This window comes from Perna viridis, chromosome 10, assembly GCF_037379345.1.
Source record: "Perna viridis isolate PV_CMFRI_1.1 ecotype Kerala chromosome 10, ASM3737934v1, whole genome shotgun sequence".
Taxonomy (NCBI): domain Eukaryota; kingdom Metazoa; phylum Mollusca; class Bivalvia; order Mytilida; family Mytilidae; genus Perna; species Perna viridis.
Genome location: NC_142454.1, coordinates 12,012,244 through 12,140,321, shown reverse-complemented (window position 1 = coordinate 12,140,321; position 128,078 = coordinate 12,012,244). Strand labels below are relative to the sequence as shown.

Here is a 128,078-nt window from a genome sequence, read left to right as displayed (position 1 = left end):
TGACAAACCAGCTGAACCTTGGAGATCCTGAAAGAATGCTTACGACAGATTGATATCGTTTTTTCAGTTCACCTTTTTTTCAATCAACAATGTTCCGTAGAATATTAAGAGTGAATACAGCAGGAAAGCAAAGTCCTGTAGGTTACAGGAACTGATCATTTTTCTGTTGACCCTGAGTTCACCTAAACGATTTACGCATAAGGTGAAGTATCTCAATATGAAAGAACTAAAAATGTGACTTGAATTAAAAGTGGTCATGTGTGGGAAAATATTTCTTAAACATGCATACACATAGATAAACTATCAACTACAAATGTATCAGACATTGATGAAGAAATCTGTTGAATATTCATGCTAGGTAAAGAACGATAAACACTCAATCGTGTTTACGAACTACCATACAGATATTTAGTTTGTCGAGGCATTTTATTTATTTATTTATTTTGTCTTTTTTTATACAATGTCAGTTATTTCTATACCAACATCTATCAGGGAAGTATTTGTGAAAGATTATGAACTTTTAGAGTTTTGTATTAATTTAAATACTTGTATTGTTTGTTTTTGTTTTTCATTTTGATTGTTTTAGCTAAGAACCTAAAAATAAACAAGAAGAAAAACAAACAAACACACAAACAAACACACAAACACACAACAAAAACAACAAAAAGACAAAAAGAGCAGTAAAACAAAACAACAAAACAAAAAGTAATCAAAAAGAGGTTTCCTATTGATTAAGATGACAATCCTTGTCAATTATGAAAACATCAAAGGAAATTTTCCTTCAATATTTTTCGTTTCCGCACTAGATATGTCGTGTAACTTTGACAAAATAAGTGAAGCTGTCTTGAACATACAACTGAAATATGTTTCAGGTTCCATCATATTTTCTTGTTTTAAAGGATAAATATTAATATTTTATAGAAACATAATTAATTACCATACACATGTCTTCTTCTACTGCACGGACTGTGTACTTTAAAATTTTATTACCATTTGTCTCAATGTCGATATAAAAATGATGCATCATGTTGAAAAACGTTTCTATACTCAATACTTGTACAATTAAGTTACTACATTTTGATATACCAAAAAGTGTATAGGTTAAAAAGTGCTTAGTAGTTCAACATATTTTCAAATCAATTATGAAGCCACAGTGAGTGAAAAAATCTTTAAAAGCTATAAAGGCATCTGACAATGTAAACAATACCTTATGTCAAATATCTATCAGTTTGTACTTATGAAATAACATTTGATAAATAAAACAAAACAAAACAAAATACCAGCGTTGTGTGTGTTACAACAAACGAAGGTCTGCAAATATTTTTTTATTAAGTTCGTAATAAGGTCACAAACAGTTTATTTTTAGTTTTAGGGTGTTAAGGCGGGTATCTACATTGACGACGAAAGAAACAAATATACGGTTTCATATTCCTATTTCTCACATTAAAAGTTTTACTTGCTTTTAAAATACAATCAACTTAAGTAACATAAAAAATGTAAGACGATGAGTTGTTAAAGTTGAAAACTTTAAGAACCATTGTTAAAGCAGAGCAACAGATATTTAATTAGTAGGCCAAGGGTACCCTCTACACAGTATTGATTTATAAGGTGTAACATAAATATTTAGACTATTTTTGATGTATAAGAGTAATTAGATCTTTATTTCGAAAGGTACAAAAGAGGGACATGATCAGCTCTTTTTCTACATAAAAACCTCTATTTTCCAATAAAAAGACTTGATTCAATTTTCATATAAAAGTTTTATTTATGGACCATTCATTACCAAACTATAAACCAAGTTTTTGGGAAGTTCACAAAAGAATGTCAACACTGGCATAAACGGAAGAAAATTATATTCTGGTTAGAATCATATGCTGAACACAGCTAGAACATACAAGAAAAAAAAGATTGAAATCTCTTAAGGAAGTATAAAACAATATCTTTTCCTAACTCTAAATGGTTATGGGTATAAAACTTGCAAGGTTAGTTCTACCTGTACTAGCTCATTGCAGAGAATATTTCAAAGTTCAATTTATATTTTGTGTCTGAAGAAATCTTGGAATGCAATAGAAGGCGTCATGTCAACTTTCTTTTCAAACGTATAGTCACTTGGATTTTTAATTTAAAACCAACTGAGCTAAAAGCAAATTCCTGAAGCGTTCACTGTCTGCATATCTGTTTTCATCTGAGTTTTCATTTCAAATTGGTGACGATATAGATCTCCCAGTGCACATTATCATTGTTGATGTGAAGTACGATGATATGTACCTTACACATGTTCTCTTTGTGTTAAATTGAAAATAAATATCAATGTATGAATAGCCAAAATATGATAACCAGAATGAACGCCATGATTTAACTTGTTCTGTGTATTATTTAAATCTCCAAGCGTTCTTTTGCACACGAGTGATATTTTCATAGTTTATTGCGATATTTAATTAATCATCCTAATTATCGGCAAAAAAAAATAAAAATAAAATACCGAAGCGTCAGCAGTGTAATGATTAAAATAACATTGCCTAAACATGAACACATGAAACAGAGATGATCTTCATACACAATGTAGCGAACGGGAAAAAAAGACTACATATAAAAATTGAAGATAAAAGAAAACAAGACGTCACATTACAGACTAAAGCACTAGCAGTATGAATTCCTCAAAGAAAGATCTTCCGGTTGTGTCAGCATTTTCTACTTCGTCAGTGGAACCAGCCATATTGCAAATAAAAATATAATCCGAAAATAACCTAGCAACACTAATGCCTAATTATCATATACATTTTCTCAAACATTTGTTCCTATTTTGAAATGAATCATAAATCTTGTGATGGGCGGATTGATATTCAACATTTACGTTCAATTAATATAACGTCAGGAGAAGAAGGGTGAAATTTCAGAATTTATTTCACTTTTAAATTATCAAAATTAATTACAAAGGGAATATTCAAAAATTCACTTCTATCTATAAAATAATGTAATATTTATCATTTTTGTTAAAAACGATTCCAAATCGTTTATACGAAGGAGATTATAAATTGCTGGAATTTTGTATCGACAAGATAGTTGTCCAGTATTGTAGGCGCATTTTTGTAGAACGGTTGGCATTGCACCGGGCGCATATCCTGCTCTTTTACTCACCAACCTTCGTTCATATTAGGGTTACTGTATAGCTGATCTGATCAAAAAGAAGAAACATTGTTTAGCCAGATCCTTTGATCTTAGAATTCCACTATACTCGGCGTCACATAAATAAGATAGTGTTAAAATTTGAATAAAAATATTTTCCACGACTTTATTGACACCTACCTTCGTTTAATCGTCTTAAGTGACTTGCTCATTCGTTTGGCCGAACGTCTTCTCTCTAAACATTGAATCGTTAAATTCTCGGTCCCAATATTTACATTGTCAAAAGTCGGCCATGTTTACGATGATCGGGTTGCTAGGAGATGTTGTTTACGTTTAAATGGTTTGTTCAAAAACCGAAGAACCCAGAATGCATTTCGGCGCTAATTCGGATATCTCGGATTTATTCTATGCGAACATCGTATAACACCGAGAAGTTGATAAAGCAGACGATTGCCACCAGAGTTCTAGAGAAATGTACAAACTTCGTTTGTAAACAAATCGTCCCGTAGAAACCAACATGGAGGATATTAGTATAGGATTTTCCCGTAAAGATTTGTTACGCACGATTTCAGCCAATAAACGACTCGATGGAACTATTTTCAGATTAAATAAAAGAGAGACAACTCTAGCGTTAAGTCCCGACAGTTTAAAAAACAGAGCTTCAAATCGAAAATGTGCTGCATGTGACGTCGAGTATAGAATTTTTGTTCAGTAAAAACAAATAGCAACAAAACAGACGATTAAACGACTGTGGTTTTTGAAATTGTTATTGGTAACATATCTTGACAACCAGTGAATTAGTGTTTCAACAGGTTGCAGTTATCCCGATAGATACCGTTGAGTTTATCTTTCCCTTCATCCCAATCTTGCAGGCTCCAACAAAAGACTATAAGCAAGTTGGCACAATTGTCGTATTAAGATGCTGAATAAACATTGAAAACTCCCCAATTCATCTATGTTGACAATTTGTATTTGGTACACAAAACAGGGATTGAAATTAATGGCATCACAGACACATTTCAGTCTGTTTCTTGCATAGATCTTATCATTCATTGAAATTTACAAAGAGGTAAGCTTTCAACTAATCTTTATAAACAAATGAGATGAATATAGATTAACGATTGTAAATTATCCTTTCCTTTGTCTTGTAACGTTTCATGTCCAGCGACTAATATGTCACGTGTCTATTCACTGGTAAATTTAATAAAACGGAGCAATCTTCACTTCAACAGTTTTCATTTAGTTACATGACCTAATACACCAATTCCACTTGTCAAAGATAGTCCTACTTCTCAATCATTATTGTAATATTTGATATTTCGAATGGATTTATGTCAAATGCCTTTAAATTCACAAAGCAAAAAATTAGATCGAATAAAGTGTACTTTAGTTACAAGTATCTCAATATTGTTCGAAATTTGACATTTGAGCTTTTTCGTACATGTAACAACTTATTAAAAATTATATATAAATGAAGGAGTAATCAAGGGAACCAAGGTTATAGCAGTAATCAAAAGAATGTAATCCAGGGACAAAGACCAGACATGGAAAACAGATATACACAATAAAGAACATAAAGTAACTAAAATCATACATACAAAATAACAAAAGTAAATGAGCAACTCGGACTCCACTAAAAACTGGGAGCATGGACCAGGTGCACCGGTAGGGTAAGCGTCCTCTGCTTTTCTAGAAACACCCGCCAAGTTGCTCATAAAAAGTCAAGTCCGGGGTAGACAAACGAGGAAAGGAAAACTATGACCCGTTGAATAAATCAGTTTTCATGGTGCTGATGGATACACCATAACGATCCACGAGTTCATGATGACGACCATAAAACTTCTGTAGTGATGACTTCAATCTTGTAGCAACATAACCCTGTTCCAGAAAGCCTATTTATTAGAGTTCTAGCGCGATACAAAAAGTCTGCGTAGTTTCGGCAAGCTCTGGCATCTAGCCAAACAATATTCTTTCTTTCTGATCAGATCAGCTATCAAGTCAAGATTATCAAAAGATTCATTTGGCATGGAAAAACACAAACATTAGGTGGAAGATACGGCCACAGTGAAAAGTAATTGCGTGAACAGGATGTGGCCAGATGACAAAAGTTAGACCTCCTATTTAATAATGGGGCAAGCCTAGCCCTGCTTTACTGGTACCAGTAAAAGCTACAATCCTCCGGGTCCAATGATAACACACGGCAAGTGAGACCATGAAACACGAACTCCGATACGATAGCAAATATTTACCCGAACTCTCCGGTGTTTTCAAAGAAGTTCTAAGATTCCAAATTGGTAACAATTCTGGAACCGGTCTTTCTGGTAACAAAGAAGACCACCATTTTACATACCAGTCTCTGTGGTAACACAGAGGATCAACCCAAAATTATAAGCGTCCGTACAATTTGGGGATCCCGACATGTTCCATTTATCATCTTGCCATATCCCATCCGCACAAAACTATGACAATTATATTATGATTGGAAAAAAATAATTGCAAACAAATGTACATTGATATGCTGGTAAACATTGAAAATATCATTCATTTCTTAAATACAAAAAATACCAGTTTTATATATTGTAAATTTCGATATGCTGTACACGTATTTCAAGGAGAAAATTCTCATCAGCAGCATGAAAATCAAATATGTAGGAAGATCAATATCAAAATATTAGTTGTATACAAGAAGTACTCATAACCAAATTTATTGAATGGGAAGCCAAACCCACCACCGAGAGGTTCTACCATATGCAATGCAAGGAATGAAGCCTCGGTATTTTACGTATTTTTAAATTTGAAATACTGTAAGATTTTATAAATAAGGTAGATAAAATGTGATATTATTCGGGGTCAGACAAGTCTGACTACTGGGTTGGTGAATACCCTCGGGAACCTCAGGTCCACCAGCAGTGATATTGACCAAATGGGTCTGGTTCAGAATGTAATATCCAACAATTATCCTAATTAAACACATCACTAACTTCAACCGTCCAAATTCAACCTTTCGCATCATAGAAGTAAAGTCCATGTATTGCGCTAGAACTCTAACAAATAGGCTTCTGGAACAGGGTTATGTTGCTACAAGATTGAAGTCATCACTACAAAAGTTTTATGGTCGTCATCATGAACTCGTGGATCGTAATGGTGTATCCATCTGCACCATGAAAACTGAAACTGATTTATTCAACGGGTCATGGTTTTCCTTTCCTCGTTTGTCTACCCCGGACTTGAATTTGTTATTAGCAATTCAGTTGTTTTTAGAAAAGCAGAGGACGCTTACCCTACCGGTGTACCTGGGCCATGCTCCCAGTTTTTAGTGGAGTCTGAGTTGTTCATTTGCTTTTGTTACTTTGTATGTTTGATTTTAGTTACTTTATGTTCTTTGTTGTGTATGTCTGTTTTCCATGTCTGCTCTTTGTCCCTGGACTTTAATTTGCTTTTATGAGCGATTTTATACATCGATTAATCCTGGAAAACAATGTTTAATTTTATGATAAAAAAACATCATCCAAACGTTATACAAGTTAACATCTGTTAACGATCTCACGAGGAAATGACAAAGGTTAATCCAATGAATAGTTTGTATACAATTTAACCATGCAGATATGGATGAATGCTGTGGGCCTACGTTTATCAGTTAGTGATTATTCATAATTATCTTTCAAATAAAAAGTATCCTTCAAATGCAATGAATTTGATAAATATTACATTACTTTATAGATAGAAGTGAACTATTGAATGTTCCTTTTGTAATTAAGTTTGATAATTTAAAAGTGAAATAAATTCTGGAATTTCACCTTTCTCCTGACCTTAAAGTTACAAAGCTTTTCTCCTTTGACGTTAACTTAATTGAACGTATATGCTGATTTTGAATATCAATTCGCCCATCACAAAATTTAGAATTCATTTGAAAACAGTAACAAATGTTGGGAAAATATATATGATAATTAGGCATTAGTGTTGCTACATGTAGGTTATTATCAGATTATACTTATTTGCAATATGGCGGGTTTCGCTGCTCTTTCGGAACACCTGATTACACTCCCGGTTGATTGTGGAGTTCATACTTGTTATGCTTTAGTTTATAATGTGACATCTTCTTTTCTTCAGTTTTATGTGTTTTTATTTGGTTCGCTACGTTGTGTATGTAAAACGTCTCTGTTTCATGTGTTCACGTTTAGGCTATGCTGTTTTAATCATTACACTGATGACGCTTCGGTATTTTTTTTGTCGATATTAAGCTTAATTAATTAGATTCCACAAATAACTAAAATAAAATCACGTGAGTGGTGAAAGTTTGGAGAAATAAATAATACACATACAAATTAAATTATGGCGTTCATCGACACTGGTTATCATATTTTATTTTTTATTCATGAACATTTATTTTCAAATTAACACGAGGAGAACATGCATAAGGTATACGCCATCGTACACATCACATCAACAATTATAATATCTACTGAGAGATCTATATCGTCATCAATTTGAAAAATGAAAACTCCAAACCAGATATTCAGACAATGAACGCTTCATAATTTGTTTTAGCTCAGTTGGTTTCAAATTTAAATTCCAACTAGCATTGTGATTTTTTAAGCGAATATCTTGGTAACAACTACTCTTTTATGTTTGTTCGTATACTTGTTTTGTCCAATAACCAGCACTGTTATACGAAAACCTCCTTAGTAGGTCGACCAAATATGCAGACATCGGGAAACTAAATTTAATTCATAAGTTTAAATATTACCAATATCTTGAAATAAAATCAATGTCAAACAAAAGTTTCATTTGCTTTTATTACTTTGTATGTATGATTTTAGTAACTTTATGTTCTATGTCTGTTTTCCATGTTTGGTCTTTGCCCCTGGATTGCATTCTTTTGATTACCGTTATAACCTTGGTTCCCTTCATTACTTTTTCATGAATCGTATATCGAAAGATTTTAGGATGACAAAAGTATCAATCGAGACACCTTCTAATTCGAACACATTAAGAGAATAAATGACCGATTTATTTATTGAAAAGTACTCATAAACGTTAATAGATAATTAAAATGAACGAAACTATTTCACTTCGAAGCTAAAATACATACATGTTTATGAAATATTAAAATATGTAAAAAGAAGACCCGTATTTCATCCATAATCCGTTGAATTCGTTTTGATGCGAAATATCTTTCTTGTCTCTTCTTTCTATCATAATTTTCACTTGAAAAATTACCGATTAAATATATAATTTCTAAAGAGCTTTTTTTTGTCGATGAGTTGACTCACTGTGGCTTCATTGTAATACGTAATTACATTGAAGATATGTTTAACTACTAGGCGCTTTTTTAACCTATGCACTTTTTGGGATATTAAAATGTAGTAACTTCATTGTACAAATATTGAGTATTGAAACTTTTTTCAACATTATGTATCAAATTTTCATATAGACATTGAGACAAATGTTACTAAAATTTTAAAGTACATAGTTCGAAGAAATGTGTATGGTGATTAATCATGTTTCTATACAATATTTATCATATAAAACAAGAAAATATAATGGAACCTGAAACATATTTCAGTTGAATGATCAAAATAGCTTTCCTTTTTTGTTCGAAGTTGCACGATAAATCTATATGCCTTTTTGGCAAGGATTGTAATCTTCTTCTCTTTGCACTTCATTATTTTCATTATCATTTGTTTATTAATTTCATACTCAGGTAACAACTTAAAACTGCTGAACGAATAATTAATTGGTATAACGCTACAGGAAATTCCTGTACGATTATCTACATCTAAAAGTCAGTCCCAATGCAGTTAGTATTTAAAGATAGGGAAAATTTTCTTGATTATTTTTTTGTTTTTTTGTCTTGTTATTGTTTTTGGTTTTGTTTTTTTTTGTTTTTCGTTGTTATTTATTGTATGTTTGTTTGGTTTTTGTTTTGTTTTGTTTTTTGTTTTTGTTGTTTATTTTGTTGTTTGTTTTACTCAAGTAATTTTACTTTCGCGTAAACAACCAACTAGAAAAATAATTGAGTAGTAAATGATAGTTATAGAATGATGTTATGTAGTAAGATTGGGTCATTATTTGTAAAACAACTGAAAAAAATGAAGTTTTTAGATAAACACAAAACCCTAAACGTCTATAAACTTACAAAGACTTCTCTAATAAAAGTTGATAGAGTAATAACTGACATTGTATGGAAATAAAAAAAAAAAACAAAACAAAAAAACACACATTGAAATAAAGGGAAAAAAGTATTGAGTGATTGTATTTTACCTAGCATGAATATTCAACAGATTTCGTCATCAATGTTTGATTGTTGATAGTCTATCTATATGTACATATCTATACATGTTAATGAAATCTTATCCCATACATGACCAGTTTTAATACAAATAGCCTTTTTATTGCTTGCATATTGTGATACTTCACCTGATGTGTAAGTCGTTCAGGTGAATTGAGGTGCAAGAGAAAAATGAGCAGTTCCTGTATCCTACAATACTTTAAAAATTCTAGGATAATCAAGGGAACATTGATAAAAGGTGAAAAAAATGATCTCAATCCGTCGTAAACATTATGAATATTTCCTTATTAAAGGGACAATTTGAAAATCTGTAGAGCTAGTACAATAATTTGTAAAACATAATATTTAATTCATTCATGTCTATTCTAAATATTAAATATATTAATTTAATATAATTATATAAAATTATAATCTGCTTTCGTGGTAACGAGCTATCTGACTGTTCTAAAAACAAAAATAAGGAAATACATTCCGTTAAAGACATTCCATTCTGTGTGCCGGTGCAGCACACATGAAGCTATGGTCGACTCGGTCGTACCAGGTAAAATTCATGCACTTTTTGAGAAACCTATTTTTTTCCGTCCTGATTTATATCATATACGGACTCATTCACACGTGACCTCTTGTAAATTATATATATATATATATATATATATAAACGTCTCAGAATGTGACGACTCTATTCACTACACTGCTTCATCGGATGCAATTGATACAGGGAAGATATGTAAACGTATAGTAAGGTCTGAAAAATTCCCAACGATGTTAAAACTGTCAAATTTGCCATGCAAATTTTTGGTTGTTCCCTCCGCGGGACTCGAACTCGTACCGCTGTGACATCTATGGCAACACTGCCTGCACAAAGTCCAGCGCCCGAGACCATTCGGCCAGCTAGGCTATATAAAAATATAGCTTTCGCTGGCCAGGTCATTCCTCCAACTAAACCAGAAGAAATATATATATAAGAAAATAGTATGTTTATTCTATAATCTTGAACCATTTCATGTAAAAAAACTAGTGGATTCAGGACTTCCTATATGTTTTACAATGTGTTTAATCTATAAATATTTTATTTTAATTTGTTCAGTTTGAATGTATGAATACTTGATGTTGTTGGAACTTTCCCAGAAAAACTAAAAAAGAGAGGGGTTTGTTACATTTTGAAATGAATGAAATAAGATTTTTTTTTAAGTGTTCATAACAATTAACTTTACCTTAGGGTACGACCATTGATTCGGAGGGGCGGAACATTTAGCGGGGTCATATATGGCAGGTGTAACCTGTAAGACGACGAAGTTCAGTAAATTGATATCTTTTTTAGAAATGATAATGCCTTTACAGTGTAAAATCGAATATGATTTATTTTGTTTTATTTTATTTTATTTTTTTTGTCAAAATTTAACAAAACTTTAAGACGCGAGCTTTAAACATTTAATGTTGTTAAAGATACGAAACTTAAATGATCTTTGTTTTATGTTACAATTGGTATTACAAGTTAACTGCCTGTCAGACTGAAATCAGGCTATCGGTGCTTCTATAGTAAAATTTAAATTCATATCGACTACCATGATGAGGACTTTGTCCTCTGATATTTATTTTTGAAATTGTGCGGATCAGAAAAATTCCAATTTTTTTTACATAATCTCTTTTCATTACTGATAGTGCGACTTTGTATGTTGTTAAATTATATTTCTTGAAACGACGTTCAATGATAACGTTTGGCAGATTAAATAAAAAAACAGGAAGAAGACAAATCAGTACTTTAAAAAGCTTACTATGTAAGAGACGATGCTTTTATGATATATGACGTCATCAAAACATATGTTAATATATACGTCATACAGCACTATGCTAAATTGTTTTTTTTTGTACTTTTAAAGAAAGAAATTCGATGGCTTGTTCCTCGCGATAATTATACAATATCCAATGAAAGCATGTTCCATGAAAACAACACTTTCCTCTTGCCTTTTACTGAACGCCTCGTTTGAACAACAAAAAAAAAACAAACAAAAAAACAAACAAACAACAAAAAAAAAAAAACAAAACAAAACAAAAACAAAGAAACAAAAAACAAAAACAAACAAACACAAAACAAAAACACACAAAAAGACAAAACAAAGTAACACATTTATGCAAGTATTCCTATATATGATAATAGTATAAATGTTTTAAGTGCCATGCATATGTCATAGCTAAATTGCACAAGATAAAGTCCAAAACAATATTAATGCACTGTTCACTAACGAGTTCACGTGGGCACGAGAACAAATTTAAAATCCGTTGAATAGTTTGTAGAGAGTAAAATTAACGCAAATATGAATGATTGTACCAGTACTTCTTTGTTCAGTAAGTAGCAATTTATAATTATCTTTCAAAGGCAATGGCTTTATAAAAACATCACATTATTTTGCAGAAAGAATTTAATTGTTGAATGTTATGTGTAATAATTTTCGATTATTCGAATATAAAATGAATTTTGTAGTTTTACTCTTGGACATTTTCCAGAAAGAAGTCACAACGTTTATCTATTGTGACCCTTCCTTCAGTGTTGCTTATGCACATTGTATATCACAAAAACATTGCCGTCGTCGATTTGTGACGTCGCTTTTGGTGCACAATTTGCGATTTATTCCCATTAAAACAATATGGCCGCGGTGTTGAAAGACCCTTCTGTTAAAACCTTTGTCAAAGATAAGAAACGAAAGTGTTAAAAACCAAATATTACAAGAGTACAACAACGAAAAAAGCAATAAAGAAGAAGGTTATTTGTTGACCGATGCAGAAAAAAAAAATAACCCAAATTTGGACTATTGCACCAAAAGGGGAGGTTTGCCCAATTATAAAGGGATCCATTTTTTTGGAACGACAAAACCAGAGGAAGGACATCTGAAATTCATTAAGAAAGGATAGGTGGTCTTGGTTTTTCTTATAATTCCAAAAGCTGAGTCATGATTTGTCGACTCTTCTGTTCTGTTGCTTTTTCCAAGTAAAATGAGAGACGGGAGCTCAATCCTGTCGACATAAAATATATGTCAGAGTTGTCATTAAAATAAGAGGAAATCTTACATATTACTAAGTTACAATATAAGCAAAGAAAACCCAAGGGGACCAAGGAATCAAGTAGACAATTTAGCCCAAATCAAGAACGTTGTTAGTCTTTTACGTCTAAAGAAGAAAATATGCCTTAACATTAAATATAAATATAAATCATAACAAAAGCAAGCGAGGTTGCTTATCAATGCAATGCTTATTAAAAAAGAATATATCATCAGTTAGCGCATCACAAACTTTTAGCGTATTTATTTGGACAAAGAATGAATCATTAATTATTTCTTATTTTTAGTTCATTTGCTTTCAAATGTTATTTTTTTTTACAAAATGGTTTCAACATGCTTTATCCATGACTGCCACTTTTATAAACCTTGATTTTCAATTGAAATTGGAAAAGTTTGATGAATACAATATACATAAGTTTTCATATTACCAATACCTGCAAAGATATTGATATTAAAATTAGTTTTATAATAATAATATTCGTATCAGAAAATATAAAATTAACACGATACTATCAATGAAACATCTTTTTATTTAAACACATTTATAAGCAAAATATTTTAAATGAAAAATACAAGCGATAATAAATCAAGAAACAGAAATAACTTTTATTGCACATGTATATTAAAACTAGCATAAAAAATTATGTGTTTTAAAAGATTATACTCACAACTGTCAAAGAGAGTCTACAGTCCTACCACAACACTTACTCCCGTAGTGGTATTAATTCAATGTGGATCTTAAAAAATCAAAAGATCTTTTGGAGACAATCAGTTCAAGACTATTATCTGAATATAATAGCATTAAAACCTATGATTATTCAACACTGTATACTTCTATTCCCCATACTCAGTTAAAATCCCGACTTAAAAACATTATACATCGTTGTTTTTCCAAAAAAGGTACACCTAGATACAAGTATATAATTCTTGGCAGAGATTCTTCATACTTTGTAAGAAATAATGCCAAATCATCTTCCAAATATACAGAGGAAGATGTATACAAAAGCTGGAATTTTTAATCGACAACATATTTTTCCAGTGTGGTGGACGTGTTTTTCAACAAACGGTCGGCATTCCAATGGGAACAAATTGTGCTTATTTACTTGGTGACCTTTTCATTCACTCTTATGAGGCTGACTTTATAGCTGATCTGATCCGAAAGAAAGAATATCGTTTAGCTAGATCCTTTAATCTCAGTTTCCGCTATATAGATGACATATTATCTTTAAACAATCCTAATTTCGGGGATTTGATACTTCGCATCTACCCCAAAGAACTTGAGATAAAAGATACTACAGACACTGTAAAGTCAGCCTTATATCTTGACCTACACTTAGAAATCGATGGTAAAGGAAAACTATTGACCAAACGTTGTGACAAACGTGATGACTTTTCATTCAAAATTGTCAACTTTCCTTTCATCTGTGGCAATATTCCTTCAGCACTTGCATATGGAGTGTTCATATCACAACTCAAACGTTATCCCAGAGCTTGCCGAAACTACGCAGAGCTCTAACAAATAGGCTTCTGGAACAGGGCTACAAGATTAATGTCATCACTACAGGAGTTTTATGGTCGTCATCATAAACTCGTGGATCGTAATGGTGTATCCATCTGAACCATGAAAACTGATTTATTCAACGAGTCATAGTTTCCCTTTCCTCGTTTGTCTACCCCGGACTTGACTTTTTATGAGCAACTCGGCGGGTGTTTCTAGAAAAGCAGAGGACGCTTACCCTGCCGGTGCACCTGGTCCATGCTCCCAGTTTTTAGTGCAGTCTGAGTTGCTTTTGTTACTTTGTATGTATGATGTTAGTTACTATATGTTCTTTGTTGTGTATGTCTGTTTTACATGTCTGGTCTTTGTCCCTGGATTAAATTCGTTTGATTACCGCTATAACCTTGGTTCCCTTGATTACTCTTACTTTATAGAATTATACACCCTTTGAAATGGCCCCACCTTGGTTCTACGACGGATTTTAAAAAAGCTATTTCAAGTTCAAAGATGTAATTGAAAGTTTTCTTCGAATACATTTAATTGCAATTTGAAGGCAAAATAAAACTAGACAGGTGAGAATTAGGAATAAAGAACACACATCTATAAATATTTTCTGTATTCGTTAATAGAAAACAAATAGGAACATATATATATTGAAACGCAACACATGCAACATTATGTAACCTTTATGAAAATAATAAATATTTACAGAGATCACCAAATGGTCTTAGATTAGTGTAAACAAACCTTTTAGGAAACTCTGATAAGTCCCGACAGCAAAAGTAAAAATCTTCAATTTCAATTTCAAGAAATTGAAAAATAAGAAAAAGAAGTATGGTTAAGTATACTAAAAAGTTAACGACATGAAGACACATTAATCACTATCATCTCCTGACTCTGGACAGGCGCATGTCCCCAGCGTCCTAACACTTTAATTTTAACTGTTTATGACATTGTAAAGGACAATGACGTTAATTGGAAAAATCAAGTTACCAAAAAACCACGTTCAAAGAAACAAAAGTAAAAGATCGAACCGGACTCCAATGAAAACTGGGAGCATAAACCAGATGCATAGCAAGGGTAAGCATCCTTTGTATTTTTACTAACACCCGTCGAAATTCTCATAAAATGTCACGTCCGTGGTAGACGAAAAAAAAATGGAAAAAAAAAACTATGACAAATCGTTTTCCATGAAGCAGGAGGATTCATTATAATAATATGATAGATAATGATATCTAATGATATGATAATCTTTATAGAGTTTGTCGTTAGTATTGAATGACTCACTATGTCGTCGTTGTTGTAAAATGTGTGACACAGCTGGGCACTTTTAAACTTATATATAAATTATTTTGCTTATATTTTCCGTCTTATTTAAAAAAAAAATAGTACAGGTATTGAATATAAAAACATTTTTCAACATAATGTATCAATAACTATCATCGACATCAAGACAATGGTTATTTGAAAACGCAAAGTACATTATTTTCAGTTTTTTGCAAGCCATGAATTGTATTTAGTAAAACATCCGTTAACATCATACATTAAAAATATGCTCCCTACATTTTAAGAAGTTTAGCTTGAATATGTCAAGTGAATGAATGGAAATAATTCGGCTAGTTGAATTTATATTTTGCTAGCAAGATCAATATTCCACTAGCCAGAATGACAAGTTGGGGAAAAAATAGGTTCCCACACTGCGATGTTATATTAAGATTATCCTTGTGATGTCACTTTCCTGCTGGGGATTTATAGACTAATAACTGTAATAAATGTGTATAATCTTTCGTTAAATTTTAATTTAAATATTCTATTTTCGTCTTCAGAGACATTTAACAAACAAACAGCAGAAAGGTAAAATAATACGATTCAGCATGTAATTTACTACGTTTATACAAAATAAAAGCCATCTATTTTCTTTCGATTTTAACTTTTTCTACTTTTCGTTTTCCTTGCACTCAATGAGTTAAATACATAAATGAAGAACACAATTTATCTAAGCAATGTTATTATTTCCGTTTTAAATAGATGTCATATATTGAAGTAAGGTGAATTCACTTAAAATTATTTTAATGTTTAACGTAAACCCACAATTGGTGCACAAATAATTACTTGCAATACATACATAAGGCTCACATGTAATGTTCAACTACTAAACGTTTGAATTGCTGTTGGTACAAAGAAGGATAAATGCGTGGACAAAATATTGTGAAGGCCAAAAAAAAAAAGCACAACCGACGACAAACAAACAACACATCAAGAAAAAAGATAATTTTAATATAAAAAGTCAAATACAAGGCTGAAATCAGTTTCTATGGAAGGATAAACTATTGTAGGGATTCTGCAAGATACTCACCATTTTCATGCTACTATTGAAGTGTCAAGTCCGATAGAGATAATGGCTATGTATGCCAAAGAGTTATCAAGCGAACCAAAGTTCTAGCGGTAATCAAAAGAATGTAATCCAGGGATAAAGACCAGACATTGAAAAAAGATACACACAACAAAGAACACAAAGTAACTAAAAATCATTAATACAAAGTAACGAAAGGACTCCACCAAAACTTGGGAGCATGAATCAAGTGCTCTGGTAGGTTAGGCTTTTTCTAGAACCACCCACCGAGTTGCTCATAAAAAGTCAAGTAGCGAGTAGCCGAAAGAGGAAAGGAAAACTATGACACCTTGAACAAATCAGTTTTTTATGGCGCAGATGGATACACCGTAACGATCCAATGATCATACATATACTTGTCGTTTGCCCATGAACACTTCACATCTGTCAATTACGGGAACACTTTAGCCTTTTAGAACATAATTGTTCATTAACTACTCCGTAAGCCCAAAAGTCTTCTTTAGAAAATCTGAATACTAGTCGCGTCGCAATTTATAGCAAAACATGTAAAATTCTCGAGATACATAGACTGCATATAGTGGAGCAGCTGAAGCGTTACTACATTAGAAAGTACACTTTTGCAATTTTGAGAATTACAGTCGCCCCATTTGTATAGATCTTAGGAATGCTATTAGAGTGTCTGTAATATATACCTTCTTTTAGTAGCAAAGATGATGAGAGGTGAATTTAGGTAAATTTAGTAATAAATAACTAAATTTTTAATTTTAAAAATTTGATTAGCGGAATCTGATATTAAGACGCTGTCAACATTTTATTGATTTATTGGAGTAAGTGTGGCATAAATCTTACTAGTTGGAATTTTAACACAGATCGAAAAGGGGAACAATTGTTTGTCATAGGACTATCCACTGTCTGTTGAGATTTTTACCTTTCAAAACATATTCAACGAAAAACTATTCAATGAATATCATAACTGGATAAGCAAGCTACGCATTTGTAAAAAAAACTTGCGTATTTAATATTAATTGTATAAAAGATTAATCAAGGGAACCACGATTTTAGCGGAAATCATCATAATGCAATCCAGGGACAAAGACAACAAAGATCATAAAGTATCTAAAATAATACATACGAAATAACAAAAGTAAAAACTCAAGACCACAGTAGACGAAAAAGGAATTGAAAACTCTGACACGTTGAACTAATTAGTTTTCAGGGAGCCGATGGATACACCGTAACGCGTAACGATCCACGATTTCATGATAATAACCATAAAACTTCTGAAGTTATGACTTCAATCTTGAAGCAACATAATCCTGCTCAAGAAGCTAATAGTAGGAAGTCCAGCGCGATACAAGAAGACTGCGTAAGCTCTGCGGCAAGCTCTGACATCACGTATAATTTGTGATATGAAAACTTCATATGCAGGTGCTGAAGGAATTTTTGCCACAGATGAAAGGAAAGTTAACATTTTTTTCTGAATGAAAAGTCATCACGTTAGTAGTAAAATTTGGTCAATAGTTTTCCTTTACCATCGATCTCTATGTGTAGGTCAAGATTTGCGGCCGACTTGACAGTGTCTGTAGTATTCTTTATCTCAAGTCTTTTGGGGTAGATGCAATATATCAAATCCCCGAAACTAGACTTGTTTAGATATAATTTTAATTTAGTACTTACTCAGATATGAAGAGTTGCAACATTTATCCAATTTTGCATGAAAAACTGAATACATACGATTCAACTAATCACCTTTTGTCATCGTGTTCATATAATGTATTTAACATAAGTTCACTTTTGTTGTGCATTGATATTTTTCTATTTTACCTGAAGTTCACTTTTGTCTATAAATTAGCATCATTTTTGATATTCGTGATCTCAATGTAACCCTTGTCAATCATTTGATATATAAATAAAGATTAAATATCATTAGCATAAAATGTTATTATTGTATAAAATTATATGTAATTTCTTTTTATCATGACATTTAATTTATAAATAGCATACGGTGTAAAAGATTTTTTTTGTAAGCTTGAAAGTACATAGCTTATCAAGTTTTAAAAAGACTCCTTATTACAACTGAGCGTGGAACAGTAAAAATGCAAAAATTCCGGCACCTTAAAACATTTGATTGTGGTTGATAAAAAAATTATCAACTCTTATTGTCAAGGATATTTTAGGTCTCTAAATGAGAGTACAACAATTAAAAATGGCTTTTGAGTCATAGTTTTAATAAGAAATTAGTGATAAACTTGAAATGGTTAGTATTGTCGTCTATGGAAAAAAAAGACTATCGATTTCCGTATACTTTAACGTGTTTCTCAATATTTCACACAACCAATTCACCTTCTTGACACTCATAGCATGTTTATACATAGTATAACTAAGTTGAAACATTAAACTCAAGTAATACAGACATTAAGAAATAAATCACGGAAATTCCATTTTTTCTTTTTTTACCACGGGCTAACCATTTATGTCGCTTTGTTTTACCCCAAGCAAAAGCGAGCGGTTAAATAACGCCATAAATAGCAAGCCCGTGGCAAAACAATGATATAATGGAGTTTTCGTAATTTAATTCGATTCTAATATGACTACTTTCTTCATTTTGTTCTGATAGACGTAGCCTATTTTTATTTTGTGCCGTAGAAATACAATCAATGATATATCAAGTTATTTTGTGTGGAGTTTTACTGACACCTCCTATAAAAAAGCCTTAAATTTGCCATCAGATTACTTTTTTGTCAAAACTCCTTCTATTTGTCCGTTTTGGCATACTTAACAAAAAAAAAGACAGATTAGAATTTATATTAGCCATTGCTAATGCATTCATTTACAGATTCATTAGTCATTACAGGTCCATTTTTTTGTCGATCAATTATCTATCCCCCTGCATTGAAAATAGTTTCTTTTGGTCCAGGACCATATCATTTAAATTTTTTGATCATTTTAGACTTTGCAGAAATGCCTTAACAAAATTATGTTCAAATGTCGTAAATTTTAGTCAAACAGTTGCAAACAAATAACAAAATACACAAATTATGTTACCCTACTGAGCCTTTGTTATTGCCTTTTGACCTGAAATTTTCAAACATAGCACCACAGAAATGTTCTATGACAGGCTTAAATAGAAGCGCCTTTCTTGAAATGATACCAAAATACGGCCGTGTGGCATTTCGGTCCATTAAACCAAACTTTTCCTCCAATAAAATTCTTAAAGACATTAAAACACAAATTTATCAATAATTGTGTTATTTAAATGAAACCCACTGAACCGTTTGTACTATATATAATTATTAATACATTTTTTTGTCGAAGTAAATGGAAGTGATTTTTATAGGTTCAATACTTAAGATGTTTTTATTCTTCAAAAATGTACAGACAATACCAATGTAAACTTCTTTTTTTTCTCATCATTTCGAGTTCCTACCAAATTTGGATGGAATAAATACATTGCGTTTATAAAAAAACAAGTACTTTCTTAAAAATAAAAAGATAGCTGATGCGGTAAAATGTTGTTCTTTCTACTTATAATTTTTTGCATGTCATTCAGGAAATAACACATAGCACACAATTTCGATACAGTTTTTTTCGAACGCCACCATGTTATCAGTATTTGGCCAATCGGGAAACAGAATTCTGATCAGGTTACTGGGGTTTCCATGGATGAGCATCCTCAGATCACAGGGTAAAAGGCAAAAAATGTACCGACTGTGTCGGATAAAAAGCATTTCTCTTCCATTGATTTTTATCGAGGACATGCACCACTGCAAAAAAAAAACAAACAAAACAAACAAACAAACAAACAACAAACAAAAAAAACCCAAACAAATAAACAAAAAAAACAAAAAAATCTATTTCAATTTAAATGAATTTTTTTTTAATGTTACTTGGATTTTGATGACTTTCCAGAAATAGACTGAAAACAAGTGTCTTGAATTGAGTTTAAACTTAAGGAAACCCCTAACTTGAATTAAGGTTGTATTACTATTCTTTATAAAAACAGGAGATGTGGTATGATTGCAAAGAACAATGTCATCCACCAAAAGCCAAGCAACGAATAATTAAATTTCTATAGGTAACCACACGGTCTATAATGATTAGCCGAACCCGTACTACAATGCAAACTGTTAAAGGCCACACAATAAATGAAGAAAAACTTCATAAAGATAAAACAATACTAAATCTATACACATCTCAACCCTCCTCCTAACCTGGGAGACAATGGTGGGTGTCACATTTGGAAAGTGAATTAAAGAATTAGTGACAACACTTTGTAATAGGTCATTTGTTTCCCGGTAATTGTGTTTATGATCTCAATCAATAATTTACGAAAATGCTATTAATATTAGAAATTTGAAAATCAAGAAAAAGTCTACATAGATATTTTCTCTTCCACGACAGAAATCATTTCTAGTCAATTTATTTCAAAAACTTTTTTCATGCGGTAGATGGTCATATGGTTGTGTTTAGTCTCTTCGAGAATCATAGGAATCATAGAGATCACGCCTGAAATTAATATTCTTAAATGCTTCTATTCGAAGAAGAGCTAGAATTTACCAATATTCTATAAATGAAAACCTTTTTTTCTAACAAACAATATAACCATCACGATTAGTTATTGAAAGAAAAAACTTATTTTGTACCATATTTAATATTGTAACGTACGAGTAGATCACAAATATAGCACACGTCAAAACTGAAACAAGCTTTCCTTTTTATAGCATGTCATACTTTGCTGGAATTATCTCCTGGCAAAACGTAAAGGTTATTTCATTATTCAAATATCTTTGTCCTCCACAAAAAAATCATGGTAAGTACGTCTCATTGTGAAAAATGGACTGATTTATAAAAATGAAACAAGATGCATTTAGAAATAGTATCACTTGGAAGGGAAATTCCGTGAACCGGCATTTAATCGGTAATAAATATAACATAATCTAAGAATAACGACTAGATAGGGAAATCGAAATTTTGGTTCCCTTGATTACTATTACAAAGGGAGAATGAAGAGCAGATGTTTTCACGTCATAGCAAGTGAACTGGAGTTCCGCCATGCTGATTTATTGCTACTATATAAAGTAAGTGTCATACTTAATTCACCACAATCTAGTTAGACTTCTTCTGCAAAGATGGCTTTGGGTCAAATTTCTCCCAAATATCAGTAAACAACTACGAATTTTCCGTGCAATGGTTTATTCCCACATATTGTTTTGTACAATATTTCCAAGGTATGTACGAATATCGCCTTACAAAAAAAAGAATAAAATAAAATAAAATAAAATAAAATCGGAAACAAGTCTTTACTGTCGGGTTGTCTGCTGTGGACATAACGAAATAACATGATATCAATTTAACACTACTGGACCAAATAATGACTGATATGACCATTCACTTATACAGACACAAAATGTCTCAATCAACACTTTTTTCTATGAAAAAATACATTGTGTCTACATGTACCACAACGGTGAAAAGTGTTGCATTAGTAATTGTTTGTCAATCTAAACATCATAAATTATTTTGATAGACATTATTTGGTTATGCCAACAGTTTGTTTTTGTTGAGTTGGTTAAAAAATGTCTATGTCAACGCTTTTTTGGTTGATTTAGAGATACATTGCCTACGTCAACACTTTTTGTGTTGAGGTAGACAAAGTGTGTTAACCTCAACACAAGAAAACGGTGTATTTAGACATTTTGTGTTCTCCTCAACACTATATTTGCTTTGATGTCTACTGCAACGCATGTTTGTGTTGAGTTCGACAAATTATGTTTTAAATGGACATTTTAAGTGTTGTTATGCTCAAAATGAATAAAAACAAAATGATCGTTTAAGTAGACAATATTTGTTTGCTTCAGTTATATTTTGACTGTGCATGGACATTACAGTCATTATTTTATCTAGCAGTGTAAGTAATTAGATGCGAGGTTCACTTTTTTATAGTTTTCAAAATATCGCAGCCATATAGTAGTCGAAAACCAAGTCGTTTTGTTGTTGCATTACTGTCGCTTGAACTTCATTTATTCTGTCTGTTTTAGTGATAATCCAGTCCATTAGATTTGGAAAAGTGACAAGAAGCATTCCTGTCTGACGCCTGTTGTGATGTCAAAAGGCTTGCGAGCTGATCACGACCTTTTTTCAGCATTTGACTCTGCATGCCTGTAAACATTCGTTATGCATGTTAAGATCATGACGGTCTGTTTATAATTTTATAATGCCCCATAAGTTTCCAAACTATGTTTTATCTAGGCTATCAAAAGCATTTTTGGAAGTCTATAATTGATTGATTGATTATGGTTTACTGCAGTATGGTAAAAGGACGAGAACGATTGTCCAAATAGACAGAAACTGCTTTGTACTAGTCTGATCTTCATTGTGCCAGAAGCAACAGAACGCAGGTAGGCGTGTCAACCCACTCGGATACATTATTCTGACTCCAAGCCAACCAGTCATCCCTCTATCCCTGTACCGCGTGCTTTGTTGAGAATCAATGACTAAAATTTTAAAGTCTTCGTATGACTCAGCTGGGGATCGAACTGAAAGACAATAAACACTGTATAATGATGAATTAAGTTCAAGGGATTGTTCAATGATTATATGTTGGGTGTGTGTGTGTGTGTGGGGGGGGCTATTCAGTCTGCACATGATCGATTTTAACGGAATCCAGTCTGCTTGCCTTTTTCATGCGTTCCAAAATAATCCTATTTAACACCTTTACATGTGCCGATAAAATATTCCCCTGCATAAATGCTGAGATCATATGTTTTCGGTAGTTTTAATAGGTGCCCTTCCTTCTTATCTTGTAGTTCATCTTCATCTACCCAAATTTGGCAAATTTAGCGAATCGAGTAGTTTAACATTGATGTTGATTAAGATGGCCGCTGAACTGTTAGCACCTTCAGATTAATATCAGTTCAGCTCTCAGTGTTTTGTAAAATTAAGCTGGATGTAGTGATTGAAATTGTATGAATTTTATATAAGAAGATAGACACTGAAATGGAGATTCTTTAGATGTACCTTTTGTGGATTTTTGTTTTGAAATTCAAAATTTGCAACTTTTTTCCTTATGTTCAACATTGAACAAAGAAAGTGTATTGGGTTTTGTTAACAATAGAGTTGTTGGAAGTCATTGGCGTGCAAACATGCCTGGCGGAAATATAAGTAACCCACAACATGCAGATATGTAGAGTGATTCAAACACAAGTCTGGATATATCAGGGATGATTAACTTTCAGAAAGATTTAGATGAAATTAAATTCTCCCTGAGGCATGTTACACACCAAAAGTGATTAAAACGAAGTGACAAAAGATCTGGTTAAAACTGCTGATCTTGAAAATATGGTTATAGGGATAGTGCAAAAACTAGTTAGTAAGTTTGAGTCCACTCTTGAAAAGAAAATGACAAAATTACAAAAATTCAGACTGAAATGCAGGAGAAGGTTGATGCTTTATCAATTGAAAATGAACATCTTACAAGGAAGTTAAAACAATTCGAGGCAAATGAAAATCATATGCAAAAAAAAACTGAAAGAAACATCTAAAATTGCAAAGGTAGCAAATGCAAGCAGCAACTACAATGAGCAATACTCGAGGAAAACAATATGAAAGTGTACAATTTCCCTTTGCGTAAGAAACAAGATCTTCGTCAAGATTTTATTGAGATGGTAAAATCTGATTTGAAAGTAAAACTTGAAGATAGAGATATTGTAGCAATCCACCGCCTTCCTGTTGATACAGTACGTAGATCAATAATTGTTAAGTTCTTTAACGCGGACGTGAAGAGAAAACTTTTGAGAGAAAGAAAACAGTTGCAGAACAAAGTGAATTTGTTGATGATATGACTACACGTAATATGGCATTGATCAATAGAATTGAAAACACAGGACTTTTTGATCAAGTGTGTTACTTCAACCGTAGTATCTATGGTAGAACACAGGACAACGTACAAATGAAGTTTGGCATGTACAATGATATCGATCAAAGACTGAAAGGAGGGAAGTAATTCTGATTTATTTCATTTTGTAAATTAATTTAATCATGATATTTCAGTACACGTTAACTTTAGGAACTAAAGTTCTAGAAATTATAATCTCTAATTGATTAGTTTTTGCAAAAAGAGGGAAGCATTCATACATTTAACTGTTTCACAACTTAGAAAATGTGATAACCATCTTAACTGAGAAATGTTTATTTTATTTATTCTTAATACAAAGAGGTACACACGGAGAAAAAAACTCAAGCAAGACTAGACTTTTTTCTTTTGACGGATAGCTTTTTGACAGCTCTCAAAAATTGTAGTGTAGAATCGAGCTACATATCTAACCATTCAATGATTAATTTAGAATTAGAATTCTGTCCATTTGTCCGTGGCAAAGGACTATGGAAGTTTAATAATTATTTGTTATATGATTAAGATTACCTTAATTTGCTGAAAGAAAAAAAAAATATTGAGGTTAAAAGACAATATTGTACTCTGGATTACAATTTAGAAAATATTGAAAATGTGTGTAATGAATATTTACAGTTGACTATTAATAGCAATTATTTTTTGAGACTTTGATAATGGAGATAAGGGGAAAACCATCTCATATGCTAGCTAAAAAAAAAGGAAAAGGGGAAAAGACATGGAATTACAGCAAGATATAGAAATACCTGAGACAAATTTAGATGAGTTCCAGTTAAAAGATTTGAAAGATAAGAAATTAGAATCGGAAAATATCAAACAAGAGAAAATGAAAGGGAAAGTAATTAGATCAATGATTCAGTGGATAGAAGAAGGTGAAAAACTCACAAAATTATTTTGTGACTTGGAATCAAGACACTTTACTAGTAAAATTATACCTAAGATTGAAAAAGAGGATGGTACTATTGTCACAAATCAGTTTGATATACTAAGGAGACTAAACTTTTCTATGAAAAAATGTATACAAGTAAAGATAATCCTATGAACAGATGTACTGTAAATACATCAAAATATGATTTACAAGATTTAGTTTGTACAAAATTAACTGAAGAAGAAAAATTATGTTTAGAAAGGGAGATTAATATAACTGAAGCTGGCTTAACATTACAAAAAATGAAAAATAATAAATCACCAGGTTCTGACGGCTCTTCTACAGAGTTTTTCAACTATTTTTTTGGAAGAATTTAAGACTTTTTATTGTGGATTCTTTAAATTATAGCTTACATACTGGAGAATTATCAGTCATCCAAAAACAAGGAATAATCACTGGCCTTTCGAAAGATAATAAACCAAGACATTTTCTGAAAAATTGGCTCCCTATTTCTTTATTAAATACAGTATATGAAATAGGGTCTGGAGTTATTGCAAATAGAATTAAAGAGGTTTTAGATATACTGATCAATTTGCATCAGACAGGCTTTATTAGTGGGAGATATATTGGAGATAACATTAGATTGATATATGATATATTGAAATATACAGAAGATAAAAATATTCTTGGCTTATTGCTATTGATTGACTTTGAGAAGGCACCTGATTCAATATTTTGGGACTTTCTTTTGCAGTTTTTATTGATTTTGGAGATTATATTATTAGTTGGGTTAAGGTTTCTTTTATAAAAAAATATTAAACCCACAGTTATACAAGAAGGTAATCTATCTGATTTCTTTAACATTTGCCGTGGTTGTACACAAGGAGATCCGCTATCCCCGTATCTTTTTTTATGCGCAGACATTTTAGCTATTAAGATAAGGGGAAATAGTAGGATTCAAGGTAAAGAAGTAACACAAGTAGAGCATACGTTATCACAATTTGCTGATGACACTTCCCTTATTTTAGATGGAAGAGAAGACTCTCTTAGCATGCTAAACTATCTGGGCTAAAAAAATATTTTTTAGAAAAGCAGAGGACGCTTACCCTACCGGTGCAACTGGTCCATGCTCCCAGTTTTTAGTGGAGTCCGAGTTGCTCATTTACTTTTGTTACTTTGTATGTATGATTTTAGTTACTTTATGTTCTTTGTTGTGTATGTCTGTTTTCCATGTCTGGTCTTTGTCCCTGGATTACATTCGTTTGATTACCGCTATAACCTTGGTTCCCTTGATTACTCTTTCTAAAACACAAGTGGTACGCATTGGAATCAAGAAGTATAGTGAAGAAATATTATGTCACGACAGAAACTAAAGACACTTGACAGTTATAGGGAACATATCTGTAGTCAAAACATTTATGCTTCCTGTTCTGAATTATTTGTTTTTGACATTGCCTAATCCTACATGAGATATTGTTAGGAAAATAAATGAGATATTTTTTTATGTTTTATATGGAATTTTCCAGTTCATAGAATTAAGAAGGGAGTTTTATATATGGATTTTATGTATAGTGGCTTAAAGATGATAGATGTCAGTTCTTTATTTTTATTTTATTTATTTTCTACACCAATATGGATGAATAAGAATATTCTTGTTAAAGATAAATCTATATGTTATAGAGAATGGTTTACAATAGGAATTATTTTTGTTAAGGATATAGTGAATGAGGATGGAAGTTTTCGCTCCACTCAAGAATTACATAATAAATTTAATATTTCCCTAAACATTATGAAGTATAACAGTGTTATATCAGCACTATCTAGATTAGCAAGATCATTTTCATCTCGGGAAAGTAAACTTCAACGCCCCTTTGTTCCATCATTTATACAAACTATTATAAAAACGACAAAGGGTGCAGAAGATATTTATCAGGTATTTATATAAAATATTTTTCCAAATGTACAGAAAGATGGGAGGGACCTGTTGAAATTTAGTGATAATGAATGGAGAAAGATATTTAAGCATCCATTTTTAGTTACGAAAAATATACAATTTCAATGATTACAGTTCAGAATTAGCCATAGAATTATACAAATACATTTTTATGCATGATTAAAATTTTAGACAGCCCAGCTTGTATATTTTGTAGTGATGACACAGAAATAATAGAACATTCATTGTGGAATTGTGAAGTTGTACAAAGTTTTATTGAAGGTATAGACTACTGGTTCTTATCGAATGGTATAAGCGTATCGTTTAATAAGAAGACTTTTGGTGATGTAAAAAAGATTTATAAAGGAGAAGCCACAAACTTAATTTTTCTAAGCCTGAAACAGTATATTTATAATATGAGATATTTAAAAAAAAAAAAAAACTTAGTATTTGTACTATGAGAAGGTATTGAAAGTTTTATATTTTCTAGAAAAATGGATTGCCGTCAAAAACAAACACATTACAAAATTCAATGAAGAGTGGAACAAATTTGATTTTATATATGATTTGATTGTCAAATGATAGAAACATTGTTTTTTTTAATATATAGTATATAACAGGAAATATATATATATTTAATCAAACACAAACCATTATGCATATTATGTTGCTAACATGACACACCATCAGACAAATTTATACTGGATTTTATTAAGTTTCTTTTAGGGAGGGGGTTAGTACATCAATATCCTTTTCGTACTATACAAATCAAAAACCTGTTTTTGTATATCTGCACTTTTGTCTTAAGAGTTTATTTTGCTATTGACAAAACATCTATTTGTCTAATATTGTTTTTTTTGAAATATTAGCATGCTATATGTTGAATCAAAGACATATATTAAGATTTATATAGATTATTTTGTAAATGAGATGTACTAACAAAACTAACAACTATATTTATTAGGATATTTTTAGTATGATACTAATAATAACGAGGCCGCGATAAATTACCGGTACTTGATGTTTTAGACGAACAGATTGAAAATTAAAAAAAAAAAAAAACATTGGTGTTGATGTTTCAAGATTTGCTTTAAGTATTTCAGACGTTACATTATCTGGACCAGGGAACCTTTTTAAGATGTTAAGACCTTTGCTGATTTCGGCTTATCTGATTGGTAACAGTTGATTGGAAATTGTTGGATGTATATCTGCGTCATGTTTTGCTTGTTAATGATTTAAAATTCTTTGAAATGTTGAACCCATCTCTTCATTTGCTCTATTTTGTTTTAGGGTGTTTCCATCTTTATTCTTTATTGGTTTACTAGAAATTATGAACCAGCCATCTGAGGTTGTTATTCAGGGCTTTGATATTAATCTGCGTGACTGCTTCCTCTGCCCCAGAATTCATTTTAGATATCAACTTCCTCTTGACTCTTCTAGCGCTATTTATCACCGCACTATGTCTAAGGGTACGTTTTTTTGTCCTTTCTGACTTGTTGCTCTTGTCTTGCTATTACTAAGACTAAACAACAATAATCAAAATATGGCGCAGATATAAATCCAGCTATAGACCAGTTTCCAATTATCTGTAACCAATCAGAAAGGCAGAAATCAGCAAAACTCTTAACATCTTAAAAACAGTAAGTTCCTTTTTTCAGAAACATCAACACAAATGTTAAACGACTTAATTTGCAAAATATGGTGAGATGAAGATGTACTACAAGATAAGAAGGAAGAACACCTATTAAAACCACCAAAATCATGTGATCCTTAACATTTATGTCATTGCTTCTCCACATAAATAATTTGCAATAGAACGCTCAAAGGAAAAAATGTTGGATGGCCAGGAAACACATGGAAAGAAAATCTGCAAGCTGAAATGGAAGCACGGGTACACAAATGACAAGATTTGGTCAGAATGACACAGAATGGAAGAGTGTTGTTAATCGCCTTTGCACTCCATCGGTACCAAATGCTTAAGTTAAAGTAACCACTATAGCTTTGCTTGAAAACTAATATATGGAAATTACATATTATCATGTCATTTCGTTATGTCCACAGTGCAAACGAGTTTTCTTTGTTTTTTAGATTTTTTTAAAGACGATATTCGTACATACCTTGGACATATTGTATGAAACGTTTTGCTGTAATAAACCATTTAAACCATTGTATGGTAAATATGTAATTATTTACTGATATTTGGGAATAATTGGAAACAAAGTCCGTCTTTGGGGAAGATGTCTAGCTAGATAGTGGTGTATTAAGTATGACAATTACTTTATATAATTGCAATAAATGAACATAGTGGAACTCATGTTTACTTGCCAAGACGTGAAAAGAGCTTCTCTTGATTATTTGGTTGGAAGCGTAACCTCGGGAACAAAGCTTCTAGCGGAAGTCAAAAGAACGTAATCCAGAGACATGGACCAGACATGGAAAACAGACAGATACAACAAGGAACATAAAATAACCAAAATAATACAAGCAAAATAACAGAGGTAAATGAGTAACTCGGACTTATTAAATCATGCTAGGCAATCAGCCTACTTACAAAAATCTATCCAGTGCCTATTCACCCATTAAAGGGGTAATACCAGAGCTTTAGGGGGTTACTGTTTGACCTTCACAAGGCTTTTTACTTTTTCATTACAAATTCCGCACATCTTTTGTTGATTCAGACTTACAGATAAAGATAAATGAGAAAAAAAAGGAAAAAAGCCATTATGGGAATTGAATTATCAATCCCATCTGACAAAATGCATATCGTCATTGCTTTTATTTATTAAAATTTGTCTATTTCCCTATCTGGTCGGTAGCTTTAGATTATGGTCCTTTATTACAGTTTGAATGCTGATTCACGTGATTTCCCCTTCAAATGATACTTATCATAAATGCATTTGGTTTCATTTTCATAAATCAGTCCATTTTCCACAATGAGACGTACTTATCATGACTTTTTGTGCAGGACAAAGATATTTGAATAATGAAATAACCTTTACGTTTTGCCAGAAGGTAATTCCAGCATCAGACATGCTGAAAAAGGAAAGCTTGTTTTAGTTTTGACGTGTGCTACACTTGTACGATACAATATTAAATATGGTACAAAAAATTTTTTTCTTTCAATAACTAGTCGTGATGGTTATATTGTTTGTTTTTCAAATAAAGAATGTTGGTTAATTCTAGCTATTCTTCAAATAGAAACAGTTACAAATATGATTCTAATTTCAGGAGTGATCTCAATGATTGCTATGATTTCTGATAGAACATTACACAATCATATGACTTATGAATCTACCACATGAAAACTATATTTTGAAATGAATCGACCAAAAATGATTTCTGTCGTTAAAGAGAAAATATTTATGCAGAACTTATCTTGATTTTCCTATTTCTAATAGTTCATTGCGTTTTCTCAAATTATCGATTGAGATCGTAAATACAAGAAAACAAACGGTCTATTTCAAAGATTCGTCGTAAATTCTTCAGTTCACTTTCCAAATGTGACAACCCACCATTGTCCCAGGTTAAGAAAAGAATTGAGATGTGTTTAGATTAGGTAAATTTTTCATCTTTACGAATAGTTTCACTTCGTTTATTGTGAGACCCTTTGCAGCTTGCATTATGGTACGGGTTCGGCCCATTATTGTAAACCGTGTGGTTACCTATGAAAATTTCATTATTCGTTGCTTGGCTTTTGGTTGATGACATTCTCATTTGCTATCATACCACATCTCCTTTTTTTTAATAAATTTTTATAACAAATAATAATACAGCCTTAATTTAAGTTGGTATTCTTAAGTTAAAACTCAGTTCAATATATTGCAGTGCTTTTATAAATTCAATATATTTATCCATCCAAGTTGGCAGTGAGAAAAGATATGTGTACATTTTTGAAGTATGACAACAACTAAAAAAATGAATCTATAACCTATAAAAATCACTTCCGTTTACATATATTCATAATTATGTATAGTACAAACGGTTCACTGGGTTTTATGTAATTAATGAAATTAATGTGTGTTAATGTTTCTAAAAATTTTAGTGGAGGACAGTATCCCCCAAAAGACGTTAAATGGACCAAAATACCACACGGCTGTATTTGCTATCATCTAAAGTTATTTAAAAGGCGCTTATATTAGAAAATTCAAGGTCAGAGGTCATTATCAAAGGCTCAATAGGGTAACACAATTTGTGTATTTTGTTATTCTTTTGCAACTGCTTCGCTAAACTTTACTACATTTGAACATAATTTTGCGAAGGCATTTCTGCAAAGTCTAAAATGGTCAAATGTTTTAAATGATATTATCCAAGATTGTCAATAAAGGGGGGGGGTGTAGATAAATAATCGACAAAAACAATGGAACTGTAACGAGTAATGGTAATATTGAAAAACACATTTATGGTATATGAAAATCGGCCGTATTTATTTTCGATAGAAGACACTACAAACTTGTTCAAGTTTATCAGTAATTTCTTATTACAACTAGGACTCAAAAGCCATCTTGTTGTAGTATTGTCATTTACAGACCGAAAATTCACCATGGCAATAGGGGTTGAATATCTTCTGTCAACCACAATCAAATGTTTTACGCTACCGGAAGTATTGCATTTTCATTGTTACACACTCAATATGCAGTCTATTTAAAACTTCATAAGCTATGCCCTTACAAAGTTTAAAACAGCTTTTACACCGTAAGCTATTTATGATTTCAAATGTCAAGATCAAAAAGAAATTACGCTTAATTTTATACAAAAATCACATTTTATGACAATGATAAACCTATAGTTATATATATTTAATGATCGATAAAGGTTACATTGAGATTACTAATAGCAAACATGATATAGAAACAGAAAACTATAAATGCAAAATAAAAGTGAACATCTGTTAACTACGTTATTTGAACACGAGGATAAAAGGTGATTAGTTGAATCGTTTGTATTCAGTTTTTGTCATGCATGCAATAATGGATAAATGCGGCAGCTCTTCGTATTTGAGTAAGTACTAAATTAAAATTATATCTGATATATCGCATGGTCTCTTTCTTTCAAATGAATTTGCTCCTTCAATGAATATAGACATCCGAGCTTTTCACACATGCGTTGCGTCCAGATCCATTCATAATACTCATTGAATAGTTTTATATTGTATATCTTTTTTAAAAGTAAATACCTCAATAGACAGTGGGCAGTGCTATGACAACCGAATGCACCCCTTCTTGATCTGTGTTAAAACTCTTATTAGTAAGATTTATTCCAAACTTACTCCAATAAACGAATAAAAGGTTGACAACGTGTTAATATCAGATTCCGCTAATCAAATAATTATTCGTTGCTGAATCGACTTAAATCTAACTTTTTGCTACTTAAAATGGCAAATATTGCAGACACTCTAATGGCATTCCTAAAATCTATAAAAATTGGGCGATTGTGATTTCAAAATTGTCGAGTGTCCTTTCTAATGTAGTAACGTTTCAGCTGCTCCACCATATGCAGTGTATGTATCTCGAGAAATTTACATGTTTTGCTTTAATTTGCGACTATTACTTAGATTTTCTAAAAGTTAATGGAACAAGTATTTTCTAAAAGACTAAGGTGGTCACGTAATTGACAGAGGACAAACGACAAGTACATGTTTGTCATACATAGCCTTTATCTCTGTCGGACTTCATTAGTAACATGCATATGGTGAGTGCCTTACAGAATCCCTAATACTGCTTATCTATCCACTGATTTCAGCCTTGTTTTTGTGTTTTTCTTGCTGAAGTTATCTTTTTCTTGATGTACTGTTTGTTTGTCGTCGGTTGTTCTTTTGTTGACCTTCAATAGATTTCGTCCACACTTTTCTCCTTTTTGGTACCAGCACTAATTTGAACTATTTGTAGTTGAACGCTTTAAGTGAACCTTATTTATGTATTGCAAGTTATCATTGGTGCATGAACTGTGTGTTTAAGTTAAACATTAAAATAATTTCAAGTGACTACCATATATGACACCTACTTTAAAACGGAAACAATAACATTGCTTAGATAAATTTTATTCTAAAATTTGTATTTATCCACTCAGTGAAAGAAAAAGGAAAATTAGAAAAAGTTAAAATCAAGAGAAAAAAGATAGATGGGGTTTATTTCGTATAAACGTCGTAGTAAATTAAATGCTGGATTGTATTATTTAGCCTTACTTATGTTTGTTAATCAAATGTCTCTGCAGACGAAAATCGAAGATTTCAATCAAATTTTACAAACTTTTGTAAATATTTATTACAGTACTTAGTTTATAAATCACCAGCAAGACAGTGACGCCACAAGGATACTCTAATGTTAACATCGATACAATTGTTAAATGAAATATACGTAAATATTTTAATCTTATCGGACATGGCTATTCACTAATTGACCGTTCCATCGATACAAAACACGGCACATATCATATGTTTTGACAGTTCATGGTTTGCAATAAACTGAAAATAATGTCCCTTAAAGTCTTTGATTCCATTTGTTTAATGTAAAGTTCGTATATTTGCTGCGCAGTTAAACATCAGAAGCAATGATTTCTGAATATTTGACTAAATGAATTCACTTAATGACGTCTTGAATAATTCTAGGAAAACCAACAGATTAAATGAGACAATGTAAACAACCTGCAAAATGGTAATTGAAGATAATTACTTCATTATTATCGTCTCATTACCCAACAATTTTAAAATATATTAAAGTGTTTTTCACAGCAATCTAGAACTGGAATGGTTTTAGTTGTTTCTTTTTCGTCAAGAACCTTGTTTTTAATTGCTTCAAAAACCACAAAATATCCAGTGACAATCGAAATAATCTTTTCCCTTATTTGCAATGAAAGTATATTGAGGATAAGCTGTAATTAAGACATTCTATTATGCATTGAAGTACTTTTTGCTTTCAAACTGGTTAATTTAATGGAATATTTGATATAAATGATGCTTGACCTCCTAAAGTATTTTCTTGTACCTTCTACTGTGTAGTACTTATGGACCTAAAATATGTTACAGTTTCAGGAGCATTCTTATTTCATATTAGCATACGTTTTCACTCTTTCGGAATAAATTTACTGGTTAATCAATACATGACGCACTGAGTGGTACATCCGTTGAACATTTTTCAACATATTGTATGTTAATGCAAGGTTTGAAAAAAATATAGTCGATAACACTGGTTTTTTTCTCCACTTTAAACTCAGTTATTACATTAAAACCAATTGTAGAAAACTACTTCTTCCCACGTTTACATTTTATTTCTGCGTAGATGTACTGCTAACGACAGAATACAAGGCGTTGTTCGATTTATCAGTACGTATACGACACTAATTACCATTAGTCCAAAAAGAACTAACAAAAAAAGTTCAGTCATTTTTTAACGTTGACTTGTGAATGAATATCCACAAATCTAAGTTGGGTTTCCGCTAGTCTTTTCTCCTTTCGCCAGTTTGTTTATCACGAACTGGCATTTAACTGTACACTTCGCTTGTTTCGTAATGACTGCGTCGGAAAAAAAACTGCTACAAAAATGCATCGGCTATCTGCCTCCCGTTTTCCAACTGCTAAGGCAAAAACAAAGGGAAAGTAAGAACGGTAGTTTCCTTTCATCAAGACAATTTGTAGACTTTGTGAATACTATTTTTAAGTTAACGGACCACACTTATAACGTAATACTTTAATACTTTCATATGAAAGGGCACAATACATTCGTCTGCAAGTAAACACCTAACGAAAATAACAATTCAAAATATGCATATAATGAAGAATAAGTCTGAGAAGGTCAAACAAGATGGGAAAAGCTCGAAACATGAACGTCAAAAACTCAACGATCTGACAATATAGTTTCATTCAAATAGATTCTGTCTATTTGAAAGGAACATTTTGATCGCTGCATTACTGCGTAATTGGTACTTTTTCAATATAACGTTAGAAATTGAGGGTTTTGAGAGCGCTTCACGACCTTGGAATGTTCATTTGCAGTGACCGTTTAATTCATTTTAACAAGATAAAATAAACAATGGCGTCTTTCCTTTTGATTCTGATGGTACAAATGATCAAATTACAGTGTCTAAATGATGGGTTCTTGCATGTCATGTTTCACACACACACACACACACACACACATACACACACTGTTTGAGTGTGATCGCTACATAAAGACTGATACTTACATGTGTCCATACATCTATGATGTAACATGGTTAACAAAAAATGGACATTTTGCAAAAGTAATGCATGAGAAATTGAAAACACTCTCCTGTTTTCACATACCCAGCTACTGTACAAATCCTTTTTGTGTTTTTTTGTAAATAGAATAACTTATCAAGTACGTGCATTTTATTTTGTATACTATGATAGATAATTGTAAGGTCCACATATGTATGTTATTTTTTTCAAAATAAGAAAGAAATGGAAACAAACCTTTTAGCTTTTTCATTGGAAAACAATATTATGATAAAAATGCTGATCGGAAACTAAAAAAAAAGTCGAATTGACGATCTGGCTCTTGAGTCAGGCCATGTCATAGAAACTCCGTACCATCAACAGTTCACATATCGACCACTTGCTATGGATCAAATCTGCTGTAGGTAATGTTTACACACGAAACGTCTTTAAACAGATCAATACAGTATTGTTGTAAATACCCCAAAATAACCAAAGCGAATTAAGCTCAATTGAGTTACACAAATGACTGTATTGGAAGTCAAAACCAACTAATTCGGATACGTCAAAACAATAGTTTAAGTAACAGAAACAATAAAATGCTGTTGATTCATAAAAAGAAATCATTCGCCCTTCGGGCTCGTGGTTTTTTTTACTCAACAACGGCATTTCATTGTATCTCTATTACATATTAGATAGAATAATCATATGTTAATCGTAAATACCCAAATTATGATTATCCTCCTAAAAACCCTTTTAGATTGAACTCCTGAATGGAGAAATTTCCATGTACTCCTTGAATGCTGGCTGCCCTGTGTTTCATGTAGAAATTGAACTAATGTTCCAGATACGGCGCAGAGTTTTACACAAAAGCTACTGGTAGAAGGTTATGTTGCGCGTGAAGAAAAGCCCTCATTTAAAAGAGTTATGGATATTACTGAAAAACTGGGATCATAGACCATGTGTATCGGTTGTATAAGCGTCCTCTGCTTTTCTAGAAATACCCGTCGAGTTGCTCATGAAAAGTCAAGTACAGGGTAGACGAACGAGAAAATAAAAACTATGACACATTGAACAAATCAGTTCTAGTGGTGCAAATAGATACACCGTAACGATCCAGGAGTTCATGATGACGACCATAAAACTTCTGTAGTAATAACTTCTATCTTGTAGCAACACAAACCTGTTCCAGAAGCCTAATTGTAAGGAATCTAGCGCGATACATAAAATTGTGTGTAGTTACGGCAAGCTCTGCCATAACATATGAATTTTATATAAAACTCCATATGCATGGTCCTGATGGTAATACAACTTATTCGCAAATAAAAAAAAGATATCTAATATATACTCATACCCTAACATATACATAGTTGACAAAGATCGTCCGAAATTTCATGAAACACTTGATGGTTTCAATACCCACTTTATAAGTGGCAATATACAGAAATCTCCTGTCTATGGAGCATTTTGCAGCTGTGCATGTGACTTGTACACTGACTTTCTAAGAAAAACAGGGGTACTGATTAATAAGGTCGGGTATATTCAGACTTCGCAAATTTGATTGTCGATATAGAATTTCGTTCTCACAGATGAAACTAAATATCAATAATTATATTGATTGACCACCCAACGAATGTTTCACTCAGTTGAACTGTGATGGATGCAATTTGGGAGCAGGATTCGATTACTCTGTTGGGGCTCCTGGTTTTTTTTAATAACTTATTTTCCAAAAATTGTTCTTGTGCAACTAAAAAATCTGGTCTTATTGAACTTTTTTCTAATTTGTCTCATCTTTTTTTTCACTTCAGATGCTAGTTAATCTAATACATAATTATATTGTCGACTTGTTCTTGTTAATGTAGATTTGTCACTTATAGTGGTGAACTACAGAATTGATGTCAAGACAGGTGATAGCTGGGGAGCAGGAACAAACGCTAATGTAGAAATTATTTTGCGAGGCAATGGTAAACAAACAGAGAAATTTAAGCTGAACAAAAATTGGAGAGATGATTTCAAAAGAGGAAAAACTGATGATTTTTGTGTCACAAGCGAAACCAACATCGCAGAAGTGACAAATATCGAACTGTGGAGGGATTCTACAGGTTTATTTAGCAGTTGGTATGTTGATTACATTGAAGTTACTAATTTGATGACAGATATAACATCAATGTTTCCTGTTCTGAAGTGGATCACAGCTGACAAACGATATCCTTTTAGCCATGTTGACACATGTCTCCCTCAAGATGATCCCTTTAAAGAACTGAGGGCTTTAGAGCTACAAAGCAAACAGAAAATATACCAATTAGCTGTTAAAGTACCAGGAACAGTCGCCCAGGTCAGTTTAAAATTAATGATGTAGGAAACAAATGAATGGATACGTTATGCACATTTGTGTATGGCAGATAGATGATTATGTCGGAAAGGATTGTAGTTAATTCAAGGGTACATGATACGACTTTCTGGACATTACAAGACACTTAACTTAAACAAAAGTATTTGAAACATTGGTTCTGTAAAATTTAAGAAATAACATATTTTTCGAAAAACACCTTGCAGAACAAATTTTTCATCTACATGTATCTAAAAATACTTTACAAGGAAAACAAATTACAACGAATATGTTCTATTTTATTTCATTAATTCCTGTCGCAAACGTTTTCATTTTTGGTACTTTTTCAGGTGAAAGAACTCCCGGAAGACGAGAAATTCTCTTTTCAATATCAGGTACGAAATACATGTTTTATATTTCCTTTAAAGTAATCGCGATGGTAGCTGTAGTTTAAACGTCACAAAAGGGGGGTGAACACGTCCAAAGTCACTTATAAAACTACAGAATCAGCTTTCTGAAAATTAAATGGACAATAAAAATGATATGTACACAAACATTTTAAATAATACATAAAATAATTGAGTGTATGGGACTTCCAACAAATATTTCTTTCTTTTTGTTTTCTTTTTGTTTTTTTATTTTTAAAGCAGAATAATGCAGTAGAAAACTTATGAGAGATATAATGATATAATCAAGAAAGAAACACGCACTTCCTGTTCTAGATAGGTATTATATTGGTTCGAAATCAAGATAATCCAACAAAGCTCATTTAGTTACTAAGCCAACACAAACTGAACGTAAGATCATTTTGAAACAAAAGAAACGTATAATAAACAGTAACTCCTACAGGTAAATGCAGTATGATGTAAAAGATAATTACCTTATATCTTATCATTCAATGTAGTATCGCCCAACTCCATTCACATTCTTACTTGTACTGTATAAACGATGTTCAGGAAAATGTCATAAATTTGTAAACGTTTTTCAATGTTTTTGATTTTAGTTCAATATTAACTACAAGCTAAAGAAATATGCAGAAGAAAGTAAGCGTCTTGTCCTAGAGAATGGCATTCAGTGGAGAAGTATTGATGACGTTAAAAGCTGCTATACTGATGTATTCGGTGTGCCAAAGGTAGCAATAAGAATGATACAAAACATATCGAATAACTGAATTTAATAGTAAGAAACAAAGAAAAGAACAAATAAACTAAAAGAATATACACGTATTAATAAATAAACCCAACCTCCACTACAAAGTAGATATACCGGAAGAATAAGAGCCTTCTTTTCTTAGAAACATCAAGCGAGTTGCTTCTATGATGAAACAATAGGGTTTAACCGAAAGTGGAAAATTGTAACATCTCACTTGGATGGTAGCTCACCCCATTCTCATAGTGGGAATGGCCACGCTATAATGCTCATTCATAGGTAATGAAGGACTGTAGCAACATATATTATAATAAATGAGAAAATATCGCATTTGTTAGATTTTCCATTTTTGTCAATCTCTTACAATATGTCAAGATGTGTGTGATGGTCTTTTTCTTGTTTCTTTGGTAAAGAAAAAAACCAATGAAAATTTTATTTTTCAATGACATAATGTATTTGGCGGTAGAGAGATCAAAGAGTCGTTCATTTTTTAACCAGAAATGCAATTTTATGTAATTAACTCACATATGAGTGAACGAAGAGAGCTGCAGGGAACTACAGTGTGTTTACATTGGTATACCGATTTTCTGTTAAAAAAACATGAATAATCTACTGCACAAATTTGTTGTCGTTTATACATTTTTATTGTATTCAAAAGATGACTTTGTTAAAATCAAAAGAATCTCTTTTAACTACTGTTAACCCTGAAATTTTCGCGGCAGTTTTATTTTCGCTTATTCTGCGCCGATCCGTAAAGCAAATAAATAAACTGTTGCGAATATATGCTTTGATTTATAGCAAAAGCTACGAAAAAAACAAGCCAGCGCGAAAATTTCCTGGTTTACAATACCAGGTTTGTGAAGCACTTTCAGTTTAAAGATCAAATGTTAAATACAAATAAAGACTGAAGTACGTTGAATGTTTTGTGCAAAAGTATTTAAATGAGCAACATAATTTAATTAGAAATGGAGTCATAGATCGAATGTTCACAATGTCAAATGATATATTTCGCAATTTTCTTTACATCAACAAGAAGCAATATCGAGGTATGTGTATTCGAGTCCTCCATTTATTTTTTTTATTAGCAGCAATGTAATATGTTTCAAACTTAACATCAGAAATTGTAGAGTAAAGTGTTGAAAATCAATGATTGGACGGCATTCAATTATGTCGATCATATGACTAGATAGTTTTCTGTATTCAAAATATTCAAATTGAGATTCTACAAGATATTGTAAGCACCTTTGTCAGATATAGATGTATAGACACTTTGATTTAGAACACTGATTAGTTTTATTTTACTTTTTTTAGTTTAAACATATTTATTAATCAATTTGCATATTCAAACATTGTTTTTAGGGAGCTTCATTTTTTAATGATGATTCCTACTTTGGCAGACAACGACTTAGTGGATTAAATACCATGGTTATAAAACTCTGTACAGAAATTCCAGATAAGTAAGTTAATAAACAAAAATAGTTCATTAGAATCATTAACATGCTTATATGTAATTTAAGTCGATTTGGCTAATTTATTATTTTTAGTCTGTTTTAAAGGCGCAATAACTGGTATAACTAATGTAGTTTATGAAATTTTCTTGCATGGAGTGACACAAAATGCATTTACAAGTACAGCTCCAAAAATCAACTTTAGAACAGATTTACCGAACTCTTTATCGTTAAGTAGGGGAAAATGTCAAATAATACATGAATTGGCAAATATAAGAATAAACAGGAAAGCGAAAATAACATTGCTTTTGACATAGTACAGACATTTTAAAATGAAATGATAATGGCTTCCCAAATCTTCCGTTTCTAAAGTGGCAATAAAAGTTCTTGTGTATGTTTGTGTTATCCACTTAAAAGTCAAAGTTGGTAAAAGAGTACTTATTCAATCCAGTGTTAGACTTCATATCCCATAAATTGCTGTCAAACCTCAAAGTTAGTCGTGCACGTGAAAGGGTCTCTAAAAGACTAGTTTGCTGTAAGGATTAGATGTTTACATTTATATATTTTTTAGCTTGGTGTAAAATAAAGTACCTGATGAAAAGTAATAAACATTGATAAGTGATTTATGTTTCGTGTTTTCTTTAAGGTTTGGTGTTACAGAGGACATGATAAGTGGACAACTTGAGGGGAAAACACTTCAAAAGGCTATTGACGGGAAAAGAATGTTCATAGTTGATTTGGAGATTTTAGATGGCGCACCTACGAAATCACCAGAGTTGTTGGTTTGTGTTTTATAGCAATAATTGGATAACCAAAACTAGATCACAGCGAGTGCTGAAGATCGCTAAAATGTACCAAGAACGGACGTTTACAATCAGTAAAATTTTCTAGTAATCCACAAACCATCACTGATACACGTAGAAACATTCTTATCAAAAATAAAGTAATTTCACAGTGAAATTGGATATAGAACAGTTACATATATAACAATTAACATTATAAATATAGATTGCAGTTTCATCATAACTAGATACATGTAAATATAATATGGCAAGAAAATCTAGATTACATGATATGTCTAATTAATTTCAGGTTCCTGCTCCTATTGCTTTGTTTTATTTCAACAACAAGAAACGTTTGATTCCTGTTGCTATACAGCTTTACCAACAAAAAGGACCACTTAATCCAGTACATATATTTAATTGACAAGACGAATATTTAGTCGAGATAATAATAATAATAATAATAATAATAATAATAATAATAATAAATTGCACTCCACATCTTTAAATATTGACAACTATTATATTTAACATATTTACATCTACCTAATATGATCACCGTTTAATTCGAAATAAAAAATTCCGATTATATTCAATGCTCTTTCCTTCACTAAAGACGTGATACGCAAATATTTATACTCTGATATTTATCTCGACACAACATTTTATGAAGCTAAAACAGTTCTGAATTAAAATAAACATCAATTTCCACATAGTTTACCGCTTTTTAAAAAAGACAATATAGTATTCTAATTAGTTTGGCAATTTGACAGTACACACTAGACGCCAGGCGGTAACCAATCACATCTGCTTGCCGATCTCAATTTTGGTATTTTGAGACGTACTTCATGTGAAATCAACTCTAGCAAAAATGATGCGAATATACGCGGTCCCTTTAATTCAGAATTCAATATATAGATTACATGTAATTACTACACATTCCTCTATTTTGGTGGCTATCTTTATCTTATCTATCTCAAAGTTGTAGTCTGGTTCTAAATGAAACCTTACATAAATATTTACAAAAGAGGAAAAATGCATTTAACGCATAGTAAGTCATTTTTACATTTGTTTCGTCATCCAATTAGTTCAGACTAACACATATAAGTACACTTTCAAGGTTTTCCTACCGACTGACCCAAAGTACACTTGGATGATGGCTAAAATGTGGTTTAATCTTGCTGATTCTACATATCACCAAGCACTAGCTCATTTAAGTAAGTCTGTATATTAATCATGTCAGTCGTCATATTAGTTAATATTTTGTTGATTCTGTAGGATTCAAACATTACATTCATGAATATATAAATGTCTAATAAGCAGCTAATTGGTTTTATTAACTACTGTGTCAATAGATATCATTTTTGTATTTCAGTTGGTTGTGTTGTTTATTGTCAATAATATCCATTTTATGTTTAAGTTTCTTTTAGTCAGGTTTTTATGTTATTTTCTAAATACCGTTATAGCATTTACTCACCTGATGATGGAAGGAATCGCTGTTGTCAGTAAGAGACAGCTCTCCCCGTCACACCCGATACTGAGACTACTTAATCCTCATTTCCTCTATCTTATGCCAATTAACTAGTGAGTAATTAATTATAACGATAAAGATTATTACCTGCATGCAATTATTATTTTTCTTTTCATTTGTTAGCGACTTCTTGCACTTGTAATTTCAGTACTTTATATTCGCATATAGTTTGTATAATTATATAATTATACTCCACATAATGCTGCATATCTGTGCCGTGTTTACCGCCACATAGTTCTAGCTTTATACAAGATAAAAATGTACCTCCTACATATCATACACATATGTTTTTCGTATATTTCTCGATTGTATGAGAACGGAATGTTACATGAAATGATCTGTTAGAATTACCGATTTTCCGGTTTAGGCACAGGGGCTCGTTACTAGACTATATACAATGTAGGTCGTATACATCAGCCGATATCTATGAATATTGATTGCCAGTTGTTCAATCTGGTTCCCTGGTCAAAATCGTAAGCGACACAAAGATCGCTAAAATGTTTCTCATTAAAAAAAATATCATACATATCTTGTTTTTTGTGCTTGTGTGAGAACGGGAAGTTTACCTTAAACGATGAAATGGTCGGTTAGAGAGCATTGAATTTATGTAATATTACATGTATCAGTTTCCGATTCAAACACAGGGGCACTTTACAATTGACTATATACAGGTCATATACATTATCAGGAACCCCATATCTATATATAACCATTGCCACTTGTTTAATTTGTTTCTGTGTAACCATTGAAAACAGTCAGGTCATCAAGTTTACAAAAGAGTACGCCATCATATCAAGGGAACCAAGATTCTAACGGAAGTCATCCGAGTTTACAGCATATCGCATTCGTGCCATCTAGGATGTTGAAAGTAAGCCAAAATCAGTGGCGGAGAATATCTGACGATTAGCGATTTTAAAGACTACAGTCTTATATTAAAGTGAAAAGACATAGGACAATAAACCCATATTTGGTCTCAGAATTTGATATGGTGAAATGATCTACTTGTTTTTAACTATTCTATTAAATATCTCGAAATTGAGCAATGCTTGAAACTTTCTTTTTTTCCACTCGACGGGTGTTTCTAGAAAAGCAGAGGACACTTACTCTACCGGTGCACCTGGTCAATGCTCCCAGTTTTTAGTGTAGTCCGAGTTGCCCATTTGCATTTGTTACTTTGTATGTATGATTTTAGTTACTTTTTTGTGTGTGTCTGTTTTCCGTGTCTGGTCTTTGTCCCTGGATTACATTCTTTTGATTACCGCTATAACCTTGGTTCCCTTGATTACTCTTTCCAATTTCGGGTGTCTCTGCCAACTTGAATGGTAATGCAATATTGATACGATTCCCAATCAGTTAAGACAGCCTTAATAAGCGTTGACGGAGACTTGCAAACATGCAAAAAAGCATTCTAAATTTGGTGTTGGTACATTTAAGATCTCAAGTAAATTAAAAGGGCTAACCTTTAAAACAAAGCTACTTCTTTTTTTTAAAAAGGGAGCAAAAATTTCCCTTATCGTATTTTGGGTTTTGAAGTCATAATTTGAACATCTTAATGTTAAAAGAGTAATCAAGGGAACCAAGGTTATAGCGGTAATCAAAAGAATGTAATCCAGGGACAAAGACCAGACATGAAAAACAGACATACACAGCAAAGAACATAAAGTAACTAAAATCATACATAAACAGTAACAAAAGTAAATGAGCAACTCGGACTCCACTAAAAACTGGGAGCATGGACCAGGTGCACCGGTAGGGTAAGCGTCCTCTGCTTTTCTAGAAACACTCGCAGAGTTGCTCATAAAAAGTCAAGTGCGGGGTAGACAAACGAGGAAAGGAACAATATGACCCGTTGAATAAATCAGTTTTCATGGTGCTGATGGATACACCATACAATCCACGAGTTCATGATGACGACCATAAAACTTCTGTAGTGATGACTTCAATCTTGTAGCTACATAACCCTGTTCCCGAAGCCTATCCGTCAGAGCTCCAGCGTGACACAAAAAGTCCGTTCAGTCTCGGCAAGCTCTGGCATAACGTACGAACACTCCACACGCAGGAGCCGAAGGGATGTTGCCACAGATGAAAGGAAAGTTGACAATTCTGAATGAAAAGTCATCACGTTTGTCGTAAAGTTTGGTCAATAGTTTTCCTTTACCATCGATTTCTAAGTGTAGGTCAAGATATGAGGCTGACTTCACAGTGTCTGTAGTATCCTTGATCTCAAGTTCTTTTGGGTAGATGCGATGTATCAAATCCCCGAAAGTAGGATTGTTTAAAGATAACACGTCATCTATATAACGGAAACTGAGATTGAAGGATCTAGCTAAACAATATTCTTTCTTCCTGATCAGATCAGCTATAAAGTCAGCCTCATAAGAGTGAAGGAATAGGTCAGCTAGTAAAGGGGCACAATGTGTTCCCATTGGAATGCCGACCGTTTGTTGAAAAACACGTCCACCACATTGGACAAATATGTTGTCGATTAAAAATTCCAGTAAAGGATCGTTTTAGTCTCACAAATTAAAGAGAAAAAATACAAACAGGTTTCCATCATTTCTGCTTCAATTTTAAAAGTAAATCTTAAAAGGTGTTTACTTAAAATTAAGTTTCACTCACAATGAACATTTATCGGCAACTTTATCGATTTTCAATTGTTCCGACTGCCTGATAATTTCTTATCTCAGGCCTCTGCCAAGATACTAAAACCTATCGGCAATATCCACTGACAACTTTCCGTCAAATCGACAGCGACGTCGCCGATAAACAGAAAAATATCGGACTCGCCATGATATTTTCTATCTCGACTTCAAAACCGCCGTTATTCTGTATATAACTACTTTACTACGAATAACCTATAAGTAATATAATCACGATTGTTTCATGATTGACAGCTTGGGTCTAGTGACGTTGTTAAACCCAGGTGGAATATTTGATCAGACATCCAATGGCGGAAGAGATGCTTTAGTATTTTTGATGAAAGAGAGGTAGAGTAAATAATTTCGACGTAAAAATTGTATTTCCCTATTATAAGTAAAAAAAAACATTAAATAACGTATAACGTATGATGAGAAAAACAAACCTGCGTCATATATTATAAAATCCAATAAATCGATATAAATTTAAGTTTGGATTCTGAAAATCATCAACGGTCATCAAACAGAATATCAACTGTGATACTGCTAAACAACAAATACTTAGTCATAAAGAAGGGTAATAACAAAATTATCGAGCTGATATAATAAAGGGAATAGTCAAAAGGAAAGTCCGTATACAATGGTATAACAATGGCAGTATCAGGGTAAAGAACAAACAGCCGCATCTGACACAGCACAAATCTGCAGAAATCTCAGGCATTCGGCTTCCGGGAGAGACCAGAAATTTCGAAGTTATGTCCTCATGCAAATGGACGCGTTTTTGTTTGCTCCTTCCAAAATTGGATTATACTGTGTTCTATAGTTGACTTCATTTATTTCGTTAGAGGATCCGTCGATTACAGGATAAAAATATGTTGAACGTTCAAAATAGAACGACAAAACACCCAGAAAAAAAGTTACACAACACAACAGTAAAGAACACTACTCACGTCGGTCATATTAACTATGTATTAAGAAGAAAGTTTGTCCGTTAATCCGGAGTTGGACTTTAGACTTTGTATACATTTAATTGTAACGGTACCGTTAATTACTAGTAATGTATCTCACTCCAGAAACGGTGACATATACAGACTTAGTGCCGTGCTCACTCCCATCGGCGCAAATAGTGGGTGATTCAGTTTGTTTGTTTGTTGGGGTTTAACGTCCGAGCAGCAATATTTCAGCTATATTCAGACGATGAACATGAAATGAATGATAAAATGAACATGGAATGATGATGAAATGAAAAAGGGATGGGACACAAGGACAATGGGGCGACAAATTTTGATTGCCACTGGAAATAGGGAGAGGTGGGTAGGGTCGGGCAATTTAGCCTCCTGTGGCGGAGCCCTATGGTTCCTACTCCGGAGAATACCACAGTATGGTTCTTTAACGTGCGAGGAATGTGGCATCTTTCCCAACACAGTGCACTACTATGGTTTGCGGTCAGGTTTTCCGTATTATAGCCTGACAACCCCAGCATGTAACACGCCAGGGGTACCCCATTCCACCACCTGGGGCACACATCCCAGTTGCTCTGTGGGCAAAGCGCCCTAGCCCCCGGCTAGGGTTCTGAGCACTATTTAGTCGCCTTTTACGACCAGCTTAGCGCTGCTGCAGGCCTATTCTTTTAACACCCGGACCTGCACGGGGCTGGGTGATTCAGAAAATGGGTGATACAGAAAATGCGTTTATTGACTACATTGCATCGAGTAATTAATCCGTGTTAGTTAAAGAATTCTTAAATGACAGTGATTGTGAGCTCTCACGAATCATATCTGTGATTGATAAAAAGTGTTGCAGCCTTCCAAGAGATTCTTTCGTGTCAAAACTGTGTATCCTGTGCGATAACAATACTGACTTATTAGAACAGATACGTCTACACTACTTTGCTTTGTCTAAGAACCGAAATGACTTTCCTTACAAGTTATCTGGGCTTAAACAACGCATCAACCAAAAATCAAGGCATGGGGAGACACTAGTTCAGAAGTTAGCACGTAACTGTTTCGCATTAAGCTTAGCCACCCTAGGAGAATGCTGCGATGACCTAAAAGACTCTATTAGCATTAGGACATTGTCGAAATGCAGTGCAAACCAAGAAGCAAGTTCATTCAATACAAGTCAGTCGGACAATACAATTTTAAATCTACAAGAAGCAATTGTGAAAATCGAAAGTAATATTTTAGAAATGAAAATCAACCATGAAAAATCATTAGATTCGATGAATTCGAAAATATAGACACTTGAATCAGAAAACAAACTGTATCATGATAAATTCTGCAAACAACAAAATCGTCTTGTTAACTCCAAAACCAAGTAAACCATTTTAGAGCAAAATGTGAAATATTAACTGAGATAACAGCCGTATTAGTGACAAACGCGTCCAAGTTGAATCATGCACTGAACACGCTTAAGGACATAGAGGATGATAAAACTGCAACGAGCTCAACAAATACAGAGGTACAAACACCAACAACTGATCTGTTGCAAAACAAAACAAGAAATGAGAAAATAGAATCAAAACTCGAAGCCATCACGAAACTTTGTATAGAGACGAAATTCCGTATAGACTCTGAATCTGTCAGGATATCGAACATAGCTGACTCTAAGGCTTCTGGACTATGCTTCTTAAAAAGCAAAGTTGGTATTCTCAGTGATCAAATGAAAGACAATGTAATATCTATTCAATCATTTGAGAGGTCAACATCATCACTCAACAAATCTGTAACAGAAATACGCAAAAGAGTGAACACTATTGAAAAAAACTTTAAAAGTACCTATGTTTTGCAAAATACTTATGCTAAAGTACTTTGCGAACAAACAAAAACATCATCATCGTCAGAGCAAACCACACAAAAAGGAATTATACCAGTCAATAAAATAGATAATCGTGCGTGTCCTGAGACTCCAAATAGTAGCCCAAAACGGAGGTGTTCCACATGATGCTAACATATCCATTGAACGACCAGTCTAGCGAAAAGAACAATAAAATAAGTATCCACTGCCCAAGTTCTGTTTGTCACCCTTTGAATAACGAATTCTGTGGGTTGGTTCAAAAGAAAACTCGTGCTGCAAGATTTTACATAGGTGGCATAGACAAATGTAATTCTTCTGAAAATGCGATGCGTCGGTTCCTTGAAAGCCGTAACATTAAGGTCACTTATCTCAGGTACTTCGATAAGAAATTTAAAAGGACAGCCTTAGTTCAACTGAATGTAACGTATGAAGATGCCGAGAAAATTAAGGATTCTCCATTTTGGCCATCAGTTGTGTTTGCTAAAGAATGGCTACCATGGCAACAGTTTGTGGCTGAGATGTACGGAACCATCAAGTATATTAAACGCACAACTTAGTATGATATGTTGGAACTGTCGTGGGATATTTTCTAGTATTCCTTATCTATCTGAATCTCCATGATATCAACATATGTGCCTTATCAGAACACTGGTTGCGAACTCATCAATAACACGCATTGAACTATATTGACAACAAGTATGTAGCTTATGGCAAAGGAACTGATGATGTTAATCCCGAATCATTCTCTACAAGAGCATCTTATAGATAAGGAGTAGCTCTCTTGATTTCAAAAGAAATATACCAGTACACAACAGAAATAGACTGTGAAAGTTCAAGGATCGGTCGGAATCGAAATTTACTTACCAAACTGCTCTCCGATTATTGTGCTTTCAGTGTATCTACCTGAGATCAGTAATTCGTTTCAATTCTTCCAAGAAGTGGTAGAGTGTCTCTTTGAACTTTGTTCGACGTACAGTATTGTTGGCTACTTTTCGATCTTAGGGGATTTCAATGCTAAAATCAAAGGCCCACGATATGACTTTACCCCCGACCGTAGAAGTGATCTTCTTCAAACTCTCATGCTAGAACAAAATTTATTGTCAATAAATATGGAAACTTCGTGCAAGGGACCAGTATGTACCTTTCAATCTTACGAAGACGGTCCTGCTGCACGGATCGACCACGTTATAACCAACCCTATATTTCAAAAAATTATGTTTGTGATGATGTAGCATTCGGTGTCTCTGATCATCACCCTGTCATTAGTTCGCTTGAAATAGGATGTTCATACGTCAAACCATCAAAAACCACCAATAACAATAAAGTCGAATGAAACCGATCTATAGATAAAAACCTCATTGAAGATTATACTTTTGCAGTTTCTCAGAATTTGTGGAATTCAGAATTTCCTGATCGAAATGCTAACTATATCTCGATTGATTCGTACTATGAAAATATAGTGTCAGCTATGACAAAAGCCGAACACGAAGTTTTACCGCACGTTAAATACAAAAAAATATTGTAAACCTTACTGGTCCGAGGAATTGACTTGTTTACAGAATGAAATGCGAACTTCACATTCCTACTGGAAGTCTACCTGTCACTGCCATTTGCGTGACTGTGCTGTCTTTACGAAGTATAAACACGCAAAAGCCAATTTCAGAAAATCATTACGCAGAGCTTACGATAAGTTTGAAGCTGACATCTCTGCAAAACTTGAATCAGACATTGACGTTGATCAGAATAATGTATGGTCTATAATTAATAACCGGAAAAAGAAATATACGATGTGTACATCACTCAAGAAGAACGGCCTTATTTATTCACAACCGGAGGCCATCAACGAGATTTGGTATGAACATTTCTGTGATGTGTTCTTGTCAACAATCTCTTAAGATAAAAACCGTGAAAAAATCATATCTGACCAGGTGAATAAAATTCGTGATGCTGCAAAAGCCGTCAATTCCGAAGCCTTAATATTCACCTTTATAGATGGCTTAAACAAAGCATGTGTGCACGATGGAATAACCTATGAACACATCCGGTATGGGGGTAATCTTTTAGTGAAACATCTATGCCACCTATTCAATATTATTATGGAAAACGCTTTGATACCGAACGATCGGCAAAAGAGTACGTTCATACTTCTCTATAAAGGTGATAACAAACCAAAAACTGATACGAACGCATACAGAGGCATTTTTCTTGTTCCAAGTATAACCGAAGTTTTTGAAAAGCTTATAGAAATAAAGCTCACTGAAATACGGACAGATTTCCCAAACCCTCAGCAAGTCGCCTATCAAAAACCTTTATGCAGTATGAATGTCTCATTCAATCTACTAGAAGTCGTTTATTACCATGTCGAACGTAATGGCACTGTATATGTTGTATTGCTAGACAGTGCTAAGGCATTTGATACAGTACCACATGATGCTCGACGTATGAAATTTATGAGTATGGAGTAGGTAGCAAACCTCAGGTTACTTCTTGACAATATGTATCGCGGTCTCCGTGGATCTGTTTTCTCACAAGGATCAGTGTCAAAAATGTTTGAACTAAAACTCGGAATTCGCCAGGGAAGCGCTTTATCAGCTAAATTATATATCATATTCATAAACGATCTTATTAATGAACTTGAGAAAACCAATGTTGGCGCTAACTTCTATGATATCAAAACAAGTTCAACCGTTCAGACTGATGACATAGCCTTGATTACTTCAACTTACGGAGCTACCCAACAGCTTGTGAGAATTACAGTATTGCTTGGGGATTTTCCTTCTCACCATCAAAGAGCAAACTGTTACAATTTGGAAAGCATTGCACTATTACACCAACGTTTTTATATGACACCGAAATTGGACATGTCAAATCTGCAAGACACGTAGGAATCATCCTTGAAAAGTTTCGACAGAACCATGAAAGTATGTCGGTCGTTACGTGCTCTGATTGCCTCTTCAATCCGACTAGGCGTTCTCCCTGCAATACTTAACCCATTAGTGTGTTCAAAGATGATAAAACAACTAGTGTACTCCGAAGCTCTATATGGTTGCGAACTATGGGATAGACTATCACCAACCGAATGTTTGGTGCTTGAAAGAGCGCAGCACCATATATGTAAAGTCATCCAAGGACTCCCTAGATTAACAAGGAGTAACATGTGTGTATCTCTTTTGGGCTGGTTTCCAATCTCCAGCTTTATTATAGAGAATAAACTTTTGTTCTGTGGTCGCATTTGTAACCTTGGAAATGATTCATTTTCCTTTAGAATTCTTCTCCGGAGAATCATAGACACCAGATATGGCACCACTAAAAATATTGGATTTTGTTACTGATATTTTAGACTTAGTAAATAGATACAACCTAAACAAATATGTTGACACTTTCATAGACAAAGGTAAATTTGTGAAATTAGCCGTGTCCGAAATTGAGTCATCTGAATGGAATTTTCAAATGAACATTTAACCCGATTTCAACATGTTTAAAACAATCCATTCCTCATGTAAACCACACGCAGCCTGGAAAGTTGCACAGCTTCACCCTAGCCTTCGTTTACAAGTGCATTATGTGATTTCATTATGCTGCCACGTACGAACTGGACCATTTACTTCACAAAAACTGTGACAGATGTGGGAAATTATTTTCTGATCCATGCATCCACGTCCTTAGTTCATGCGACTATACCGACGATGTTCGCGATGTTTTCTGGTCAAGAACTATAGACATCAATCCGATTTCCTTTAGTGTCTACCTAGGAAACATGTCAGATCAGGACTTTGTATCTTAACATGTGAAACCGAGTACTCGCTTATCAAAGAGAAATTGAACAATTCAGCCTGAATTGCGTAAAGCTAGTGTGCAATTCTTGCAGACGACTGTTAGGACCTTTCAATTGATTTATATGTCCATATTTCATATTCTCTCCCCCGTGCTTAATTAAATTTCTCCTAAAATGTTAAGAAAACAAAATGAATTGAACTGACTCTTAAGATGAATCTTGGAATAATACGTATTGCCATGTAAATATCATATTGTATTCACTTTCTTTTAATTTTGTATAAACTGTTTATTATCTATTAAAACTCTCTAATAGGAGACAAATAAAAGTATATACATAATGCGCATCGTGGTTGTCCTAGGAATCAATCACGTACATATAAATATAAGTCAATTTTGGAAGAAAAAGGTATTAAGATAATGTAGGGACATTAAATTAGGATAAATACGACAGTATAGTTTTTGTTGAGGAATTATTTCCCAAAAATGTAACTATTTTATGAACAAAATAAATAAAATTTTATTTGAATTTTAGCTAGCTCATTATGGTGTCCTTCATCTCTTTAATGTGACCTACTTTTTACAAAGCACTGAGAGTTTTTGAAGTTATAAATTGACAGCTTTATCACCCAAAATTGTGTTTCAGGTGCTTGTATATATATATCCATTCGTTTCGAGCTAAGAGTAAAAGGTATGCCGAATCAAACGTGTTCATATATTAGATATAAGTTAATTTAAAACTATACGAGTAGTTATAGCTCGTTTTAGATTGACGCAGTACAAAACATTGACACATAAAATTATACATGTATGAATTATATTAAACTGAGAGTTCGCTCAAAATGAATTCACGCACAAGACAAGATATATCTGTTATGGTAGATGTAAACAGATGTACATGTGTATGTTGTCGAAGCTTCTACGTTCATTCCCATTTTTAGTATTATGATGATGTACCAAGCCTAACTATATATATAAAATGTTTAACATTTATTTAGTTTGAAATTCTGGCGACTGGATCTACATGGCACATTACCTGAAAATCTGAAAAGTAGAGGGGTTTGTACCAATTCTAACTGGTCTATTTGACAAAAACATATGTAATAAATGTTAATATTATGATTTCATGTAACGCTAAATATATTTGGGGCTTTGTTGAATTTGGCCATCATACATGTACATAGAGACTATCATACACTGATTTTTACTTTTATATTTTAAATAATAAAAATATTTTACTTATATTTTATATTTTGACTAGAATACTTAGTACAAGTAGAATTAATTAGACTTCTAGTATTAACTATGAGTATTTTTATTACATAATTTAGAGGAAATATAGTAGAACTGATTTGTTGTATTCGTATTAGTTCAATAGAGTTTTGACAGGTCCATGACAAAAACGTACTCAAGGGAGCGTACTACGTGAGAGATGACGCTTTGATGATATATGATGTCATTAAAACATACGTATGTAAATACGTCAGACACTACTATGGTTGGTATTGGTTATGATTGAAAATGTAGACATTTCATTTTCATATTTGGTTCAGTAATTTCCTATTTTTCACACACAAAACAAATACTAATAATAATAATAAATAACGAAAAATGCTAAAAATTGACGTGACTACATTGTGAAGCGAAATATAGCACAGTATTTAAAAACGCTAATATAATTCATGGACAAATGTATTGTACCATTATTCAAATTTCCGATTTATTTCTTGCATCGTGTTTCCTTCGCCATTTACTTGGAATGTACTTGCAGTGCTATTCGAGCGACTGTAGTTTCCATCAAATATAAAAATTCAGTTTTAAAATATATTCTCCATGTAATTTTACTGTCTTATATTTTCCTTTTTAGCAAAAACCAATTCTATCAAAGCTGATTACGAAATACAGGCGTGGGGAGCAGAAATAGTTAAATCACGAGAGGAAGGAGGAGTTGGAATACTGGTTCGTAATTTTTTTAAAATTTTTTCATTAATCCGCCCAGGTTTGCAGGGTTTCTTCCAGCCCTGATTTTTTGTTACATCTTCAATTTTGTCATCTAAGTATTCTTCAGGTGTAGTCATGTACTCATTAATCGACATGGAAATAATTACAACAAAATGAGTGTTACTACTGAAGTGTGAATCTCATTTCAAAATACTGTTGTTGAAAACGTAATTTCATAACTAGAATTTTTTCTGTACTTGATATATTTTGAAGGGGATTCCGAACGATGGGCGGTTTGAAACACCAGAACAACTGATTATTACACTGACAGCTGTGATATACACATGTAGCGTTGGCCATGCCGCCGTCAATTTTCAACAGTACGATGAATATGGAGCACCATTTAACTATCCATACACATTATATGGAATTCCTCCAAAGAATAAAGTAAGGATTACGAAACAGCTCATATATTGCAAAATACTACAGATTATATTTAAAGCGTTCTCATTAAAACACATTGCGTTCGGTGCTAGTTTATTAAACAATCATGCTGTAAACGTACTAATTTTCGCAGCGTACTAATTTTCGCTATTTTCGCGGTGGACAGAAAACCGCAAAAAACAGTACACGAGAAATTGATTGTTGACAATATAAAACGTTAATCACTTTTTTGAAACCGCGAAAATTGATACTCGCGAATATGTTCACTCGACAGAAACCGCGAAAATTAATACGTTTTACGTCTACAGTATACGATAGGAGGTAGTACTACAACTGGGGAATCTTAAGTGACTTTTGAACCTTTGTCATATAGTTTTGCAAGAATATTCTTTAATTTAGTCCTATGATGTTAACATTACTTGTGTTTGTATTCTTACTTTGTAAATTTTATTACAGGAACCACTTACAGTAGACAATATCACCCAATCTATAGCATACCGACCAGTTTTGCTAAAATTGATGTCTATTACCTCCATTCTAAGCGAGAAGGCAACACAGAGTTTAGGTGATTTTGAGGAGCAGTACATTGTAGATCCACCTGCGGTGACGATACTGAAAGAGTAGGTTGTTTGCATGCCTTAAACTTTTTATACAAATGTATTGGACGATCTTCAGAATCCACGTATTTATTCATTGAATATACTTAAAAAACGTATACATTTGGCACGTTCGTTAGCTGACGATGCTGACTAGGCCACGGCTTAATGGCAGTGACATATCTATGAGCATTTGTAGGTTTTTGAAAGTCTAAAATCTAATATTTTGTCTTTTCCTTTTTCAGATTTAGGAAAAAACTGCGGGTAATCGAGCGGATAATAGATCGGAGAAACGCTAAAAGAAAATTTCCATATGATTACCTCCATCCAAAAGCTATTCCTAATTCAATCAGTATCTAATTAGATGCATTCATTGAATTAGCATGTTAATAAATGAATACATTTGAACGTTTCTGTTACGTATCATGCAATGTAAAAACGCATAATACACAAATTCAGATTTATTTCTGATATAAATGGCAGCTAAACCACTGTCTTAAATAACATTCTTTATGGACTGCTGTAGTTGCAGTTCTCTTTCCGTCCGTTTATTTATTGTTTTATTTGCTTGTTTTGGCGTGCTATTTTTTGTGTTTGGTTTGTTTTTAATAATTGCTAGGATATTAAAGGAGTATTTGATTATTTAAAGTAAAATTCGTCACTGAAAACGTACAGAAACTTCATTAAGAAAATGTGTATCTGATCGTAAATGCGAATGGTACCGTTTAGTTTTCATCGCAACTCATGTTTTGGCCTAAAGCTTTCTAAAGTTCCCTGATCTTTGCGTCGTTCGAAATGTCTGACTTTCGTAAACTTACTGAATATTCTTTTTATGGACGTTAAATGTGTTGTCCATGACAACACTATACAACACTATTTTCTTTCAAATTACTGAACAAAATGTGTATATAAAATATTTTAAAAGTTACAAAAGAGACAGTTTGTCGTTTAGATTTATTTCTTGTTGAGTATTCATTTGAACAAAATTCTGCTTGTATATTTTTTGTCGGTGGAAAGCATTAAGTAGTGTGCTTCTGTCGTCAGAAAAATTCAGGTTTCAATACGTAAACGTGTCTTCGATAAGCTTGATCAGAAAAAAACATTTATCAATAGGAGTTTCAAATGTCTTTCTATAATATAAACCTGTCGTCTGAAGAACGAACATTCAGCTGGGAGTACTGTCGTCAGCGAAGTATTAGCAGTATACACTTGCCAATAAAACAAATTATTGATGTTAGTGAAAGAAGTAAAGTGTAGCAGATGAGTATGAATTGAACTTCAATAAAACAGCGAATAGGTAGAATGAATATGATGTCAGTACAACAAAGTTTCAGCAGTATGAACTTGTCGTCAGTAGAATAAAGTTTCGGCAGTATGAACTTGTCGTCAGTAGACCAAATTTCAGCAGTATAAACTTGTCTTCAGAAAACAAAGTTTCAACAGTATGTACTTGTCGTCAGTAAACAAAGTTTCAGCAGTATGAACTTATCGTCAGTAGATAATTTTTCAGCAGTATTTACTTGACGTCAGTAAAACAAAGTTTCAGCAGAATGCATTTGTCGTCGGTAGAAGAACATTTTCAACAGTTGGTACTTGTCTTCAGTAAACAAAGTTTCAGCAGTATGAACTTGTCCTCACTAGAACACAGTTTCAGTAGTATACACTTGTCGTCAGTAGAATAAAGTTTCTTCAGTATGAACTTGTCGTCAGTAGAATAAAGTTTCTTCAGTATGAACTTGTCGTCAGTAAAAGTAAGTTAATTCAGTATGAACTTGTCGTCCGTAAAAGTAAGTTAATTCAGTATGAACTTGTCGACAGTAGAACAAAGTTTCAGTAGAATGCACTTGTCGCCGGTAGAACAAAGTTTCAGTAGTATGCACTTGTCGTCGGTAGAACAAAGTTTCTTCAGTATAAACTTGTCGTCTGTAGAATTAAGTTTCTTCAGTATGAACCTGTCGACAGTAGAATTGTGTTTCAGCAATGTGAACTTGTCGTCAGTAGAACAGAGTTTCAGAAGTATGAACTTGTCGTCAGTAGTACAAAGTCTCAGCAGTATGCACTTGTCGTCGGTACCTAATATGGTCTATAACAGTCATTGCTTTATATGCTTCCCAGTTTGTTTTATCTTGAAGTTTCTGTTGTAATGCTTCTTCAGACGGAAGTGGTTGAAGCTACAAAATTAAACAAAACTAATTAGGGTGGTACTTACATTGTAGTCTTAAGTAGCTATTAATCCCGTTATAAAATGACGATTACTACATTTAACTTTCAAGCATTTTAATTGAGCAGCAAAAATCATGGTTTTTAATACATATACAACATCTGACTCAGCCTGAACCGACGAAATAGCTCGACAGAGCCTCGCATATCCACCTGGTTGTACGCCTCGTCCATCAACAGTTTTCATTAAGGTACACATCAAATTTCCTTTGCTTCATTATAATCTTTTTATTCACATGCGTAAATTATTTGAATAAATATAATTAACATCTTTCATAATGAAAACATAAAAGAGACAATTCAAGTCAAATATCATATCAAACTGTGTGAATCCTGATTAAGTTCGTGCTGAAAGTAATTATTGTAGTTAGAAATTTGTTCAAATTTTCGTTTATATACTGGTTAAATTTGTTCATTTTTTATTGTTCATTCTAAAATGTTTTATATTATTATATATCAATGAATTAATACTAACCGTTTTCCTGAGCCTCTTTGCCTCCTCGTCGTTAAGATGTTGTTGGAAGTATTTCTTGTTGATAAGTATACATTCAGCACCATCGGAAACTAGACTAGTACTCGTTGTTTGTCCTATCATACCGAATGCTACCTGCTCTAAACCCTTCAATAGTAACCATATTCATTACATGTAATGCGTAATCAATTTTTGAACACAATACATGTATTAGGTTCCAGTTATTGTTAAACGTAGGTTTACTGTCACTTGCAAATAGTGCAGTAAATTATTTCCAATCAATGATCCTGACAGGTTTCAGTTTGATCTTTTCTACTATTTTTCGCTTTCCTTTTAAGATAGTTTTTTTTAATCAGAATGATACAAAACAGTGCCTTGGTTCATAAAAAATGTTCAATATCTTACTCGATGTTCTGAACTGAAATGATAGGTGTGGATAAAAAAGATCCAAGAAAAGTCCTTATTTGTTTTGTTTTTTTTAATAAGAAACCATTAACCTGGATGCTTTCATTTACATATACATTTGTGTATACTTTACTTTTGATAATATTAAAACACATACATTGTACAATGTATGTCATTTTCCATAAAAAATTAATACAAAAGCAATAGTTGTTTAAAATGTGTTAGAAAAAAGACATTATGTTAAAGTAAGTAAATCTTCCAAAACGTTTTATTATTGAAGATGTTAGAAAAACGTTTTCTTCCGGAAATGGCCCTTTGCGAGTTGAGACGGCCCGTGTAAGACGAGGTCACAACCACTCGTCTGAACTCGTTCTCTTGGCCAACGTCTTAAAAGTGGCAGCATAATAAAATATTAAAAAACAAGGGAAGAAGAAAAAATGAGTCACTATATTTTATGTTGCATTAAATGGGGCGGCACTCTCTAGGAAAAACGAACAAAATACATGTTTTCATGGTACTTACATGTATACTCGTTACAGATCAAAGATCGGGCTATCTTTAATTTCACTCGTTGAAGAAATATTTAGTCTTTTCACTTGTTCCGCTGCGCTCCACTCGTAAAAAAGACTTTGACCTTTAATTTTTAATTCGTCACTCATATAGTGACATATTATTGTCAAACTTCATCGCTGGTATTTCATTGTTTTATGATATAAGAGTAAATTAATAAATATTAGAACAAGTATAATTGTACATACAAAAACATCTTTTGGCCCAAGATTCTGTATTTGAACAAACAACTTTTCTTTTTCGGTATCTTCTTTTTCTCGTCTTTGTATTTTATCGAACATTCTAGAATATCTCTGAAAAAAGGAATACCTGTAATATGTGAACAATCGTCAATCCTCGAGAGAATCCGCTAATCTCCGTCTATCAAACTTACGGATTCAGCCAAGGTTGTGATGAATGCTGATAGTCATTTATGAAATCTTAATAGGTGTATATTTTGTTACTTTTCTTACGTTCATGAATAAATCCACATTGACCCTTGACTTCAGGTAATGTTGGTTAAATACATTACCAACAGAACGGACCGTGCTGTTTTATATGTTCCATTTTTCTCTAATGTTAAATTAAATACATTTTGGACTTGTGTAATTTCCTATTTGCATTCCTGGTATTTTGTGTCTACGGATTTTCCATAGTTTGTATAAAATTGACCTTTGGTATTGCTAAATATACATTTACATGCACTAGATCCTTCGTCATAGCAAATAATTAAGTACCAGTCTGAGTAAGAATCAGGCAATGAGTGGCACATCATTTTTCTCAATTTGGTCTTTTTTGCCTCAAACATATTCAAATACATCTAGAAAACAACTGGGAAGCTATTTATATCTATCCTGATGCATTGGTGACGTATATACGTTTTGAATGTTTATATGAGGAAAAAGTTCGGGAAAAGTTTCCGATCATTTTTCCACAGTGCATTTCAACTAAATTTGACCTATCAATATATGAAAAAGGCATGCAAACTTTACTAACATTTTGACAGTAATTTCTTGGGGTTATGAGGTATAAATACTTAGACAATTCAATAAATTCTCTGCGTATTGTTTCTTCATGTGGCACACCTACACATTTTGCCCGCGTCTTTGATGGAGAAGTACTTAACACCTTATGTTCTTATCTACATACCTTTCCGTATCTATCATAGTTATTGTGAAGTTTGTCGTATAATGTTTCTATATCTTTTTTGTGTTCATCGAGGTCTATATGTGCTGAAAATATAAACATAGTTTTAAAACATGATAAAGTGCGATGCAGCGAATCGTTGTCAAAATATCATATTCATTCTTTTCCTTCATGGAAATTGGTAGTTGCACAAGTCTGTAACAGCATCCCACGATTAAACATACCGTAACGGCTCTGTTGAGTGATTAAAAAATGTGAAAAGGCGTATATCAAAACTACCAGATCAAAAAATAAACAAGTCATAAGACCTGAAGTTGATGAATGAAGGGTAATAACAAAATCACAGAACTGATAAAATCTAGCAGTAGTCAAAAGGAAAAGTCTGAAAGGAAAGTCCGTATAACAAATGGCAATATCAGGGCAAAAACAGGAAAGTTCGAAAACCACTTCAATGGTCCTGATTTGGTATAGGTGTTTCAAAATGAAAGTTAAGTTAAACCAGGTTTTATAGCGCAATAAACCTCCCACTTCCATTACGGCTCATTATTTCCGGTATATTTCAGCACAAATGGGCAGCATTAAATTGCCACAAGTCAACTTCGGTAAAATCAATAACTGTAGTCAAGGCAGCACACACAATATAAACAATAAAAAAGTAAACATAAAAGAACTGAATACAATAAACATGATGTAAATCCTAGCCACGAGTTTCAAAAAGTCTTGAAATTTGTGAGGAAGGTGCGTCAAGTCTATTTTAAGACATTATGAAAATCCATCATCTATAATCTGTTCGTCAGAAACACAATATTTTTCAATAAGATAAGGATATCGAAAATAAAACTTTTTAGGTAGCGAATGAGGCTATTTTCTTATAACCCTAGTCCAAAAGCCTGTCTATTAAGCAACAGTTGCGTCATAATAAGCCAGAATAATCGCTACCCAGACAGCATGCCTCCGTTGGGCCAACGTTGGCTGATGGTTGGTTCATTGGCTTTTAGTTGACGTTGGCAATACTATGTTGGCCCAACGTTGGCCCAATGTAGCAGTGAGTGGTTTGTGGAAATATTCCTCTTAATTCATTTTTACCAAAAGTTTTACCACACGTTGGCCCAACGTAAACGACTCCGTTGAACCAACGTTGGCCCAACGGAGGCATGCTGTCTGGGTACTAACTCTGACATACATGTACCTTAACAATTGAGAAGTGTCAAACCATATGCAGGGCTAGCTGGTATATTACTGCATAAGAAAGGACAATATATAATTTTATAATTAAAAAAAGTCAACGTGTGAAAAAAAAAATCCAACATCTTGACATATACATAAATTGTATTCATATACTTTAATGCCAGCCTCCTTCAACTTCAACTACACAAAGGCGTATAAAGACTAACACAAATAAAATTGCGATATTTTAACTGAAATCGTAAAATTTTATAGAAACACAAAACACGAATAAAATCCAAAACATACAATATTTACATTCCACTGTATTTAAAAAAAAAAGTATTGATGATGATGATCTGTACTTTTCTTATATAAACTTAGCGTGGTTAAGAGGATATTTAAAACTGAATATTATGATATTTAAGAGACTGTTTACTTAAAAGAGGCTCCTAAATGGATAAATTGAGGCTCATAAGGGAAGACTCCATGAAAAATAGTAGTTACAATAAAATTTTGTACCCGTGTGGATAAAGTAATTAAAATAACTTGCATATGCATATTTTCACGTAACGTAGTAATATTTTGAAAAGAAAAAAGTGTGTGTTAAACTTTTTTTACTAAAGTAAAACGATTTCAAACAGGAAATTGAAGTCTCATAGGCTCACACGACATTGCATCACAATGATACGAAACAATTACCAAAATATACGTTTTTAATGCAAGGTTACTTGTGAAAGTAAGACGAAAACTTTGTTACGGACAGGAGGACAAACGGGTGCACAGACAGAACCACACGGATACCATTTAAGCAAACCACCTTCGAAGCAGAAATGTCAAACTTTGCACAATTTGAACGTCCTCAGAAGTTACTTAAGTCTCAGAAATTCTTAATTGAATTTTAAAGATGTTGATAGGAGTTACCATGAAAGTTAAGAATAATCCCAGACTGAAGTATAGTTTCGAGTTTTGTGGCGCGGGGGGCCAGAAGCAAATGTACAGTGTCATGTTTTTTTTTTAAATTGAGCTTTATATAAAAACATATTAACGTGTATCTCAAAAATTAAAAATAATCAGAAACAGCCAGCTTTCAAAGCAGAACATCTCCCTCTTGTTCAACTTACTCGATAGAACAGTATTGTATATCTACATGCAAGATACTTTCGAATACAAGTCATACGTACTATTTCCTGCTGCATTGTTAAGTATATCTAGGAGGTTGTCAACATTGCATCGTCGTCGTTTCTTCCGACAAGATGTTATGTATGATTTCGTTGCCGTAGAATTTGACGATAATGAACTGGTGCATGAAGACGTTGATCGAGTAGAAACTAAGGGAGGTAATTCTGTAAGAAAATACTAGTCTTACCCTTAACATTTTCCCAATTGATAAAATATATACACACTAAAAATTCTTTTAGATTCATGTAGCAAGACAGAAATTGATAGACGCAACAACGGTGTACATGTAAAACATTTGTTTCCTTAATCAAAAGAAAACGAATAACAGCTTCATTCCAATTCAAGCTTTCAAAGATTCAGTGACAGAACCGCTAAGATAGCGTTTTACCTTGACGCTGATAATAACAACCCCTGCAGGGATCATCTCTGTTGAAATTGTAATTGGGGTATAGTTCTGATCTGACATACATGTATGAAAATTTGTAGATATAAGTTCGTAAATACAACAATGCGTGGAAAAGAATATAAGATAACTTAACGAGTCAAAGAGTTTTTCTGTTGTGGGCCTGTTACATTTGACATATAGATGTTTAGTGACGTACTCAGAATATCATAAGACTCGTGCTGGTCCTGTTCTGGGATAGGTATAGTAGGCTGAGTAGATTGTAGACTCTTTAGAACACGACAGCTGCCAGTCTTTATTATATAGACCCATTCACAATTGTTGCTATCCTTACACAACAAGACACCTCTCCTAAAGATCGAGGAAAAAAATATTAAAAGTTAAGTTTCATTTAACGCAATGGGAGTCAAGAAGAGTGCAAATAAATTAAAGCAGTAGTAGCGTTAGTGAAGAAAGACATGGAGTTTGATACAACCATAAATAAACATAGATGCCGACACCGTCTAAAAAACAGAGTATGACTGGCACTAAACAGAAAATTGAGATAAGACCTTTTATTTTTAATTTTAAGTCAACATGGAAAAAACAATTCAATCTATAAAAACTTAACTATAGTACGAAGGGTATTTCTCAAACAATTAACAGAGCTTCATCAATTTAACCTTAATATCGTAAAAGCAGTCAATGTGCATCAGAGACTACTATCTACTAGTATTCTATAACACTATAATATTAATACAGATTTTTTTCTTGGTTAATGTTGACAATCAAAGCTATTTTTGACCCTTTGAGTAAGCAATCCAACTTCACGACTGAAAATGATAACGTGAAAAAAATATAAACATACCTAAAAAATGTGAAACAACAAATTTTGGGGTCGTGATGAGGAAGACATTCTATAGGCCATCCATTCAATATATTAACAGAACGCAAAAACCGGATGTGTTCTGGTTCCTGGTCTTTATTCTTAGGCATAAAAATGTCAACAAAGTCATCCCGACCTACAGCTAACAATTCAACACTATTTTTACACGTGACTGTAGCCGTTCTTTTTGATCCATGCATAAGCGCTAATTCCTGAAATGAAGAATTTTGTTTTCAAACCGTGATTGAGACTCTTTTTTATACATCTTGTTTTGTTCGACAATTGCTGTAAAATTTAGAGATTATAACAACATAATACAGTCTTGGTCCTCCGAAGTCTTACAGAGCGTGTTGTACAGATCTGTACATGCATGTAGTGCAATTATAATCATACATGACTAGAAATGATCATTCTTTCTATAAAAAGTATTAGGTATCACAGAAGTCTAAATAAATGATCAAAAGTGTGTTACCCCGAAACTGTTGCCTTTAGCGAGCACCGCAGCAGTTCGAACTATCTGGTCCCGGTCCATAATTGTCACGATTGCTGTAATATTGAGAGTACATTGTAAATGTCATTATGTTTATATCGGCAAAAAATACCGAAGCGTCAGAAACGTGAACGCATGAAACAGAGACAATTTAAATACACAATGTAGTGAATCGAATAAAAATATCACACACGAAAACTGAAGATGTCAAACAAAAAACTACAGCACTAGCAATATGAACTCCCACAAAAAAAGCCGGGAATGACATCAGGTGCTCTGGAAGGATGAAGATGTTTTATAATACTTATCATTATAATAAAATCATTTATGATGCATGTCCAACATATTCATAGATTTGAAACGTAATTTAGTAAAAGTCGGTATTTCAGCTTATTATCGAATTATTATCTCTTACTTTCCAAACTCACATGTGCACAATTATGTGTTAGTAATTGTAGGTATATTGACTAAAAATGTGTTACAACTTATCACTGTTGTTATTATTTGCCCTGCCTGCTTCTTACACGGATCTGTACGTTAGGGTTTGCAGTGTAAGAACTACGTGCCAAAATCACATTATTACAAATATCACATGTACGTGTATATACAAGGGGCATCATGAGGGAATCAGATGATTGGAACAACCACTTGTTTTAAAAAAAAATATTGATTTCATACATAGCGTGGGCAAATAATAGTTTGCGACCCCTTTCAAAATTTCTTAATCAGTGTGTGTACATGTTGAATGCGATTAATTATCTATTTTACAGCAAAGTCTTGCTAGTATAGTACACATGTACGTTGAGTACCAGTCAATATAAAATTAAGACATTGCCTATGGTAGAGGTGATTCATGAAAAAAGAAAGAACTCGACAAACAATGCATTTTCTTCTACAAATTGAAACAAATCAATAACGATAACAATATGTCTATTTAATGAATAGTTTATATAATTTTATCTCAAAAGTGCAATTACTGACAAAATCAAGTCTAGTTGTGGTCTGCACCTGTTTCTAAAGAAGAAATAAAAGCGAGTTCGGTTGATAGTTAACATGCATGAATCATCTCCTGGCTGATTTTTATAAAGACTGATAGTTGAGTATCACTTAACTCGGACTACTATGAAAATGTTCAAACACGCTCGCACTAATGTCACTTAAAGCGCAGTTTTTATAATGGATGTGTTCCTACCTTTATTGAGAAAGGAATATGAGTACAAGATGATTAATAGCTTAGGCGATTAACTAAATGACTTTCTATATGATGTTTAATAAGATGGAACTTAATCACAAAGAATCATTAAATTAATGTTTTGACAGTTAGTGTTTACTTAGACGCGGTATACTTAAAATAGAGGAACGATTTAATTGACAAAATACAAAAGAAATAAAATGAAGGGAAAGCAAAACATTGGAAACTAAGGCCTAAATAGACACAAGATAGATTGTAAGACATACTACATGATTGTATGATATAAGACGGTCAGAGAACATCAATTCAGCGTTTAAATCTTTTCGGAAATATCATTTATAAAAATAACTCTCTTTTTCAAAAGAAGTTCACCTGCATAATCAATCTACTAGTAATAAAAGAAAGAACGATTGATTGTTCCATTTAGACATCTAACAATACTATTTTCTACTTTCTATTATTTCTGTACTTTCTGAAGAACTTTTCAACATCCTCATTTTTGTTCCGTAACAATCATGAAAACTGAAATATGATTGGCTGGTAAGAAAGGTCACCAGAGCAGTGTTGTTTGACCCTGCATGTAAATGCAGTGATTCAATAATCCATAAAACAGTCTAGATTTGATTTCTGTGAAATTTGTCATGATTTAATTCCGTCGAATATGGTCAATGATATATAGACACATGTTAATGTATTTTTTACCATGTCATGACATTTACAGGAATAAAAAAGTTGATAAATCTTATATAGAAATGATCCCTACCTGTACCGGAAATGATCAAATAGAAATTATCGGCCATATGCCCTTGTCTTATGATCACACGTTTATCCTCAAAACTGAAAAAAAAACATGTTACAGTTTCAGTATATGTACCATATATGATATTAGTCTTCAAAGAAAATATGTCCCATTTGTTAACCAGTGTAAAATCAAGTTCGGATCCTAAAAATTGTAAAACTTGGTACATGTACATGTATCAAGGTAAACTTCGAAAGGAAAAGTAGTTGATTGAGAATTATTAAGCTTAAAGTGCAGGTTTCCTATCGTTCACAAACTTAAGGAAGAATGAAGCTTTGCATCGGATTGTACTGATCTTGTTACAGTCGCATTATAAGGACGACTTTCAGTATTAATAACAAAAAAGTGTGTGAATACCACAAGAATAATGATCGATCGTAACATGTGGTACAAGAAAAAAACTATGATATCAAACAAATTGAATGCCCGAATACTTACTGTTCATACCAGCCTACCCGAACCAAAGACCGCTGCATGGTAATAGGGAATTCACTGAAGGCTTCCACAGCCTGGTTCAGAGCTAGGAGGGCTACCTTCAACTGGTCCTCCGTCCGATCAACAGGGTCCATAGATAATATCGCCTTAGCTTCATTACTCAAACACGTCTAAAACCATGTTAGAATTACATTGTAACAGTATTGTATAATGTGTTGAATCACGTACAGAACACAAGTACCATACGTAAAGTTAATGGTCTTTGATGTCTTATAAAAATAGGAATCAGACAAAGCAATGACTTATGTAACGCTGAGGTGCAAGACAATTTCATACATAGACATTCCAAATACTTACATGATAGTTTTGCATTCCCAATTTTAATATTCCTTCATCGAGTACTTTTTATATATCTTAAAGACTCTACCGGTTGTGACCCGAATTGACCAAACAACTATTAATTTCCTAAATTTGGACACAACCAGCTGACATGAAGGACAAGATGGACAGAAAAAGCCGTTATAAAGATCCTACGCTTTCAAGAGAACTGTTCGTTTCTATTATGTTTGCCTAGTAGCATGCACTATTACATTTAATTTATGGTACATAGGGTCTTTAATCACTGTAATAGGATTTTATGCTATGCCTATGAAGGATGAAGCTCAGTGCGTGCCCTCAAACTTTCGATAAAACACAAATGGACCGTCGTTAGATCTTTGTTTACGGTCCACAGCGATGTTGCTATGACCGAAGTCTCATTCGGTGAGGAGAATGTATGAGACTTTCTTCTGGGAAAGCTTATGCATTTCTACACAGCCATGCTGACGCTTCATCTACACAATTGCGAATATAAATTTCATATTGGTGACTGAGAGCCGACACCTATATTTCAATCAAAAGTCTGAAAAAGGACATATTGTACAAAATGAATGCGTGTGAGCACTTTCTATTTTCATAAGGATCTAAAATTATTGAATAAAACGCTGAATTTATTAAAATAAGTATCATATAGGTGACTGCGACACATATTTCAATCAAAATTCTAAAAAATTACAATTTTTTGCCAAATGTATGAGTACGAGCACTTTTAATTTCTTTGAGGGTCTCACATTATTGCAGTGGTATTGATTTTGAAGAGAAAATTTTAGGTAAAATACCAGTAACTAGTACCTCTCGACTGGCCCTATAATCTCCTTTATCAAAACTGAGACCGTGCATCTCAAACTCTCGCCTAGTAGACATGAAATCTTGTGCCCATGATAACAGCTTCCCTTCGTTCCTAGGGTTGGAAGCTGCATTGTTGATTACAGTAGCTTTCAGGAGTGTCTGAACGTTCTTTACGGCTCGTCTAAATCGTACTAACGGCTGTAATATAAAAAGTGATTATTAGTATTTACTCCATTATTGTATTGATGCTCAATATGGGTTTGACGAATTGCACTTTATTTCATATAACAGAGGAGTAATATATGCTGTCACATTCTTTTTACGGTCTTGTCAGAAAGCAAATCATATACTTTTTTTATCCACCGTTAAATGGGATAACCATTTTAACGGAGCACATAGTTCAGGGATTCTTTAACTATGTTATAGGAGGCGTTAATCAAGAAAGATTTGTGTTACAGTAAGTAGTTCCATGACACGGAGTGATATTTTTCTGCTACTACCTGAATAAACACTACTGGTTCATATTCCAACTCATCAAATACTGTCTCTTGAAGTCTATTTGTTTTCCTTTTAACTGGCTCATAGAAGTAACGTGAAGCTTTAAGCTTTGCTTTCCAATGTTTACGTTTTCGAACCACAACTTTACCGTCAATGTAAAAATTGACAACTCCACTTAGTCTGTACTGCTCAAATAAAGACAAATGACCACTATTTTCCAGTGATATATCATCCAAAAGAACCGAAACATGGCGGTACAGTATCTGTTTGGGTAGAGTTGTTTTATCTCTCAAGTCAGTTTCACTTCTGCACCTTTTTGGTTTATTACCCATTTTGTTCACAATTACTATTCCTAAACATCCTTTCCCAAAAGTACTCTTTGCAAGCTGTTTTCGTGGCTCGTCGAGATGAATGTTTGGGAAGCGCAATTCTTCCATGCTTCACTAAGAGAAATGACTTGTTCACATCGCCCGCAAAAAATATAGAATATAGATTATAAAAGAGTAAGATTGTCACAAGAAATCACACTGCCTTTGTTATAAAAAATCTTTTGAAAAAGATTTCAATGGTAGAAATAAGATATTGATTGAACTCTTCCACTAAATACAATACTTCTCTGTGGGACGTTCGGGGGATAACTAAAAACGCGTAAAGAACACTCAGATGAAATAGAAGAAATGTTTTGACATTATGTCAATATTTATTAACACATGATAATTAGATATTAATGTTATACGTGTAGTAATGTTTCATGGCATCAAAGCAGAAACTTTTAAATGGCTTTTAATTCTTAAGAAAGGCCAATCATTATATTATATCGTAAACATATTTATCTTTGATTAATTTTTTTGTCACACATCCATAAATAAAATGACTGAACCAGAATGAATATAAAGCTGTATCTTTGAATGTAAAACATACGGGTACATGTACCATTTATACAACTAAATCTAAAATCTTTACAAATTCGTCCTCTAAATATGTAATTATCATTTTATATAAACAGTTGAGAATTTTTTTTGAAAACCAGAATTTTATGACTGCTAATTGTATCTCATCAAAAGGAACAATTAAAAGTTGTATTTACTCATGGTTAAGAAAGGAGAATTATCTTATATAGTAATACAATTACCGTTTTTCAAATTTAAAATGACGGGAGAGGGTGTTGAAATTTTAATTTAATATAATTCTAAAGATGTTCTAAAATGGCCTTAACTTATAACCGAAAATCAATTAAGTTTTTCAATAAAAGCCAACGTTCTTTTAATGGTGCGGCACGACCCGATAATACATCAGCTGCGATTTGTGATGGGAGATTTCTTAAGTCAACATTCTATAGTTTGCTTATCATAATTTCTTGCGTCCTTGTAAAAATGATTCTTAAGGTCATATTATCAGCATGTTATATTTGATATTTACGTGTAACATGGTTCAAACTTCAAGAGGGCATTGACAACAAAACATTAATTGCTCCATGTAGTTCCCTATCGAAAAAGTTCTTTGCTACGTAGTTCTGACATTGTCGAACAGTTACAATGGCAGATTAGCCACAACGTACAAATGTAACAAAAGCCTGCAAACAGCACCCTCTGAAGTATAAACAACATTCTTCATGGCGTTTTGACCAAATATTTAGTAACCTCTCCCCAACTGATATTTTTTCTACAATTTTACAATTTTACCTGTTCACGATCCATCTTTCATGATTGTTGTTTAGGTATTAGATGGGAGATGTTGTACGCCCACCTAACTTTTTCGTATATTATTTTTCAAAAACCAATTATTCTAAAGAGACAATTATTCTAAAGAGAGATTTGTTGCCAATCCGTGTGGTGACCTGTATAGAAGTTTATTTGTTCGTTGCCTGGCTTTTGGTGGATGACTCTCCCAATTTGCAATTATACCACTGGGGACATCTCCTATTTTTTTTATATGAACGGTAGTGGTGATATGCTACGCTATGAAAAACATTAAAAGATGATCCAATGATACAATAAAGAGATTCAAAACTGTTTAATAAAATAACTTCATGAATGCAGAACACAACGTCACAGAATATAAAACTTCTAAAAGTACTGAGACCGTCTATGAATATAATTATATATAATGTAAATATGTACATTGATAAGTTGCAACAACTTACTTACATGTACATGTACATACATATTAGAAGAAAGACAACTCTGTATATATGTTCGCAATTCCTTCGATCGATGATAACGGTAAATAATATTAGACATAAGGACAGATATAACTCTTGTGTTATAAAATTCCAATTAAACTGCTAGACAAAACGGTTTTATCCAGATCATCAGACAGCCGTTATATCAGGATGAATGAATTTCTGTCCTCGGAACTGGTTTATTATAGTTCGATTTGTTGGTTTACGTTGAAAGATTATAATGATAAATGTTGACACATCATTCCTGAAAATAGTTTTCTAGATATTTGATTCACGCTTCTGATTTTAGTGTTTGGTCAATACAATTGTAGAATTGTACAAATAAGGTTTCAGGCAATAAAGTTGTGGAATGGTACCAGTTACAGGCAATAGAGTTGTAGAATGGTACCAGTTACAGGCAATAAAGTTGTAGAATTGTATCAGTTACATTCAATAGAGTTTTAGAGTGGTATCAGTTACAGGCAATAAAGTTGTAGTTTCGAATTGAACCAGTTACAGGCAATACAATTGTAGAATAGCACCAGCTTCATAATATAGTTGTAGAATGTTACAAGGTATGGCAAAAACGTTGTACCAGTAACAGGTAGTAAATTTATAGAGTGTTACAAGTTACAGGCAATAAAGTTGTAGAGTGGAACCAATTACAGTCAACAGAGGTGCAGAGTGGTACCGGTTACAGGCAATATAATTGTACAGTAGTACCAGTTATAGGCAATAAAGTTATAGAATGGTACCAGTTACGGACAATGGAGTTGTATAGTGGTACCAATTACAGGCAATAAAGTCGTAGAATGGTACCTGTTACAGGCAATAAAGTTGTATATTAGAGTGAAATCAGTCACAGGCAACAAAGATGTAGATTAGAGTGGAATCAGTCACAGTAAACAAAGTTGTAGATTAGAGTGGAATCGCTTATAGGCAATATAGTTGTAGAATGGCACGAAGAGAATGGTACCAGTAATAGACAATAAAATTGTTTGGTACCAGTTACGGCAATAAAGTTGTAGAGTTGTAGAATGGTACATTTTTGTTCCTGTTACATGCAATGAAGTTGCAGATTGGAACCAGTCACAGGCAATGAAGTTGTTGTGTGGTACCAGTTACATGCAATAAAGTTGTATGATTTGTAATCATCGGAAGCTGATATATTTCTTGTGTTTTTACTGTGTTAAACATCGCCACCACCACATCACCATCCCCAAACTGTTTTTTTTTCTCTCCAGTTGACTTTTAGTTACATCCAGTATAGTAACGTATAGTTCATATATTGTTAAAGCATCTTCTCATATTCTACATGAATAATTATGTATTACATTTAGAAAAGGACTAAATAAGTATGATTTACGTTTGTCCAATCCATTTTGTTTTGAGCAAATAAGATATGTTTAAACTAAATTTGTGTGACATTATGTCTTTTTTTTTCTTACAAATTAAATCAGTATTCCATTGATCGTGCTGTTCTGTCGGAAAGTTATTTTATTAGAAACGTTTCAGTATTTAATTGTAAGAATTTCTACTATTATTTAATTGGCTTATATTAATAGGTTAACGATGAAGGGTACAATCTGCATCAAATATAAGTACCTATGTGTTGGATGATAATTTATATGTTTAGGCCATTAGGGGGCGATCATTTTATTCCAGTTGGGAAGGGGTGGGGCTGGCAGTTTTGACCGTGGCAGAAATTTGCTTTAAAAATCTGCGAATCAAAAAATATTATATTTCTAAATGCTTCACAGCTAGATTATTTATTTCAGTATACTGTACATTAGAATATGGAAGCGAGAACATTAATATTTCCAATTACACATAGTACATGCTAGCCCCCTGACCCCCTGTCTGAATCAAATTACCGTCCTCTTATACAAAATTATTTGCATATTATTTGATGTTTAACTTCTTAGTAAAAAAATATAATGTATGCCTACAATGGCCACTAAATGTTTTAATCGTATTATTTATGGCATTAACAAAGGTCAAACTTCCGAACAAGTCTTATTAGTTGCTTTATGAGAACTGTTATGTTCTGTAAATCAAATCCCAGCCTTGCAAAGGACCTATACTTACTTTTTTTTTTTTCAAATATAAACAACGTAATTTATAGGGTCATTAAAATTGTTCAATGTTAATATTTGAACAGTAGCAGTTATCAACACACTTGTACACTAACACGGGTCTTTAATCGAAACGAAATTAAAACAGTACACATAAGAACGATAACCCAATATACATGTGTCATAGTGTATGTGTGCATTATACCACACCGAACGTCTATTTCTATAAAAACAATGTAAGCCTAACTGAGATCTTACGTTTTCAAAAGTTATATGTCACTCCGACGGTAGCTTAAGGAATCAATCAAGGAAGCTCCATTTTATCAATGTTTTACCACGGACTGGCCAGTTATGTAGCAATGCTTTACCTCGAGCGATAGCACGGGGTTAAATAACGACATAAATGGCCTGTCCGGGGTAAAACAATGATAAAATGGAGTTCGAAATTTATTTTCGATAGGACAAGTTTCTTCATATTTTGGAATAGACGCAGTCTATGAGTTGCACGAAATGTTGGTCACGTGTTTATCACTTTTTACAATGGTTGTGGTCCCAAGAGCTTTGAAGCACGCCATACATATATTAGAAGTGATGACATACATGTGACGGTGAGTCTAGATGTTCATGTATGTTCACATGGTGACCCGGGCATTAGCTTGTGTTCACATAATAGACTAATTAAAATTAAACGCACAATAATATTATAAAAAAAACATGAAAATGTATAAAATGCAAAAAAATAAAAGCTGAAACAAGAGATATGTAATTACATAACGATTTAAATAATTACTAACAAATATTAAATATAATCATGGTGAAAGTGAATAAAAATACCTCACTAATAGTATGCGGTAACTCAACTCCAGCATCCATGACCATAAGTCCAGAGAAATGAGTCTCGTTTTAGCTTTGTCATTTTATGAATTATTAAGAAACTTTAGGTTTGAATATATCAATTTATCATTTGCTACTTCCATGAGAATTGATGACTAAACCCAAACCCTATAATCTCATTGTATATCAATTGTTAAGCTGTGAGATACCCAGTAGAATAGGAAAGTCCTCTATGGACGGCCCTGTCACTAGAAAGGTCATCATATTGTATATTGCCTGTAGGATAAATAAATGTCACACTTCTTTATGAAAGAAGCGTAATAGAACAACAATGTAGACATTTGTTTGCTTTAATAAGATCAAAGATGCGTTTAAATCTCTGTGCGTCGTACCTTACATATGAAAGTCACATTCTTAATCTGAATATTAATATCTTAAATTTTTGGTTTAATATTGGATACTAAGCTAATCTGTAGACATGACAAATTGAAAGAAATGCACAAGTAATAAACTTTGCTCGTGAATAAAACAGGATTAACACCATCCGTTATCACACTTCAAGTAAGAGTGCATATGATATATACAGATAAAATGTAGGTACGGTTAGAAATGTATGAATCAATATATAACTGAACAAAACTAGAAATTTGAATATACTGTAAATTGGTGGATAAAAAGGCAGGTATTTTTTTAATTTCTCTGAAGTGGGCATTATTGCAAAACCTTATGGTAAAAATGTAACCCTGCTTCTGGGTTCCAAGAGGGAAGGTTACACTATGTATACGTATATGACGATACCAACCATTGTCGTAAGTGAAAATCGGTCGCCATGGTAAAAGCAAAAAAGCAAAGAAAAAAATGGGAAAACACTATCTTACACAAAAACAAAAAATAAATTTAAAAAAAAATGGAAATGGTGTGATTCACAGGTTTCATAGCGCTGAACTCTCGCTTTAATTACACTGAAGTGAGATTTTGAAAATGTGATAATTTTCAGTTTCACCATTAGCATCAGGATGTCGTTGTCTTGTAATAATTTATACCAAATGAACGTATGATAATTCCTCCCCTTGCTAAATAAATACACGAGGAGACAATAATAGAATCTAAAATAATAAAAAAAACGGCACAATACAATTATGATTACAAAAAGTACAAAGGCTAAAAAAATACATGTTAATGAAATCTGTATTAATGAAAAAAAAAATAAACATAATATAATAATGAAATAATAGTTTTGTTTGAAGGATACTTTGCGCACGTAAACAAGGTAATACAACCTAATTCGAAACACTACAAGAGAAGCTGAGGTACTCATAAACATGAGTTCTTATTTTAAATCATTGTCCAATAAACTACACTGGTGTCTTAATGTTCGAAAGTTTACAGGTTCTGTGTCTACATGTAATTTCTAACATTTACAAGTTAAATTCAATATATAAAAGAGGAAAGATTTCCTGTCACATTTTAGGCATGTTTGTAATACTCTTGTTGTGTTTTTTTCTTTTCCTTACCATTAAAGTAACAGACCTTCCATACTTAATAAAATGCACAAGCTAGTCAGGCAGATGTAATGCAATTGACAATGTCTTCAGTCATCAAAGGGCCTTCACTTATTGTAGTAAGTCAGTCCAGATATCATATGTCTTCATGCCCCGCGTAAGTGCATAAGATGCAATAAGCCGCTCTCCATACTTATAAATACGTATGCACATGTGTATGTCTCCGAAACCCTTCGAGATTTTAGATGTGATTTGCCGAGTTTTCTTAAGGGATTCTACCGTATGTAACCTTTTCAGTTCGGTATGGCATAATCATCATATTTAATATTGCTTTTTTGTTTCATGAATTTTTGTCCAATAACTCTCAGTAATTCTTCGAGAGCGATTATAAGTATTTCTCTTAGCAATTTCTTAATATTATATATATATTTCACATTTAAAGCATGCAACTTAATTTGAACGCATTACTATAGTTAAGTTCACATTCTACTTTGCAAATGCCTACAATAACCACATTTTGTACATAGTACTTGAATTTTCAACATTCGTTTTCTATTGGTAGCTAACTTATGCGTATCGCATAAATTAAAATTTAAGGTGGTTTGTGTTTCTATTTCCGTAACTGCGCATACGGAATAGATCCTCTGATTTATAAATGCAATTGGCAAAGACAAAAAGAAAGTAAAAATCGGGTTAAAAAACAGACGTAAAAAGAAAGTAAAAGTCGGGGAAAAAACAGACGTAAAACGAAAGTAAAAATCGGGGGAAAAACAGACGTTTTGTATCTATTTTGATGTTTAATGCGCCTGATCAATTTTTCCGCCATATAAAATCAAATATAGCTCAATCCAGGAATAACAACTAGACAATGAAAACACGCACAACAGAAACATGAAATAATCAATATAGTGCACACGTAGAAAAAATATAAAATAAGCAACAAAAAACTAAAAACTGAGAGTATAGACAATGTGTACCAGTAGGATAAGCGTGCTCTGCTTTTCTAGAAACGCACACCGAGTTGTTCATAAAAAACTACCGGTATGACATAGCAAATAAAACAGTTCCCATGGTTCAGATTGATACACCACATATCAATCCACGAGTTAACGAAAACAGCTATAAAACTTCAATGTTTTTGCAACTTAATCCTGTCCCAGAAGACTAATTGTAAGACATCTAAGTTGCACATTTCAAAAATCTTCACTATACATGTACATATATTGTATATTGACCATTGATCTCTATTTTGTATAATAACATCTGCAACATTGCATAGTCGATCATTTGGGCTTGATAACAAATAGAAAACTAGTAAACTACATGTAGCTTGCCTTCTTTTCATCTTTCTTAAATACTAATGAATGTAAGATATAAGAGGAAAAGTAAATTGTTGATTACCCAAAGCCTATAGTCATATACATGTAGTTTGTTCTTTAACTAAACACGTGAGTTGATTTTTATTATTTAAAAGGAGTAATATTTGGCTGTTATGACTTACTTTGTCTGACGAAATGATCGTTTTTCCTCTCTTTTTCGTTGGTTTCGGAAATCGATTGACTACCATGATTTTTTTGTAAACATTGTTCCATTTAGCAAGTCTTGAGGAGGTATATCCATCGTCAACGTTTCCCTGTGAAGGAACTTTCAAAACAGGAAATAAAGTCTTTTTCACTTTTGTACCTCTTATGTCTCGAATTTTGAACTCTCCTCCGAGAGGTTTTGGTGCAATGCCCTCTACCTCTAAACGTGACATAACGGATACATGTTTCCTCAAGGGAACCCTGTTGTAGTAACTCTCTCTAGTATCGTATTTATGATTTCTATTCATTCTTAAAATTCCTTAATTCATCAATTATTCAAGATTTTTAGTATCAATGTTAGAAACTGAATACAGCTTTTGAACACCTAATCCAACATGTTCGCTACATTTAGCATTGATAACCGTTCCAGGCACTTTTGAGAAATAACTGGAAAAATCGTCTTGATAGCAGAGCATAATTTTCTTTGACGTAAAAATTCAATAACCATCATTTGCTGTGCAAGTGTAATCGCGATTAAGATAAATGGCCATAAATATAAACTGTCTAAAGTTCTGTTGTAATTATTAATGGAAGCCAATAACACTCTCCGTGCGGCATTTATAAAATTAATTATCAGAGACTTGCAATCGACAACTATTTAATTAAGTCTCTTTCCGTACCTAAGGAATCAAATAAAATCACATTCACCATTTAATCAGGCAGTAATTTGACAACAAAGTTATCAAAAGTCGAACATTTATTCCTATATGCATGGTATTTATCACTTTTGTACCCCAGACAATGCCGTACTCGTGGACAACATATCATTGTCCTGTGGATATCTGTCATACTTGTCCCATGGTATGACGGGATAAACAAAGATATAAACTATTTCTGTGTTTACTAAAAAGACTATTGTTCGACTAAATATTTCACAAGAAGGCGTTCAGTGCGAGAGATTTACGATGTTTAGTGTAAATCCTTTTACTCGCGATCGTGACCCTTTATTTCTGACTAGTGTAGATGAAATATTTCCAGTCGCATTTGAACATTGACTCCAAGTATTAATGCGTTTCGTCATATTTAATAAAACAATCAACAGGATTTGTTTACGTATTAATTTCTTTTTTTATTCACAAATACTATAACTGACTTTAGTAATATATCTAATGATGGGGGAATATGTATCGTTTTGTGAAGAGAGAGAGAGAGAGAGAGAGAGAGAGAGAGAGAGAGAGAGTTTGGTAGTTAAAAGAATTCAACTGCATAATTTTGAGACACACACACACACACACACACAGAGAGAGGGAGAGAATTTAGTAGTTAAAAGAATTCAACTGCATAATTCCATAATAAAACCCAAGTAAACGTGTAAAACATGATATGTAAATTAAAACAAAACACAGATTCACGTCCAATGTTTAATGTAGTGATTATAATCAACAACGATGGAAATAGCTGGTTAACAGGACAAAATAAAAACATGTAACTGTAATTAACTGTAGGAGATACGTCATTCTATAGATGACAGTCAAATGCATTATTGTAATTAGTGTCAAAGAAAATTATCGGTAACAAATCTCTGGGACAGCCTACATGTGAGTTTAATTAGACGTAGCTAAATTTAATTCATGCAAGTCAGTCAAACAGCCTCTGAACATATGAGTGCAACTAACCTTGCAAATGGGTCAGACTTGATGTACATGTAGGTAAGTCAATCGACCTTTCATATGAGTCACACTTGGCTAGGTCAGTCAACTAACCTTACTTATGAGTCAAACAAAATGTAGGTAGTTCAATTGACCTTGCATTTGAGTTAGATTAGACATAGGTAGTATAAGCATCAAACTTACATACAATTTATGTATAATGTATTGAGCACTATAGTATACATTGTTTGTACATGTTAATTTCCACAAATCGTTACACACACAGATATTGCAAAACCGACAATGAAGTTAAAAGAATTCAACTGCATAATTTTGAGACACACACAAACACACACACACACACAGATATTGCAAAAACCGGCATGAAGTCCCGTTTAATCTTCATACAGCCGTTGAATAATAAACGTATTTGATATGTTGAGCTGTGTGAGACGCAGATTTGTTTAAAAGAAGGCAGTTGAGATGAGTTAAATTACATCTACATATAAAGTGTACATAACTGGTGCTTTATTCCTCTACTTGTTAAATGTGTAATATCAACGAAAGTTAGTAAAACGCCTTTATATGAGCATTTCAGTGAACCCTATAATTCTTTATTCTATAATCCCTTCTTCCCGTACTTTATGAGAATACATGTAATACTTTTATGAAAAATATTTCTCTGAATTTTCCTTCCATTAACATATTTATGTAAAGGATAGTGTCAAGTAATCTAAACGATATATTGCGACCATTGTCTTTGATCATTGTAAAACCTACATGTAACTTTAACAAAACAAATTCCAAAATGTATTGCCTTTCTGCATGATAATCCGATATGCACCATTAAAATCATTTTACATTTACACTACGGTCTAGATGCTTCTTATATTAATTGATTTAATTTCAGAATGTTATTTAATTAAGTAAAGGTTACATCAGGGACGATTCAATTGAAGTTCTTTACCTTTTTAAATTATGAAATTTCACAAAAGGTTACAATTGAAAGAATAATATAATATATAAGTAAAGCTTTCCGCATACCTGAATACAGATCTTGCTTATGTGTGTGTTGACATCACCCTCGGATCGAATCGACGACAATCTGATTATATTCCGACGCCTGAGGTTTGAGTATGATCTGTTCGTAGTGTATATATTTCTACGACTTTTCGCTTTTTCCAACGTTTCGACACATGGTTTGATACTTGAAGACGTTTTGCTTCTAATGAAGGTCTTAGAAACCGTTCTATTCATTGTGATTCTTCATCTTAAGTATTTCCCCGCGGCTTTATGGACACAAATATGTCCAAAACTCCTTTCGTGCATGCTGAATATTTGCCGTTACTTTAAAACCGTGAGTAAACTTGTCATTAATATCATAACCGTCCAATATACTTTTTATTTGCTTTAGATCAAACGAACTGTCTGATATTAAACATCCGCATATTAACTTTTTATTGGAGACAATCAATTTACTTAAATAAAACAGCAGTTGATGAGGTTTGATTAACGGTAATATATACATTGAATGTCTGAAATCCATTTCATTATCTCTTTTCATACAGACTTTTATGTTACTTGTATAATTAAAGTAACTTCTATAGTATGATGCACAGATCGTTGTATCTGTTAAAGTAACTTGCACAAAACACCGACTAGATACTGACATTACTCTATATTTTATGATGTCATGACACGGTTTTAACATCCGGATCGGGGTGATTGGAGACTGTCCCTAAATGAAGTTGTTGGTATATTTTGAAATAACACGATACGTCAATCTCCGTTTTCCGTCTTTACTAAGAATAGTCATGTTTCCACTAAAAGGGTAGGAATATGAAAAACTAAATAAAAGACAACCAAAAGAAAAAAAAGCGTCGGAGACCGAAGGGGAGTTCTCGAGGGACTAGAGGAAATCGCTCCCTTTGAAAAGACTCATGCTAAAAGTTAAAAAATATAATTCTGAAATGTAAATGTCTTATAGATAAAGACACTAACAGCTACATGTTTACATAGTAAATTTATTTGCAAACAGCTTTCTGTTGACGAATTGACACATCGGCACCATCGTATCAAGACTCAATAAACCTTCACAAAGAACAACTCGTAGTTTTGTTTCAATACATACAGTAGGTTTAAAGAGTTTCGGATGTACATATATATATTTATATCCAAATTGTCATAGAATGTTTAAATATCAGTTCAAATACAATAATCCTTGTGGTCGATTATTGGAATACGAAACACGTAATTAGTGTTTGATACCAAGCTGTTCCAGTCTGTTTTTTTTAGAATAGTCATATAAAGATTTAAAAATGTAAATTTTATGTCTACTCTGGACAGTTCTTATTTCATTTTCTATAAAGCGGTAAATTATGACATGTGAAACCAACACGAGATTTTTTGGCAGAATGGAAAAAAATATGTTGCTGGAAAGGAAAGAGTCATAATGTATTCATTATAATCGTGAACGATTATGGATGTAAGGTACTGCAGCTTAATCATAAAGGATGGTGTACCACAATGACTGTTAATTGCATATAGATGGTCGGTACATACTACTTTACTTTAAAGTACCAATCAAATTCAGACACTGCCAAAAGTACACGTCGAGGTGATTCATGGTGCAGAAAAAAGGATCACCGAACATACAATGCTTTTTTTTTTTATCTATATCTACCATTTTTACGTAACTATAATCATATAAAGACCTGAATTAACCATACATTCATCTACCACCTAAAACAAACAAAAAAGAACGATAACTCTTGTTAAAGTTCCATTTCAATTACAATCTATTATTATCATTTTTAATCGCAACCCTGCAATAATTGAATGAAAACCTAGGACTGGTTATTTTGTTTGTAACTGTTTCTGAAATTCTAGTTTTTTTAAACAGTTATACGAAATAACCAGTTTGCTTATACTTATAAATCGCGAAGCGGTTTATAAAAAGTGTAATCTGGCCCAAACCAGGTTATTGAGTATATTAACCTGTTTAAAAATTAGAAATATTCTTTATAATTTAATTGCCAACAATCCATATATTATTGATTCGTAATGAATATGTCATTTTGCACCTCCTGTCTGATATATATAAACACTGCAGGTAAAAATTAACGTTCAATGCGAAATAATAACTTCATGCTAATATAATCCTAACAGACATGTAATTATAACTGTTACTATCATTGTTTTCACACGTCTAAATAGCATAAAAGAGTAATTTGAACTCCTCATTTCGTAAGAACATGTATTACAATGTACATTGTACATGTATTTGTTTCACACAAAGCGAATGTGATACATATCAATATATCATATAACTACTAAATGTTGATAATAAGGGAGATAATCACTTCAATACTAATTATAATATTTTTTCTCCAGTTCCTTTTTAATATTGTACACAGAAAGGACTGTTAGGTTTCAAAAGCAAGCGTTCATAGAAAGATAGACAGACTACCAAAAATGTAAATCTAAGAAAGAAGAATGAAATTCCGTTTTTGTCCACAAAAAATCAATTTGTTTTACTATATACAAATTTGCACGACACATATATCATTAACTTTGAAACAAACAAGAGATCTTTTTCGTAAAAGTGGTGTCTGAAGTAGGGTAAACGTCATAGTTTTAATACTAAAACACATCTTTCATTTAGGAAAATGAAGAAAGTGAACCCAGCTAACATTATACTTGTTCATTAATCTATATTATTGTCTAACAGGGTATCAACTGACAATTTTTGAAATTATACTACGTGACAAATCTTTTTCACACATGTTTCGAGCAAAATATACATTAATGCTCTAACCGAGTATATACGAGAACGAATTCGTCATGCTTGCGATGTTGAAATATAGTTTCTTCTATGCTCTGAATCGTAAGTTGATATATTTGTCAGTGTATTTTGTGTTGTATCTTGAATAAACAAGTAAATAGCTGATTCAGTTTTTAAAGGGCGACAGTTAAGGCCGTATAAACCAGTTAATCCCCACCACTTTCGTGCGTCTATCTAATGTCGGGAGATGTAGGTCATTAATGTGTCTTTGTGTCGGTATATTATTTTTTGGTTTTATTTTGAAGAATTGCCATTGTTCTGTTACCGTGGATTTTACTACTTTTGTTGTCGGGGCCTTTCAGAGATTACTTAAAGGTGTGTTTCAGCTTGTTAAAGACTATTTGATGATCTCTGAAAGTATTTATTAATTTGTATTTAGGTAATACGCTGGTACATTTGTTACATTTCATCGTATGATTTTTGTTAATAACTTAAAAATATTGCATTTTGCTCCAATCTGGTTATGAGTAAAATTTCAGAATGATGAGATCTACCCATGCGCAAATTTTCACGACGGTTTATCCACCAATATTTTGAGTTATGGCGCCTGAAATGTCTTTTTTTTTATTTTTTTTTTAACAAATCACTCTTGAATTTCAAACAAAGAAAAATACAAAAATGTAATTCTAGATGCTATAAATTCTTATATTATCTGACATTTTCTACCATGTCTACTATGGAACCAGATGAGCGATTCAGGCTCTTGGGAGCCTCTTGTTTTGAGGACACATACTTTTTTTTTGGCCACTGACATACGCAATTTTATGAAGGTCTTGCGCAAACGTTATGTTTTAATTTGTCAAATGCTCTTTTTTTTCAAACGAGTCACAATTAATATAGCTCTCGATGGTATCCCACGTGTGATGTACACAGTAACACTGTATAGAAATACGGCCCAAAGTCTCAGGCTTGTGGAGTACAACCCCTCTAAACACGAAACCACTGGTTATGAGGGATTACATATGCACAACTGCCTTTTCTTCTTTTAAGCCTCATACAATTTTCAGTTTTGTCTTTCAAAATTGACTTTTGTTATTTAACTTCCATATCAGGTAACAAAAGTCAATATTCTATGAAAATAATTTAATACTTGCATACTTATTTGACAAATGAATTTTTTGTCATTACAAAATTGAAGTGATCATAAAACAAGTCTGTATAACATAGTTTTGTACGAAAAAAAATGATTTTGTTATGACGGAATTCAATTTTGTGTAGATCTAGACAAAATTGATTTTGATCACAAAAAGATCAAGTCCCATTCGGCGCCCTATATCAGTGGGGTTAATATCAGGTACAAAAGAACTGAATGTAGGATTTTAAAATAAGTAAACAGTAAAAGGTAGACAAGTTTATGATGGACATAGACAAAAACGCCTCATTTTCTATGACACTATACACTGAGCAGCATAAATGATGTACATGAACTCATTCTGTAGTTTACCTAGCCTAAATTCTTAAATACCGATATATTATATATAGTATTGTACCATATTATATTATCTCACAAGTCTGTTATTAAACTTACAGTTTTTGCCTTTGCCCATGGGAGTTGTGAATCTTTCCTGTACGATATCCTCAATTGCTACGGAATATATGATGTCCATCCTGCAATTCCAACAGATTCTATTACGACACTGTGTGACCAGTATTATCCAATCTGCCCGTAAGTCTTTCCACTTTGTTGCATCTCATAATAATGATGTACAGAACATTACCTTAATAAACACTTGAGTTTTGCATATATACTTCCACAACATTGGAAACTACCGTAACGGCTTAAACTTGCACATGGAGTCAAATCAAATTTCTACAACAATACTGTAATTAAAACAATAGCAAATTTAAAGGAAATTGATGGAATCAGGGTTTGAATGGTTATCAAAGTAATACAAATCAAGAATAAGACATCGAATGGTTATCAAAGTAACACAAACCAAGAACTAGACATCGAATGGTTATCAAAGTAATACAAACCAAGAACTAGACATCGAATGGTTATCAAAGTAATACACACGAAGAACTAGACATACACACTAAACAAAGAACAAGAAATAACCAAAATTACACGAACAATTAAAAAAGCAAATGCGCAACCCGGACTCCACTAAAAATTGGCAGTATGTAATAGGTGAACTAGTAGGGTAAGCGTCCTCTTCTTGATATCTTCGGTCATCAAAAAAAAAAAAAAAAAAAAAACTGCTTTCTTTTTTATTTTCAGAAGTAAGAACATGTTCATGACATGCTATATTAATGCCATATCAACATGCGACTCAGATAAACGCCTTTACAATCCCTTAGTGATGGATATCATTACTGTACGATCTGTCTTATATGGATGCTGCATGTCAAAGGGAGGTAATGCAAAAACTACAGTTTTGTATTTTGATAAGAGTAGAAATTTATCAAATGAATTAAACACTGTCCATTCAGAGAGACTAAGTCAGTTTTAAAACGAAGATATTATTCAGGGTATTTTTTGAGAAACATTATTTTAAATCCACGAAGTATTATATAAGAACATTGAAGATGTACAAACCTATTACTTACAGACTCTATAAACTTCCTTCTGAACAGGAACTAAGTAAACTGGACAAGAAAAATCAACTCCTTTCTTACATTTTTTTTCACGCCTATGGCGAAGACCGTAAGTCCAAATATTTTGGTCTTCCATTCTTATCAACACGTTGGTCTGTATTTTACTTTTATTTTGTTCTATTTTTATATGGCTACCTTTAAATAACTCACCAATAAGTTACAAATGTTTCTTCCCAATCCCCGAAAAACGTCTGGCGTTCGAAATTCACTCACAACCAGCCTTCTCAGAAAATACAAGAATCTTGCAAAGTCGGATGATTTTACGGCGACGATTGTCAAACGACGTGTGATTTGAATAATGTCCGAGAATTTCGAAAGACTTGTCTGCAGCGATTAGTAAGAGAGGAATGGAACGTCTGCCGCTGCGTGGAGCTTGGTTTCTTCCGCTTGAATAACAAAGTTCGTTATATTACATTTAAGACAAATCTAATTTCAAAGTTGATTGCTGTTTAAATATCTATGAGGCAGACTTGAATATTTTTTTCCCATAAAATCATATGTAAAATCTTAATTATATTTAAGCATCTTACCGTTGGGAAAATATTCTAAACATATTTTTTTTTACGTTTTCATTTTTGACTTGTACAGATTTTTGTAATCAATGTCGAATTACCCTTTTATACAAGTATTATCTTGTAATTATATGTAAGGTTTTATGTAATGTAAGTATTAAAAAGTTGTAGGGAATAAGAACAGACTTATAGAGAAGAACTTTATTTTCAAGTTAATTTTAAAGATATTTTGACGCGCAGTTGTTTTACTAGGCAATCAAAGTTTTAAATATATAGAAACAAATTATTCTAAATAATTTTGAGTCAATTAACGGAATCATCTATGTACACATTTATAGTAAATACATTCATATGGTCTACATGTTTTGTTGTAGATTTTGATAGCGGGAAGGACTGTGTAGGAAGCAAATATAATGACGTCCATGCTGTTATATCAAATATCTGTTTCGTCATATCAGTTGTTACACAGATTTCTGTGGAGGCAGTCTCCTCTGGTAACTGGACTGATTTATGCACGTAAGCTGCCCCTTTGTTATTGCAATGAAATTATTCTATCTAACATTTATACATGTACAATTTGCTTCGATTTAGCAAGTATTTTCATGCATACGTCGTATAGGTTTAGAATGTATTTTACATACATTATCAAAGTGATGCTCTCATGAATATGTGTGTATATAAAGTTCCATAATGAAGATCCATGAGCATCCCATGCTATAGTCAAATGGATGAAAATAACAATAGCGATTAATTATACCCCACGCATCGAAGGTACATGTATAATGCTTTTGACCCTTCCGTCCGTCCGTCAGTCCATGTTCAGTTTTCCGGACTTTTTTTGAAATATTTGCTGATATTGACATGATTTTTGGTATATACATGTACATTCACTATGATAAGTTACAGGTCAAATTAAACTTTCGTTCCGCTCCGATTATTTTACCGAAATTAAGGGCCTTGAACTTAGCAAAGCTCACAGAAATAACCGTTTTCCAGACTTATTTTTCTAAACGCTTGCAGATATTGACATGATTTTTAGTATATGATTTCACAATGGTAAGTTACAGAACTAGTTTGTGTTTGGTTCCGCTCCAATGATTTTTACCAAAATTACGGGCATTGAACTTAGCTAAATTCACAAAAATAACCGTTATTCGGACTTTTTTTTAAACGCTTGCCGATTATGACATATTTTTTGGCATACAAGTTCACCATAATAAGTTGCAGGTCAAGTGTACGTTTTGTTCCGCTACGATGATATTTACTATCATGGATTAATTAAAACTCAAAGATATCACAGTCTGGAGTTTGAAGTTTACTTGAGTGTCCAAACGTGGGGACGCGTGGGGTATATGAGCGTTTTCACTAAGGTTCTTTAATTCAAATTATTTAAACACATCAATCTGTCAACATGGAGACATATTCATATCAGACGATAAACTCCCGTTCTTTCTAAGTTTACCATTATGTTTTAAAATATTTTATTCTATATTTAACATGCTAGATTATTTTACAAAGATTGATGTATTCGTAGAATAATCAGCTCTAATTGCAAAAATGTTACGTACGAAAGACCATTGAGCTCATTTCGTAGACTAAAAGAAAAAGAAAATATGCTAAATAACGCGAAACTATCGCAATATAACGCAAATGTCTATCATTTAGTTGAAATATACGTAGCAGTGAGTTCCCTCGATGCCATGATGGTCATGAATAAACTTCTCCTTGAAAGTGAAAGCATTTTGAATCAATGACAAACAAGAACCTTTTTAGCGGCCACCATTATTATATCAAATCTTCATGGTGATCGCTACATAATCATGGGGGAGGGGGCAGGTTGGTAATTTGTATGCCCCTGCTTTAAAAACAATATTTGGTAGCAAGCAGTTATCGGCATTTATAAAACGAATGAAGTACCTTTCTGTTGTCGTTGATATTTCAGGGGTCATGACCTTTTACACAAAACATGATTGTTATTACTTTGGTGAATATTGATTTTTTTTCATTTAGTTTCATTTTGTTTTTTTTTTTTGTTTTTGCTTTTTTTTTTGTTTGATGTTTTTTGTTTTTTTTTGTCCCATTTGCATTCTTGATTTAAAAGTTTTATAAATGACTTCGTTTGACCAAACAAAACATAAGTACTATTTTATATAAAGAACAAAACAATTTAAAAAAAAAGGAAAAATTGAAAATTCTAGGAAAGAAAAGTAGAAAGTCAAAGTGTAGAAAAACAGGCGGATAAATTAAAGGTTTTCTTCTTCCTTTATATAAAAATACAGGACAAACGTTTCACGTTAATTCGCGAAAGATTCGAGTTATCACGCGAAAAAAATTAGTATATGAAAATGAGCTCTATGGACTTTAGAAGGTACGAATGCAAAACCTAATGAACATAAATAAAAATAAAACAAACCTAAAAAAAAAAATGAAAACAAAAGCCTAGACCCTCCCTCAAGAAAAACGCAAGAAGCAAAGAGAAAATGAAACACACACACACACACACACACACACACACACACACACACACTGTCTTTCAGCCATTGGCTTGTCTATACTTCAAATTTGTCCTTAAATATAGCACTTTGCAATTCGACCACCATTATAGTGTGGCAGATCAACCGTAGAGACCATATTTCTGTCATATAAAGTTTGTCATCACCAGACCTAAGTGAAAACAAATCGGGGCTTCTTGAACTTTGAGTTTAACTCTTTCTAAGCCAAAGGACCGATTTTTGGCAAACCCCCTGCACCTTCTTAATCCACAAGTGATTAGAAAGTTTTTACTCACTACGATTGTAATATTGGTGAACATTTGTATTGACACTGCATGATACTTAAACAGGTTATGAAAGAGTAATCAAATGAACTAAGATTCTAAAATATGAAATAAACTGGTCCAAACTTTAGATGATGTCCAAATAATTGCTGTTCAGGAAAAGGGAATAATTAATATGAACCAATTTATTTATTCTCTACTCATTAGATCCATAGATGAGAGTTACAACTGTATACATGATCTTTTATTGTCATTCAACTGTACATCCAAATACGAGAGTGCTTACACCAAACTGATCTACGCTGCTATACCTCCCTACTGCACTAATGACTCAACGGCATTTGGATGGATCGAACAGTTCGGTTACAGCTGGAGCAAAGGAACTTTTCCTAAGTCTTACTTAAGTCTCATCGCAATTTTGCCGTTTCTTCAACTGCAAGTGTTAACGCTTTAAATTATGTCGTCTTGAAAACTTTCAAAATATTGCAAATGTGTCTCATGGTACAAGGACCATAACAGTTATGATTCCTCACTTAACTATTTGAGAAAATGATGTAAAATAAGATAATCGAAAAAAAAAGAATTATTTATTGCATCAACATTGAAATCATAAAATTCAGAAAGAAATATACTCCAATATTTGGAAATAAATTAAGAGCAACCTTAAATAAAATCACTTTAAATCTATTGAAACAATGTCAGATATATACATTGTACCATTATTGAAAAGCTTTACTAAATCAAACCGAAGAACAGAAAACAGAAAGAAAAAAAAACAAGTAAATGCAAAAGTACATTACGTGTTGATATACAATGACACATGAATAAAGCAACTCAGATTTAAAATATATTGGTACGTGCATCGAACATTTGAAGTAAGCACAAGCAGTTTTCAAATTAAGAAAAAAAATAATGGCACAACATTATTTCAAATGATTATGTCCTTATATTTATATCATTCGCTTCCAGCCTTGAATTTTTATCAGTATCAGTCTTTACAAAAATCAGACGGGAGGTGATTCATGCATGTCAAAAACCCACTGAATTCACTTAAATGACTTATTCAGAACCGTTACATAACACATAAATAGTCATATTTTTTTTTCATTTGGATGTTGCGCTTAGAGATAAAACTTATTTAGATCGTACATAAACTTGGAACTTTGCAAGAGTTATCGCTCTTGATTTTGTTCGATTTGGTTGATTTTAATGGGAGATACATATTTCTCAACAGTACAGATCTGAATATGAAAAGGTAAACTGTTAAATGAAAAGAAATAGCATAAGAAGATTGAAAAAGCATTGTTCGTTGGATGGGATTTTTCTTTACCATGAATCACTTTAATATGGAGCGTGTCCAAATTTTATATTGACTGTTACTTAAGTGACGGACAAAGGTGATTCATGTAATTCTTTGTCATAAACTTTATAGTAATAGTTAGCCCTTGTAATTCAGTTACTTAGATAAACATTGTACAGCTTGGGTATAGAATCTGCAAAGTTTGGTTGATTTAAGTGGGAAATGAATGTATAGTTCTCTTCTTAAATAATATAATAACAACCTAAAATATGGCGAATAAGGTAAGCTCGGTGTTTGGGGTTTTCTTTTTTGCATCATGAATCACCTCTATCATCGGTAGTGAATTGTATATGTATTCTTATTAAAACATCAACAAGTTAAACCACCATAATTGTTAGCTATGGCACATTGCACTGCTCAAATAAAAGAATAGAACACAATTAGATACTGATAGAGTTCGGCACGACGTCTGGATCAAGCCATAGGTAAGGTACCTCTCTATGTAGGTTTCGGTCTTTGATTATTTTACTGATGTCTCTGAGCTCTTCTCGAAATCTACAATGAAAAATATATTATGGCGGTTTAGATAAAATTGAAATATGAGAAAACATTAAAAAATGAATGAAGTAATTGATGATGCTGTCTATAGTTTCTCTTTCTTCCTACGACTACCGCGGACTTTAAGTTACCTAAATTTTCACTGGAATCTTGTTTCCTTTGATTACTCAAATTAGATCAGAAATAACCAGCACCAAAAACTCTCAATCGTAAATGAACAATTTAGACTAAAATAAAAACTGAAATATGGACGAGGACGTAAAACATAGATTTATATTGCCATTCTTTTCAGGATTTTCCTAAGTTGTTAGTTGTTATCAATACAGCTTTTATTCCAAACAATATTCACTAAGATGTCTAACAAATAATAAAATTATTCATCATTACAATGAAACCTTTCTAAATCGTGAATAAACCATAAAACTGTCTTAACTTGAGTCCCTAAATATTATCGTAAATGTCTTATGAAGATGGAAAACCAAACAATTTCTACAGTCCACAATGGGTTCAGTTTGAAAAGGTTTCCCTGTATTTCAAAATCTGATTTTAATAAATAACATACTCATTCACTATTTTCTTCGCTGGAGGATCAAAAATATATTGTACTTCAAAGTCACCGAGACTATTGGTTCCTCTGTCGCTGAGAATTTTTGTTACTGTCATGATATCTAATGTCGTAGGCTTGTCTGGGAGGGCATCCAAAATGTCCTTTTCGCATAATGGTGTCTGAAAAATAAATGATGAACTTTAATTAGTACTTCAATAACTCAATCATGAATTCATGAAAAGACAAATGACTTTTTTGTATACGTCTATTGAAGTAAGTACAATCTGACAAACTAAAGCAAATGCACAACAATAGCAGCTTGGATTTGACCTTATAGTCCCTGAAAAGTATACTGGCGCATTATCCCACATACAAGCAAGGTCGATCTTGCTAACTTTCTTTTAATATATGTTATGCAACACACCAATAACCTGTATCATCTGAGTACATAAATCGAACCAAGGCCCTAATGAAATATTCACTGACTTCATCATAAATTTAACGTCTATCTTGTCTCGTGTATAACTGAAATATGTACTAGTTTCAATTTGAAATGAAGACTCGAATAAAAAAAAAAAACTACGCAAATCACTATGTATTCAACTGTGTTTAACAAGGGAAATGCAATTCAACTATCTAACAGCGTTATGATCATATTTCAGTACAATTGAACTGCACATTTTCAGGCTTATAATACGAGACGAAAACTAACCTTATCTGAGGGTGGTTTCCCTTTTAAACAAGCAGGATAATTTGGTGGAAACGCATACTCGTCATACTGTGGGAAGTTTGTTGAGGCATGCGCCACACTACATGTATAAATAATGGATGTCAATGTAATAATAAGATCATCGGCTGTTTGAAACTTCCCATCCTTTGGTATTCCCTGTTAAAAAAAACTTTTATTTACAAACAAGTATTTAACAATGTTCAATGTATTTTACAAGTTAGTTTGCTTTCAAACAAGTGAAAAATGCGAATATCTGTTGAGTTTTACATAAAAAGAATAACTATAATTACTCTTTTCATTTCTCTTTATTACTAACAAATCATTAACACATAAAGCAATTATAGCTTACTGCACACAACCATGTCTAACTATGTGTAACCATGTGTAACTATGTTTTGTTATTAAATAAAGATTACCATCAGAGTAATTTAAATACTAACAATTTCTCATTAAGATTAATAGAAGTGTACAATTAACGAGACCGTAAAGTCCCAATTTCGGTGAAGCTTTGCATCCTTGTGGTAACAGAATTATGGAATTATGGAATTATGAAAAAAGTAATCAAGGGAACCAAGGTTATAGCGGTAATCAAAAGAATGCAATCCAGGGACAAAGACCAGGCATGGCACTAACAAAACAAAGAACATAAAGTAACTAAAATCATACATACAAAGTAACAAAGCAAATGTGCAACTCGGACTCCACTAAAACCGAGAGCATGAACCAGGTACACCGGTATGGTAAGCATTCTCTGTTTTTCTAGAAACACCCGCGGAGTTGCTCATAAAAAGTCAAGTCCGGGGTAGACAAACGAGGAAAGGAAAACTATGACCCGTTGAATAAATCAGTTTTCATGGTGCAGTTGGATACACCATAACGATCCACGAGTTCATGATGACGACCCGACCATAAAACTTCCGTAGTGGTGACTTCAATCTTGTAGCAACATAACCCTGTTCCAGAAACCTATTTGGTAATAGCGCGATACAAAAAGTGTGCGTAGTGTCGGCAAGCTCTGGCATAACGTATGAGTTGTGATATGCAAGTGCTGAAGGCATGTTGCCACAGATGAAAGGAAAGTTAACAATTTTGAATGAAAAGTCATCACGTTTGTCGTAAAGTTTGGTCAATAGTTTTCCTTTACCATCGGTTTCTGAGTGTAGGTCAAGATATGAGGCTGACTTCACAGTGTCTGTAGCCTTTATCGCAAGTTCTTTGGGGTAGAAGCGATGTATCAAATCCCCGAAATTAGGATTGTTTAAAGATAATACGTCATCTATATAGCGGAAACTGAGATTAAAGGATCTACCTAAACGATATTCTTTCTTTCGGATCAGATCAGCTATAAAGTCAGCTACTTAAGAGTAAAGGAATAGGTCAGCAAGTAAAGGAGCACAATTTGTTCCCATTGGAATGCCGACCGCTTGTTGAAAAACACGTCCACCACACTGCACAAATATGTTGTCGATTAAAAATTCCAGTATTTTGTAAACATCTTCCTCTGTATATTTGGAAGATGATTTGGAATTATTTGTTACAAAGTATGAGGAATCTCTACCTAGAACTGTATATTTGTATCTAGGTGTACCATCTTTTTTGAAATAAAAACAATGATGTATAATGTTTTTAAGTCGGGATTTTAACTGAGTATGGGGAATAGAAGTATACAGTATTGAAAAATCATGGGTTTTAATGCTATTATATTCAGATAATAGTTCTTAATTGATTGTCTCCAAAAGATCTTTCGATTTTTTTCAGGATCCAAGTTAGAAATGTCATTGTATTTATTGCAAATACTAGGAAAAACAACTGAACTTCGTTAACGTTATAACCAGGCGAGGCATTGATCAATAATGTACAGGAAGTACCAAGAAGGTTTGCATAAATATGTAAATCATTATACCAGAATCCCACAGCCGCCTTTCTCTCTGGGTTTAGTCAACTCATTTCCCCAACTCATGATTTCCCAATCGTCAAAAATCTTCTCTGGCTTGTCTACAACATGTAGAATGTCATATCATTGTTTTCATAAATCATACACTGTGAGAACGTCAAACTAAAAGAAGGTGCACAATACAACAGCTTATGTTTTAAAAATATACCACAGCTCTCCATTAAATATATGCCAACAACTGAAAAAAGACAAAACGTATGTATCAAAACCATTTTATGGTAACATAAAATCGTCATTGTAATTTTATTGAAGTACAGAACTGACGGAAAACTACAAAAAAAACATCAACTTACTACACTTATATGCATGTGTAATTATACGTGTTGATTTTGTGGCAATTTATAATTTTAGATATATTTCTCCTACTTACCATAGTACAACTTGACATATTTAGACACATAGTTTTTTATTGCCTGGTACAGAAGTAGGGCGTCGTCTCTGAAATGGTACCCTGGTAGAACATTCGTGTCTAACAGCTGTAATATGAAATAAAATATCGTAAATTGAAATAACTGAATAAAACACCAATCTAAAAAAATTAATTCTAATTGATTTCCCTGTCAAGAAATTTTCCAAAATAAATGTATTATCATTCTATTTTACTTTCAATAGAATTTGCAATGTACACTACCAGTACGTCTAGTGTTTATCAAATGTGTATCAAGGGGTAACAAAGGGAACCAAGATTCTAGCGGAAATCAAGATATGTAATCCAAGGGCAAAGATCAGACATGGAAAACAGGCAAACAAAAGAAAGAACATAAAGTAACTAAAATAATACATACAAAGTAACAAAAATAAATGAGCAACTCGGACTTCACTAAATGCTGGGAGCATGGACCAGGTGCACCGGTAGGGTAAGCGTCCTCTGATTTTCTAGAAACACCCGCCGAGTTGCTTAAAAAAAGTCAAGTCCGGGGTAGACGAAATAGGAAAGGAAAATTATGACACGTTGAACAAATCAGTGTACATAGTGTAGACAGATACACCGTTATGATCCACGAGTTCATGATAACGATCATAAAACTTATGTAGCAATGACTTCAATCTTGTAGCAACATAACCCTGTCAAGTACTTTACTTTTGATGAGTTTTATTTCGGTTACAAATGTTATTCTGTTATTAGATTTTTCTAATTACGGTACTACGATTTGTCGAAGTCTCTGCTAACAATACCACGTGTCATTGGATGTCTGTGTTTATGGTACCACGAGTCATCGTAAGTGTCTATTTACGATTACTAGTTTGTGTTATTTGGAATATTTGTTCAGGGCACGACCTATGATTAAATGTCTGTTTAGGCTACCACGTATTGTTGGATGTCTCTGTTTACGGTACCAAGTGTAACCTGACGCTCCAGACAGGGACACCATATGTAAGCGGATATTTCTGTTGACATTCCATGTGTTCTTAAACATTTCTTTGATGGTTCCGCGTGTTTTGTGGAATTTCTGTTGATAGTTCCATGTCTTATTGGATAGTCCTGTCGACCGTACCTGTGCCAAATGTTATTGGCATTTTCTGTTGACGGTAATACGTCTTATTGGATATTTCTGTTATCCGTACCTGTGCGACGTCTGATTAGATATATCTGTTGACCGTACCTGTGCCACTTCTTATTAGATTTTCTGCTTGCGGTATCACGTCTTAATATATATGGTGGACGTGTTTTTCAACCAAAGGTCGGCATTCCAATGGGAGGGAACAAATTGTGCTCCTTTACTTGCTGACCTATTCCTTCACTCTTATGAGGCTGACTTTATAGCTGATTTGATCCGAAAGAAAATAATATCGTTTGGCTAGATCCTTTTATCTCAGTTTCCGCAATATAGATGACGTATTATCTTCAATTCTAATTTTGGGGATTTGATACATCGCATCTACCCCAAAGAACTTGAGATAAAGGATATTACAGACACTGTAAGGTCAGCCTCATTTCTTGACCTACACTTAGAAATCGATGGTAAAGGAAAACTATTGACCAAACTTTACGACAAACGTGATAAATTTTCATTCAGAATTGTCAAATTTCCTTTCATCTGTGGCAACATGCCTTCAGCACCTGCGTATGGAGTGTTCATATCACAACTCGTACGTTATACCAGAGCTTGCCGAAACAGCGCACACTTTTTGTATCGTGCTAGACCTCTAACAAATAGGCTTCTGGAACAGGATTATGTTGCTACAAGTCACCACTACGGAAGTTTTATGGTCGTCATCATGAACTCGTAGATCGTTATGGTGTATCCATCGGCACCATGAAAACTGATTTATTCAACGGGTCATAGTTTTCCTTTCCTCGTTTGTCTACCCCGGACTTGACTATTTATGAGCAACTCGGCGGATGTTTCTAGAAAAGCAGAGGACGCTTACCCTACCGGTGCACCTGGTCCATGCTCCTAGTTTTTAGTGGAGTCCGAGTTGCTCATTTCCTTTTGTTACTTTGTATGTATAATTGTAGTTACTTTAACTTCTTTGTTGTTTTGTCTGTTTTCCATGTCTGGTCTTTGTCCCTGGATTGCATTCTTTTGATTAACGCTATAACCTTGGTTCCCTTGATTACTCTTTCTGTTAATTATACCATGCGTAAGTGGATACTTCTGATCAATCGTAAATGTATTGCACATGTGTATATTTAAGTGTGTGCCCATCCACAAATCTTACCCCTCTTGACTTAAGGTCCTCTGGTAATGTTCCATGCGTATCTAATCTCCAAATGTTAATCCTTAAATGAAAAGTTAAAAGGAACTAGAATGTCGCAAATATCGAAAAGGAACCTAAACAAAATTAATACTACTTTTTCGGTCCCTGGTCAAGTTGTAACGAAATGCTTCACAAATTGCATTAATTTAACTTCACACTTTCATATATGTTAGTTATTTTTACTGTACGAGTTCACTTGATAACTTTCGACATCAAATAATTATCATATAAGCAAGTTTTTAGTCACTTTAAAAGCACATTATAAATGTGATCTGATATGTTGATAAATCGTGAAAAGCGCCTAATGTGCTAATAAGGGATAAAATTGTAGTAGAAATTCTATTATTATGAAGAAGGGTCAAGTCAATGGGTTTCTCCAGACTCGTTAAAATGAAAGTTAGTGGTAGATAAAAGCTCAAAGTCGACTAAAAGGAGATAATTTAAGGAGGCAGACTTAACGTAAGGGACACAACTATTAAATATTATTGGAATGTTTGTATTCAGACTTTATATCAATCACACGTAAGCATCAAAGCATCAAAGTTACTTGGATTGATTTCATTCCATTTCAAATGAAAGCTTGAAAGGCTTTTATGAAATTGAATATGATATAAACATGACTGATTTCGAGAGTTATGTCCCTTACCCTAGGTCTACTTCCATAAATCAGTATCATAACTTACCCTCTCTCGATTAATTTGAACATTCCTTTGATACCAATAGTCATCGTTTTATCAACCCATCCGTTTGGCGCAACAAGTAACTCTAAACCACGTCTGAAATTTTACATTTATACCAATCTCTTGTACAAATACATATGTTTTTTGCATTTGGGAAGAAAACAGAGAAAAATAACGTGATATAAATTCATTAAATTTTCTATCTTTGAAACTTCTTGAGATCATTTTACTTGGAATGCGCAACAATAATTTATATGTCTGTAGTAGAGGGGAAGCATTTGAATAACACACATTAATTATTGTGTGTGTGTGTTTGTTTTTTTCGTCATACTTGTAATATAAGGTGTTTTCTCTTCAGACTTATATGTTTCTGCTCTTTTCACATACCTTTTACAAAGAAAACTGAGATAATTAAAAAAAAACACGTTCCCATAGAAAGCACTACAATTTACGTTTGATAAGCGCTATGTGAACATTGTAAGAAAGAAAAGTTGACATGATGTGATTGTTTTATTGAACAGTACTTAAAGTTATATACAAATATTAGAATAAACAAATAGAAACCAAGGACCAAATTAAAGGTAGTACTTTTAAGCAAAGTAATCAAATTTGAAAAAGCAAATAATATAATTGTGGAAGTATTTCAAGACATACGTGTTTATAGCTATGAGGTACAAAAAATGAGGCGCCAACAGTTTAAACACTGGATGCGACTGTGACAGTTGTCTATGAGTGACTACCACAACCCCTTCCATTAACAGATGCGTGAAAGCTGTAATGAAAAATGCAATGGATTAGATACCAGGATATCTTTCATAATTGCGGGTGCATTTCTTTTACAAGAATCTTGAAAACATTTTTTTTTCAATTTATTGTTTATAAAAATAGAATCATAATTTTCGGTTTTGAAGAACTATAAGTTTCTTTAGAAAAAAAAATGCTTCTGTTTCTCAATAATACTCTATTTTAGCTTTTCTTTTACTTCAATCTGATAATTTATTATGTTATATGTTTATGATTTGTCGTTTCTTTTCATTGAAACAAAAACATGCTGTTGGAAACATATGAAACATAAATAACCCATGATTCATGTTTCAATATCATGTTTCTGTTTCCTTAGAGGACGATTAAATCTTTCCCAGAAGTGTCTGAGATTTCCTTATTTTGCACTCGTATATGTGTAAAATTCTTTTTTTTTTCACAATAAAGAGACAACAAAAATCTTTTTTTAACTGAACGAGTCCTAATCTGACCAATGGGTTAAGACAGAAGGAGTACATTCTCCCGCAAAAAAAAAACTTCGAGCAATTAAATAAGGCGTTGAATTTAGTGTACGATAGTATAATGCATGTACCAACATGTGTTTTAAAATAAATTTTAAATTATCATCAACAAAAAAAGTGATTTATTATTTCTTGTGGTAATGTTTATATCTAGTGATCGTTTTGAAGTGATCTATATTTTACAAAGTGGTGACGCATCACTGGAACAATGTTTCAGATGTGACCATATATGTCTTTCATATTTGTGCTCAATGTATAATATTTTGAATATCAAAACATGAATATACTCTAACACTTATATACTATATTCGATGACGAAGTATTACTCATCTCTGACTGTTAATGTTGTGTTGCTGTATTAATTTGGTGTACATGCATTTATTTACATCACGATATAAACAATGTATACCAATACTCCAGAAAGATTCAGACATATACGTGTAAGCACTAATTTTGTTCTATTATCAAGAGAAATTAATCGAAACATTTGCATAATGTTAACCTTTCGAGTCATTATAAATCTATATTCAACGTTATTAGTTCTACATGTTCATTTGATGGATAATTATTCCACAAGCGATTTTTGACGCATATGACCAATTTAGAATTGTAAAAATAATTGCACGAAATATAGTAAAATTATTTTAGTAGATGCGTAAAAAAAAACATCAAATATATCAACGTTTGTCATCAATACTTACTGTTATATATACATACAGACTGATTGTATTCAAAACAAAAGAGAATGTTAATGTTTACCGCCTTATAGCTCTTGGTTAGGGATTGTTTACTAACAATAAATTTAGACGAAAAGAATAATATTCTTTATGTTTCGTCTTGTCCTACAATGACCTCTCTTTTATGGCTGATTCACGTGCAATCAAACTACTTGGAAAAGATTATTAACACCCAAACTACCATAAAAACCATGCAAAAGCTTTACAAATGGGTCCACATGACAAGTCAATGGATTTCATTGAAATTTTGTTCATATGTTAAGATGGAAATGAACATAAAAAATCCAGTTATTTTTGTTTTTTTGTGCTCTTAGTATAGATGCTACAGCGCCATCTTTAGAATGACAAGATTTCCCGTACTGTTGCGGCTTATTTGTTGAAATATGACATATTTTGATCCCATAAATGTGTAATGAAAATTGTATTTTCAATTGACATGTATTGTTCTATAAAGCATAATTGACTTAACAGGTGTTGTAAAAATTTATACAAACCATGGGTGCTGTGTCCTATAGTTTCCACCTTGTCTGTCTGTCTGTCAGTGAATTGGTCTGTTGTTCTTGAATTTTTATTTTGTAGACAAAAATATTTAAAAAAAAACAAGACATGCTATGGATAGATATGGATTTTTATACATATATGTATGTCAAGGATGTACATTGTACATGTCAATTTATAATTTAGAAAAAAAGTTTGCTTTTATCAGAATGTAATGGGCTTCATTTCTCATCTTTCATTTGTGTATTTGTTTGTGAGTTAATATTAACTTAAATCCAACTACTTGTTGTAATGAAGTAATATATCTTTTTTGGAAAATGTCACCAACTTTTAACTTCTATACTCACAACTGTCAAAGAGGGTCTACAGTCCTACCAGAATACTTGTTACTCCCGTAGTGATATTAATTCAATGTGGATCCTGAAAAATTCGAACGATCTTCTGGAGACAATCAGTTCAGGACTATTATCTGAATATAATAGCATTAAAACCTATGATTTTTCAACACTGTATACTTCTATTCCCCATACTCAGTTAAAATCTCGACTTAAAAACGTTATACATCGTTGTTTTTCCAAAGAAGATGGTACATCTAGATACAAATATACAGTTCTTGGTAGAGATTCCTCATACTATGTAAGAAATAATTCAAAATCATCTTCCAAATATACAGAGGAAGATGTTTACAAAATACTGGAATTTTTAATCGACATATTTGTCCAGTGTAATGGACGTGTTTTTCAACCAAAGGTCGGCATTCCAATGGGAAGAAATTGTGCTCCTTTACTTGCTCACCTTTTCCTTCACTCTTAAGAGGCTGACTTTATAGCTGATTTGATCCGAAAGAAAAAACATCGTTAAGGTAGATCCTTTAATCTCAGTTTTCGCTATATAGATGACGTATTACCTTAAAACAATTCTAATTTTGGGGATTTGATACATCGCATTTACCCCAAAGAACTTGAGATAAATGATACTACAGACACTTTGAAGTCAGCCTCATATCTTGACATACACTTAGAAACCGATGGTAAAGGAAAACTATTGACCAAACTTTACGACAAACGTGATGACTTTTCATTCAGAATTGTCAACTTTCCTTTCATCTGTGGCAATATCCCTTCAGCACCTGTGTGTGGAGTGTTCATATCACAACTCATACGTTATGCCAGAGCTTGCCGAATCTACGCACACTTTTTGTATCGCGTAGCAAATAAAACTCTAACAAATAGGCTTCTGGAACAGGGTTATGTTGCTACAAGATTGAAGTCATCACAAGTTTTATGGTCGTCATCATGAACTCGTGGATTGCTATGGTGTATCCATCTGCACCATGAAAACTGATTTATTCAACGGGTCATAGTTTTCCTTTCCTCGTTTGTCTACCCCGGACTTGACTTTTTATGAGCAACACGTCGAATGTTTCTAGAAAAGCAGAGGATGCTACCCCTTCCGGTGCACTTAGTCCATGCCCCCAGTTTTTAGTGGAGTCCGAGTTGCTCATTTGCATTTGTTACTTTGTATGTATGATTTTAGTTACTTTAAGTTATTTGTTATGTATGTCTGTTTTCCATGTCTGGTCTTTGTCCCTGGATTACATTCTTTTGATTACCGCTATAACCTTGGTTCCCTTGATTACCCTTTTATAAATTCCTTTCCTGTGCATAAATTTTGATCTCGCCTGCGACGAAAGATGTGGAAAGCGAGACTTGGGTTTTGCTTTTCTGGCGACGGTGGCAACAGGGACGGCGTCACAAACTTAACATTAAGTTTTCGGACAAGTAATATAAACATAAACCCCTTATGCTGAATCAATGATATTTAGTGATTTGTTTGTTTTGTATTTTGTTTTATGAAGAAATGATGTGTTTTTATCGTTGTCTGAAAAACGTAAAATTTCATCATTTTCATGTCTGTGTTAGATATACAAGAACAAGAGTGCCTACTTTTTTTACTCTTAAATTAGTTTTACCTGCTGTCAACAATAAAAGATTTTACACTTGATTTGTATCCTGCTCCCTTTTTTTCAATTTCAATATTGTCAAAAAAAAAAATAATAATAATAATAATAAAAAACCAGAAAAATCTGAATTACAGTTCTGGAAAACTGGTTCCCACTCTAATAAACCCCAATGCTCCTTACAGAGAAAGATTCCGGGTGAAATATTTTTGGTGAATTCTTATATTGCTAAGGTTTCAATAATCACAAAGTTTCATCCTGATTTGAAGACCCCCTTGTAGCACATAATGCATGGTTCTATGGTAGATTAGGTGTTAATATTTAAAAAAAATATAAACATACAAATCACTTATTAAAACAATTTCTTTAAGTTTTGACCTTATATAGATGTATAACTTAATTACCAGACACACTGCCGTGGAGTACTAAACTAAACCGATAGTCACCACAAGAATGCTAAGATTTGAAGATTATTCATTTGCCTTTTGATCAAAAGAGTATTTAGGCGAGGAAAAACATTATCCGGTTTGTGCGGGTTTATTTTCTCAGAACAAAATCTGTATGCTCAAAAATTCTTAAAAGGAAGTTATAACTGTAGTTTTCTGTCGTATTTTAATCAAACAAACCCTCTTGTTACTGTATGAACAGACAATTTATATATTAATTGTAAACAATGCACAACTTTTTTTAAAAAAATATTTCTGTCGCGAAAACTAAGCCTTGTGCTTACTATAATTCATACAAATGTTGAATTGAAAAGATTAAGCAAAGGAAAATAATAATTATAATCATCACTAATAACCTCTCACGTCATATTACATAATATTTGAACAGTACACAGATATCGATACCGGGATGCTTAAATTGTCTCGTAACAGCAAGTTTTATCTGACCCAGCATGCAATTGATAATATTCGTTAAGTTCATAAGTGGGTTGTAAATAATGCAATTTTTGAACAGGAAAAAAAATCAAATTAAATAGAACAACACGTTCCTATACATTTAATGTGCATATCATTGAAATACGCTAATTTCTTTGAATAATCAGCTTTACACGGGATGTTTCAGGAGTCGATGAAACACATTTTCCAGCTATTAATAAAGTCTATAATGAAGTGGACTATATTCATTTATCGCTGTGAATTGTCGATTTTACAAGTATATCAGAACTAAAATAGAAATAAAATGAATTGAATGTTTCACGTTTCATATTTCATCGGCTTGTAAAAGCGTTGACCGGTCGTAGTTTATGAACTTGAAGTGTTAGGGTGCTTCATTGAAAAAGTCTTTTACAAGTTACAGTATTTTATGCCTGGTTATGACGTTTCAATAGCCACATGAAGATAATACAGAATCGTGTCTTTAAAGAAATGCGCCCATATATATATCTTTCGCATTTGTGCTATATGAATACTGTTTTGGTATAAAAACATGAAAATACCCGAACAGTTACATATGTACTTCCGTGATGATATATTGACCAGGTCGGACTGTTAATATTGTGTCATCGCCTGTATTTGTTGTCACAGCGCTTCATTGAACATGTGCAACGGTCAACGCCATTACACGCCGACAAACAATAAAAACATTCATTTCTTAATAGAAAGAAATAGCCTCCAGTGTTATCCATTTTTTTAATAAATCATTAAAAAACACCACTACATTTTCCTGTATACATATAAATGTACTAATATATATTTTAGGGCTAAAAACATCGAACCCTCTGATCTCATTTCACTCTACACAAGGATGTACATTGTAAAGCATTAAGATCACAATGTTCTATTTGGGTGATCATAGGAACAAGAACCTCTAAAAAATATTTAACCGCTAACAGGCAAGATTAAAAATCCAGTGGCCATATAAAAGTTCTACTTTTCATCATTTCTGCCAAGATTGGTTTCCACTGCCTTAGCATAAGAAGAAATATAGATAAAATGTGTTTCCGAAAAGGTTTCAAATTGTAACTTTGATAAGCTACAGCCACTCACTTGAACCATCTTAAATACGTTGTTCGTGGGAGACATGTAATGTCAGCAACCAAATGCGTTTCCAAACATTCAATTTGGCTTTTGTGTTTCAGAGGAATTGATATTTGAAAAATAGCCAATCAGAAATTTAAATATGCTCTGGCGGTCATCTTATACAATTAAAAGAAACTAATAAGTAAATCGCACTGAGAAATCCCTTTTAAAATTTCTTCCACGCTAGGATACTATTGATTCAGTATTTGGTCATACATGACAAAATTGACATCCCTAGTATATACACGTAAGTCAACAACCCATTTTCTTGGAAAAAAAAAAAACGTTCGGAAGAGTTGATTAAAAAAAAGAACGCCAATCAGAAGCTTTGATAGCCTGTTACGGTCATTATGTTGGATAAGATTAAACCGAGCGATTCATTTGTAAAGGCTGGTCGAAATATTATTCCTGCTTGATTGGTTATATTCGGTCAAGATGTTTCCATGCAGCTGAGCAAGGAGAAAATTTATGGACAACGGACTACGTACGCAAAGTGATGGTACAGGCTCACTTGGACCTTTGTTCCAGCTGAGAATGAAAATTGTTTGCGCTGAATACAATGAACGTCACTTAAGGAGTTAAATTTGAATTTTGAACTAACCTAAATGTGTAAGTGACTGATGATATGAAGCATCTGCCAGATTATACCACATTTTTGCCATCAACCATGTTTGTGGTGGGTCGTTCGGTAGAAAAACCTACAATAAAAAGAGGCACATTTAGTCGGTATGTATGAAATTCAAGTTTGTAGCTTTAAAAAAATGTCAAAGCTATACAATATAACTAACTGAAAGGAAGTTAATACATGAACCAAGAAACGTAATTGAACAGGAGTTCTTGTCAACCACGAACTCCCTCGATAATTCCAGGTATTGTCGGTCTCATAGTAATATAAACGCAATACAAAATGTGTATGATGAGTCCTGCATACCGGATTGTCAGCTCTCTTGTCTTGATTCAACTGTATAGCAATGGGTACCAGCTGGTTCTTGACATTGAGATAAAATAGAGCAATAGGAGACGTCAACTAAAGAAATAAAATAATTATCGTTAGTATTGTTATGTCCAGAGCAGTTACTTGCATATAAATGTGTCAATTATAGCAAGGAATCACAACTTGTATTTTTGTATGTACATGTATGCAATATGATATAAATGCATTGCATATTTTCGACTGATGTCATTTAAGGTTTAATCTAAATGAACAAAATTATGAATATCTTTGTTGACATTAAGAAAGAGTAATCAAGGGAACCAAGATGATGAAAAAATTCATTTGCATATACAAAGGATTTTGTAAACTAATTTGCATACAAAATTGACTTTTGTGACACATAATAGAATTTTGTGACACTGAATTGACTTTTGTGACACAAAATTGAAAATTTGTAGTATGTTATAAGTTTTGTTAATCTGAACTCATTTTTGTTGTCAATGAACAAAATTTACTTTTGTCTGAACAAAATTAAATTTTGAGTACAAAACCACAAGAGTCCCATTCGGCGCCCCGTAAAACCTGCCATTATATTCACATATAAGCATTCGAACATTTCACTTACTAACACGTAACTATGCTAGATTTTCAAACATTTTACCTAAAATAGCTGTGTGATACCTTTCGAACATTTCATCTACGCACAGCATAGTGAGACCTTTCAAACATTTCACCTACCAAGTACTCTGGGCTTTTGACAGGAATATCCTGCATAATTTTGAGATCAACCACAAAGAGGCGTTTATCATCTATGACCTGCTGTATTGTCTTGCCTTCCAAGAATGGTTTTAAGGTTCCTTCTGTTACATTTAATCTGTTATATAAAGAAATAAGAATATGTAAATGTAATACATCATGTTCCTGAATTCATTTGAAAAAAATAGGTCGCAGTGAGCGAAAAATGTTTTTGCCAGTTGCAGAATGAAAAGAACAGATAGACAGATTTTTCGATGTGACCTAAACTGAACGAAACAGAGAGCACGTGCAGCAGCGCTTTAAATCCAATTATCTTATAGTCGATAATTGCTGCATACTAAGTTACTTTATAGAGGACAAAATCCTCATAACAGTAAGCAACACGAATTTAACGTATGACATTAGAAGTTCAGAGATGTCGATTTTGGTTGGACAAAATGTTAATCTGTACATACAATACCCTGCAAGGGTTTTTTCACTGTCCTACATACATGTATCTTTAATAAAACATTCTTACATGAAGCCCACTTCTTAAGACTTTGTTATAATTATCATGGCGTAAATAATAATAATTATTATATTGTTAATAATCATTGTCTTATATTATTTTTATTAATAAATCCATGTTAATTTAGAATTGCAAAAGGCATAGAGATATTGATATAATTAATTCGTCCCCCTACGGATTGCACCTTCCTCGTATCATTTCTTCTAAAAGCTTAAATTTGCCTCAGATATAGCTAGTCACCGCAATGTGCACATGTAAAACAAACTTTGTTGTAAATATTGTATTTACAATGGATGCCAGATTTTTCAAAGATCTGATTTATGTATTAGTATTTTAATATTTCTTTGAAATATAGGATGTTATATATCCTGTTAATGGTTTGTATTGTATGTTAAAAGTGTTCTGTGTTTCATTTTGATTGATTAGGATGTTATAAACAAGAGGATCTCTTCGCTCTTCACGTTTTCCTTTGTTACAACTTACTTCTCTGGTATCTCTGTACACAGCCTTATCAAAGAATGGTTCATACTACATATCCTCTGACCAGCAAAGTAAATGTCGTTACTCCATTTCTGTACACCCTGGACAAAATAAAATGTATATTCAGTTTGAGAAGCTTGCAGAATTATTCCACAACATTTATAACAAAAATGCTGCAAATTTACCCACTTTGCATAGTCAAATTATGATTTAGAAACACCATACTACGAAGATGGATTCATTTTTTTAAAGTAGATTTATTTATCATAGTACTGACAAATAAGTCCTATATGTTTATACAAGGAAAGTATGAGAAAAGAATACAAAAACATGCATTGAATTGCATAAAGTTTTCACCCATTACAGAAATAGATATCTAATTGTATAATCAAACCAAAACAAAAATAAAAACAAAAACAAAAACAAAAAAACAAAAACAAAAAAACAAAAACAAAAACAAAACAAAACAAAACAAAATAAACAAACAAAAATGGATAGAGATATTTTGTAGATGAGTTTAATTTTTTCTCACTTTTCTTTAAAATGTTCTAACGTACATCAACTTAATACAAATCACACTAAAATCCTATTATATACTATATTTTATTTTTTTTTAATAAATAGATTTTCAAGTGCCAAAATAATCTGTCTTGTTTTGTGACAGGTATAGAACTACTATAGTACTATCATTTAACAGAATTTATGCTTTATCACTTGACAAAATCCCCGAGTAAACAGGTGTTGTGGAGTAATAAAACACATCATGATATCCCGTCGACAATTATATGTGAAATTCTAGTGATGAAAATACCACGCTAATCTGGTTATCGTTGTATAATCACATAACACAGAAATTGTTTTTGCTGGACATGAGATAAGTGTAATAGTTATGTACTTTTTATCATATTACAGTCAGCCAAATAGACTGCCTTATTGTAAGGAAATATCAATATAAGTCAAAACAGATAGTTTCTGCAGTGACGGAAATGACATCTGTAGCGTTCCAACAATCATCATAAAATGTTTCCTAATGAATCAGTTGTAGACCTGGTATTACAACGCTTCCGTACCTGAGGTGGGAACGTCCTTTACTTTTAATATGTATTACATGTACACTCCTTGAGACGTTTAGGTTTTCCGCACGCACGATACCTAAACAAACGCTAAACGCTCATCAAACGCACGATAAACGAACGCTCCCATCGTTTAAAAACGTTTATTTATTTATTTATTTTATTTTATTTTTTATTTTATTTTATTTTTTTTGGAGGGGGGGGGGCAAAAATGTATTTAAGCGATCCCTATTTTAAAAAGATCATTGAAGAAGGGTAGAACTTGGCTAAAAGAAATAGCTCTTGAAAATCAGTGATATGTTTGTATCATATTCAATTGCATCAAAATCTCTCAAGCATTCATTTAGGACAGAGTGAAGCTAATCTAAGTTACCAAGATGTTTACAATATTTCAAATGGTTTACACAAACGTACAAACTATTTGTAAGACTATCTCCTTAAAATGTACTTTTACAAAATAGTAAAATTTGCAAACTTGCTTGAACCCTCGACACAATCTTTACCTCAGGTATTCCGAACGCTTCAGAGTAAACATTGGTGAGATCAAACAGACTGTCCCAGTTGGCTCCATTCAGTAACATGTGAAGCTTGCTACTTGCGATCATCTGCATCTTTCTCTTGGCTATATTCCACTTTTCAATTAGAAACATATACATTCAATTTATCTAAAAACTGACAGTTTCAAAATTAAAAGCATAAAATGCAAATGCACATAGAATAGTAATAATTACACTAATTAAATAATGATATAGAGATTCGAAACTGCATGCTTGGCTCCGTATCATGAATGCATGATTAAATTATGTTTGTTTGTTATATTTGGTTCAAAATTATTGTATAAAAAAAAAAAAAAAACGCTTTCAAATTTTGCGATGTTGTGTTGTGTAAGTAGAAGTTACATACAAATAGAAATAAAGTCATTTACCTTACCTACAACAGTAACGTACACAGAAAGCAGTATACTATATATTTTATTTTTCTTAGTTCTTATGGATGCCGTGGAAGACTACACAAGAAAATGAATAAAACGAGAACAAGAATTAAAACATTGATACTCTGTCAGGGTGGGTAAGTGCCGTAAGGTCTTCAATTTTGAAATTCATGGAAGTTTTATGTAGGTCAATGAGTGTCAATGCTACACCAGTTTTCAAAGACCCGATGTAGCAAAAAACATTGTCTTCTATGCTGTCGTCCAGCAGACAAAGCACAAAATAGCATTGCTTTTGTCTGCAAAACGTATTACATCAAATGTTTATTATCAGAGGTAGACGTAGATAATATCAGTGATAAGACCTACATGTATACTGCCACTACACTCTCCAAAGAAGAGATAGTGGAAAACCATAAATCTGTGCTATCCTCTATTGGTCCCTCTACAAAAGACGATGATTGTAATTACCGTCTGTGCACTGGATTCCTGAACTCCACAAGAATCCATGTAGACAACGCTATATAATTGGATCTGCAAAATGTACCAGCAAACCTCTTTCAAAATTTTAAATTTCTATACGCACATCTGTCAAAGAGGGTTTCCAGTCATACCACAACACTTGTTATTCCCGTAGTGGTATTAATTCAATGTGGATCCTGAAAATTCGAAAGATCTTCAGGAAACCCTAAATTCAAGATTATTATCAGAATATAATAGCATTAAAACCTATGATTTTTCAACTCTTTATACTTCTATTCCCATACTCAGTTAAAATCCCGACTCAAAAACATTATACATCGTTGTTTCTCCAAAAAAAAGACTGTATACCTAGACACAAATATGTAGTTCTGGGAAGAGATTCCTCATACTTTGTAAAAACAGTTCCAAATCATCTTCCAAATATACCGAAGAAGATATTTTCAAAATGCTGGAATTTTTTATCGACAACATATTTGTCCAGTGTAATGGACGCGTTTTTCAACAAACGGTCGGCATTCCAATGGAAACAAATTGTGTTCCTCTACTTGCTGATCTATTCCTTCACTGTTATGAGACTGATTTTATAGTGAAAGAAAAGAAAGAATATCGTTTAGTTAGATCCTTTAATCTCGGTGCCCGCTATATAGATGACGTATTATCGTTAAAAAATCCTTTATTCGGGGATTTGATACATCGCATCTTCCCAATAGAACTTTATATAAAAAATACTACAGACACTGTGAAGTCAGCCTCATATCTTGACATACACTTAGAGATCGATAGTAATGGAAAATATTTGATCAAACAATACCACAAACGTGACAACTTTTCATTCAGTATTGTCAACTTCCCTTTCATCTGTGGCAGCATCCCTTCAGCACATGCATATGGAGTTTTCATTTCACAACTCATACGTTGTGTCAGAGCTTGCCGTAACAACGCAGACTTTTTTGTATCGCGCTAGACTTCTTACAATTTGGCTTCTGGGACAGGGTTATGTTGCTACAAGATTGAAATCATCACTACAGATGTTTTATGGTCGTCATCATGAACTCGTGGATCGTTACGGTGTATCCTTCTGCACCATGAAACTGATTTGTTCAAAGTGTCATAGTTTTCCTTTCCTCTTTCGTTTATCCCGGCCTGACTTTTTATGAGCAACTCGGCGGGTGCTAACTGTTTCTAGAAAAGCAGAAAACGCTTACCCTACCGGTGCACTTGGTCCATGCTCCCAGTTTTTAGCAGAGTCCGAGTTGGTCATTTACTTTTGTTACTTTGTTTGTTTTTGTTTTATTCTAGTTATTTTATGTTATTTGTTGTTTTTGTCTGTTTTCCATGTCTCGTCTTTGTCCTTGGATTACAGTCTTTTGATTTCCGCTAGAACCTTGGTTCCCTCGTTTACTCTCTCCCTCACATACCCATATTAAATTTTGCATGAAATGACTTACAGTCAAACCTGTCTTAGTAATGCCTATATCCAGCAATAGCCTGTCTTAAAAGGCTATGGTTAAAATATTCCTATGAACTGCATTCTATAATAAATTAACCTGAGTATAAAGACCAACTGTCTTAAGTGACCATGATATTCCCCTGGAATGTCACTTTAGACAGGTTTATTGTAATATGATAACGCCTTACAATCGATCAATCATTCATTATTCTTACTTTATATTCGAAGGAAAACTGCTCGTCACTTGGAATATCTTTGACCTGAAAAAAAGTCAGTTTCGTACATAAAATGTATTCAATTAAAGCCCTCCCTTAACTACTTTCTTTGCATAGTTTCCCTACAGGACACAAATGGTCACGAATAATGCATATCGATGTTATGATACACAAAAAGGAGTGATATCAAAATTTCTCTCATCTGTGGCTTGATGTATTGACTGTGGTATAACCTAATACAAAAAAAATCATTTACTACACATATTGCCATACATAAGGTCTTGTAAAAAAACCAGTTCAAACATCGCAACGCTTTCTTCCCGTCGTACGATTCGGGATTCGGAAGCTACGCCTTTTTTGATTCAGGTATATGAACTGTATGTAATTCAGTCAGAGAAGTATTTTCTAGCTACATGTAGTGACTGACATAAACTGTCAGGAACTCATCCAATCCACGTCACAGTTCTACCTAGAAGAGTTCCTGACATGAGAGTGTCACGACTCATGAAAGATTATAATAGAGCTTGTCCAAACCCCTGAAAGATACTGACAATGTATGTCGCGGGTCAGAACAGTTTCTTTCAGTTTATAACTGTTCTATGACAGCAAATCCTGACAGAATCGAAGAGAGGTTAGAAGTGATCCCAAATGTATCAAGTTTATCAACAAAAAAACGTAGCTAGTAGAGAGGGACAAGTATCTAAGGACATGATTTATTTCAATGATTGTGGCGGCTTAAGTTTGAACGATTTGACTGACAGTCTCGACCTGAAGGTCGATGAATTAAATTTCGACGTGAAAATATTCAGAAACTGGGAAAGGCCAACTAGTAGTTTGTAGTTCAATTACGTAGTATATCGGAGTTCAGTGTTCATTCGTCTAGGTGTTTCATGTAAACCGACATATAACCTGAATATTACGCAAACTGGCGCACTGCTACGGTGCATCATGAAATTGGTATGTGTGTGTATGTGTTATGTACTTCGTAATCAGAATGGTCAATTTAAAAATAAATCAAAGAGTTCAACATTAACTATTTACAACAATAAGCATATTTTTAGATACGCTTGAATTCAATCCACGTACTTTTCTCTTATCCCAATTTTTCGCAATTTGACGATTATTTGAGTCGTAAAAATTCAGACGATCGATATAAATTGATTTAGTACATGAGTACTTTGATGACTTTCAGATTCATTATCATCCCACGATCAGTATCACTCTCAAGCCTAACGACTCTTGTGCTGATATCATGACATACACATAAGGCTGAAAATTGATATAATATGAACAATGCCATGTTAAAATTCATTATGATAATTACTGTTCTGATACAGGGACTATCTAATATGATCATAATGAATAAATTTCCTGAAACCTTGCTCAATGTATTCATGGCATTTCCGTGTCGTTTTTTACAAAATTTAAGGAACACTTTGGTATCTTATGCAGCATACTCCTTTAAAGGCTGAAATATCAGTTTCAGTACAGTGAATTTCCTGTTCCGATGTGTGAATACAGTAAACATAGCTTAATATAAATATCACTTGACTTATTTTATCGAGAAAAAATCAAGTGTTTTCCTGATGTTTTAGTACAGCCTGGTCTATAAAATTTTCCTCAAGTGTTTTCACAAATTTGTGGTTTTAGGGCAGACTGAGTTAGCAGTTAAGAAAATGACAAATGACAATTTGTTCTTTGTTTCATAACGGGTACATTTGTATACACTGTACATTTACATTCATTATAATGACTTTTGACTATAAGTTAGTGAATATTAATGTTTGCCTCAACATCTTGAATAGACATCTATTGTTTCCACAAGTTTCATTAATCACGACATAAAAGTACTTGTAAACACACTGTAAAGATTTGACAATGTATCCATCACCATTTATCCTATTGATACAAAAATGACTCCATTTTTATAACTGTATATGTATCCAAGTTAGAATCAGAATCCACGAAGAGATACTGATTTTTTCAACGTACACAAAGCTACACGTACATATGAAAACTGCAACCTTTACTATTGAGATCTTGACTTTGATACTAATTTTTGAACGTACACAAGGTTACACGTACACACGACCACTGTTTTAAAACATACACATGGCTACACGTACACACGAACACTGCAACCTTGACTAATGAGACTGATTTTTTTGAACGTTCACAAAGCTACATGTATATACGACAACTGCAACCTTGACTAATGAGATCTTGACTAATGATACTGATTTTTTGACGTACATAAGGTTACACGTACACACGTCCACCGAGGATATATGACACAGTATCTCAATCAGATGTCAGAAGAATAAATTGTTTTTTCAAAGTCATACCTTTGAAGATGTTGACTCCGGGGTGTTCACAATGTCGGTACAGACGGACGGACGGACAAACGGACCGACGTCGGCGTTAGTGTCTCTTTGCAACAATGAAACTACTCAGAAGGATTCATGAAATAATTTCCCAAACAAAAAATTCACAATAACAAGAAAAAAATGATACTGAATTATAATTACAGCATGTAAATCTTCTAACATTGAACTTTAAACATTTTGTTTATCTTTCAATTTTATAGTACGGTAGTTGTAAAAGATTCAAATCGAACCATAAAACTGTAACATTTTAAACAAATTGTACAAACTACGCTGCTTGCATTTATTTAAAGATTTCTTCAATGCGATGCAGTTTAACATGAACAAGAGTGTTCTCAATAATACATTTCCTATCCCGCATCAAAATATTGCATGGAGTTTCTATCGAAAATGCGCAAAACTGGACTGGAGTAACCATTTTTTTTGTAAGGAACATGTACCAACATTTGACAGCTATCAGTTCCAGGAATGCGAACAGTCTTATTGCCATAGCATTAATTACACGTACAGTGAAGTTTGAAAAGGTCGCGTATATGACTTGATTTAAACCTACAACTATCTGTAGTCCTTATAAAACCTTAATATGCCTTTGGGCAATTGTTTTGTCACTTCCGGTCTGAATAACTTTATAATGTAAATAATTACAGACGTGCAAGATGAACAGGACCGTCCGTGCGAGACCCGACAGGGTAGTCAAGGACGTTAAAACCCTAGTTATCATTACATGTAAGAGATAAGAATTTCCATAAAACACAGTATACTGTGTGTACAATTGACGTATTGTCGGAATTTTCGAACCAAACCTACGATTTTATTGTATTGTATCGATTTTTGTGTTATCAAACGTTATACAGATTCAAAAACATGATGTTTCTACAAGTACTTTATTGAAAAAATAAAATGAAACGTTATTTTACAAACCATCAAAAAGTGAACGTAACAAATTATAATACACTTTACTAAGAGAGAGCAACAAATGTACTTTCATTTCCAACGCTCTGTAAATAAATTTTCGAATGCTACAACATTGTCTGAAATACAATTATAACGAGAATGGAAATAGTGAATATGTTAAGGAGACAGCATCCCCATCGGGATGAAAAATGTCAAATCAGGCCATGCATGGGTCGTCTATGATCGATCAAAACATATTCAGTCAATTGTTCGTTTAATTGTTCGATGCTTTGCATTTGGTTGATGACTATCCCGTTTGCATCATACTATATCTCCTATTTTTATTCAGTAATTTATGAACTGGAGTTTTTTGTTTGGTTTTTAACCGAAGGGAAAAGGGGAGGATATGGTGAAACGCAACAATGGTTAAAAAGCATTTTCCTTAAATCTTGATATAAAGAACACACAAGGATAAATACAATTCGTCTTTGATGTCAAGATAACAACATTGAAACATACGTACAATACTCTTACCATTTGTAAATCTAGCCATTTCAAATGATTGCTGAGAGGATACTACAAACATGGTGAGATTTACAAAGGTACAGTTGAAAGCAAAGATTAGAAACCACTTTCGTATATAGTGAATGCTTTACAACAGAATTTAATTCTATGATTTACACTCTATCCTCTGAACAAATATCATGTTAACATCTTCGCTCTATAATGTGAGTGGGTAATCTTGACTGGTCTTAATAAGGCAATTATGCGACCTGGACTAACTTTGTCACTGGCAATAATTTCCTAATTGATCGTGAACATTAAAATGATCAAATAAACTATGATGCTTATAAATATATTGCATGAAGAAAAGTAGATCGACATGTTCGAAGTACCGATAGAGGGGGGGGGGCGAATGAAAGAGGGCTATTCCATGACAAAAAATACGTTCTTGAACGTATAAACAAACGAGAGTATATATCAAGAAAGACAAAATAAAGTTGTTCCGAAAGGGTAATCAGTTCCAGACATGTTTCTTGCAAGACACCACGCTGCCGGAATTTGAGCACCATTTGTTTCTGAGCATGCCTATATAAATATGGAAACTACATTTATGCCTGAACATTGTCTACGTGTAAATGTGGGAACCATACCTGAGCAGGTCCTCCAGAGATCTTTTGGATGATCTGATAAGATAGTCTTTTATCATCCAACTCCATGTTCCGCTGTTCTACATAGGAATCAAACTGTGGCAGGGATGTATCTAAATGTCGTATAACGTAATGAAAGTCGGCTTTAACCCAGCGATATACAGGGAACACATACGTTTCGTTTATTTTCATATTCTCGATAGAAACTCTATCAACATACCAATCACTAGCTAAGCCGGCATTATCCCGCCAAAATTCTATTTCAACTACATCATTTCCGTAATGCTTCGGACATTTGATTGAAAATGAATCTAAGTTTCCTCTCTCAAAATCATTCCGAAAGAATTTATCTAACACCAACTCACCAGTTCTATTTCCCGAAGAATCTTTAAGAACTATACGTACATTAGCATCTGTTCCAGAATGTAATCTATCCCCAGTTTTCACGTGAATGGTAAATTTGGCCTCCTTAGAACTAGAAACACAGTCTCCCATTATTATACAACGGCCGTACAGACAACACTTTCTGTTTTAGTCGTTATGTCGGTTATAGCTAGTTCAGGACAATATTGTGTCATTTCCCAATATTGGATGTTTCGCAGCGAAATTATTTCAGAATCATCATAAATTATATACTGAAAATTTCGGTCAGTAAGTCAAGATGTTCAGTGAATCCGTATGAGTTCATGTGAACAATTTTAAGTAGTGAAAGCTACTATCTAAATATAGAGGTTGGTTTAACATTAAATTATCATTTTGTTAACTTTTAAATTTACGACCTTTAAAACATCTAATATCCGCTTAGATTTTTAATTCATCGGTCCGTACGACGCCCGCTTTAAATGGAACATTTCTCTGTGCCTTAGCAAATATTTGTACAGGCGTACACAATGTGATATCTTAGATTTTGTAGTAATATCTCTTTATTAATGTTGTACTCTGATCATCAAGTCGTCGACTAATAACGGATATTGACTTTAAATTTATACTTCACTTCTTAAGGTTCACTACAGAAATTTACTCTACGAATGAAAGTTGAATTAACTAACATAACTCAAGTCGTATTATTTGATGTATAACAATAAAAACGCATGAGCAGTCGGATATAACAAATCTACTTCCAAATAAAATAACAAAATGCCTAAAAAATGAATAAATCGTGTCTCAGTACACGTATATGGTAGATTAAATAGCTTCTTAGTTAAGGCCCTACCGCCTTGGTGTGCTCGCCTCGAGTGCGGGAAGTCTGAGTTAAACCAAAGACTTTAAATTTGTGGTAGTCACTGCTTCTCCGCAAAGCACAGGGACTGAGTACCGACTAGTCGGCTCGGAGTCAGAATAACGTGTCTGAATGTAGTGGCATGCATACATTTGTACCGTCGGGATGTTACTTCAGTGAGCTAGCACACAAAACATCCGCCTCAGCATATAGTATTATGTAACTGTACGGTATGTTTGATTTTGTCAATCGGTCTTGTCCTGAAATATATGAAGTGTCTGCCACAGCACGTTAAACCATAACCAAACCGATAAATCAAGCAATTAATAGTTAAGCTCTATAGTGAGCAGGCACGTGTTGCACAAATTCTATAGTTATTATGAAAACTCACATGTACTTTATATTTCTGTATTTATTTAGAATACATGTAGTTTAAAGACTTCCGATTTTAACGGACATTGTCTGAGACATCTCGTGGTAAGACTGCCTCGGAAATTCGTTTGTGTCTAGGAGACACGAATCATGCCCCTCACATAAGAATAAAATGTACTTTTCTATATGGCAAATAAAGGAAATGATCAATGTATACCTTAAGAACATGTCTTGCAACCCAATATAAACTTGAATTTTATAAGTCAAGCTACTATATAGTTTCTGATGTTTTGAAATGCCATGCGAATATTTAATCGGATGACTCTACGCATCTTGTACTGTATAAAATTAATATTGTACAAAATGTCAAAGCTCGGAACTTGGAAACGGTAATCGGATATTGGACTACTGTATTTCTTAGGGGAAATTATACAAAAATTAACCCCCGATACATACATAATAATCCTAGTAAATTTTGACGCTGTATCACAAAAACTATAGAAAATAGCTGGACAAGCTATGCTGCAACTACAACTGTGTATTAAGAAACTCAAAACCATCCTTCATCTCTAAAACATATAAAATTATATGTTGTCATCCTACAAACCTTTAACGCTGTAGCTCATACATTAAGTTTATTCTAATTGTTACAAAAATGTATGTTCAACTTTCTCAAATTTAACAATGTTTTATATATGAAAATCAAACTTCATTTGCTCTGCAAAATTCCATTAAGTGTACAAATATCACTCAAAGCATTTACTCAAAAGCTGTGGAAGAAAAATTACAGCTAGACGGGCGAATGGACAGACAGGAATAAATTGACGTAGTCGAGAGGTCTTGCAATTTTGAGCAAGTGTTCTTTTATGCGCCCAATATCAAATATTTTGGGGCAGACTAGTCACAAAATAAGTCGTCATAAGGTAATAACCACAAATTCATCATTTAGCAAACACGTACTCTATCCAAGTACATACAAAGACTTACATATCACAGACAACTAACTTACTTGAGCAACCAAATTCTCAACCTTAACAACAAGCTGATAGTGGTTCTGCTTTTCGTCAAGTTCCATTTTTCTTTGTTTGGAATAAGGATCATATTGTGGTAAAGATGTGTCCAAATGTGTAATGAAATACCGATGGTCTTCTTTAATCCAGCGAAATATAGGAAAAATGAAAGACTCCGCTGTTGTCTCATTCTTGACTTCAATCCAGTCGACAAACCAAGCGCTTAGGACTCCTGCAGCATCCCGCCACAGTTCTATCCTATCAATAGTCGGAAGGTTTATTTCAGATTCTACGGTAAATGAGTCCACAGTTCCAGCTTCGAAGTCGTTTTTGAAGAAATTATCCAGCAGTGCTTCCTCAGTTTTTACCTTGTTGTTCCCATGTAACACAATTCTTATATTGGCATCCGTCCCGGAAAGTTTCTTGTCACCAGTTTTAACCAGAACTTGGTAAATAATTCTCCCCATCATAAATTTAACTTTTAAAAATGTAAGTATCACTGGAAATCACCACTTCAAAGTTAAAAATCTGAACTCCTTAAGCACGTTTATGTAAAAACGCGAGCGTTCTAGTTCAAATTCTATGCAAAAATAATGAGTAACTTAGCATGCAAGTTCAATAGCAATTTCTAATGCACCTGTAAAACTTAGATATGGCCGATTAAACATATCGGCATGTGATCATCATTTACTTTTGATAAAACAATTTAAGATAAAAAAGATATTGTGTAGGGCTCAACATACAAATACAAAAGGGTCACTGAGCAGCAATGTACAGGTACACGTTTAAAACAGTATTACGTAATTTATACATTACCGATCACGCACAAATGTATCTTGTATTTAGGTTCAAAGAAACAAGGTATACTTTAAGCGTAATAGCAACCTAATTTGATGTAGCACCTATCTATGTATCAGATAATTGGCATTAATTCGAAATAATCCACGGGAAACATATCTGGCTTTATCGTTAAATGGTTATTAATATTTGATAGAATGGTGAAAAACATGCTATATGTAGAGATAACTGTCGTTCTGTGATGATCAGGTATATAACCTGAGAATAAGAAACTAGTCATCGATCACTTATCGGCCACTAATCGAATGATTACCCCTGTTAATCGAACAATTAACGGTCAAACTAAAAAAAAGTGTGATCGATGATTCTGATTAGCAATTTCTTATCGATTGAAATGTGATCGAATGATTTTTTTTGTAATTATATCAATCTTATTGCATAAATTGCACATGAATATGACAACTAGAGGCTCAAGAGAGCCTGAATCGCTCACCTGTTTACTCATTTGCTTATTTGAAAAGCAAAACTTGAGGAATGACACAGCCTAAATTAAAATTAACTGAATTGTCAAATGCAGGAAATGTCTTTTAATAGCATTTTTATGACATGAACCAGAATTTTACTAAAGGCAACAGTTTTTTATTTAAAAAAAAAAAACACTATCTTCCGATCCCTATGTTCCGTTATGAGTATAGGCAGCCATATCTATTCATGGATTAAAACTCACAAGTCATTTCTAGCACAATACACTAAAGAACCAATACACATATTGTCATGATGCTGAACAATATTATCCCTGCAAAAATTTTGCTAAAGGCAACGGTTTTTGAGTTATTTGCAAAAACTGCCTTCTGACCCTATCTTCTATTTTTAGTAGCGATGTCCCTTTTTTATGGAGTAAAAATCCCAACGGTCAATTTGTGTGGGATACTCTAAGGAACAAATATGGAAACTTTCATTGAATTATGTACGAAGGTTTTAGAGAAGAAGAATTTCAAAATCGTGCATGCAATAATGATACCAAAAAAAATGGTTTCAGGAACCGTAACTCCTATATCAGTTGAAAAATCATTTTGAAAATTTCGGCATAGGTCCGTCTCTTAATGCTGAATGATATTATCCTCGGTCAGAATTTTGCTAAAGGCAACAATCATTAAGTAATTTGCAAAACAAATGACTTCAGAATCATATGTTCTATTTATAGTAACGGCGGCCATTTTTTTTTCACAGACCGATAATCCCAACGGTCATTTTGTATAGTTTCAGCAGAGAAGATTTTCGAAAATTTGTCTACGACGACGACAGACACCAAGTTATGGCATAAGTTTACCTGGCCTTTGTCAAGGTCAGTTAAAAATTATAGAGTTCAGACCTGAGTAAAAGAAACAATCAAAAAGGACTCCTAACCAATAAAATCGACCGCTTTACACATCTACATGTATCTATAAAAATCTAGATCTTCAGGTGAAGTTTTATCGATAAGTGTTCGTTTATATGTAACATAGCTCAATCGATTGCTAATATTTGATTTGGGACCGAAAAGAATACAGTGATGACTTTTGTAACTTTTCGAAATGATTAACATATATGCAGGTTTTTCATACGCGGCTTTATCTTCTGAGAACAATTACAACAACAATCGTTACAATTAGGGAGTTAGAAGTGCATCACGAATGTAGAATATAAATTAACTTTGTAATAAAAACAAATAAATTGTTCAGTCTACAAATACCCTGGACAACTAGTTACATTGTTACACACTGTGTTGATGTTGATACATACCAATCTACACATTGAGTATAGCATGACATACATGTATACCGTACAACAGGTGTATTATTTGAATTTTAGATTAACTCAATTTGAAAATTTAGAACATATTAAAATACATTTTTGTCCGGATCAGATTAATCTGCACCATATTAAAAAAAAAAAAGACCGCAAGCACAAAATCACCCTCCCGACTACCCATACATGATTCCTAACCTAGCTACAGGCACCGACTATTTTTTATCCTGGTGGATATAAGGATTTTTTTTTCGCGCATTTTTAAAATTTTTATTTATAATTCAGCAGCGATCTGAAATCAACATTTTTATTCAAAAACCTGCATTGTTAAATAACGGGGAAATATAGAATCAATGATATTTATTTTTTTCAATGGAAAGTAAAGTTTGGAATATTTATTTTTTTTATCAAAAAGATCCCAGCACACAGGCTCCATTGTAAAATGGTCGGTCGGTTACTCATTTACTTGGGATTAAAAATTAAAACTTTCCGTCTGACTTTCTTGTCATTTCTTACATATTGATTAAAACCACAAATCATGCATTGCTGAGCCGTTTAATAATTCATAAGGCGCTTTTTTATGATTTATGATTTATTGACCAATACTTTAATACAGATGTGGTTTTAATAAGGGAAGGGTGGGGTATAAAATCAATATTCTCACCTTAATATTTATTTTGATGTAGGCGTTTTGATCAGATCGACAAATATTTATTCATATCAAAGAATTTGTCACCTTTGGATTCTACGACTTTAGCATAACTAATATGTCATATCGTTATCAAATAACAACGTGAATTATAGAGAGAAATAAAACATTTCCTACAGTGTGGGTAAGAAAAGGCCCTGTATATAATGCTTAAAGCATCTAAAATTAACAAGTACATGTATTTTAAGAATTTAAAAAAAAAGTTACTTCACAAATGTTTTTAAGATTTTTTATAAACCACTAATTCAAAGATTAGGAAGGCACATATTTTGATCACCACAGGTAGGTAGGTAGGTTAATTGACACACTAACATAAATCATGGGTGTACAGAGGTCCAAATATTTATATTTGTGGTACGTAATATTTAACCTGCCCTCTTTGAATGAATAATTTCATATTACACTTAATAAGTTTCTTCTCCTCAGGCGATGACTCTGGTTAATTATATAAGGGGGGAGAGGAGTTCGTTACAGAACTGGATATTTTTTTCTCTTTTACACTGTCTTCATTTAACAATACTTTTTGTGGATTCAGTATTATATAACCAATAAAATAGCATACTTAAATATGTCCTGCTACTAAATCAAATAACATTGGTAGTCGACCTCAGGGGCGTAGTCGACCTCAGAGGCGTAGAAGACCTCAGAGGCGTAGTAGACCTCAGGGGCGTAGTCGACCTCAGAGGCGTAGTAGACCTCAGGGGCGTAGTCGACCTCAGGGGCGTAGTCAACCTCAGGGGCGTAGTCGACCTCAGAGGCGTAGTCGACCTCAGAGGCGTAGTCGATCTCAGAAGCGTAGTAGACCTCAGGGGCGTAGTCGACCTCAGAGGCGTAGTAGACCTCAGGGGCGTAGTCGACCTCAGAGGCGTAGTCGACGTAAGAGGCGAAGTAGACCTCAGGGGCGTAGTCGATCTCAGGGGCGTAGTCGACCTAAGGGGCGAAGTAGACCTCAGGGGCGTAGTCGATCTCAGGGGCGTAGTCGACCTCAGGGGCGTAGTCGACCTCAGAGGCGTAGTAGACCTCAGGGGCGTAGTCGATCTCAGGGGCGTAGTCGACCTCAGATGCGTAGTCGACCTCAGAGGCGTAGTCGATCTCAGGGGCGTAGTCGACCTCAGAGGCGTAGTAGACCTCAGGGGCGTAGTCGACCTCAGAGGCGTAGTCGACCTCAGAGGCGTAGTCGATCTCAGGGGCGTAGTCGACCTCAGAGGCGTAGTAGACCTCAGGGGCGTAGTCAACCTCAGGGGCGTAGTCGAACTCAGAGGAGTAGTCGACCTCAGAGGCGTAGTCGACCTCAGGGGCGTAGTCGATCTCAGATGCGTAGTCGATCTCGGGGGCGTAGTCGAACTCAGAGGAGTAGTCGACCTCAGGGGCGTAGTCGACCTCAGAGGCGTAGCGCTTAGTACTGCAGGTATTTCTGGAGCATTATGCCTCTGGACCTTGACTCCAAGTCATTTTATCGGTCATTTGAAACTAAATGTACTTCTACAAATAAAATATTTGCAGAAACTTAAACATGTCAGACCACAGCACTCACAATAGCAAACGTTAAATTCATATAAACAAGGCATATACATGTACTTTGTAGTATAGGATAAAATCGGTAAGATATTAAGACTACAACTTTCTTGTCCAAAGGAAAAAAATGAACATCTTTATAGTAACTGCCGCTGGATTACATCTTTTCTGTTATTATTTTTCTGAAATCGGTTACATGTCCGACGAACCAAATATAGTGATTTCAATAACCCTTCAAGTGTGCTAAGCATTAACTACTACAAATATGATAAAAAATTGACCTTCACATTCGGATTTCCATACTAAGTATAAACTTGAAGAAAATATAAATACCCCCTTATGGCCTAAATATAAATACCCCCTTATGGCCTATATATAAATACCCCTTAATGGCCTATATATAAATACCCCCTTATGGCCTATATATAAATACCCCCTTATGGCCTAAATATAAATACCCCCTTATGGCCTATATATAAATACCCCCTTATGGCCTATATATAAATACCCCTTAATGGCCTATATATAAATACCCCCTTATGGCCTATATATAAATACCCCCTTATGGCCTATATATAAATACCCCCTTATGGCCTATATATAAATATATACGTGCAGTCCTAGCAGAATCACCTACATTGTATATGTAGAACTGTCTTAATGTAAAATACCGATACACGGCGGTCTACAGCAGTTATAGATCGTACTTGACATCTGCAAAAAATACACCATGGATCAGCCATAATGCATTCGTAGTTAATTTCGTTGATTCAAATTTGTTGTAAAAAAAAGAAGTTGTTAGAATTTTTTGATAAAATCAACCACTATAAGCCCCATTAGAAAACAAAACATTAAGATATAACTAACTCAAATATAAAGAAATGACATTGAGGATCTCGATAGTTAGTGCTAACGTAACCCTTCGTTAATATCAATACACAATAGACATCAAACATTATGAGCAGAGCCAATACGGCAAGTGGAATAGGTTTTATACTTCCCTTGAGAAAGTAATACATTTGTACTTTTAGTAAATATCTCATTCATAATTGATGATTAAATCCCATGGTAAAATTTGTAAATATTCATAATAGGAAAGAAATACAATGGCAAAGCCATGTTAACTTGCTTTACGATGCGACAAAACATGAAGAATCGACCAAGATTAAGATCCCACTACAGTACGATCCATGTAACCAGCAGTTTACGATGTCTTCAGATAGTGATCGCCGAAATAATTGCTTTTGTTACCACAACAAAAGTTTATGTCACCATTAAATCATATGGATTTAAAGGGTGTCTATTTGTTAAAAGAAAATTCGCCAAGGTATAAAATTTCACTTAAAATAAAGTGACTGTAAATTACACCTGAACGAATGACACTGAGAAGTATATTGTCAATGTAACGTCTATCCTACAGATAAGACGTACATTATTGCATTTGGCATGCAAAGTGAAACAGATAAGCTTCTTACAACATGGTGAAAATAAAAACATTTCACACAGGTAGCCATACATGATTTTTTTTGTATAATACAGCGAAAGTATAGGTACTGATTTACGATCTGTGTCATGATCTAGGACATGACAACATTGTTCATAGCATGCACGAAATTTCCTATTGGAACATAATACCAGCCTTAAATTACATAGGACAAGGTTCATGTGTACATGTACGTGCTCGCAATACTGTAAAATGTATTATGTCCTTCTGTCACTACACAAATCACATCATATACTATATACAAAATGTACATTGTACATGAACATTGTACATGAACATTGCAATTCCATGTTTATATTACGAGGAAAAACAAAACAATACAAATGTGCAAACTATATATGCTTTTCCTTTTCATAAGATACACTTACTTACATGTACATGTATAATGCAGATATCAATGTTTTCTTTTCAGTAAATAAAACAAATGTGTGCATGTAAATACATTACCTGCATCGAGCAGCCAGGAGCTTTTTGACACAAGACATAGTATTCCTGTTTCTCCACTAATTCCAACTCTCTCTGTTCTTGATTGGGATCAAACTGTGGTAAGGCGGTGTCGAGGTGATGGATTTTATAATGATGATGTGCCTTTACCCATTTAAACAACGGGAAAGAATATGTGTCCTCACAGTCTTCTTTTTGAACTTGAATAAAGTCCACGTACCATTCATCTCCAAATCCATAATCATCTCTCCAAAGTTCTATCATGGAAATATTTTTCAGATCAACATTTGCCTCAAGAACGAAATCGTCCAACTGTCCTCTTTCAAAATCATCTCTGAAGAATTTATCAAGGTGAAACTCTTGAGTTTTGTTTCCACCGCTGTCGTAGAGAATAATGAAAACATTTGCATCAGTTCCAGCAAATTTCTTGTCACCAGTTTTTACATGTACTGTGTACTTTCTAATAGCCATTTTGATACTGAGATATTAATGTTAAAGTTCGAAAACTAAGTCAAACTCGGATGCATCCACTTAGGAAACACTTGAAAAATCTTTAGTGAACAAGAGAAACACACTGTTTACATATTTGGCTTGGTCAATCTACTGTAAAATTTCCCTTTCCGCATATAAATAGCGCTATGTTTTCAAAGTCCTGTCTTCTGTGGTATTTTGTTACAATCTAGACTTAGATATATTTATAACCGGAAAAAGAACTCATACGATAAGGTATCTAAAGGTAAAAGAAAATATTTGATCGATTTGAAGATTAAAGGGTCAACATGATATGTTAATCACGGGGAGAAATTATGTTTTTTATTTAACTTTTAATGCTTTAACAATACATGCCGAGGGTGAGTAAGTTAGATGCGTGGTCGCTTTTCATCATGTTTTACTTGAAGGTGGAGTTTATGATTAAATGGCTTAGGGATTTATACAGCTGGTATAAAGACATCGTTTTAAAAGTGTAAATTGTCATTAATCTTGGGTAGATTTGTCGTTATTATAATCAGTAGGATAGCCTTCCAGCATTGTACAAACATGACACACACTTAAATTAATCAATTTATAAAGCTCAGGAAAAGCATCACTTCCATTACATTAAAATATATTTTATTAGTGTACATTCTATAATTTATAAATAATTTAACATGAAATATTAAAATAACTTTACCTTCTCATTCAATCTTGTATATTTAATTTGTATAATAATTGACAAGTTAATGCATGACATGATAGCTAGGTCAAATATAAAAAAAACCTAATTTGTAAGCGTTACTGTACATTTGGTGGTTGTAGTAGTAAATGCATTACATTCAAGCTTCACTAATTTGTTAGAAATGTCGTTAAGTTATACACCCATGTACAACCAATTTACGTAACATTACACTCAATAGAGAAGAAGTTAAATATTTCTACCTATATAATTATCTGCTTAACATAAAATGATTGATTGATTGATTGAATGATTGATTGATTGATAGATAGTTGGTGTTTAACGGCCAAGCAGCAATATTTCAGCCAAATCTAGGCGATGAACTTGAAATGGTTGATAAAATAAACATGAAATGATGATGAAATGAAAACAAAATAGGATGGGAAACAAGGATAGAATACCACAAAAGGGTTCTTTAACGTGCGAGGAACGTGGCATCTTTCCCAATATGGTGCACCAATATGGTTTGCGGTCAGGTTTTCCGTATTATGGCCTGACGACCCCAGTATGTAACATGCTAGGGGTACCCATTCCACAACCTGGGGCACACAATCCAGTTGCTATGTGGGTAGAGCGCCCTGGCCCCCAGCCAGGGTTCTGACCACTATTTAATCGCCTTTTACGACAAGCTTAGCGCTGCTGCGGGCCTATTCTTTGGACACCCAGACCCGCAGGGGGCACATAAAATCAAAATATTCTTCCTGAGTCAAAGCATTTTAGGCACTGAAGAAGTTACAAGGTGCTCGTGACTAAAAATAATAAAGGTAAGTTGAGGATGCAGAATGTAAGACATTGTAGAATGAGGCAAAGTGACAGTTATATTCATACGTATATTAATGATGGGATCATGCAGATGCAAAGGTTGTATGTCGTCTAGGACCCTGTTCCGAAGGTTTGATTTCCTTTTTGGTGACAACTTGTTAAATGTGTATAATTAACTCGTATTGATCAGCACTCGCACAAATATATAATATGAAAACCCGTATGACCTCTTGACAGTCTATTTATTAAAATTCGGCTCATTTAACATATTTATTGTTTTCTATATTTTCATCGAAGAGCTACATGTATATGAATGCAAATTAATACTGTCAGAAGTAGAATGGTATTTAGAAATTCGTTAAACTAAATCGGTCTTCTTTTGGCCTAGAGTATAAAATTGTTCTAAACCAAACCATTTTACAGATTAACATGATTTTAAATTACATAAATAATTACAAGGTCAAATGTGCGAAAATAATATTATATTGACAAAACTGATGAAATTGAAATAGTTGTTGAGATACTATTAGGACAGTGGTTTATTTCTTATTGTTATTTTTGTCCCTTTCGATAGGGTGCCCGATTCTTGAAGAATGCTTAACCCCGCTGGAAATTGAAAAAAAAAACAAAGACAAACCAAACAAAAACAAAAAACAAAAACTAAACTAAACTAAACTCAAATAAAACGCAGTGTTTATAGATAGTTACGCACTTGCTTGTAAAGATCGTGAATTTGCAATTTTAAACTACAGTTATCCCTCTTTGATAGCTACGTTATAGGTACGAGGACACAATTAATTTTTACACAGAGTTTATTATAGCATTTTTCCAATTAAAAAAAAATCTACCACTTCAAATCAAATGAAATTTTGGAAGCTGAATAAACCATCTTACCTCAAACTTCCATAAAAAAATCAGAAACTGTCACCATCATTTTTTCAATTTTAACTACCTCAACACAGAGACCCCCTCAAATTTGACCAGAAATGGCCTCCAAAAGCCAAAAAGTTTACCTTTTCTGACCTCACCAAATCACACCCTATATGTATTTGTTTTTAATTTAAGACATCTATGAAATTATTTCCATTGTTCTTTTTTTCAATTGAACCAACAAAGAATAAGAAATTCTAACGGTAAAGTTGTCTAAATATTTTTTTTTCAAAATACCTTTTAAAATAGGAACGAAAAGCTAAGGGCAGATAATTGTGATCTCGTACCTATAGTTCTTCACCCTATGCTTCAATGGAGATTTGTCCGCTATAATATAATTTACCCGTTGTCGTGGTTGCGTTTCTTATTTGTTGTAATCAGTGCTAAATGTATATCGTTTTGCATACTTATACTTTCTACATCGTTGAGGCTTTGCATAAACGATAATGCCAAGGCTTTCATTTCAGCTTTATATTAGGGGTAGAAATTTTAGAGGTATATGAAACCACCAACTTCACTTTCAATCCTCAGATACTCTATGATGTCTATAGTCTTCACGTGCATGTAAAATAAGCTTAAGTCGGTATTAATATCGACAATGTAACATAAAGGCCAAATGCATCAATTCAAACGAAGCATTGGAAGAATACAATTTGAAAAAAAAAATAAAAATAGATGGCCCTAATACGTTTCCGTAGCTTATTTGATACTTTTGAACAAAATGTGCAAGCTCGTTTTTTTTAAGCCTACATTAGATATCTTTTGAAGAGAACATCAACTTAAAATAATATGCTATATATCATTTCTGTCATTTCATATTCTAAATCAGATTTAATTTATGGCATATATTGTAAGTATTGAAAACTTATTGAAAACTTTTTAAACAATGTACATTGTACAATAATTGTAGTTTTCATTGTACTGAGTTAGCTTATGATAAATAGATAAGAAATTATAATTTATATAATTTAGCTCTTTGCCCTGGTGATCTGCTCTTTTTTGTTGTTTTACAACCTTTTAGCCGTGTTACTTACTTAATAAGGTTTAAAAACAGCAAAAGTATAGATAATGCATGGCATACCAATGTACCAACAAATTATTACAACATGCTTCGCAAAGCTCTTTTTTAAACCATTTTACTTGTAAAAAGTATTAAAATCATTGTAACAAGCTTTGTTTCCATAATTGTATTCATATAATAATCATTTGTTATCTTAATACACAAACACATAACAATTAACAACACCCTTTGAAAACTGTGTAACATATTAGTTCTTTTCTAAGGATAGATAGTAATGATTATGTTCACCAGAAGTCTACAGTTTATGTTTATTTGGAATATTTCACACATTGCATTTAATTAGAATGGGACTTGTTCATCCTCTGATTTAACCATCGAACAAGTACATGGATTCCAAAAGTACTGAAAGACACAAGTTGATTGAACACCCTTTTCAGTATCGGTGTTGATGCTCTGGCCTGATTGTATGGTCATACATCTATATTAGACAGCGAAAAATGGTCTAATTACATACTTTGATAGGATTCAATAGTGGTTTTAAGCTACAAAAGCCTACAATGCACTTATATCACTTTGAGAGAACCTAATTTTAAATCTTTTTAGACATACATATAAAAATATTTGATAAGCAGAAGCAAATGCTATCTAGTGAAATGGTGAAACAGAAAAAAATTATAAAACATGGGAGATTGATTTTATATTTTCACATATATTTTTGAATGTGAATCAACAAATCAAAACATGTGTCTGAAAAGTTGAAAAAAGTTGTGGGTAATCTTTCTCCTATTTGTCTTGCGTAGGCGTCATGACTGCTTGGTTTATAAACTACTTAAAATATCTGTATAAAAAGCTTGTGTCTAACAGGTAAAAACTTCAACAAGAAATCTGTGAGCAATGATACCTCCACTTTCAACAACGATATAAGGAAAATAAACAAACTCCTTAGTAAACAGGAAGTCGACGTCGATATTTTTTTTAGAAAATTGATCCCACCATATGGTATATAGGAAGATTTCAAGCCGCTCTGGTGAGTAGTTGTTTATTCAAAAGAAAAAAAATACACCTCGGTAAAAACGAAGTTGATGTCGGAATTTTTCCAAAAAAAAAAAAAAAAAATGATCCAACTGTAAGGTATAACTAAATGAAAAATGTGTTAAAATTTGAAGCCACTGTGAAGAGCAGTTGCAGAGAAAAGGGAGACAAACATTTCAACTTTTAAAATATGAAGTAGAAAATAAACGATTAACAGGAAGTTATTGTCGATTTTTTCGAAAATATATCCTGCAATATGGCATACATACACAAATAATGTGTTAATATTTCGAGCAAATGTGACGAGTAGTTGATCAGAATAGTGCGACGACAATTTCAACTGGCAAAATAAGTAAAAATTAAACAAAGTTCTCGATAAACACAAACTTCTCGAATTTTTCCGAAAATACACTCCACTACACGGCACATGTTCGGGAAAAAT

General features: G+C 33.1%; 3 protein-coding genes across 8 annotated transcripts; 1 reads left to right on the top strand and 2 right to left on the bottom strand.

Annotated features, from left to right (window-relative positions):
* Window positions 1-31,885: 31,885 nt before the first annotated feature.
* LOC148604546 (allene oxide synthase-lipoxygenase protein-like) lies at window positions 31,886-54,994 on the top strand. The gene is made up of 16 exons (XM_088548614.1): window positions 31,886-32,030; window positions 37,065-37,537; window positions 37,882-37,926; window positions 38,535-38,663; window positions 40,040-40,137; window positions 40,775-40,910; window positions 41,221-41,316; window positions 42,031-42,127; window positions 42,377-42,494; window positions 45,336-45,428; window positions 52,646-52,706; window positions 53,037-53,145; window positions 53,515-53,606; window positions 53,862-54,035; window positions 54,489-54,652; window positions 54,874-54,994. The coding sequence occupies exons 1-16, from the start codon at window positions 31,988-31,990 to the stop codon at window positions 54,986-54,988; spliced, it is 2,043 nt and encodes a 680-aa protein (XP_088404740.1). The 5' UTR covers window positions 31,886-31,987; the 3' UTR covers window positions 54,989-54,994.
* A 574-nt stretch (window positions 54,995-55,568) lies between these two features.
* On the bottom strand, window positions 55,569-78,792 carry LOC148604545 (uncharacterized). 4 transcript variants are annotated; one of them, XM_088548617.1, is made up of 12 exons: window positions 78,404-78,792; window positions 67,121-67,315; window positions 65,954-66,120; window positions 65,480-65,553; window positions 63,507-63,580; window positions 63,017-63,246; window positions 62,369-62,520; window positions 61,769-61,930; window positions 59,424-59,506; window positions 58,484-58,588; window positions 57,324-57,467; window positions 55,569-56,799 (listed from the first exon to the last, which is right to left on the bottom strand). In XM_088548617.1, the coding sequence occupies exons 1-12, from the start codon at window positions 78,614-78,616 to the stop codon at window positions 56,659-56,661; spliced, it is 1,740 nt and encodes a 579-aa protein (XP_088404743.1). In that variant the 5' UTR covers window positions 78,617-78,792; the 3' UTR covers window positions 55,569-56,658. The 4 variants fall into 4 exon arrangements, with proteins under 4 accessions (XP_088404743.1, XP_088404742.1, XP_088404744.1 ...); XM_088548616.1 differs by lacking the exon at window positions 78,404-78,792 and adding an exon at window positions 75,689-76,513; XM_088548618.1 differs by lacking the exon at window positions 78,404-78,792 and adding an exon at window positions 72,686-72,883.
* Window positions 78,793-87,654: 8,862 nt separating this feature from the next.
* On the bottom strand, window positions 87,655-123,280 carry LOC148604544 (allene oxide synthase-lipoxygenase protein-like). 3 transcript variants are annotated; one of them, XM_088547470.1, is made up of 15 exons: window positions 122,682-123,280; window positions 108,891-108,935; window positions 106,318-106,446; window positions 104,745-104,842; window positions 103,736-103,871; window positions 102,995-103,090; window positions 102,665-102,761; window positions 96,216-96,333; window positions 95,565-95,657; window positions 94,843-94,903; window positions 92,549-92,654; window positions 92,128-92,219; window positions 90,207-90,380; window positions 89,510-89,673; window positions 87,655-88,944 (listed from the first exon to the last, which is right to left on the bottom strand). In XM_088547470.1, exons 1-15 carry the CDS (start codon window positions 123,147-123,149, stop codon window positions 88,830-88,832), a joined length of 1,992 nt encoding a protein of 663 aa, XP_088403596.1. In that variant the 5' UTR covers window positions 123,150-123,280; the 3' UTR covers window positions 87,655-88,829. The 3 variants fall into 3 exon arrangements, with proteins under 3 accessions (XP_088403596.1, XP_088403595.1, XP_088403593.1); XM_088547469.1 differs by lacking the exon at window positions 122,682-123,280 and adding an exon at window positions 115,920-116,522; XM_088547467.1 differs by lacking the exon at window positions 122,682-123,280 and adding an exon at window positions 113,323-113,884.
* Between the last annotated feature and the right edge of the window lie 4,798 nt (window positions 123,281-128,078).

Coding starts and splice junctions, on each gene's coding strand:
- LOC148604546 (XM_088548614.1), top strand. CDS start 31,988: ATGCATGCAATAATGGATAAATGCGGCAGCTCTTCGTATTTGA. Junction 32,031..37,064: donor CGGCAGCTCTTCGTATTTGA/GTAAGTACTAAA, acceptor TTGTTAATGTAG/ATTTGTCACTTATAGTGGTG. Junction 40,138..40,774: donor TGTACAGAAATTCCAGATAA/GTAAGTTAATAA, acceptor GTTTTCTTTAAG/GTTTGGTGTTACAGAGGACA.
- LOC148604545 (XM_088548615.1), bottom strand. CDS start 68,052: ATGGAAGAATTGCGCTTCCCAAACATTCATCTCGACGAGCCACGAAAA. Junction 67,316..67,617: donor AACCAGTAGTGTTTATTCAG/GTAGTAGCAGAA, acceptor TTTATATTACAG/CCGTTAGTACGATTTAGACG. Junction 66,121..67,120: donor ATTATAGGGCCAGTCGAGAG/GTACTAGTTACT, acceptor ACATGGTTTTAG/ACGTGTTTGAGTAATGAAGC.
- LOC148604544 (XM_088547467.1), bottom strand. CDS start 113,814: ATGGGAGACTGTGTTTCTAGTTCTAAGGAGGCCAAATTTACCATTCAC. Junction 103,091..103,735: donor TCAAAAGCCCAGAGTACTTG/GTAGGTGAAATG, acceptor TTATTTCTTTAG/TTGACGTCTCCTATTGCTCT. Junction 92,655..94,842: donor AGGACCTTAAGTCAAGAGGG/GTAAGATTTGTG, acceptor TTCATATTACAG/CTGTTAGACACGAATGTTCT.